General features: G+C 37.9%; 2 long non-coding RNA genes across 2 annotated transcripts; both read left to right on the top strand.

Annotated features, from left to right (window-relative positions):
• Positions 1–68,641: 68,641 nt before the first annotated feature.
• On the top strand, positions 68,642–90,896 carry LOC118246387 (uncharacterized). The gene is made up of 6 exons (XR_004778149.2): positions 68,642–68,743; positions 79,752–79,809; positions 85,613–85,687; positions 86,345–86,458; positions 90,305–90,430; positions 90,764–90,896. It is a non-coding gene; the product is annotated as an uncharacterized LOC118246387 (long non-coding RNA).
• A 12,169-nt stretch (positions 90,897–103,065) lies between these two features.
• LOC118246388 (uncharacterized) lies at positions 103,066–122,194 on the top strand. The gene is made up of 3 exons (XR_004778150.1): positions 103,066–103,162; positions 119,662–119,783; positions 121,726–122,194. It is a non-coding gene; the product is annotated as an uncharacterized LOC118246388 (long non-coding RNA).
• The last annotated feature ends 21,985 nt before the right edge of the window (positions 122,195–144,179 follow it).

The following is a 144,179-nucleotide window of genomic DNA, read 5'->3' as shown; positions in this document are numbered from 1 at the left end:
TTTAAAGGATGTCACATTTAGAGTTCACATTCTACCCGTTTCTTTCAGAAAATGTGCAAAGCTGTTTGTCTCCCAGTCAGAGACGAATGGGAGCGACTGCTGGCATACTGAGGTGTCACACTGAAGAAGAGTGCAGGCAGAGCTGGGCTGGCAAGAACGTGGTCTGCAAGGAACTCGCTTCTTTTGGATAGGTCATAAAGCAGGTTAGCCTGATTCTTAGTTAATTTTTGATTTTAAGTGTGTTATTTCCTGTGATGAAAGCATTTACAGTGTATTTTTAAGTGAGACAGTTATAAGTGCTTCATTCAAACTGTCAAGAATCAGGGGTCCCAGAGGGAACATTTCTTTGAGCAAAAGCTTTTGAGAAGCTGGTAGCTCCTTGAAGGTGTAACGTATTTGTCACATGATTTCTAGTTTCCCTCAGGGTTCTCCTAGTGGGATATGTGGGGTTTGGAGTCTGTGAAGAAAGACCATGAAATACTTGGCTTCCTGGGGAAGCACTCATCCTGCACACAGCACCAGCTGCAGTGTCGCTGGATCGTACAAACAGCTGCCCGAAATTGCGCCCCCATCTATTACTTCTGTTTAGCTGCTAGATTTACACTCATTCAAAGCAAACAGCCTTTCCTCTTTTCAGGGCTGGCAGATAAAGCAGTGTGCACACTGCATGAGGGCAAGTTACAGACACCACTGAATTGGCTGCAGTTTCAATGACCAGTTTGTAGTCTAAACTAGCTGGCCTGGTCTTTTGAAGAGAGTAAATTACCTTGCCTAATAATGCATCTATAAACACTGTTAGAATTAAACACCAGAAAGCCATCAAATTGCTCAGGTCCATTTCAGTTACTGCTAAGTATGTTGTTTGGGTTATTTGTAAAAGTCTCTAGAACTGCCTCATCTTTCAAAAGGACATTTATGGAGTGGTTTGATATATTTGGAAGGGCATAGCTTTCCTAATTCTTTCAAAGAAACCATCACTCTCTGAGCAGACATAGGATCTTACAGAATAATTGAAATAAAAAGCAAACAGTATTAGAATCCTCTAAAACCTGTCTTGAATAATGAAAAGGCAGCAGCACTGATATTATAACCAGATGTACAGTACAGAAACTATTTTTCTGGCCAGCAAAGTCTTGTTCTCTCTGTGCATTAGAAGACAGAACATTGAGCCGAGCTGTGGTCTTGACCTCTGAATAAATATGCGCCCAGTGCTCTTACTCCAGACAACATTCTTTTCCAACCACATCAGGAAAAGTTCCCCAAAGTATTTACTTCTGATTTCAGTTTCTGCTGACTACAGCTCTGTCACACTTTCCACACAAAACATATGTTAGTACAATTCAGGTTTTAGCGTAGAGGCCCTTATGGAGTCAGATTTTAGATCGTTGGTTTGTTTTTTAAAATCAGTCATCTCTAAAGACAGAAATAAGAAATTTCACAATGAGTTGTGTTGGCAGGTGAGTTGTGCAGCCTGTACAGTTTGTGTTGTCCTATGACAGTCTGCAATGCATTGCGGTTATGAAACATGCATGTTGTACTGTGAAGCTGAGGGAGAAAAGTATTTTATGTATGTAAATTATGCAACATGTAAAGCCTGTCGTGTACCTACATATGCAAGTCAGTAAAGTTTCTGTATATAAGGTTCCACTGCAGTGAAAGAACCCAAAGGACTGAGATGCCCAGATCCTAAGAATTCCGAAAAGGGTAAAATGTCTGCTTTGTTAAAGGAGTTTAATCAGCCCCAAAATACTAAATCAGAACTTTAGCACGCTGCATGAAGCCCAGCTCCTATGTCAACGGGAGCTAACTAGCCATTTTGCTTAGCAGGAACTGCCTGACTTTCCAGGCTCCTTAATGTTGCTGCTTATGTTGAAAAGTGCTATGCGGTCTTGGAGAGATGCTTCTGACATGCACAGTTTTCATGGCAGGATAGCTGGATATGAGAGGGATGTTAGCAAGTGGACTTGCTTTCTTCTTTTGCCATGCCTGTGCTAAGGATCACAAGTAATTCATAAGGGCAACATCGTCAAACCTTTTTTCTCTAGAAAAGAGATTGGATGTTGTAGGCATTACGCTTACGTAGTTCTTTCAAAATCTAATCTTTAATTAGCATTTGTCTGTTTTCTCTTCCTTGGCTCTCAGAAACATAGATATATTTTGGAGTTTCCTTTTGTACAACTCATTCAGCACATTTTTCATTCAGCATGTTTTTCAGTCTGATTATTTTGGAAAACAAGTAAGTGCAGAGTTGCCTCTGGGAGGAGATGAACTCTCCACACATTCTGTGCAGGCAGCCTGATGTGATTGTCACTGTGTCTGACATCAGACAGCCTGCATCTCATCGATCAAGAGTTTTCCTCCCCTTTTCAATGTTCATTTGATTTCCAGTGAAGTACACAGAGAAGACCAAAAGGTTCTGTTTACTGGCTCTGCTCATGCACATGGTCTTTTACTCTCCCGGGTACTTACAGAAGTGGAAGAAGCCGCCTGGTGTCTTGCCTGTTCAAATTTTGTACTTCAGCTGAGAATGTCCAGAGCTGTTACTCCTTGGGACAGTCTTTTTGGGATGTCAGCACCAGCCCACTCGCACTGTGGATTGCTTTAATTTCTGCCAGATGGCAGAATTTTCTTTCACTCTGAGCTTGCCTTGAATTTAAATTAAGAATCTAGAGGCTGCAAGCTTACACAACAAATATGTTGAACATACAGTTTTAAATACAAATTTTTTAGTAACTTATTTTCATATTTGAGATCATAATGGGTGGTTATGGCAGCACAAGCCCTAAGAATACAGTCTTTCATCACTAACTATTATTATGGAGAAAAGAGTTACCATCTTAGGCTGGGGATTTAAGATAAAAGAAACTGTGAGTGAGAGCTAGAAAGCGTCTGATTTAGCAGAGTTAGACTTGCTCATGTCTAAATTCTGAAATGGGAATCTGCTGTAGAACTGAGCTGACTTTAAACCACCTTGATTAGACACTAATTGCAGCACAGTGGCCTTGGCAAGGAAAAACCAAAGCTTTTCAGGTGGGTTTTGCAGCCTGTGCTGAACTCCAGTACTACTGGTGAGAGACTCCCAGCAGCTCATGATTTGGCTAGCCTAAAGCAAGCACGTGGGGTGTCCTGCCAGTCAGAGCAAGGCTTTTGGCTGCTAGGTTGGCATACCTTCACAAATGATCTATGGAAACTGTATGCTGTAGCTGTCAGAAATAGACTGGCTCCTTGATGGTTATGTAGAGATTCTTGCATCTTTCCTTTCTAGCAAGCGTGTCTTTTGTGTGCGTTTGTACTTTCTTCTGTATTTTAAAGTCTGAGAGGTTTTTCATCCACCAATTTCAAAGCATGTCAATATTATCCTGCCAAAATGCAGAGCTTGAAACACAGAGTAGGGAAGTGACTTTCTGTAGCCTTCTTAATGACTTTTAACAGCTCACAGGTTTCCTAAATCCCAAGCCAGAGCCCTGTCTGGTAGGCTACTCTGCATTTAGAGATTCCATACAGATACAGCAAGTATATATTAAAAGCCTGCACCAGAACACAGGATTAAAAGGCGATACACGAAGTACAATATCCTCCAAGTATTTCAAGGGAGGGAAGCAGTTGGAGGGTGACAGTCTGTTCCCTGGCAACTTCTGACATTTGTGTTAATTCTCTGTTGGAATGAAAAATAAGCCTTTTGAACTCTTCATGTAAATTGAACTGTAGAAAAACCTGTTTTCAGATTTAAAACAGAGCATGAGAGCATCTGGGTTCCTGGAGTACTGTGCCATTTGTCCTGGATCAGATGGTTGTAATGTGGCCCTGGCACATGGGAGCTTCTGGTGCAGGTTCGTCCTTTATTTAATTCTCACAAGAACTGAGTAAGTTCTTAGAGCATACTCTGATTTTATTACAGCCGTGCTGGTCTGCATAGCTGTTACTACAGTGTCAAGGTTTGTTAGGAGGTGGTGCCATGCCTAATTGTGTGTTTAGTGCTTAAGGAAAATTTCCTGCTTTCATCTTTCTTTGACATCCTTTTTCCAGAGTTAGGAAACCATATAACCTTTGCTCCTGTTCTTTATATGCTTAGGAAATAAAGCTCGTCATCCGAGTAACTTGGACCTTGATCTAGTCAGGCATTCGTAACTAAATATGTATGAATTCCTATTCCAAACTGGGAGGAATTCAGTCCATTCACAGGCTTAAAGTAAAGCATGAGTTAAGTACTTTGTTGGATCGAAGCACAAACTGGCTGATGTCATAGGTGAAGGCTGTCATATTGCAGGTTATGTCCCTCGAGAGAATAATAAGAAGGGCTTTCTTCTCTTTGTTTTTTCCTCCTCCATTCATTTTCAGTGGTCCCCAACCTTTCCAGAGTCTGCAGGTCTCGACTGTATTGCACTCACACTTCCTGCTGGCAGAATTGGCCAAGCTATTGTGTGATGTTTGGTAAAGTTGCAAGATGGCTCAGTTTGTTTTCAAAGAGCACATACCTGGGTGAGACAGAATAACACATATTGATTTTTGGGCTGTTTGTGAAAAAAGGCTTCTTGGTCTTGAGTACATGAAAGCAGAAATGAGGCATTGTGTGAAGTTAAAAGCAGAATGCATTCCTTCCAAAATCAGAAACTGCTGATACTTCCAGATGGTATGCCAAAAAAGTTTTATTAGTCTTCCATAGGCTTTTCACTTTTTCCAGATCCCTGAGAAATGGAGAGGCCTCTCCCTCTGATTTTCTTGCCAAGTTTAAATATGAGTCTACTGTTTATCCAGATTGCACTGGCTTTAACAAACGATTTACATTGCCTGGTTTCCTTTTGTCCTGTACATCAGATTTAGTGCCTGTTGAGGTGGAGTCAGGCTTTGCTGGGGGAAGGAAATTTGTTTCCAACTTGAATTTTAGGAACTGATTGTTTTAGGAGCAGCAGGTAATAGGAGCTGACCCTGTTACATGACATCTGTGGACAAAAAAAAAAAAAAGGTTTTTCCTTTAATTTGATCTACTTGAGTGCTATTTTAGAACATTTGATTGTCACTTTTTGTGCCAGGTGACAGCTGTCTTAAGAGAACAACTCAGTTTTCTTCTTTATTACGCACAGGTCCTTACCCAAGAGTCGGTATTTATCTATTAGAGATAAGATAACAGATATCAAGTTGAAAAAGGTTATATGACAGTAATTGAAGCAATATGTTGGCCTGCCATATTTAACTATGGGGTTTTAGCTGCATATTGTTTTAAAAGCAGCTTGACAGAAGAGGTAGCAATTAAAGCTGTTTATTGATTTGAGTCTTTTTTCTTTAGGTTTAAGGAACAGAGCACGAGTGGAAGAAGTGGTATTATTTCTGGCCTTGTATTTGCATATCAAAAGATGACATTTTAAAACAGAATCTTTAAAATGTGCTGGTGGTTTCAATTCTCTTTGCCATATGTGAAATTAGAGGAATGTGCAGAGCTATGTTTCATTAACTATTCAGGGAAAAGTGATTTGTCTAATGGGCCTTTTGAATTGCTGTGGTTTGAAGTGATTTGGATGTTTAGGACCCAGCATTAGCACCCAGTGGCTCTCAGGTAGAACACATGGCCACCTGTAAACCTGTGAGCATTTCAGTTTTGCTTTTTAAATTTAATACTTTTCCCATTACTTGAAAATTTTAGATAAATGAAAAGTCATCTCTCTCCAGCTCAGTAATGAGTTCACTGGAATTTAAGCAGGGCTTTTCTTAGGAGTGTTACTTTCAACTCTATTGAGATTTTTTTTATCCCATAAAATATTTAAGATTAATTTTAGTTGTAGCATAAGAAAAAGTGCTTTCCCCTGACACCTCTGTAAAAATCAATATATCTTTCTTGAGATTTCCTCTGACTTGTAATGTGAATTTGTGAATTTGTCAATTGAGACATTGCAAGAAAAAATAGGTTCAGAACACTAGAGATGTGACGCCAAGACAGCTGCAAAAGTTCTCCTACTTAATTTTCTTTTTTCGCTCTTCATTTCAGAAAACTATAAATTGTAAATTTACCCTTACTTCTTGGACAGTACAAAACAAAAACTATTTCAGACAGAAACAACCAAAAGACTTTGGTTTTGGCATCTTGTACAATGAAGCCTTTCCCAGTTCAGTTATGTGCCATAGGATTCTATTTTTATTCTTCTTTAGAAGTACAGAAAGACCGTCTGTCATATATTAGGACCCTGTTATGCTGTGTACTGTAGAGGCACAGAATAAAGAGAGAGCCTGGGTTCCTGAGACCAGTGGTTGAAGTCTCAATACCAAACCAAACCACTTGCAGAAGAAAGGCAGAACACTGTCCACTGAGTTGTACTGAGGAGGTCAAATTAACCTTCAGAAAGAGAAAAAAGGAAATCTTCTCAAAGGGATAGAGGTAGAATATTTATGCTTGCCATCATAATAGCAATTGAATTTTGCATTATCTGGCATTCAGGTGCTTCAGAATGGCTTGCAGCTTTTAATGGATTGAAGTTCGTAAGCTCAGTGCGAAGTAGATGGGCATTATTTTGTCCTCCTTGTACTTTAGCAGTGCTGGATGCCACATGTGCCCAATCTGTGCTACTCGCACACTGCAGATAGGTACTGTACGTTCTATCTTGAGCTTTGGCGTGCTATTTTCAGGCAGACGATGTTCTTCCAGAAGGTGTGATGTCAAACGCTCAGCAGCTCAGGGTATGATGTCATCCTGAGCACACTGCAGCAGCCAGCATGGAATATGGATGAGACCTGTCAAGCTGTTAGATGGGGGCTCCCACGCTCTCTTACACTTGCAAGTTCTGAATTTTCTTGTTGCGCAACCATATGATAATTCTTGCTATGAGTGAAAGAAAAAGACTCCTTTCTCAACTAACGAAAATCCCAAGGACCTTACATAATTAGGTAGGAGAAGATGGCCCTTTCAGGGGAGTGACTGTCTTCATAAATACAGGTCTGCTTTCCTGTGGAAGGGAAATGTCTAGAAACTGCCCACTCCTTTGTTCTCTTTCTAAATTCAAGAAATGCTAATTGTGTCATTGCAGCATTTCTCATTCTTCTTTCCGCTCTTCTGTATTGTTTTGGGTAGAAAATGATTTCTCTTGGTCCAGTCCAGTTCCAATCTGCTCTGCAGTATCACTCTACTCTTTCTGAATAAGAGCGGTTCTAAGATTTCCTTGTTTCCTGCCTGAGATACAGAAGTTCACTACACAGGGAGAGCTAATTGCCCCTCCTTATGCATGCATGAAAAGCAAAACAAACCCCCAAAATTAGCAGCATTTCTCCTACACACTTTCTCCTCCCACTCCTCCCCAGTCTCTCCTTCCTCCTTCTCCTCAGTTATATGCACCCTTTCTTTGGCATCTGTTCCCTGATTTTTAATGTGCCCTTGGCCTAGCTTACTTGTAACATCAGACAATCCTTGTTTTTCCTGCACCGCCTCCAGCAGCAGAGCTCCCTCTCAAATTGAGAAATACATTCCCAGATATGACCTTTAGCAGCAGCAGTGGCATTTTGATCTTCAGGGAAGCCTCCTGTGGCTCCATAACCCAAGGTTTGATCCTATCATTCAATGACACCGTCAGAGGGGAGGGAAAGAGCGGGAAGCTGAGTGAAGTTCAGCACGTCACAGTGCATTAAACAGCTCTCTGACAGTGACAGTATGAGCTCTTTTTGTTCTGCTAGAAGATAAATAGCTTTCTCAGTGTAATTAATAACTCTAATTGTTTGCTCAGAAAAAAAAAAAGGAATAATCATAGGATTGAGTAATCAAAACTATTGATTAATGTAAAAGGCCCCTTGAAAAGGTACACAGCAGTTTTAGCACAAAATGTTAGTCCTTCTGGGCATGGTTCCAGTAGAGACTGTAGTGATGATTGAACAATAGGATTATTATACAAAGTCATTGTTTCCAGAATGGAAAAAAAAATAGTGCTTTTTTTTTTTAGCAATTCATTCATCAAATAAAAATATATTTTTGAGCTGTGGTATTGCATCCACCATTCTTTTTGCAGCTGGGCTCAGCAATCACACAGAACTCTCATTGGCAACTGAGCTGTTTCTGTGGTGCAAATTAAGGAAAATTTCATCCTTAAAAGTAAAATCCTGGGGTCTTTACTTGCTTTTTATGCAAGGAAATATACTGAGGATTTCAGGAAAAGTACTTACCACCCTCATCTCTCTTGTGCTTGAATATTTTTTCTTTGCTTTGCAAAATGGAAATCTGGGACCGGGAGATGAGGAAGGAAGAGATTAATTTCCTTGGAGTTTAAAATAATTCTAATAAAAATTTTCTAAAATGTAACTCATTGCTCTAATAGTTTCTATAACAAATAATGCTTTGGGGAACAATAAAATGTGTAATGATAGTTCTGCTCAGATTGGCTCAATCATTATATGTTGCAAAATGTCAGCCACTGAGGAAATCATAACTACACACACTGCAAGTCTGCAATCTTGTAAAAGTCTTACATCATAAAAGGAAAACTGGGACTAAAAGCATTTCAAAGGTGCTAGAAGGAAGAGGCTAACAACTGTCTCTTTTTTACATTTTCATATTTACCTGCTTTCCTCAGGAGAGCATAAAGACATAATCAAAGCAAGGCTTCCGTAGATTCTCCTGTGATTAATCTAATTATTTTGGAGAGATCAGATGCATTTGCTGTTGATATAAACAACAGTTTGATTGAAGTATCAAAGGTAAATCAATAGGCCCAGAATGTGGATCAAAACATTATAAGCTAGGGAGCTTAGAATCAATATTTTCATGAGGAGAGTCAACAACTGGGACTGCTGTGCTTAAACTCCTTGAATAAATACACTGTTTTCAGGAGTCAGTTGTCACAAAATCAAAATCATTGTATCTGAGACTTTTGCCTTTCTTACAGGTGAGCTTTTCAAAATATGTAACTTTTTAAACACTGAAAGCTGCAGTGAAGCCATGCAGGAGGAAAACAATCTATGATATTTGCAAATTGCTCTTGACACTTGAAAACCTTTAATCACCGAAGAGCGGCAGCCCAGCTAATCCCTATTGCCTCCCCTGTCCTGGAAGTTCTCGATTAGCGGAAGATTCCCACTCGCTGACGTGGAGGAGAGACAGGGCCTGTTGGTAAGGTCCCCCCTGCAGCCTGAGCATGGATAGTGCTCTGCAGTCCGAAGAGTTGCAGGTGAAGCAGGAAAAGCTCTGAGCAGGCAGTGGCACACGCGTCTGTGCATCTAGGCACATGGGATTTTGGTCAAGCTCCTACCACCAGATCTTTCACCTGGATACCAGGGGAATATTTTAGTTTTAAGGTAGGGATGCAGCTCAGAGTGCAGGGCCTGAATGTAGGGGAAGTGGAGGGTTCCTTCTTGAGGCTTGCAGAGATCAGAAGTATGAGGAGATGATCAGTGCTAATATCACCACTCTTCTTGAATTCTATAGGCTTTCTCTGCCCCAGTTTGGGTTCTGATGTCTGCTTTCATCTTCCCCAAGCAACACTGTTGAAAAGATATTGGGAGAAGATGCCGTAGAGGCTGTAGGAAAAGATGCATCTCTTAACCTTACTAGTAATGTAATATTGAGGTGGTTCCCCCTTTTCTCCTCTGCACCTTTCCTTGAAAGATGCAGCACGTGGCTGTAGCTGTTCTGATAGGGAAAAGTAAGTAAGGAATGCTAATAGGAGGCACACCTGGTCATTAATACCGTGCTGACCCCGTGTGTGGCTCTGAAACTGATACGGTGATAGAAGAGCTTCCCATAAACCAGACCTAAATTTGCCAAAGAGCACTTTTACATTTTGTTTTTAGAGTTCAGTATGAGAAACTATATAACAGTTGTAACAATTTCCTCCTGATTTTGAAGGAAATTGTGAAGAACTTACTGCTTTAAAAAATAATCTTAACCTGTCTGACTCTTGCAGTTTTTAAAAATCTTAGAGAAGAGATTGAGAGCACAAACAAGAGCTCACCAAGTCCATAGGTGAATGGTGTCAGCTCCTGGACTCTGTGCACAGCATCAGTTTTGTTCCTGATTCTCTGTGGATGCAACCGTACATCTACATGTTCATAAATGACTACAGGTAATAAATACGCATTTCAAGGAGGTCAGTGGAAACAATCTATGTCACTTTCATCTACTGTGCTGTAGCTTTCTAGTCTGTCTTTTAATTTTAGCTCAATAAAAAGGTTTCAGGGTTGCATTCCAAGCTGCAAGGATCAACCCATGTCCATTTGCAGCATATTTAAGCATACAAACTGCTGTTACAGTGTTCTTACTATGTGGCATGCACTACCATAGAAATACTTTTGAGATACTGAATATGCAGGTTGTTACACTTTCTCATGACTCCTTTTTTTCACAGGATGATGGAAACTTTAAAAAGCAGACTTTTAGGTTAGAGGTAGAAACAGATGTCTCTGGAGAATTTTAGAAGTGTCTCGGTGTTTCTTCCTGGCCAGATACTGTTGAAAAAAACTCTCAACACCAAGCTGCATCACAAAGCACATAAGTATAAAAAAATCTGCCTGCAATTCCACAAGTTTCTGCTGTATTTCACCTTTCATTTTAAACATTAGCCTTGAATTCTTTCTCAGCCAGCAAAAAAATGCATCAGAATTTCAGCAGATGTTGATAGTGCTTTACTGTGGTTGTCTGACTCTTCTCATAAGGTGCGTTGCTTAGTATTTTACCAGACTTGCGCTATTTGGAAACCTTCACTAAATGCTAAGCAGAATCCTTTGGAAACATGCTCGCTGATACAGGCCATGTACTTCTGAAAATAAGGCAGGAAGGAATTTTGTATTGTGGAATTACAGTGACTCATCTGGCCCAGAGCTTGGTTTCTCTGGCCGAGTTCCTGGCAGGGACACCTCTGAGCCATTTTGAGTTTTTCCATCGACTCTGATGAAGCTTGCTGGTTATTACCTTGGATAAGGGTTTTCACTGCCAGGGCATTCTGTGAGCAAAGGATCACTTTGATCCAGGAACATGCTGTAGCAACCATGGTAACACATCTCTCAAGATATGACTCCTCTTGCTGTGAATTTTTTTTCCCAGTCCACTTGCGAACCTCAGTTGGGATGAACTGACTCAAACTTTTGATTGGAATTTACCAAACAAAAGGATACTGAGGATTTAAATGGGGAAATCAGGTAGTACTTCTTCCATCAGATTTTCCTTAAGCCCTGGAAGCAGAATGTGCTATGTCAGCTGCTTGCCTGAACACGGAAGGGGAAAAAAAACAGATGTCTGTTAGGCATCACCTAACAAGCTGTCTGACCTATATGGGAAAATGCAGTTTTTGAGTTTTGAGAGAGAAAGTACCTTAATCCATTGTTATTGCTCTAGTACACTTAAGTAATAATTCAAACAATAGCTTTAAATTTTCCTCCGCTGAATGAAGAAATATGTAGAGATTCACTCACTGCTCTGTAGTTACCAAGTATACAGTTAGAACTCTTGCCTTGCTACAAAAGAACTGAAAAAAAAATAAAGTAAAACTGAATTCATTTGTAAATATGTAAAGTTCAACGTAAGCACCATCTGGTTTTCACCAGTTGTCTTTTCAACAATTCCATCTCTTGACAGGGTTGAGTTCCTCATTTTAGGGAGGATTCCTTGCTCTGTTTTGATGTTTCATAATGTCAGCTACAAAAATCCTTTTCATCTTTCTCATAAATGCACCTCAACAAAACATGTGCTACAATGCATGCACAAGTTAGCATCCTGCTGCATGTGTTGAGATTGACTAGGTATTAGGTTTCAAATAATAAAAAAACATGTTAGCAGGAGTTCAGCTAAGCCAACACCAACTCCTTTTCACATACTTTAAATACTCCATTGCTTAAGTTTCTCCATAATGCTAGGTAAATCTTTGCTATTGTGTATAAACTTCTCATTTGGAATAGAGTTGGATTGCATCTGCAGATACTGGTACTAACTTAAGTCAAGGTACACCTCAAAAAATTCATTGCTTGAGTTTGTTCCTGTCCAAAAAAAAACAACCAAAAAACAAACAAACAAAAAAAACATCTTGAGTTCTCAGTGCTTTCAGCACTCTATAGTTTGAAATTTTGGTAGCAACTGAAACCTTCCCAGCCATTGCTGTTTTTTTTTTTTTTTTCTCCATTGCCCAGTAATGGCTCATTGTAAAGCATAACCCGGGTAGATTCTTGAAAGTGTCTTCTTTGAACATTTGTTTAACAGCCAACAAAATGAAAGAAACTCACTATATATTTAATATTGTAAACACATTTGCTACAAATTTAACTTTCCAGACTGGAGACAGTTAAGTATGATTTTACATGCCATCTCTGACTGCAATGAGCTGTGGATCAGACCTGAAAATGCACTTCCCTGTGAAACTTTGTAATTCCATTTAGCAGCTGCTTTCAAACACAATGGCAGATTTTCAAAAATATCTGTGTCTGGAAGTGTTCATCTGTAGGCATAAAAGCAGCCTTGATAACATTAGGGGGAAAGATAACAATGGCTATCTCTGTAATGATATCAACCTTATCTTTAATTAATGTAGAGTACTGTAAGATCTTTTCCGCGATACGAGCCTCTTATTTGGGTAAGATTCTTCCTGAAACAGTGTTGAAGCCAGCACAGCTATTTTAAAGGGGGGTTTAATGTAACTTGTTCATCTGGCTCAGAGGCCTCCAGGATCAGCTCTGGTGTTGTTTCCACTGAGGCAGGAAAAACAAAAAAGCTCCTGACAGAAAGATGGAGCTATCTATTAGTAATACAGCAGTGGTTTGATTTAGAAACTGCCCTTATCCCATGGAATCATACGACCTCAGCTCAGAGTGTTTTAACTAGAAATGAGCCCAAATAAATCTCCCAGATCTGAGCTCTGAGTAGTTTCAAATTCCAGACGTCAGAATTCAGATACCTCAGATGGCTTTTGTAAATGTAGTACACACCCACATCCGTAATAATATATCATGAAAGCCTTATAAAGGTCATGGTCCTACCCTCAAAATATAGGAAATACCAGAAATGTGGTTTCCTGTACTGTCCAAGTTTGAACCCCTCCTTTATCTATACGGTGCATGTAGTCATTTAAAGTGTTTTCCTGAGTTGGGGAGGTAGATAGTGTTTGGCATGGGTTCTCAGCCTATAACATACTGTACTCATGGACGTCCATAATGGCTTTCTTCTACCTGAAGTCATCTCTGTTACGGACAACCAGGTTGCCATGAAAGTAAGGAAAAAAAAAACACCACACTTTTCTCTCTGGTTAAACAACAGATTTGTCCATGAGTTGCCAAAATTGTAAGCGTCAAGATAGCTGAGTACACTTTTATATGTACAATTTTCTATGCATATGTCTGATACTCCTTATTTTGGAAAGCCTGTAGTAGGTTCACATCAAGGCAGTCCATCTGTTCAGTGATTCAGTAATTTGAGAACAGCTAAACTTGTCACTTTGCTCCCCTTGCTGTAGTCCATTCAGATAAGTTACCAACTCAGATTTTACTGGCATCTCTAGAAGTATTGGCAAGTGCCACTTAGCTGTCTCTTGTGTGTTGTACCAGTTATGTCCATGATGGCTTCATGTAACGCTGGATTGACCTGCCCAAACAAGTGAGTTCCCATTTGCAGAATGCCAAGTTTGCACAGCCTGTTGTATGTAAAACTTGCTCCTACGGAGATCATCACAAGTATGTATCAGAGTCTACAGCAGACTGAAAATTTGAAGCAATTAAAGCAAGCTACAATACACCCCCTTGAAGGTAAATGAAGGAGCGGCATTTTATGTGAGTGCTTTGTATTTCTGAAGACAGCTTTACAGATGAGTGCTACCTTGAGTCTTATACGGACACAACGTGGGGTTGCAGTGTGATCATAATGACAAGTTCAAATGAGTCAGTTTGTTCCAGGAGGGTAAGCTGCCAGGGAATGTGGTGCTGTGGAGTGTGCAGTTGGTTGTTCAGCGCATGGTAGGATTGTATAAATACTAAACAATACAGTGACATGCAATCACATGCTGCCTTTTAGGGGGGTTCTCGTGTACTACAAGGAAAAGAGAATTGCTGATTGTTTATCATTAAAGATGCTGGGGACTTTCTTTCATGATTTTACTCATGATTTTTATGGCTAGTTGAAGAATGCAGGTGAGAGCTTGGTGTTGGTAAGTACTGCCGACGGGAATTCCCTCCTGCAGTTTCAGGTGAGCTTGGAGTTCCTAGCCCTGAATTGGTGCCTGGTGCTGCTCTGTGCTGCTCTGCTGCTTTCTACATAAGTGACGTTTCTACAGCAGGTAGGATTGAGGAGGGCAACTATAAAGAGTTCATGCACAGTGGTTCTGGATTCGTTTGCATTAGAATTAAACACGAATGTAATATAGCAAAAATCCCAAGATGCAAATGCAAAATGATACCTAGCTATAAGGAGTAATGCACTGCCATGTAGGGTTACCCCATTGCCAAGGGAGCTGGAGGCAATTGTGCCTGTTAGTGTGGCTCTTTGCCACCTTTAATTTGTCCCCTGCCTTTTTAAAGGATCTGATGCAAAAAGAGGATTGTAGATTCTGTATGGTCTAACCTTGGCCATATTTTTCCCTCTGTCAGGGGAGGGAAATTTCATGGAGAGCTTTATATTCATTTCTGTGAAATGTGGAAAATACTACAGTTTGCTGTCTCTCTAATGTTTTCTGTGAAACAAGTTGGATTGAAGTGCACCAGCATGGTACAAGGTGTTTCAAGGCCTAGCAGTCAGAGACAGAAAGATTCTCCTCCCTGAGGATTTTAGAATAAAAATAAAGAGGACAGAGTGTGGAAAGGAAAGAAAAAGGAACAAGGGAGAAGTGCCTGCCCAAGGATATTTCTCAGGCTATTGGCAAAGCCATGAACAGGCACAGGCTTCCTGATTCCCTGTCTGGTACCCAGCCACTGGTCGGATCTTTTCTCTTCTGAAAACGGTCAGCGAGGTTGTTCAAAGGATAGATACTGCTCCTGTGAAAGCCTTTTGCGTATTTCATCAAGACACTTAGTTAGTGGTTCTGTGTGCATGCACATGCATTCATATACATGTTTGGGGAGGGAAGAGAAGAGAAAGAGGGGGAGAGAAGAGCATCCTGTGGGATTTCTTTCACCATCTGCTGAGTTCTAACTGCCATCTGTAAAGTAAAAGCATTTATGTTGTTTAGCCTTTGTTCAAAATGTATTTTTTGTCACAGTGGCTTTTAGCATTATCATGCACGACTAGAGGAAATGCAGCAGTTTGGAGCAAGTAGGATAAAACACTGACAGCTCAGGAATCTGGACCACCCAGTTCATACAGTAATTTGACAGAAGGTTTTGATATCATACCTACTGTAATCGCCACTTAGGAGTTCAGACATAACCTTTCAGGTTCACAGGAGATCCGGCAGAAGCTTGTCTGAAAAGGCAGAGGCTTATTTAGCACAACGTGGGTAAGGTATGGGTAACTAGAGTCATAATTACCCAAGCAATTACTCTGCTCATCAGAGCCCCTGGTTGGGAGGTTTGTCTATAAGCAATGAGGAAATGCAGAGTATCTTTCTCGCTGCAGTTCAGGCAAAACAGATCTTCAGTTGTGCTTCTTTGGCTGTAAACCTTGTTGTACAGCTATTTGCATATACTGGTCTAATTGCTGACCTGTTGAGCTTATTTGTAAGTTTGCTAAGCATATGGTTGTGCAATTGGAAGCAACAAAATACAAGCAATGTAAAAGGAAAAAAAAATCAATGCCTGTTTTCCTATTTCAGAGGTCAAAAGCATGTCTTAGACTACTTTCCTTTCTTATATGTTTGTAACTTACCTGCAAAGTTTCCTAACATTAGAAGCATATTTGTTAACAGAGTGGGGGTTAGAATTAGATGATCTTTAAGGTCCCTTCCAACCCAAACCATTCTATGATTAAATGTGTATGCCTGTTAGCCAGGGTTTTAGGTCTACACTTGGAATCTGTGTCAAAAATACTTGGCTGAAGTTAAACACGAACAAAAGAAACTGTCTAATGGACCAGCATGGTCTAAGCAGGTAACGAGAGGAAGAGAGGCTATGTTAATCTTGAAATTTGTAGCCAGACTCACTGTAAGAGAGAACATAAAGCAGAACTCACTGTTGATACTTACTCTCTCCCTAGTTTTGAGGACCTGAAAGAATCCAGTAAAGACTTCGCTTTACGTTACCTGTTTCTGAGGTAATTTCAGGAGACTAATGTATCGCTGGATCTCAAGGCCTTCACAGTTAGATGGAGGACAAGAGTATGAAAGGAGGACAAAGTATAAAAGCTTTGCAAACTAAATTTATTGCTGTATTCTGTAGGCCTGAAGAGTTAAGAACAGGATCAGTATGGTCTGATGCTTTGTCTGCTCTTTTAGTGTAAAATTAGACCCGTGTTTTTTATGATAGCTGAGGTGAGATACAGGGCTTGGGAATATAAAACCCATGAACCAAGTTCACTGTTCATTTCTGCTAGGTCTACAGGCTTAGAAAGGTGACAGATGTTGACATGGTGCTGTTTAGTATTTTCTTTTATTATCAACAGATTGATTGTCCAGGTGTGATTGGGTTTGTCACTAGAGTTAAGCCCAAGGATTGGAAACCCCAAGGATTATTTGTACCTGGATTTGGTTGCTCCATATTTTCTGTAAGTGATCATTTGTACTTTGTGAATTTTATTTCATCATAGGCTTCCTCCTCAAATGTGACAAAACCTGGTGACAAAGCCCACACACTTTGTACAGTATATTTGGATCCAGGGTCCTACTCCAGGAAAATGGGCTTTGTTGGCATTAACTGAAAAAAATTTGCCTCCTTCTGACCAAGATAATGCATCATCAGGATTCCAGTAGGTCTTGCATGCAAAGTCCATTCCTGGCTCTGCAGTATGTAACACATGCCCTGACAGCATGCTAAGAAAATAAAGCTCTGGCGAGCACTAGCTGTCTTCTTTATCTTGAGTATACTGAGCTGGAAAGGCTAAAAATATTAATTAATATTAATAATAATTATTAGGATTATTACGATAATTATTATTATGGTGGTGGTTGTTGATTTTTGATGTTGTTATTACTATTATATCCTGTGGATACAGGACTGAGCTCATTGTCTTAGAGTTGAAGGATGCCTTAGCCTAGAACGATGCAAAAGGAGTTGGGTCAGACCACCGTAGAGGAGCACGGAAATGAGCCATTTCCACACCATTTGCCTGGAAGATCCGCACTTTTCTTTGGATTCAGTCTGTAAGACAGCATGAATCCAGTATCTGAGGTAAAGCTAAAAAGTGGTTTAGCTGAGCTGTGGTTCCAGAGCTAAAATAAATGGGCTTATCTCTGTTGTTCTCTTGGTATGGATTTCCTAAGGAGGTGTCTTGTGGCTTCCTCAGCTAGAAGTTAAGGGTGTTGAGAATGAGATCAGACACAGAAACAATCTCTTACGTGGAGAGAAATTGAAGTGACTGAGACTGTTCACTGTGCTAGGGTGAAGAATAAGGTGAGCAAGATGAAAGCCTTTAAAATAACCAAGGATTCAGTTACCTCCTAGTAAAAGAGCAACAGAATAGAAATACAAAAAATCTTGAATGAATAAAGACAGATACATCTTCATGCCATGCTACTGAACTATAGGTTCCATCATTGTTTGAGACAAGAATCTTAGGTTCGAAGTATGATGGGATACTTCTATATTGCAGAAGAATTTTGCATGATGCAATGCTAATAAAAGTATATTGGAGAAGAACAAAACTTCGTGTCTTAGCATTTAAGCAGAATGACCTTTTTGTGGGCAAAACTACATTTGTATATAACATGTTTATGTATTTATTTTCATGGGAACATCTGGTGCTGGCTCGTCCAGACAGGTTTCTGGACGGGGCTAACTGTGGGTCTAATCCAGTCAGGCAATTCCTGTGTAGCAATCTCTCCTTTGATGCAGATTTACTCCAAAATTACTGTTAACAGATTAACTAGAAATCTTGTGTTCTGAGAAACTGCATTTGCTGTAGGAACAGCTGTGAAATTTGATAAAATCACCATGGTCTGTTTAAATGGTTTTATAGCAGTAGCCCTACGGTTAACCCTGGATCATTTAATAGCTGGATAAGTCTTTCAAGAGTAATTAAAATGATGTTTTCTGAGAATTAAATATTTTACACAGGATTTTTTCAAACAGGAGCAGTGAAGGCATAGATGCCAAAACTGAAAGTCTGGCACTGGACACACAATCTTGCCAATCTTGCTCCCTGGTGAATAAATTTGCATACATATTTGGAAAGGCACAATGCCTGATTTCAATGAGCAGTTTGCTTATAAACCACCCCCCCTCCAAGCCAGTTGCAATAAAAAGTATAAAGTTGCTGTTACTTTTTAATTATCCAATGAGATCATTACTGAAGTGGCATATGTTATAGGTATGTAATTATGATGTGTTAAATACATTGGCACTAATTATTTCATCTTCCTAGCAAGGGGCTATTCTACTGCAGTATGTAAACTTTTGCTTCAACTTTGCTTCTGGTCTGTTCTGGCATGTAATATTTGGGGCATTTAAGAGTAGAGTTTTTGGTTCCCATCTTGTCTTCCCGCAGGAATTTCACCTGAGTCAGAGGCTTAGGAATAGGGTCTGTTTGTATTACGAAATGGGCTTCTTTACTAGTAGTTTAGTTTGAAGAACTTTATTATCTGCATGCAAATTCAAAAATAAAAGCATACTTTAAAAAGGCAAAGTACACATTTTAAACACTAATTTGTAAATCAGCTTCAGAAATATAATTAAAAACTAAGTATGCTGTGCTGCCATAGTTAATCTAGAAAATAAGCTGTATGAAGTTTGATATATCTCATGAGTAAAAGTAAAGCCTTAAAGATAACATGGAGGATTGAACTGGATTTTATGGTAAAATATAATGTATTTTTTCATTTTTATATTGTGCTATATAGCATATCTGAATATCACAAATTTTCGTATTTAAAATACAAGCTTCAGGGAAAGTTCCGAGTTAGATCAAGTAAAGGATGAAGCAATGTGATGAACCTTGGAAATAAAATGAATAGTCATCAGTGAAATTCAGTTAAAAACTTCACCAGTTATACTACAAATGGACTGTAGAAACTGGCAGAAAAATAATATATGAGTTTAATGTAAGCCCATCTGACGTTTTTTGCTTCGCAGAAGTCTGTTCCCTTACCTAGGTCTAGAGTTGCCTATTTACCTTTTTTTAGTCTTAGAATCTATTCTTATTATAATTAAGCCTATTTATATGATTACCAATATTTTTAAATATGGATAATTGTGAGTGTTTTAGAGTAGTAATGAATAACTGACATTATGTATATCAGCCATATAATTAATTACCATTCCCTGATGTATTATACATCCCATGTATTTCAACAATTAACATGCTATTTTGTCATTTTATTATTATCATATCTCTCCTTTTGACAAGTTAATAATAAAAAGGCAAAACAGAACATTACCTGCTGTTGAAGTAAATGCATCTTCATTATACAACAAATAAATTCTTCAACAAAAGCTACCAGGTATCAGTATAGCAAAAGGTTGGAATTACAGTGAATATATAACTCATAGTAATGTAGCTGATCATTCATATGTTGACCGCTGCTTCTCTCTGTCCCTTAAAGGAATATCTTGTCATTCAGTTCATAGTTAATCTCAGGACACCTCATTATTAGTTGGATGATCTCCATCTTTAACAACTGTACCTAGCAGCACTGAGGGTTTAGATTAAGCCCTGAGATACATTTAGATGCCAGGCTGCCATTTGCACTTCTTGGGAAGTGGTTTGCTTACCCAACCTTTTCAATGTATTATGACACATTAGCATCTGCACTTCTCCATTCCTCCAGCGGGTGCTGTAAGTTTCTTTGCTCTCTTAACAGAATCCTGTCCTGTCTATTGGTACCCAGCACTGTATGCTTCTGCCAGTATTGATTCATTCAAGTTTTAAGCAAGATCCATTAAAATATTATAATTAATATATATATTTTCAAATATAAACAGGTGAAAGCCATATTCTTAGAGAGTTTTAAACCAAATGTATATTTTCTGCCCCAGAGGTTAAACCAGCAGAGCTGTTGAAGTAAAAAGCCGTAAACATTGCTTTTAAGGGCAAAACCAAATTGTTTGCATTCACCATATACTAAAAAAATATGAAGCCATTTTAGTAAAAATGTTCATGAGGTTAACAGCTTATTATCTGTAGTTTTGACTATATACTGTATCTATTATATCCCAATGGCAAAATGTGTATCAGCATGTGTCATTGTCTAATATCTAATCATAAAAGTTAGTATTGAGAGAAGAAGTACAAAACATTATTCTATTTTCCTATTTGCAGCTTTGATTTGATAAAGACTCATAAAAGAAGATGTAGTAAAAATGTCCAGATAAATGCCTGGTTTGTGATCCTCATAGTCCCTCTTGAAATCACAATTCTCATTTCGATAGTGTAAGTAATATCTAATAAACAGAATTATGGTTTTATTCACAGCTGTCACATAATGCTGTACTTCACAAGTGCAATTGTATTTCTTTGGGAAAAGGTTAAGAGCAGTATGGAAGGTTCATTCCCCGAGGGCACTGGCATCTAGGAAAATAAACTCTTGGTCCACTATGTGCCAACAGGACTACAAAAGTATGTTCTTTGCATTCAGAACAACGTGATATTTATTTTAGAAGTGCTATGTTAAGAGAGTTTGGTTTGGGGTATATTTAAGGAAGATGTTTAACACACAGTATAAACATAAATATCCAGTGGCTTGATTATATCCATTGAGCATGCACTCTAAACTGTGAGCAAAGGTCCCTCAGGTTTGTATAGCACAGGAGACCAAAAAGAATCATTGTAACCTTTCAAAGATCATCATTTGTGATCATTTCTGCATAAAAATAAGGTCTTGGGTGCTTCTGTGTTTCTTTGGATTGGGTTGGATTCTTTCTTTTTTTCTTTTTTGCTGTTCTCAAAAATCATTTAAAAAATGTGCATTTCTAGTGCTCTGTGGTCACTGCTGTGCCAATACATTCTGATAAATAATCAGAACATATAACCCATGTAATTTCTTCTCAAAAGTTTGTCGTGAAATAGAATTTTTTATATATTTTTTTCAGCACTTAAAAATTTCTTTCGCTTATTTAAGCTTGCTGTAAGATAGAGCAGCCTCTGGTGTAATTACTGGTAATTACTGGTGTAATGATGTGCAGAGAAATCACCCCATGTGAGACAGAAACAAGTCAACACAATAGAGCCCTGGTTGTTGATGGTCTTTGCAATTTGTTCACCCTATGTTTTCTCTGGTCAGGAAATATAGTAAAGCCCCATGCACCAAAACCTTTTAATTTTGTTTGAAGTTGGTCACACTTGGAAGGCTGGAATATGTGGTTTTGATAAAGTCAAATCATTCCTTGAATCAAGAGTATGATTAATACCAGACTCTTGCTGGAACACAGGTGTTGGACCTTAAGTTGCCTTGTTGGTACTTGCTATCATAGGCTCCCATTTATATAGCATAGGGTGTCCTTTATTTTCAACTGATTTTATTATACTTTGGATCTTGGTAGCAGTTTCCAGTCCCCTGGAGCTATAGACATTGACTGATACTATGACAGTACAGTGAGTTTTGGCAATAATTCTACTCAAGATTTTTCTTAAGCAGTCAGAGCTTTTGGAATGGAGAAATGACAGTATGGATGTGTTTTCTTGTTTTAATCAGTCCAAGAGAAAACTAACCAGTAATTTTTGTGAGGTACAATGTATGAACCTCTACAGTACTGGAAGAAGGAGCTGCTGTGGAATTAGTGGGGTGGACTCGAACTGAACTACTGAATGACACTGCTCATTGCTCCCTTCTAGAGTATATGTTGTAAAAACAGATGTCTGGTATTAGCACACTGTAAATTGCGTATAGGCTGTGATTGATTAGCATTCTTAGGGTGCAAAGTGACCATAGCTAACTTAATTCAGCATTATGAGCAATAAAATACTTCTGTCCAGCATGTGATCTCATTCAGGGATCTGTTTTATTTGTTTGTTTGTTTCTCTGTATTGGAAGTATGATGGAAAAACAAAAAAATCATGAAAATCATTTACTATAACTTTGACTTTACAGTGTTATATTACTCAAACCAGAAATAGTGTTTCCTATCTTAGGAAGGAGGTGGAAAAAACCACAAATGAGTCACACTTTTTGAGAAAAACAAGCCTGTTCCTTCAAAGCCATAAATTCTTTCTGCATTGGTCAGTGGTGTTCAGGTATATCATCTGCAAACCTAACCTAGGGCGTTTTACATACTGAGTAAATTCAGAAAGCAATTATAATTTAATTTTCTGTTACAACAATCTATTCTTGAGAATATTTTTCTGGCTAAAATGAATTAGCATTTGTCCCTGTAAGTAGCAGTAAGGTAAATGCGAAAGAAGGAAGCACTTTGGAAAGCTGAATTTTGGGGGATTGCAATTATTCAAAAATTCATGCTTATTAGAAAGCCAGACATGTCGCTTCAGTAACATGTAATAAACAACAAGCATTCTTAGCAACTAATTGTAAGTTTAAATTTATTTGTACAGGGTAATTGCTAAAGGATAACAAATAATGAACAAATTAATGGAATTTATAGCCTGTTTGCAAATAACTCGTTGACAGAAAGCAGTATACATGTCAGTTGAAATTATTCATTGCCAATTCTTTCAGTGAACTGCCAAAGATATATTCACTCTCATAAAGTGTCATGCACATGGACTCTGACCTCACAAAGTCACAGGCTGGAGACTCTTATTATACATTTATTTCATTGGGCTTTTGGCCATAATTTTAAATTGCAGTTTCCTCTAAAACCTTTTGTCTTAGTCTTCTTGGTAAGTGTTGTTGCTTTCAAAGTCAGGAGCACAGAGGTGATGTCAATATGTCAACATGATGTCAAGAGGTATTTATTACTTTGGAAAATCAGGGCATTTTCAAGCCATGTGCTCAGATTCTAGCACCTTAGCCTTACACTTTCCTTTGGTACCTTTAAATCAGACATGTCTCTTTCTGATCTTCTGCTGCTGTCTCTTCCATGGCAAATATTCCTTATTTTAAAACATCTTCTTTAACTCGTTTCTACTCTTTGCTCCATTCCACGCTCCCTACTGCCTCCAAAGGCTGGTATTACAGATTGTCTGATGAAGTCTGTTTGCTTCTGTAGTCAGGTGAATATGGAGAGAAACTGTTGTACACTCCTTTTTCAAAACAAAAATATTTCTTCTAATTACTGGTAAATTTTGTTTATTTTTTGACTGTAAGTCATTCCAAGCAGTAGACAAGTGCAATGCTGATCTCTAGGAAACACCAATGCACACCATTTGCATGAATTTGCAATGAATATTTACATAGATTTTATGTTTGCAATATGCTGTGAAGGACTTCTATTTTTTCCTTTTCCTAATGCACTTTTTTTTGCATCTCTTTGCACTGACAGTGTTCCTCTTCATATTAATTTTTGGAAAGTCCTGATATATTTAGTTGATGTGCAGTGATATGAGCACAAAAATGCAAAGGCTAAAGCAGAGATTTGGTTTCATAAAAGATTTTAATAGTTCTCAATGAGTGTAAAAATTTACAGGACCTCCTAAAGTGAAGAAGTTAATGCAGACTGTGAGTAGGAAATAATTGACTGCATCCCAGATTAACTGTAAATTTTGAAACTGCCTAATTTATTTGTCAAAAGATATATAATTTACTAAATAATTTTTCCCAGCAGAGGACTTTTCAGATACACTTTTCTTCTTTTGAAAGGGTAAAAGGGATTGTTGGTATGTTTCCTCCAACACAGTCCCTGTTTTGCTAGCTGTCTAAATAGGCCCTTAAAGAAACTCTTTCATACTGCGGCAACTGAAAATGCTTTGCTGATCATTGTCTGCCTTAAAAAGGCCACCCCATTCCACACCTGCTGACCTCACCTCCCCACACAAACACAACATGCAAGATGGAGAAAGGCCACAGAGGAAATGAAGGGACGGCACTGGGACAGGATATAGTCTAAGTGGAAATAGTGTATGTGAGGGGTACATGGCACGTTCCTGCTACCACATCCAGCTACCAGGGGAGCACGAACCCAGCCTCCCTGTGGAGAGCAGAGGAGGCAAGATGCAGAACGAGCGCCACGGCAGCGCTTCCCTGCCCGTCCTTCCCTGTGGCGTCTGGGCACAGCCCCCTTCCACATTGCCTTTCACAGTACGCATTTCCCTGCACAGTCAGCGAGGGCAGCAGAAAGGATGAATTGACCTAATAAGTTATTTTGATCTCTTCCGATGTGATAAAAAGAAAGCTGTAAAAATCAGTACATACTAGTTCCAACTTGAAGGCATGTAATGGTGTCTAATAGAGTAATTTGATTAATGTTCTACATTCTTTAGGTTTCTCTGATGCACCCTGCTGAGCTTTCCAAAGTGTTCACAATATACACAGGAAATTAAGTGACAAAGGATATGCTGTGAACTGTTCATACCAAGCAAACCAGAATGAAATACAGTATTTGTTGGTAGAATAATAAGCATCCACATGTGACTACTGCATGCTGGTTAGCAATTTAACAACTGCTTGAGAAAGGAGATTAACTATATAATGGGCCTCTCTTAACAGTAACTGCTAACTCATTACGTAGCAAAATAGGTGATATCTCAGCCAGGCTGAGACCTTTAAAAATCAATACAACTATTTAAGTGCAACTTAGAAACTTCTAGAGAACAAACTCAAACAACAGCATTGGTGCATGCAATGCCATTGATAATCCAAAGCTAAAACTTTTAAAATAAGTCCTATTTGTGAAAGTAAAAGGAATGATACCGGTCTCATTATTGGAAAGCAAAGGTCTTTCCTTTCTCATCAAACTCGGAAGGATAAAAATCAATCTTCAGTAGAACTGATACTGGGGCACTTAGGGACAGCTGTGAAGATCTAATATAGCCTTTGAACTATAGGAACTTTGAACTTTGAGGAAAAACGTTGTACTCTTCTATCAAAACATAGATAAAATCTTTTCAGCTGCCTATTTCAGTCTGCCATTATTACCATGTTGTTGTCTGGGTTCAGTCCAAGGCAACCAGCTATAATCTAGGAACAGTCTAGATCTGATGCTTGGTTGTGCATGCAATTTCATGAACTGGGTCAGAGAGGATAAAAATGTAGAATTAGGTTTCATCAGACAGTTAAAGATGCTTTTTTTTTTTCAGACTTCGGTCTTCTGATGAAATCATGCATTCTCTGAACAAGAATAATGGACCTCATGAAAACACATACGGAAGATTAACTCCATCTATTTCAATACAGTACAAATAATATACACAACAGTATCATTTCATGGTGTTTTACGTGTAATGTGGTGTTCCCCTCTGTGACTGTCAGATATCCTCTACTCACCCTGTCTCCTCAGATAACCCTGACCCTCTAACTTGGTGTCAGATGTGAATATGAGACACATTGCAGTAGTGGTGCAAGTGATATTTCTCTTTCAGCAATGGAGAAAGTGGGGTACACACTGATTCTTCTTTACTCAGATCTTGACACAGTCTCTAGACAGGGCCTGCATGTTGCCAAGCTTCTTCTTTCCAGTCAAGCCAGAATCTCAGGGAACCAGAAATAATAGCAAGGTAACTCCTCTGCAATTTTTTTTGCTTTCTTCCTGTGTAGCTACACATGATATATCCTAAGACAAATCCTAAAACAGATCTCATTCCTAAGACAGAAGATCTCATTTCATTTAATTTTTATAGATATTCTGTGACTTCTTGTAAATGCATTATCAGAAAGAATAGTGGAATCTAGACTTTTGGCTTTTAAAACCCATATTGATATTACTAAAGGTAATTTTATCACCTATATAACAGCAAAAATTTCTTAATTGCAAACCTTATAATGAGATCGCATGAACATTTGGCTGTCATATAATGACCATTTAGAAAGCTCTAAAAATAACATTTAAATTTTTTTATGCCCAAACATCTGGCCCTTGTCATTAATTAAATCGGATTATTATTCACCTAGTATCAACAGTGTGTTAGATAGATCAGATACATATTAAAAGGTACATTCCTTGAATAGCTTGCAATCTGAAAGAATGTGATTGTTTCATTAGGAGAGTGAGAGAATACATTTAGCTCTTCCAGATGATGTTTCCTTTGAAAAAAAAAAAAAAACAAAACCACCCAACAAGTATTCTCTTCGTTAATGTGTGACACATGGAATTTTCCTTAGAGGACAAAATACAAGCATTGTGCTTTTTTTTTCAGATTTTTGGCATTCTAATAGCATGGATCATCTGAGGGAGCACTTGTTTAAAGTCCCTTTTAAAGCTTTTCAGGTCAGGTGTCATAAAACAATTACATTTTCATCATTTTAATTGATGATCCTCAGACTGTGTTTTTCAATTTGTCTTTGCTATTTTTTTTTCCTTCTTACTAGCATCATAACTCACACATAACCTTTTTCGTGTATCCTTGGATTATCTGCAGCTTCTGCTGTTTCAGCAGTAAGTCTATCTCATGAGCATCACAGAGTCTCAGTCTACTTGTTTATCAATGTTTTTTTCCAGTGTCTCTTGTTCCCTTTGGAAATCTCAATGTTTGTTTTGAATTATTCTTAGTATTAGGAAGTCGGTCTGTTTTATTGCAGTTCTAGGATATACAATTGCTCTGGCCAAGAACACTTCAAGCCAAGGAGCTGCTGGACTGGAGTGGCATTCAGATAGCGGTGGTCGTCAAAGCATAGTGATGCACTAAAGTTTCCTTGCTAAGCTCCTTCAGTCTTGCAGCTTAGAGAAATTGTTAAATATGTAGGGGAATTGTCATTGAGTAAGGGATGCTGTCAGTGATGAAAGCCAGAAAGGTTTTTTCAGTGCAGCTCCAGCAAACTGATTATTCGAGCTTCTCATTGTTAGCAGAGCAATAGGAAGTGTATAAGCTGGCTCTTCACAAGCAGTGACTACTTCTGAAAAGATTCTTTGCTCTTCTCCCTTCATCTGCTGCATTTGCGTGAGTGAGAGGGTTACGTAGACATTTAATCTTACCCATGTGGGTTTACATAAGAGAAAAAGGAAAAGACTGGGAAAATTGTTCGCTTTCCTTGGTGACCTACTGAAGAAAAAGCAAAGATAGAAAAAAACAATATCTGAGAATAATAAATAAAGACCATACACCTGGAAAGAAGTGCGCAGAATCTGAAAGCACATTACATACAGGACTCTAGCATGGGGGGAGTTTATGTTATATATATGTATGTATATATGTATACTTTCCTGTTATATGCATGCATTTATAGAGCAGTTCTCTTCAGGCATTTGTAGGAGAAACACCAGTTTGTCTCAGAAGGAACAGTCGTAACGAAGATCATTGGACTTAAAGTTCCAAGAAACACCAGGGCAGATTTTAGTCAGTCCTGTATTTCTGAAGAACAGGTGTACATGTAATTGCTTCAACAACGTGCCTTCAGTAGAGCAGAAATTGTACTGATGTCTGTGGGGTTGTGTGTGTGCACAGCAGGATCAGGGGAAGTTCAGTGGGGTGGGGTAGCAAACGTTGCTGAGCCACTCTGAGAGCCCGCTGCTGCTGAATGACATGCTCCTTGACTTAGTGAACTACTTGGGCTCCACTGGCACTGGAGCAAGAACAGGAGATGGGACAGGGTGCTAGGAGAGCTGGGATAGCACGTTTTGGGGCTGTCAGACTGTTAGCTGAGCGCAGCTGCCTGAGGAACTAGATCTGACCTGGATGGTTAATTGCCACACTATGTTCTTAGATTACTTTGTTATCACTTATGAGGTGTTTTTTTTTTTCCCCGATTCCATAGGTTAAGTCACTGTTTTCCTAGCTATGAGTCATTATTGTTGTGGTTTTCCCTGTTTGCATTGTACAATTTTTTCTCTGATTACAATTTGCAGCCTTGAAGAACTGCTTTCAGCAGTGTTAGTTTTACTGAGGTTGTGGTTATTTCAGAGTGCTGCACACACTCAGATATCCTCTGCAGACTTTAGTCAATGCCTTGCATATTTTTTTTTGTTGCTTAAAAACTAGATAGAATCAGTACTCTCTCTCTTTTTCTCCTCCCTCAAAGCTCTAGCAGATGATGGTTAAATTATTACAAGCCTTTCAGTGTGATAGCCCTAGGCATAGGACAGAAAATGAAAAGGCCAAGAAAGTTCCTGTGAACTGATTCTCTTGTTTAAATTTTAGACCAAGAGTTACAGTGAATTTTTCAAACTATTTTTAATATTGTAGAGCTTTTGTCATATTTTAGTCATCCCAATATTGTAAGTTGATGTATTTTATTGGCCTGAGACAACAATAAATAATACGATTCACTTGTATTTAATGATTTCTGGTTTCAACAGTAGGGAAGCTTTGCCAATTTTAAATTAGGTCTTGGAGTAAATTTAAAATTAATGAAATTTAAAGCTGTGATTTGTTTAAGGATCCAGAACACTCACTCTTTCATCTATTCATCAAGCTCTTTAATTACCTAGTATGCATGAAACCTGTATTATGTCTTATTATTGAGAGATTAATTTTATGAAAACCTCTGAGTGATACATCATTAGAATGACTCTTGGATAATGTATAGTCTAACCTTTTCTACTAATCCCACCACAGAGAAAGAGGGAAGTTGACAACTTCTCTGCAGTGTTTTATTCCTACTGTTCCCCTGCAGTATTATCAGCTGCTTGCAGATAGTTTCTCTCTCCTACTCTTTTAATTTCTAATCCTCAGTTGTGTATAGCTTTCCATCACGTTCACCCTGAGCTTCATGTACATGCGAGTGCCACTTGAAGAGGATCCTTATTGCTATTCCGCTACAGCAGTGCGCAGAGGCCCTGCTGTGTGAGGCACTGCAAGCAAGGAGGACAGGAGCGTGCCTGCCTCTGAAGGTCAGTTACTGTGATGGCCAGTGTCCCTCAGGAAGATGAGACGTGGAGAGCCTGGTTGTCAGACCTAAAATGGACCCAGAAGTCTACAGTAGATGGAGAAGTTCAGTGTAGACATCTAAGGTCAGCCCAGTGCCTTGGCCACGGCAATAACTTCTCTTCCCATGTCCAGTTTGCAGCGTGTGCTGTCTGCACTTGCCCAAAATGGCTGCTGGGGGGCGGCAGGTGGACTAGTGAGGCCTGTGGGGAGGGAGCTCGCGTGTGTCTCAGGCCGAAGTGGGGCAGTGGGCACAGCATTGCCCGTGCCCAGGGCAGCAGTCTGGTCATCCTTGCCCTCAGCCCAGCTCTGCCTCACCCCTGTGTTACGTGAGGCAAGGCCAGGACTGGGCTGCTGGTTTTAAAAACTACCTGACCTAGAAAGCAGGGACAAATCTTTAACCTTGCTCAGTTTGTCAACCTGGATGGGGATGTAGCTCAGGGGATGCGATGGTATGAACAGAGAGGCAAAGAAGATGACAATCAAATTTTATCAAAAAATGTGTATTCCTCAGGTATGTTTTATCTTATGCTGTGACCTCTCTCCTTTGGTGCCAAAAAGAAATGATTTTTCCCTTTTTTTTCCACAGTGTTTCCATGCCAGGCTAAATCTGTGTTCTCTTGAAAACTAATACTTCCACTTTCCGTATTAATATTTGTGAGAGTAATATTAGAAAGGTTTTATTTAATTACCTCACAGCTGAGGAGTATAGTCACACTGAGTTATAAAGCTGCTAATTACAGTGTTAGTGACTTACAATGTGCAATGCCTGCAGTGCAGTTTGTTGGAGTTTCTGAGAATTTCTAACACAAAAGTAGTTTGCAGAATATTTTGTTGATTCTAGTTTGAGAAACATTGTATATCCAGTATCTTCACAGTGCTATGTGTCACCTAATGAAAACTCTTTCACCTCTAAGAGCATTTGCATTTCATGGAAGGCTTGGTAAATTCAGATTACTTGACATATGTACTTTTTCTCTGTCTTTGCTTGTTAAATCAAAAATATTTGGGATACTGCAAAATAACTGAATATTTCTATGCAGTGATTCCTGCTGCTACTCCTCTCCTGGGCTTGCAATCATCACTACTACTTCATAGTAATCAGTTGTGGAGTTGTGAAGCTATAATTAAACTTGAGATGAGCAACAATGAATAAAAGGGACACCTCTTCCCCTACTCAGCCTTCATTAATATAAATGTCATTAATGATAAAGAATAACGGGGGGAAAATGCCAAATTCATAAGCATATGTGCAACATTCTAACTGTAATATTTTCCAAAACTTAGAGTTTACTTAGGAGGAACTTGTAGAAATAGCTTTCTTTTGGGTTTTATAGAAAGCTCTCTGTGGTCAGTATGACATTGCTTGGAGCACGCTTTCTATTTCAGATAAAAATGTGTACTTTTAGAAAGAATAAAGCACAGATTGCAGTGGTTTTGGTTACAGTGAGTGGATTAACTAACACTACAAAGGTCTGGAGTCTACTTATGTGGGACAACTTAGAGTATTTTAGCATTTTGACAAAAATCTATATGGCCACTTAAACAGGATACATGTTAAAAGCACCTCAGAGGTATGGAACTGCCATTCAGGAAGTCCAGCAGGCAACTTCTTGAGTCCACTAGCTAACTCTCTAATGCATTAGGTCAGAAATATTTCTATTGGAATTGAGAAACTCCACTGTGTGTCCTTCCTCTCGTTCAAGGAACTACATATACCACCATTTATTTGATGCCTGGTGACATGGATTGAGTCAATTGTTCCAAAGCACACTGTGTATGGACACACTGACTTACTTAATGTGATCAGACTCTGCCTCTGGTTATCACAGAGATTATTATAATAAAATATGTTGCATTTCTGTGTTTTCCTGTTGGAGATACATTTTGATGATGGAATCAGATTTACATTCACCATGTTTCTTATCTGATTACTCTTACTGTAGTAGTGTAATCTAAAGGATCTAACAGAGTGGGAGGCTTTTGTGGCAAGTTCAGCAGTCGCTGCCCTCCTGTGGTTTGCCATCCTAATGGGCTGGGCAAGTGCATGGTGCAGAAGAGGGAAGCAATTCCCCTTTGCTCATGTGGCAGGTTAGTACAGTTTAGAATTAAATCCACATTTTAAGTCACTGTCTACTACCTCGCTCACTAGAGGCCAATGCCTTCAGTGATATTTATAAATTGAGTTCTGTATCAGAGTTGTCTGTTTTTCACTATTAATGGAGGTATTCTGAAAGGTATCAGAAAACAAACACTTCTAGTAAATAGTTAATGAAGATCAATATATATATATTTCCTGCACGTACACATAAATATATATTGATATCTCATACCCTATTAAATAACATGTACTTTAATTTCCACTTGAAAAGACGTGTTTTGTTTTTTTTTTAGTTGTAATAGGAATCATAGAATCATAGAATATCCCGAGTTGGAAGGGACCCATAAGGATCATCAAGTCCAACTCCTAGCACCGCACAGGTCTGCCCAAAAGTTTAGACCATGTGACTAAGTGCACAGTCCAATTGCTTCTTAAATTCAGACAGGCTTGGTGCAGTGACTACTTCCCTGGGGAGCCTGTTCCAGTGTGCAACCACCCTCTCGGTGAAGAGCCTCTTCCTGATGTCCAGCCTAAACTTCCCCTGCCTCAGCTTCACACCGTTCCCTCGGGTCCTGTCACTGGTGATAACGGAGAATAGGTCATCTGCCTCTCCACTCCCCCTCGCAAGGAAGTTGTAGACTGTGATGAGGTCCCCCCTCAGCCTCCTCTTCTCCAGGCTGAACAGGCCCAGTGACCTCAGCCGCTCCTCATATGTCTTCCCCTCTAGGCCCTTTGCCATCTTCGTCGCCCTCCTCTGGGCACTCTCCAACAGTTTAATGTCCTTCTTGTACTGTGCTGCCCAGAACTGCACACAGTACTCGAGGTGAGGCCGCACCAGCGCAGAGTAGAGCGGGACAATCACTTCCCTCGACCGACTAGCAATGCCGTGCTTGATGCATCCCAGGATGCGGTTGGCCCTCCTGGCTGCCAGGGCACACTGCTGGCTCATGTTCAGCTTGCTGTCAACCACAACCCCCAGATCCCTCTCTGTGGGGCTAAGCACATTGTTTTTTTTTCCAATGATTACAGAAGATGGGTGAGTCTGGAGTGAGTCTATTTTACTGAATCTTCTAAGCATCTGTCAGCATTGGTGATGCCCGATGTAATCATTCAGAACTAGCTCCTGCAGAAAACATTTGTATCATGCATGGTTGAAAAATACCAGAGCCAGACTTAACTTTAATAAAGCTATACTTTGTGCTAGTTACAGCAAGTTAGTTTAGAAGAAATGTCCAACCACCTAGGCATCGTCAGAAGAGGCCTGGTTTGTGAATACAGGGTTCTGTATTCTAGCACATCCCATTTTGTTAAAAAAACTTGCACTTTTATGTATCCAGAAATGCATCTCCCTAGGAGATGCTCTAGAGAAATCTGTAATTCAAAGTGACTGTTATTCTCTTCCAGCACTTTTTCTGCTTACAAATTTTCAGCTACCAATATATACTTTTTACTTTTCTCTGAATCGTGCCAACTAACAAATCTTAATCTGTATCTGCAGATTAAATACAGAAGAAATCAATTACAGGAGTTTGGTCTACCTAAATTGAATTGCACCAGCACTTTTGATTGAACTTAAAAGTCACGTGCTGGCTGTTCCATAGCTTGGTGACTATAAAACGTATACTTCGATTTCCATCATTAATATCTGGTCTTTCTGAGTTACAAACTCACTTTTGCAAGTACTCCAATACTAAAATTTGCAGTTTCTGCAGACATTCATTTGGCAGATTTATTTCTTAGAGCATTCATGAGATGTAAATGCAAGAGAGATGTAAGCACATACTACCTAAATGCACTTGTAGCTTTAAAGAAATATTAACAGACTGTCTTCCCTGTGTTCCTTTCCATAATTTGCCATTTAAGGCTAAGAGCCTTGAAAGACAGGAACCTAAGCTAAAGTATATTGCTGTCTTCTCCTCGCATATTACATAGCTGAAGTCATCATCTCCTGTGTTACTGTCCTGAGTAGAGATAATTGACTGATGTTACAATATATTGGCTCAGCTGTATCTGTACTCGCTTGCAATGTTTTTACAGTTCACAGGTTACAAAACTCCAACTCTGTTTGTTGACTTGCTTGCAGAGAACCATTCCTGTGTTTGGTTTCCTTAATGAACTGAAGATTCGTGACACATGCTGTACACCAGCAGAGTGGTCTGCTTGAAAACTCACATCCTTCTTCAGACAGACTGCTTATTCTCCGTGCATGTATTTCACCATGCTGAGATAGTATAACACTATTTATTTAAGTTCATATTCACTGTAGTGTATAAAATTAATTAAGCCAGATTTAGAAGTTATATTTATGCATATGAAATAAATTAGAAGGGAAAGAATTGCTTATATGGAGGAGTTTGCTTTGTTTGTAAGACAGGCTTCTGAAATGCATTTACATCTCAGAGAATGGTATAAGTTAGCATGAAAAGCTTTGCAGAGATAGTTCAGCAAAAATATTATAAAGGTACAGGTTATAAAGATAGCTGGCACAGTGCTAAATGCTCAGAATGCAACATAATATTTTTGTTACGATAAACTGATTTGCAACCTCTTCTTACTTAAATCAGCCTGTCAGTCATAATTAGTCTGTACTTCAAGTAAGTGTCTTGCTAAATGCTACAGAGCAGAAACATTCTTAATGTTAAGTGTTGCATAAGAAAGTAGTTCATACACACAACACTAATCTGTCCGTCGCAGCAATGAAGCTTTGCTTCAGGTGGGAGAAGGCATATTGCACCACCTGGGGTATAGTATAGTTGGGCCCAGCAGCTGAGGAGCGAAGCATTGAAGCCCAGCTCTCTCTGTGGACCTGTCGGTGATGTTGCTTTTGCACCTACAGTTGCCCCTGCAACATATGAAGAGCACTTATTTGGACTTAAAATTGTTCTGTGCTGAGTGTAAAAATACACAAGGTTTTTGGTCACCATGTTTTGTAATCCTTATTTAGTACATTTGTTATTTTATTTGCACGGGTGCTAATATGATTCTGTTATCTCTATACTTAGAAGTCTGATATTTGTGGAGGATTCAAGGGATATTGTGGATTTCTACTGCTGCTGGTGGAAAGAAGTTTGATGATGAGCTATATTATCTATGGCTGGCTAGATAGTAGTAAACATACTTCTTTGTTGCTGTGTTTTGGGATTATCAAAGGGTGTTGTGTTGGTAGTTAGAATTTTTCTGGATTAATGAAACAAATCACAGATCACTGCATAACAACATGCCTGAAGTCTGTGAAATGTTTTCTGATTAAGGCCCCTTGGATCAGGCCCATTGAGAATATGAAGCGCTTGAAGAAACATGGTGTTATTTTACAGACCTTGCGTTTGGTTGTTTTCTTGCAGCAGTCTTGTAGACTCACTAATTAGAAACTTGAGGTTTCTATAGTTTAGTCCATTTGTTTCTTTCTAACAATACACAATTAACATCCAAACCATTGTCTTTGCTCAGGCACTTCTGATTGTCATTGACTTCAGGGGCAACTTTGAATACAGACTGGTTCATATGGAATTAGAGAAACTGAACAGCCTTTCAAAGTTTCCTGTAGGGAGTTACAGTCTGTACGTGACCATGCTGAGATTATTCATCAGTCTTTGGAGAGTTTGACAACAGTATTTGAGACTGTCTAGTGTTGTGCCTAGAACTACTACGCATGTATGGAATTTAAGTGTCAGAAGCCAAGGGAAGATTTTAGAGAAGTTTGAAATGTCTATCAAAAAACCGTGGAGATTCTGTACCTTAATACATAATCTTGCTTTTGCTCACAAATTCCATAACATGTGAGAAAAATGTGCATCTCAAAGCCAAGTATGAGCAGCTAGAGAACTAGTCTCCATCATGAGTCAGATCCTTCTTAGAGGTTCTTAATTTAGATACAAAAATACCTGCTTTTTCTGGATATCACTGTACTCATTTCAATCAAAGGAATAGCAACATGTGACTTCAGCTGGGGTCCAGAAGTCTGCTTTACAGAAGTTGGAATATGTAACTTTGCTGCTTATGGTAAGTATTATGAATCTGTCCATAGGCTTATTTTAATGGCTGCTAAATGATCCTTGCATGAATTTCTGCTCGGTCATATTTCTTTGGCTTGAAACTTTACTTATCCCATTTTGGATACCAACAGTTCTGAAATCAGGTCTCTGAGACGAACTCACATAAAAGTTGTTTTAAATGCATTGATTTGGCTTTTTTTTCTCATAGATCGTTAGTATCTGCTGCTTCTGGTTAGCCTCAGAAGGTCTTCAATTACTTCTTCCAATAACTTAGAAAACCTAAATCCTCTTCCGTACAACCCTTTAGATTTTGCATTTCTCAAATATGACAGTCATTGTTTCTGGATATTTCTTATACTTTGTCCTTCTCATCTCTTAAAAGTTTTTTATTATTATTGACTTTAATGCAAAATATTTTTCTTCATGAAGGTGCCTTGGAATCCATACATAGTACGGCACTGAAGCATCTAAGTGCCATTTATGTTACCCCCTTAAAATGATGTCTAGATTTAAGAGCCTGATTCATGAAGATTTTGGACTGACTTGCGTTGTAAAAGATTCTCATGCAGTCCTAACCCAAACGTGAAGTTTACCTTGTCCACCCTTGGTTGTCTGTGCTACCTAGTGATGCTGCTTTTGCAGATGAGATGAGTATGGCTTGAAGTGAGAATGTTGCAATTGATTAGATGCTGAAGCTGTGAATAGGTCACATAATTATATTCTGACTCACAGTATGTAAATCCAGATGGTTATTCAAGAGCCTCACATTTTTACATCAGGGTAAAGGTGAAACAGCTTCATTAAAATTATTTTGCCAGTTGCATCTTCTATTACCTTTTTTTTTTCCTGGCTGGTGCTTCTAGGCTACATGACCAAATTCAATGTATATTCTTCCTTCAGGGATGAAAGATACTGGTTACTGGTTGATGAAAGATACTGATATTAAAGGAAGCCCCAGTTCTCCAAACATCTTAGATTTGCCAATAAAGGTTAGCTGTATTTTATGTGCTATTATAGCGAGAAACATGAGCTGCTGTAGGGAATATGTTTGTCTCCATGGTCTTAGCATATTATCTTTAAATCTTATAAAAAGTTCATTCTCATTTCAATAAAGGCAGAATTCAAAATTGAAAAACTGTCTGTAAGATAAAAATAGGTCACATTTGAATAATTGCACTGCTTGCCTTGTAACTAATGCTGAATTGTGCTAGTACTACCATCGTAGTCTTGTGGCATAAAAATTCTTTGAGGTAATAATCACTGGAATACTCTTTATTAAATTTAAAAAGTAGGCTTGTTTCGATAATTTAATTTCTATTTTAAACAAGGTTTTCTATTTATTTCAGAGTGTAGCAGAAAGTAACGGTGAAATATATACCTGTGATATTTCAAGACATGGTTAACAAGGACTGTTAGAAGCCTAGAACATTTTTAGAGCTTTTCAGGGAGGAAATTAGAACTGTAAATGGCAGAGCCTGTGCCTGACTTTGCACTCAAAGACAAAAGCATGTAGGTGATACAGGACATGGGATTTTGTATTCTGTGTCATTGGTAATTTACTACTTTTGTTTTTCTGGTGTGTGCGTGTGTGTGTGTAATGAATTTGCCAGCAGCATTTGAGAGGATATATGAACACTCAGGGCTACATCATCAGTTGGATCTGGTCATCTGGCAGAGCTGCATTTTGTACCAGCTGAGGATCTGCCTTTCAATTAGGAACAAATTGTGTACCCTGGTCCCCTATTTGATCTGGACTCAAACTAGTAAAACTGGAATAGAATTTTCCTCCATTTCCTATTTCTGTCTTTTTTAGTTTCTAAACTTCTTGGAGAAAGGGCCATCCTTTCTATTTTCATTTCCTTTCTTCAGGCAGCCCTCAGTTTGCAGCTTTAGCTACACATGCTAAATTTCCTAGAGAGGTTTGTCAGAAATGCAGCAATTAATGGTCAGTTTTGTTCTTTGTTTTTGTCATTATCATGCAGTAGATTGAAAAACAGATTTGATGCAAATAGTGCCATGCAAGCAAACAGGATGGCTTAAACCCAGCAACATATGGAGCAAAAACGCTGCCTTCGGGGCATGGTGCGAGAGGGTGTGGTCCAGCAGGAGGGGATGGAAACAACGGCATGTCTTGTTCTCAGTTTGGCTCATGGGAGCCTTTGCTGGCTGGTTGTTTATTTCATGGGATGGAAAAACTTAAGCACTAAACATGTTTGCTTAATTAAGTTATTGAACCACTGGTTGAATTACTCCTACAGTGTGTTGTTTAATCCCCTAGTTAGAGTGGAAGCTGCTAATGCAAACACCAAGAGCAATGTTTTTGTTTGTTTCATTTTTGGCATTGACATCAGCAATGTTACGTTATTTTTATATGGTTCTCATTTTGTCTTTAATCCATATTTTTATGTTGGGCCATCTTGTCCAGAGTAATAATACTGTCATTTCATACGCAGGAGGAACTGTGACATACACAAATCAATTGAGTTGTCTTAATCAAGCAAGGAGATGCTTAGAGCTGGAATGTAAGGAGCTGAGCTCAGTGTTCTTAATTCAGACTGCCAGACCATGCTGTCCTCCAAAGTGATAGGTTAGTAGGCTTTATGAACTATTCTTTTTATTTCACCTGTTTTATGTGAAATTTAGCAATTCTACTCTCTGCAAGATAACATTGTGTATAGCACATAGAAAATCACTACTTTTAGGTGCCAGTCAGTTTACCTGCTTAGCATGGTGCCACTGCCACCTTTGTCTGAAGGCATTAAATTCTTGACAGAGCGTGGCTCTTCTTCTGAAGGGGCACTGCCCAAAAGTGTGCCATGGTTTTGAGAGCCAGGGACTGTGGTGATGGAGGGGAGCCCTGCAGTCCTCCGCAGCAGCCTGGAGAGTACCCAGCAAAGACCTCAACCAGGGCCATGAAAATTAGCCAGCGTAGGTACTGTGCCAAATCACTTGAGAGAAATGCCAGCTGGCCGAGCTGTTAAGCTGTCTTTTCTAGGAGGGATTCCACTTTCTAGAAATTTGCCCACTGCATATCTAATGTCTATTCTCAGTTTACTTTCGGTGGTTAGAAAATAAGTGAACTCACCATACTGCATAGTAGATTAGGATTTTGAATCTTGTAGCTAAATATATATATATTTACATATATATATATAAACTGTAGACAAGTTCGGTGATGACTTTGACTTTCTAAACACATTGCATTCTGCTTAGAACTATAACTTCTGAAAAGAAGAAAATACTTTTTCTACCCAGAAAATGTGTAATCAGTATTTATATTGTATAGCAGTAGTAAAAATCCACTGGTTTTACCTTAAATACAGTAAATACCTCAGAATTTCATAAGTTAGACCAGGAAAATGAAATTCAGCAATATGTTGCCCAAAGGAAACCATGAGCTATCACAAGATTTTATGACACTGAATCTCCTCAGTTTTGGACTGAAGGCAGAACAAAATACATATTTCACTCTCCGTTTCTGAATGCTTTTCATTCCTCCAAGCCAGCTGTTGTACCAGTTGGCAGGGACGCTCGGTCCCATTATGAGTATTGGCTTATCGCACACGCTGGAATCCAAGTATCCCAGCTCATTCATGTCTGTTGTTATCAGACCAGATACAACAAAGGCTACAGTTGCCTTGTACCATCTTAGTTTTGTGATGACCTTTGCCTTGCAAAGCATGCATAGGAAGTCGGCATTCTCCTGCTGCGTTGGCCATACATGTGGATCACAGATGGAGCACACACAGAGCACATCCTGTGTGCCCAGAAAGCTTTGAACATATGCTGTGTTACAGCAGGTCCTGTGTATAACGAGCAGATAAGGTTTACTGCACACGCACTGAGCGACCTTTATTGCGGTGGAGTGGAACTGTGCATGGGCACTAAACATTTCTGGTATTTCTGCATGTTCCAATTACTTGCCCGACTGAGCTGTGGGATGTCATTCTGGACAAGTTTCCTAAATCCTCTTTTTCCATCCAGTCAGGATTTCTGGGCGGAAAGCAACAACTATAAGGCTGTTGTATAGTTTGCTGTTACTGGTGATAATCTACTCTAAAGTCGGAGGGAAGCGATGCCTACAGCTAGACACCACACAGGAAGACACTTGGGTTTTGGTGGGGGAGGGAGAATGGCTGGAGGAAGCAAAGCAGCCATAGAATTATAAAACTAGATTTTATCAATTTGTGAAGTTTAATTACTTACACTAGTGCTACCTCTGAAGAGCGATGGAACCCAGGTTAATCTTGTAAGATATGCAATATGCAATAAAAATAATTTATTAAAATGAAGCCCATTACTGTGATTATCAAATACATTTTTAATTAAGTCCAAAGTTGCTTCAGTAGAAATTTTACTTATATTATCTCAAAATGCTTCGTCTTGTTCTTCTTTCTAAGCTTTACTTCTCTTCTATAAAGATCACGGACTTGGCTTAATTAGAAGCAGTAGTTAGAATATCTGAGCAAATTAATTTCAGTCAACTAAATGGTCCCTCTGAGGATCAGTCTCCACCCGTTGCTCTTGTCTGTAGCCTGGAAATTCCTGTGCTCTGACAGTGTGAGCTGCTGCTAGCTGCACGATGGCAGTCACTGCACTGGCTCGGTCACTGTGATGAACGCTAGCATCAGTAATGGAGACTTGTACCTTCACTGAAAGAGACAGGACACCAGTGTCAGTTCTTCCATATTTCTCTGTAACTCCGAAGTGTCTAGACTTTAAAAGAGGTAATTTAAGGTTTTTAAAGCAGGTTTGTATGCAAAATTTTTACAAGACGTTTTATGACCATTGTCTCTCAGGAACGCCTCTATGTAATCTATCCAATTTGCAGACAAAAATGACTTACTTAGCTACTCTTCCAACACAGCCAGCTCTAGGTTCTCAGTGTGTGTAGGCAGATGAGTTGATTCAAGTATTCATTTTTACATGAGATTCTCTTTTAGGTCCCGAGCACAAGCCATTTTATTTCTGACATTTCACTCAATGTTAGCTTGGGATGTCTCCCTTGCATTGTTGTGTTTTGGTTTGTTTTGTTTAATCGAGTGCCTTTCTTTTGAACATTGCTACACTAATTTTCTATCCAAGATGATGGAGTAATCTTACATTCTAAAGGGAAGTTTTTGAATAATAGCAAACACGGTGACTAATTTTCTAGGTGTTAAAACCTAAAATAAAATGATAAGTTAATTGTAAATCATTGCTTAAAAACGCACTTTGTTATGAAATTCTGGGCTACTCAGTGTTCTTAGTAGGTTGTAATGAGCTGAATTCATTGGTTAAATTAAAATGCTTTTTCTCATATTTAGTAAATGCAGTGTGTATGCAATTGAACAAAAATAAAATTGAAATTTACATTTTCATCAAATGAATAACCACATGCTGAGGATTGCTCAACTGCAATTTATGATTATGCAAATGAAACAGGTTTCGCAACTAGGATATGTACAATAAATGGGAGTTCCATTATTATGTATCAAAAAGCCATTAACCTTGAAAATTATATACAATTGGCATGAACATTTCCAAAATATGTCTAAAAGCTGTTAATGTTCTCTCTTTCCCTCCCATATGTATAGGTACTGTATATTAGATTTAGCAGAATAATTTGGGATGAATAATTTATTAAATGTGCTCTGCCACTTTTTTTGTTTGTGAACTATCTGCAACAACTTGCTAGGTTCTTTATTCATCATTTAGAATCAGTGAATAGTGCTGAATAATTCTTGGTCTGCTGACAAGAACATGAGTTACAAAGCAGTTCACAACTAGCTTCTGCTATTTTGGAAACCTGGGGAGGGCGTGGAGATGGGGTGGTAAATCCCACAGCAGCTTCCCAGGTGAGGAGTTCCTTGTTGTGAGTGCTCACTTCTGTGCTTTCTGCCAGGTTTCACTATTGGATGGTTCTAGATCAGGTTGTTTTTTCTCAGCCTCAGTGACAAAACCACCTGTAGTAGGAGAGAGAAGAAAAGCACAATGGTGTCTTTTCTGAACAAGCTGCCAATGGGGTATTTTGCTTGGGATTGGCGAAGGAAAGCAAACAGCTTATAAGCTTAAAGGCATAATAATTAAGATAATTTTCTATATATTTCAGCCAAGATGGTCCCTTCCTTAGTACCCCCTGTGGATTTTTGGCTTTGGTAAGGCAGCTGCCTCGCACTAATCCTGTGGCAGAGGATGAATGTTACTGGCCTATTCCGGAGCACGGCCTGGGCCCTGCTGCGTGTTCAGCGACTGCCAGTGAGAGCAGTGCTGAGGTCCCCGTGCACCAGGGTCCCATACCACACCAGGTGTGCGGGCTTCACTCAGCAGCAACCTCTTGAGGATGTGCGAGGTCTCTGAGGCACGCCGCTCCTTGCCATGCATCACCAGCTAGTGCCAAAACTCCAAAAAGAAGCAAACAAATACACAGCTGAAAGTGGTAAAAAAATACTTATCTAGGTTCTCAATAGGTACCTCAAAGCATTGTTGTTTCAATAATTTTAGTAGTTTTGTGGAATTTTTCAGTTATATTTCTGTGGCAGCCTATAGCTACAGAAGGGTTGGATATCCTGAGTTATTTTTGCTTTAAGAGGTGTTCACATTATGGTGAATGTGTGAGATACCAAGATCCATCCATGGGAGATTGCCTTCTGTCTGTTATCAATAATATTTAATTTACAATAATTTTTGATACTCCTTTTACTTACATACCATTAGCTATGAGAGGAGATTGCTTAAAATCTTCCATTGAAAGTAAGTCAAAATAACACTAAAAGTGGCCCTCATCACCCTAAATCAAGGACTTTGTTTGCCTGTTCTCTTCTTCTCTCATATCTGTAAGAAACTGAATGTGTTTCCTTGCCCAATTCTCACATTTGTGCTGGGGTTTACATCAAAACAAGTGCCAGAGAAATGTTAGTGTAGAGCTTTGCAGTGAAAGAAAATAGAAACTCAAGTATGTGGAAGTGTTACTGATGGAAGGAAGGCTTTGGAGGAGGAAGGGTCGGAGGAGCTGGTATCCACACACAGGCAGTTTAATGTAAGGGTAGGCACTGACGTTTTGAGAATTTAAAAGCAGGAAATTAAAAGTACAAGTGATTCCATTGACAAGGCAGACAAGTGACACTATAGACTTGGAAAAAGTCTGCAGGAGAAAGGGACAGGCAGATATTTAATCATAGTTGTTCGATATTAGGCTTGACCACAGGAAACAGCCCTGTGACTTCTACTGAGAGATTCTGTAACAGCTCAAACTCCTGAGAAGTGCTTCTGAAGTGGACATTAAATGCCCTTCTGTGTTCAAGTACATAAGTAGGATCTTGTGTTACTTTTGAATTTGAAAGTGGTGCCCAGAATACGTTTGGTGGCAGGCAGAGGAATATACTTAAAATAGAATTATTGAAAATAGATAAAATAGAATTTTCCCTAAACAGATGTGATACGTTTTTGAAGAACGCTATACAATTTTACCTGCTCTGCTTTAGACTAGAGATACAGTTGTATCCTTCAGAGTTAAGAAAACTTGCTTTTTTATGGTCACGGTCATTAAATGTTTTACCTGTAGGAAGAAGTAAATTTGAGTAGAACTTTAAAATGAATTCAAAGGGTTTTTTAAACATGGATAGGGTTTATGTAGCAGCGGGCATGTATGATCTGTAATACTGCCCTGGCTTCTTGAGGAGTCTCAGCCGGTCAGTAACACTTCTTGGGGAGAGCACTTCCCAGGTGATACTGCCTATGAAAAATGTGTTCTTGCAATGCTTCTTCCATCACAAGGATGCAGCTGAGAGCTGGTAGTGCGATGCTGTTTTCTTGGAGATTCAAAGGAAAGGGGATATTTACTCATACTGGCTCTTCCTTAGATTGCAAACTACTGAAACATTTGTGGAAAAACAACATTATTTTTTGTACTTTTTAAGTCCTGCCAAAATCTGTCACAGAAAAGATTATGACCAAGCGCTTCATGTGTTGTTCTTCCAAAGTTTGCCAGAGAACAACAGAAAGCCAGATCAGTGTCTTTTTTTCATTCCTTTCTGTAAATAGTCTCCAAATTAATCTCAGTAAATACCAGAAATGCTAATATCCAGTCTCTGTATACGCTCACAGAACAGATTTAGGGCACTTATTTGAAGGATATATAAATATAAAGCAAGCATTTGCTATCAGTTAAAAACATCCTTTTTGACATCTCTAGAACACATTTCTTAAAGTACTGAGCAGTACTGAACTTATAAGTCCACAAATATCTCTGGCTGCGTTGTCAGGAAACACTGCAGAAAACCATAGCTGCCAGCCTGCCCGCGTGTTGTCCGAGAGTCTGTGAGTGAGCAGGGGAGGGCCCAGCAGATGGTGAGACACTCAGACCTGTCCTGACATCTTTCAAGATGCTGTGAAACTGACGTATTTCTATTATGATCTACCTGCTGTGATGTTCATCCTCTCGTTCCTGAGTGTAACAGTCAGATTTGGGTACCAATTCCTGGATTTGAAGTATTGCGAGTTGCTGAGGCAGATACCCCACTGGGGGTATACTCATGTTTTCCTTTGCTGGCAAATATCACTGAAAGGGTATGTTCTGGGGTCCAGTCCACTGATGTTATGTTATATAGATGTATATATATATATATATATTTAACATGAAAGCTTAGATACTGAAGGAGAAAATCGCAGCTGTAATGTAGTCTTGTTTGATCCTCAAAAAAACAAGCCTTACTAATGCCAAAATAAAAAAAAAAATAATCTCCATGATGTACTTGACTTCTAAGTTTTGTTATCTGTACCTCTTCAGCCACTAGATGGTGGGAAAGTTGCAACATGAGAACACTCAGGGGCTTCATCTGCCCTCCCAGGGTTAGTCCACAAGTGTAGTACCTAGGGGTGACACAAGCTGGTGAGACTGAGCACAGCACTCCTGAAATGGTTGTGCAGTTCTATCATGAAGTGGCATCTGGATTGTGGCATTACTTGTGCATGCGTGTCAGCTTTGTGCTGGAGAACCTCATCCATATTACCAGGGCAGCCGTGGAGAATTCCCTTAGTTGTAAATTTCATCTAAGAAACAAAAAAAAATTATCAAGAGGCTAGGTCATACTAAATTCAGAACTACCACAGCTACTTTGCTAGCAGTGCTTATTTTAAAACTAACTCTCATATTCTGTCATGCTGACATACCCACCGTTTCATTAAATAATTGACAAAACACCTAGCACACTTAAATGCAGCGTGGACTGAGTCATTCAGATTTCAGTAGCTTCTGTGGCTTATTGTGTGAAGAGGAGGCATGCAGCATTCTCAAAAAATACTGCATGCATAGGGGTAAATCTTTCTTCCATAGTGCCATGGAATTTGCTGAGCTATTTTTTGTGTGGACATTTGGGGAAGAAGTGGTTTGATTTGAAAATATCTTTAACAGGTTTATTACTCTCTGCTTTGTTCTAAAGGACAGGTTCATAAATACTTCTGTCTGTAGGATCCCTTGCCAGGGTCTCCGCTTTAATGTCAGATTCATCACCTCACCAGCCAGTTTACCTCCCTTTTTGATCTCGGAATTAAATTGTAGTCCCAACTTCCAATGCAAATGACTGTGATATCAACCCTTAATGATTAAGGTAACTGCAGTGCAGACTTTAGGAGCATCATATGATGATGCCTTTGATTTATATGTCACCTTTCATTTCTGGAGATCTCAAAGCACCTATAACTTCTGGCAAACATGTGCTGAGTTAATGGGTTATGTCACAGTCTATTCAGCAATAATTGGTAAGTGTTCAGAAGGAAGACTGACTGATGGGTGAGATGGCTCAGAACTTCAATTATCTTAATGAACAGTTTCTTGGACTTAACAGGAAGTTACCACAAACACAACTGGAGCTATGAACTTTAATTCACTCATTGTATTAAACACTGAGCTTGGTGGTAGTTTGAAGACTTGGCTCTTGTTCTGTGTATGTATGTTTTTGTAGAAGTCTATGTACATATTAATGATATACATACAACCACTTCTGCCCTGTAATTAAACAGCACACAGTAGTTTGGGATGCTAAATGAAAACCAACACTTTATATGAAGCTGTTAAAAAATAAATTAATATTAAATTACCTCGCTTTACCAGGATGCTAGAAACAAATATTTAGAGCATTCTGGAAGGTTGTAGGAGATTTATTAGAAAACAAATATTCAAAGCTCTGGTTTTAGACCTGGCCTGGCGTATATATGACAGAAAACTGACATAGAGATTGAAATAACTTTTGTAAATAGCAGAACAGGGGTAACTGGAAGTGGGAAAAAAAACACCATGAAAGGCAAACAGATTGCTGTCGAGGAGATGGTTTTGAGATTATTCCAGTGTGAAAGTTCTTTTTAAATTAGCAATTGTGATCACACATACATTGTCTCATGTATATACGCCACCTTGTACATTTCTTACGCCTCTTTGTTATTGTACTTTTAAACCTCAATCATTTTTCCACAGAAGTGAAAATTGTTATTAGCATCTGTTGTGTATGCATAATTACTGTGCCTGTTAAAAGGCTTATTTCTATTATTTCCAGATCTCTTCCACAAATCCTTACACTGGTAATTAGTATATCTTACAAGTACTGTGGAGTAAAAAGGATCATAAATTTTCAGCATAAACCAAGAATTGCCTTCTGATGACTAATACTATAGTGGGCACCATAAAAATAATAGTATTAGGAAAAAGCAATAATCCCAAGCTGTGTTTTACTATATATGTTGCCAAGGAGATCTGGCTTTATGAGTGACTTTTGAACCTGGACTCCTCACACTAACTACAGCAGAAATGTCAACAAGGTGATATTTTTTTTTTTTCAGCTAGAAAAAAAAAATTAACCTGTGCGAATTCACCTTGTTATACCTCTATTCTCCTCAAAGAGGGCTTCTGACTTTTCAGCTGGAGCTGAGTGCTTGTGGTAGTTGATATTTTTAAGCAAGAAGAAGGATGGAGTTGTGGAAGATGATGGGTGAAGTCATGGAGGGTGTTTTACACAGCCGTGTGATTGTGTCAATAATTTCATAAGGCATCAAAAAAAAAAAAAAGGAGGAATAAGCATTTATTGCCAGAATGCTTTGAGAAATCTCCAAATATCACAAAGCCATTGTAGTGATTCCCATGGAGTACTCCTCTGTTTCTCTCAGGAGACGGGGCTGAGGACGAGAGGGTGTAGGGCTAGCACCACTGTACCAGAGCGAGTTCAAGCTACCTGCATCCTTTAAGAAACGAATTGTGCGGGCCTGAAATTGTGTGCACAGCTTCTCCCTTCTTTTTATCTTTCACAAATCTCAAAGCACATCCAAGTGATGCTCTTCCATTCTCAGGCCTTAACTCTGAGTATCGATGTATATTCTGGACAGATGTTTGCCATTTCAGCTTGTGATACCAGGAAGGAGCTTAACCGCTTCTTACATTTCTTTCCAAGGAATAATGGCTTAATAGTTTTGAAACCTCTTTTAGCTAGGTTTAGCTGGTCTCATAACATTTTCCCTCATAAACCTGATGCAGGTCGTAGCAGAGGAGCATAAGGAATGGTTTGCAGCCTTTCCATTCTCAATGACCTCTATCAGCTCTCACCTCAGCTGGGTCACTGCCCTTGTCTCGGAGAAGTTGTTACAAAGCCATGAGTTTCACTAGTACAGGAGAAACTTTTGGAAACTGTAGTTGAAAGAGATTGAAAAGAGAGATTTGAGTATCGGTAGGGAGCTGTACGAGTCAGCAAAAATAAATGTCAGGTATCTGGTATCAGAGGTGTGCTTCCCGAACTTTGAAGCATGCAGCTAAATGTTACATTGACATATAACTTTAGAAATCCAGACATAATTATTGGCTAATCGTTCTGCTGGTAAAGATATTACTGTCATTTGCCTGTTGCTGTTTACTATTCCTCATTAGTATCTAAAGGTACGAATTTGTGGTCTGTCTCTTTGGTTTCATACACAGACATCCTTGTGTCACCAGGGCTAAGTTGTCTTGCTACTTTGGACAAATGTCCTTTTTTAAAATTCACTTTTCCTAAGCAGTGTGACCAGAATGATCTCATTCTTTGAGTGGCTAGACTGTGTGAAAGAAGTTTGAGAGAGACAAAAAAAGCACTTTCTGGAAGAACTGTTAAAAGATACCCATTTTTCACAGTTATAATAGAACCTCATAATTAATTTAAATGAAATTTGTTTTCCATAACACAGATTTTTGGGTGTAAAGTATGTTCTTTGAGAGAGGCAATGGGAAACAACTTCTGTTATTTTTGATTACCTTTGTGTTTTGCTTTTTACTCATTATGCTAATTTTATGCTAATAACCTTCTTACATTAACTTTCACTTTATACTGCATAAACTGACAAATAGAGCAATATTTATCAAGCATAAATATTAAAAACACTATAAAGACTTTTAGGCTTCTAATTATTATGCTAATTTATCTCTAAATTATTCTCGTATTACCACCCTACAGTTCACTGTAGAACATGACATAAAAAATGGTAAAAGTACCAAAATTCTATTCCTTAATGCTATTAATTAATCACATAGGAAGCCTGTCTATGAGTAAAGAAAGGGCCTAGTTATAGCATTGTGGATGTAAAGATAAAGAATTCATTTTTTTCAGGCAAGCTGTTGAGCCTTTGTTTATACTATCATAAATATTAAGGAAATCCGGAGTGCTTTTTTATTGTAAAAGAACAGGAAAACCTAGTATATTGGATGGAAATTCCTTATATTGAGCCAAATTCTTAGTATTTCTTTTCATACCAGTATATTTATTGAAGTCAATGAGACTATTCATAAGCGTGTGGGTTTTGGCCTCTCTCCTGCTTTTGTATTCCACGCATGGGGTCAGGTTAAGTCCCCAGACCCCAGGTACACACATTCATTTCAGTAGCATTATGAGGCTGTGATGAGGGCAACATCTCCCCAATGCCTAGAAGGACTTATTACATACATGCTAAGTAACTTACAGTTTTTGAGAGTTACTAAACATAAAGGCGTTACCATTGGTCAGCAGGTGATAGAGGCAGCTCAGGGATCAGCCTCAACCAGTGCTCCACAGAATTAAAGCTGCCCTAGCAGAGCTACCAAGACCTTGAGGTGTCCTTTCTGAGGTTGAGTCCTGTTCCTACAAATGGGCTGGGAGGCTGCAGAGCTGTGTGGCTCTGTAGTGCTCATTTGTAGAGTCAAAGTTTGTGACCACCTTTCTTTTCAGGTGTAGAGACTCCCCATCTTGCCTGTAGCAGTGAGCAAACTTAATGCAGAAAAATAGTTAAAGTGTTAGAAATATTCTTTTATTCCCAATATCTCTTTTCTTCTTTCCACCCAAATCTGTGAATTTCTTCAGAAATTCTTGTTTTAATAAGCATCCTTGTTTGTTTGTTTGTTTTCTTTTTTTTTTTTTTTCCCAAGCTTTTTTGAATTTGGGAACTAGCAACAGTAACAAAAATGCTTTTATAGCAGTTATTTTGTGTACCTGATTTTTCAGTTAACTCTTCACTTGACCCATCTGCAACGAAGCAGGCTTTGTCTTAAAATGATCCTTAATTCACTACAGCTAAGTTTACAATAGGTTTTCTGTAGATGTCAATAATAACAGTAATTATAGAGGTCTAAAAGTATGTCTCTCTTGGCCAGCATAAAGTTTACTATCACAAGCACAGAACTGATTCCCTCCAGTGGAGGGTTTCATACATGCAAGCCACGGGGAGTTGCTGCTCTGTAAGGAAAGCTTCTCTTGTAATGTCTTGTGACAATCATATTGTACTGGGAGATTTTGTGCAGTGTATTATTATCTAGTGTCTTAGTTAACTGGAGACAAATTAGAGTGCTGTGATAGTGTAAAGAAACATGCTCAGCTGACCATCAAGTCTTCCAAATAATACTGTAGTCCAAAATCAGTGCTATAAGGAAGGGAGAAGTAGAAATCATGTTTGATCAGAAAAAATGTAAGAATTACACAGGGATACTGAGCAGCAGGCAGGTTTGCTATTGAATGACGGGTGCCTGAGGAGCGATGGTACTATAGGATTGAGGGTTTGGTAGGTGGGCAAGATGAACACATGTTGAGTAATGAGGGTTATGAGGATATATGGATGGAAATGGAGAGCAAGCACTACAAAAGCAAAGTTTCAGAGGATGGCCCACTGAGTAGCAGCTACCACATTCCTCTTTCTTTGTCAACTGTCTGTATGTTAACGTTTTATGCAATGATCTTGGAAAGACATAGAGTCACTAGGTCCCATACTTAAAATTAGTCATGGGCTTAAGAGTTTGAAGGATAAAGGTGCCGTTAGACAAAGAGCTGCCTGTCTACGTGTCAGTATAGATAGGTTTATATATGAAGGTATATATAGCTATTTAGCTTGTCTGTGTATATATTCTTTATTTTAGATGTTTCATACTAATAGTTTGAAAACCTAATCAAGTTTCTGGTGAAAATGAATGTTTTATTAAAAGCCGGTACCTATGTCTTCTGTGTAAGAATCCAAATGAAAAATACTTTGATGTTTTTGATGTTGTAACTGCCAATTATGTGTTTCAAAATAACAAGAAAATATTCCTGATGGAAACACGCAGTAGCAATTTTGAGTAACTGTTTGCAGTCTGAAATCTTGTTTTTGCAGAGAACCAGATACTCATCTCACCCAGCTAGGTATTGATTCTTGTATTCATCAGGGGAATACCCTTCACTCTATCACTACAGCATCCCTCCTTAGCTCTGCTTATAATGAGCACCATGGAGATAGAGAGGAATGGGACACTGGACACTGCCTCTTCTGGAGCTCTGCTGTGCCAGTCCCAGGCTGACAGGAGATTCTTCTTCTTTTTTTTTTTTTTTTTTTTTTTTGTAAACTTGCATCGAATCAAGAGAAGAGGAGACTTGTAAAGTAGATCAAGCATTAATGAAAATGGGGACATATGTTCCTGGTAACCACATGTATAAAACCGCAGTACTACAGAATGGGAAAGTTTACTTTTCAAGGGTGTACTCTACTACCACTACGTTTTTTAGCGTTGTTTTTATAATACCTAACAGTTCAGCTTGCTTTTAGGGCTTGGTAGACAGTCTTCATTCCACAAATAGTGGACAAAACTTGCTCTACATCATTGTAACAAAATGGATTATGGACAGAGAGAGGATTTTAAAGTCATTTGTTTGATGATTCATCTGATATGTGCAGAATTCTCTTCTTTTTATAAAACTGTCTAGAAAGCTGAGGTATTTTCCATCTGAAATAATGTATGCTTAATTAAATATACTCTGTATGTGTATGTGAGAGAGAGAGGAGGAAGAGGGATTTTTCTATCTTCTTACTTTTTGAAAGTTTTGTGTTCATTTTGCAACAGAGAGAGTCTCACGGATGGAAACAACTCAAAGTAGCTGTGAAATCAATCAGTAATCCAACAGTTCTGAGCTCTGGAGTAACCTAGTAGGGGAAAAAAAAAAAGAACACAATATATTAATACAAATCCTAAAAGATCAGTAATGTGCCAAACAGGTTATTGCATTCAAGACACTTGATAAGGATGATTTAACAGGGTGAAAAGATCGCTTCTGTAGATCACAGAGGGAAAGGACCGTGAAGAGATAAAAAAGGCACATGCTATAAAGAGATAAGTGAACGTTATCTTTTTTGAAGGTTTGAACTTACCTCCTGATTGTTAGCACTTTGTTGTATTTCCATAATCAAAATTCTGACCATTTTGATGCAGAGCACTCCTACCTTTGCTCTCTTCTGTAGTCCTGTAGAAGCAGAATAAAATTAATGGAGATGTTAGGGTACCTTGGCTCTTGGTTTCCATATTGTTTCATAGACAAATAACCATTACAATTTTAGACTAAATATTTTGGGGCTATTTGTAAATTGTAATAAATCCCACATGCTTGTTTGTTGCTGTTGTTGTTTTGTTTTGTTTGTTTTCAGTAGGCAGAAATTGAATAAATTTGTAAACGTATTTCTACATCAAATAATGGGTGATCAGTGGGCATCATAATATTAGCTCCTTTAGAAGGCTCACTCAAATTTGTACCCCATTTGGATGCCAGTTTTGAAAATATGTCTTCTGCCTACCTACAAAGAGAAATCTGGCCTTCTGATGAAGCTTTTATCTGTTTCTGTTGCTGGAAGTCTTTAATTGCCTTGGTCAAAAAATCATTTTCTTCAGCTCCAAAGCATATGCCATCTGCCATTCATTGTCTGTTTCACACTCACCATCATTTACAAAACTGCTGTAATTCTCTTTTTTTTTTTTTTTCCCAGATCAGTTATTTTGAGATATTTTGTGAATTTTCCAGATCAGTTATTCTGGGATATTTTGTGAATTTTGCAGTCTGCAAAGTTTCTTACTGAATTTCTTTTTTCTTTTTCTTTTTCTTTTTCTTTTTCTTTTTCTTTTTCTTTTTCTTTTTCTTTTTCTTTTTCTTTTTCATTTCCCTTTCCCTTTTCCTTTTCCTTTTTTCTTTTTTCTTTTTCTTCTTTCTCCTTACCCCTTCCTGTTCCCTGTTATTTAACTTCCTGGGAATAATTTGAAATGATTACTGCTCTTTCTTCAGGAAATACTTTACTAGAAAAACAATTCTGTTTACTTGTTTTAAACAATCATTGTGTACCTGTAATTTAAAAGTGTAGGAGGCAGAAGATAACTGTTTAGAGAATATTGATAATCTGAGACAGGTTAAATAATCAGAATCCTATTGTGCTTAAATGCAGTAACTGCCTGGAGCTTCATTCTGGGACTAAGTTGCTCATAGATACAATAGAAATGAATGTCTTTTTTTATAAATTTGATTTGGAGTCACAGGCTTATCATTAAAATATATATAACCATTTTAATGGTCAGTAAATAGCTATGTTAATGTTCAAGTGGGCAGTGCTGCCAAATAAGAAATGAAATACAAGTACTAGCGTTACCTTAGGCTGCTGTCACCTGCATTATTTAACTGTTGGGTGTAACACATTTCTTAGGTATTGAAGCACTGTGACTGTAGAGGAGAGAAGCTTAGGTTCAAGTCTGAGAATATCAAGAATAGTTTCTGGGCAGGTTAGTGGAAAGGATATTAAATATGATGCTGAGGATATGGGCCTAATTTAAAGAATCATTTTCTGTTGCACCCACTACTTTATTCTTTCATCTCACTGACAGCACAAATGTTTCCATCCATTTCATTTCATCTTCTTCCTTCTCATCTCAGATATTTATATGTTTGGATGGCCCCATCGTGATAAAATCCAGCTGCCTCCCAAATAGAAATATTATTTACAATTTCTCTTGCTTGCTTCTTTCAAAGTCTTTGGGGAAATGGCTTGATTAATTCATAGGTTTTCATTCCTTCATTTGTTTGTTTATGTGTGTGAGTGAGTGGATGTGCTGTGTAAGGATGTATGTGACTAAATTATTGAGGGAAAGCTAAATCAAAGAGATTAAATTTGCCTTTAGGGTGTATTTAAAGTGCAGACTGCAATATAGAGATATGCATGCATCCTTAAAGGAACTGGTCTGGGGTACTGGAAACTTAGGTGAGGGGAAATTCTCACTCCCCTCTGTGTCTGACAGTCTCCGCAGGATGGCATTTGTGCTCTCTGGCAGTTTGAGAGTTTGGGATTTAGGGATGAATGTCCCAGGTTTCAGTGCCAGCAAGTAGCTCAAAGACTTCTTGTTTATACAACTTTCATAAGTTTAAAAAGAAAAAAAATATATTTTTGTGACTGAATCTGCCACATTCCTCACTGGTTTACAGAAGTTTCTTCTCATACTGCTGAACTCTGAGGAACCAAAAAAAAAAAAAAAGAAAGAAAAAGAAAAAGAAACCCTGTGCTTTCAAAACCTTTTGAGAGGTTCCTCTTCTTTTTTCCTTACTCCAATTAAATCTGGTTCCAGTGATCATATGTGCAAATGAAGAGAGCTAGTAGGTCTTAAGGGTGGCTCTGCTAGGACCAGACCAGTCCTAAAGACCTCAGCAGACATTTCAAACTCCCTAGCCCTGCCTTTACACTTGTATGAGACCATTTCAACCACTGCTGTGCAAGATGGAAAAACTCCTATTCTTAGCAGAAGGTGAAGCAGTCTGGGGAGAGTCAGAATAGGATCTGTGGTTAGGTGGGAAGAGAAACCACAGAATACTTCTGTTGTCTCACAATGGGTTTACAGCAAGGAATTGACTGTCATGAAATACCCCAGACCTTGTAACCCTCCTGACCCTACCTGAGTCATTCTGGTTAGTCCCCATTGATCACAGAACTGGGAACAGGGATTGCGTGATTCAAATAACCTTCTCCAGGAGTTCAGTCTACTCTTTTTCAGTGTCTGTGAGTCACATGAGAGCTCTGGATGTTCTGCAGGGAAGTCATGCACTTTTACACTCATATCTTGTGCAGTGCTGCCAAGCTCTGTGTTTTCCCTCCCATTTGTCTGCAAAGTTTCACCCTAGAAATAACGATAATTTGCTCCATGGGAGCAGTCCCATCTTAAAATCTTTCTTGAAAAACTGTTCTTGAAAAGCAGAAAGTAGATTATTTAAACAAGGAAATAAAACAAGACCCATTAGTAAACATGGAAGCCCTTTTAGACTCTCTTTTCAAATTCTTCCCTCACACAAATCTTTTCATATTAAGTTTTGATTTTTGATGGTTTTGCTTGGTTAGACCTCTAAGATGTTTGTATGACAGGCATTTTTCAGCTGTGGAAGCTGTCAATCTTCAAAGCTCAGTGTGAGCAGTACGTCTGAGCTGAGTCAAGAGCTCACTGCCCCTGCCTGCCCAGGTAATGGGCACTGCACTGCCTTGAACACTGCTGCAGCTAGTCACAGGGTGAAAATGGTCATTTGTAAGGAATTTTCCATAGCTATGTCACTGAACAGCAATTGCTATGGCTGTTTCTTTCTGAGTAGCTACAATTCTCTTTCTAGAAGATAGTGATTGTGAAATCATTTTAAAGTATGTGAATTGGTGCTTGCTTTTCCATTCTCCCTATACGTTAAGGGCTGAACTGACAGAGAGCAAAACTATCTGCTTAATCAGCTCCCTTTCAGAATTAGCAATGCCAAGAAAAAGAAGTGCATGTGGAGTATCCTGAGTCTGTGCTGTCTGGTGCTGGCAGTGGGAACAGCACCGTAATAATCTACTTCCACCATCAACATAGGGAGGGACCTCTGGGTGTGCAAGAAGCAGCTACGATGTGCCATATTACAGCAGTCCCCAGCTGGAAAATGTTTCCTACCTGGGGAAATTATACTTGGGTACAGATAGATAGTAAGACTAATGACAATATCCTATTGATAAAAGTACATCTCTTCTAAAAAAATGGTGGGGGAAAAGCTTTACATACATAGCCTGCATGAGGAAGAGAAATTCGAGTTGGCAGCCATCAGGAAGGCAAGGAAGAGAAGCCCCTCTAGGATGTTAGCACGAGAAATGTCACTGAGGGGACTGCTGGCCGCATTTCTGACAAACTAGGCAGGCTGACATTCAGTGTCATGGCACAGAATGAACTGGTTTGATCGACAACGGTAGAGAATAAAAGAAGGGAATTCTGAAACGGCATTGCCACCGATGGCAGCCACAGCAGCATACCTGCAGAAGGCCATCAGCATGCACACGCTGCACGGTGTGCCTTGTGGGCTGATATGGGCCACCACAAATGAGTTTGCAAAAACAAATGGCTCTGGTCTGGCATCTTCAGCACCGAAGGGCTGACGAAAACAAAAACAATATTGTTAATAGAAAAATGAGACTGTGACTTCTCTGTTAAAGCCTAGGGATCTAAGGCTTTGTCTGATGCATACTAAAGAATTAAGAAAAGTCTTCGGTAGAGGAAAAGAGATCTCAGAAAGGGAGAGAAAATAAACAAGAAGAGAACTGATATTCACATCATGATCTTCCAGATTCTTTGCTGTGTGATTGCATAAGTTTATTTTCTGAATTTTGTCTTTTACCAGATGGATTGTTTCATTTCTTCCTGAGAAGTGTTTTATTTCTATATTTAAGCAAGTGGTCCACAGGAATGACTTCTAAAGCACTGAAGTGACTTTGTAGCTTCAGTGCCGCCTACAACAGCTCTTGTTTAGAAAGATCTGGTTCCCTTTGTGCCCATTGCAGGGCTCTGGTTTCAGGCAGTGCGTTAGCCAATAGTGATGATAAACATAAGGAAGAAGTTTAAATATCTAAGAGCATGAACGTGTTCATGTGTTCAACTGGCAACATGTAGTAACTCTTTTTCCTTATTCAATAACCACAAGATGCAGTAACACAATAAATGGGTGTAGCTATATGATACATATTTAGAATAGATAAGTTCATCGTGTTTTTGGGATGGGCTTGAGCAGCAAAGAGCCATAAATTTCACTGCTACAAAACCATCCTATAAAGATTTGTACTCAGTTTCCTTCCTGTGTTGCCTTTTTCTTCAGGGGTGATATTAATGTATTCCTGGTGTTGTGCTGATAGCAATTAAAACTTTCTATAAATACTTCCAAAGATGGTACAATGGGAGTCAGAATATGTCATCAAAGCTATCCATTACTCTGGAGATTGATAGCCTTTATTTTATATCTGTACTAGAATATAATAGTAGTCAAATCAGCTATTTTCACTCAGGTGGAAACTCCTCCCTTTTTTGACAGATGACATCTGTAGTGTCAGTTTTCAGATTTCAGATCTGTCCTGTCCTATCCTGCCCTATCCTTTTCAAAATCCTATTTTGATAGATTCCTTTACTACCATTTACTCATCCTGAGGCAGCTCAACTGTTAATGAGCATTCTTCCCCCTTCCTAGCATTGCAAATACAGACAAGGAGGGATGCTAAGTTCAGCTGGTGGTTTTGTAGAATAATTTTGTTTGGGAGGTGGGTCTTACTCGTAGTGAGTTTAACTAGATAAGTTTGCTCAGGACTTCTCCAGTCATGTTTCAGTAACTCTAGGGATGGAGACACCATAGCCTCCCTGGACACCTCACGGTATTTTATTTTATTTTAATTTAATTTAATTTAATTTTATTTTATTTTATTTTGCATTTAATCAAAATTTCCTTTTTTGGGAGATTGCATTCAAATTACAAAATGATTCTTCTGAACTCAGTCGGCACCAATAGCTGTTTTTCACATAGTTTGTTCACAAACTGTTTTTCACATAGCAAGAACTGATTTTGCTTTCTGCTTTTCATGAGGCAGGGCAGCCATGCTTCCACGATTATCAAAAAAGTCTTTTGCTTCTATTGAAACTTTCTCTTTGAGAGTTAGTTGATTGTGAAGCTCTTTGGAAGGCTTTGAAAAGGTCATAGCCTCAATCCTCAGCTTCGAGGAGAATGTCAGAAGGCTTTAAAGGGTCATTTTATATCCAGCAAAACATGAGGTGATATAGCTACATACTTGTAATTCGTCTTCAGCAAATGTTTTCTCTAAGCTGCAAGAATGTTGTATTTATACTTTTAATGTATGCTGTACTATTAAGCTCTGACATTAAACACCTTCATGCCAGTTTGGAGGCACTGAACTTTGCTAATCGCACAGTAAAAGAAGGGAAGGGGAAATTTTGAAAGCCTTATGGCACATTTCTTCCTGTTAACTCCAGAGGTCTTTTCCAACCTCAGCCATTCTGTGATTCTGTTCATGTTGAACTGATCAAAACTTTCAGTGGCCAAAACTGAAGACATAGAAGCTCAATGATCAATTTAAACTACAATAGTTAAATATATAATTTGTTCCTTAAACTGTACATGGAAAACTGTAGTGACCAAACTTCTCCATTAAAAACATTTTCTACTTCTTTAGCAGGAAAAGGAATGCTGTTTGTGATGATGCTGTTTGTGATGCTGCCAACAGAGATACCCAGTCTTGGCACAAAACCATGAAAGTGAAGCCTTTACAAAAACAGAAAACCAAGCAGAGACATCTTCAGCTGATAGTGCCCTCTTTCCTGGGTATGCATACAGCATTATACTCGATAGATGGAAGTTTTCTTGTGAAGAAGACTCCACCGTGCTGCTGAGGAGGCCTAACTGAGGCCTAACAGGCAAGTTAAACATTTAAAAACTACACAAAGTGATATATGGTGTATACTGGAGCAAAGTAAGTTTAAATGCATTGAATATCAAATTCCTAGAAAAATCCATTATTGTTTTGGATTACTTGAGCCTACCAAATGAGTACTGCTGGGAAAAAGATGTTGAAGGCAAGATTAAGGGAAGAATCCAATGAGTCAGCACTTAGGGCATTCTGATGTTTATTGCTTAACCTACTAGACTGTACAAAATGCTGGCTTTCAGTGCTCTTAAGCTCTGCTCTTGAAACAGTTTCACTGTAAATAAACAAGCAGAGTAATGGGACACGCTTCCCATGCCCATGGTGTTTCAGCTAATTTTTCCTCATGTACAGCCTGGTCTGCTTTGCATGGGCCACTTGGGTATGTATGAATCCAGAGAAAGAGTTGAGCAGGTATATAGTAAGAGTTCTCACCTAAGAGGTGGGATACTCGGTTTATAGTTTCTGCTCCAGTAAATGATTGCCTAAGAAAAAATGGAAAGATTATAATCCCTTATACTAACAAAAATGATGATTTTCACTAAAGCACACTTCAGTGAAGGTGCAAACTCTCCTCAGGCATTCAGGATTCAGTCTCCTCAGGCACAGAAAGGAATTGTCATATGATCGGTTTGAGCTGTGAATCTGTCTCATTTTAAAATAATCCTTCAAAATGAGTAATGCTCTTTCTTCAACTCCCAGGATAACTTAACTCTACAAGTAGGAAAAAAGAAACCCAGCCATAATTCCCGCTCCTTTTTTCCTCCATATGCTAAGTTCTCTCACAAACTTTGGAGGATCACTTATGACTGGCCATTGGCTCTAACTTTTCCCAGTTGGTCTCCCGACGATGAATTGGCAATTAGCCTTTGCCTGCTACGCTAATTGACCTTTCCCCTTTGTCTTTTCAGCTGATTACCAAGCTAGTCTAGCTGGCTGTTTCTCAAAGAAAAGCATAGTGTTCTCATAGTGTTAAGATAATAGGAGGCTTCAGGCTGAAACACACATAGGAAGAGACAGTTTTTCCCTACTCCCCTGTTTTTATCACATATTCCGGTTCTCTAGCTGATCACCTTGTCATAGAAATTGGTCTGAGGCTCCTGTACCCTGAGGGTGTGAAGTGCTGTGCTGGGGACTAATAAAGATGACTAACTTGACAATTCTGGCATTTCCTTTCCTGTTAGTTCCTAAAATTAACTTTTCATGATTTGTACCTCTCTCTAGACAACTAAAATACAGTGTTTTAGTAGTTAATTTCAGATGTTTTTTTTTTGTTGTTTTTTTAACAAATTGATTGACATAGATTTCTCCCTTCTTTCCTTTTTTTGTCTGCCAGGCAGCTAAGCTGGATACAGGTAAGTCTCACAACCCAGATCAATCAATACAGTGATAAAGATTAGGTATCAGCCTTGTTCAAAAGATGGGATTTTCATCTTAATGTCTCAGCCTGCTGAAAAACAATTCTCTTTTGGTTTTGCCAGATATAAGGACATAACCTTGTGCAAGAGAAAAGCCCTTTCAGTCTCATAATAAAACAGGTTCCTATTAAGGTATTAAAATTGGAATTTTTATTGTTATTGTGAGAAGTTTTGTTTCTGAGTCTGTCTTGAACGCCACCCGAAAAAAAAAAAAAAAAGAGTTACTCTAGTCAGTTGTAGTCAGGACTGGTTTTATCAACATTATTAGAAAAACAAACAAACAAACAAAAAAACAAAAAACAGTTTCCAGTATTACAATTTTCCAAAAATTAGCAGGGCTTTTGTCTTGCATGGCTAATTCAGTTCGCTGCTAAAGAGCTCTCTGATGAATACATCTTTTTAATCTTAATAGCATTAGATGAACTCTCCTAGCAGTCACTAGTAAAATAATTAGAAGAGTTGGACATATGAAATCTAAATTAATGATTTCAGTGACAGTCCTCTCAATAAGAGGAGTAAATAATGTCTGACATGTATTTCATTTTTTATTTTATAACATTTGGTAAGACCATCATTTTGTAAGTCTGGCGTTTTTGGTTTGTACTAGTAAGAAACAACACAGACATTCTATAAATCCCATCACTGTAGTTTACGGGTATCTTTATTTTAGAGTGAGCTGTTATCATGGTAAGGCCTGATTCTTAAACATATTGGAACAGATGTTTACATACCCATATGATTGCTATTTGAAACTAGCTTTTACAATTTTCTGTACTAGAATTTCAAGAATATATGCTACCATGATATATAGTTTATTTGCAGACTGCAAATGTCTTGGTGATGTTTGAGTTAGCTAAAGAAGATCTGGTGGGAGATGATGTTCAAGACATGGTTATGTTCAGTACGGAGTATGTTCAGTTGCCATGGTTATTTCATGAAAATATATGTGTAGTTTCGTTAAGTCCCTGTATAGTTTAATTTGCATCGTAAATAAAAATATATGGGTGCAAACTTATCACATGAAACAAAATCTTTATAATCCCAGGGTTTATGATAATAAATTCAAACTGAGATATATATTATGCACAGATAAACAGAAGCAGTGGCAACTAAGGTAACAGTATTCATCTTTTTTACATAAATAGCAAAACAGGTCAGAAATGCAAAACAGGTCAGAAATAAATGAGTTTCTAGAAGCTGAAATGATGATGTGATGATCTGAATTTTTGAAGTAATCTTGTGACATTCAGAATTACTAATAATGAACTTGGCTCTCATCCCCCTCTCTCCTTTTTTGTATCACTGAAAGAGCAGCGGGACAAAGGACTAAAGAAAAAGAAATGTGACCATTCTGGTTGTGCAAATGAGGACTTAGAATTAGTTGTTCAGCTGAAGGTAATTTCTTACATGATCTCTCAAATCTTTACTGTTTATATTTCTGTTTAAGGACTGAATAACCTTGATAACAGAACGTGAATAATGCCTGAAAGGGAAATAAAAGTTTGTCCAATTATTTCTTGCTGCTAACTGCTTAAAGATAACATTACATTTATTAGGTTGTCTGATTAAATGCATAAACATGAAATATTTATGCCTGTGAGTCCCTGTTTATAAAATGCCTGGTTCTTTCCTGTGGTCTAAAGGATTTAGACAACCCATTAAATAGCAGAAGAGGGACAGCCTTCATCTTCTTCTCTTCCCTCTTCGTTTCAGCATTTGCCTGTATGAATTGTTCATGTGTGTGGAAACCAAAGCCATCACACGTTGGAATAGAACTCAGGTTGTTCTGAATTGTGACAATTTTGATTTTCAGAACTGGTATTTTTATTCTGTTTTGGAAAGGTCTGAGCAACTGTGTGTTCATAGAGTGTGGTGTGCATAAAACAATGCAAAAATACAATTTGCCCAAAAGGTGCAATAGAATTTTAATTGAATACAAATAAAGATAAATGTTATGGAAGAGCTTAGTGATATCAAGGTTTCTTCTTTTACTGTTGGACATTTTAAGCACAAATGTAACATCTCAAATATCAGGTAGTGTAGAACAGATGTAAAAAAATAATGTTGTTCATAGATAGGATGTATAAAAAGAACGTGAGGGACTTTAGATACTAAGTGATTACAGTGCAACGTGAGCAGCAAGGCGTAGCTCTGAGGGGTAACGGATTGAATAGTGTTTAGTGATTTCAAAGCCAATACCAATTCCAGAGCTAAGGCAGAGGTCTATTTGTGAGTTCTGGTGATAATGTGGATAATGATTCTGTCAAGTCAAATGCACATGCTGACCAATATAAATGAGTTATCAAGGCCTTGTGAATAATGTCCTGGTGATGAGCCATAAATCAAAGTGCAATCATCAATCCATCTGTAGAGGCCTAGAATGGTTTGGTAGTAACTATCAAGTTGGTACAAATATTAATATGAAAAATAATGAATCTGCCAACTTAACGCAGGGGTTTGCTTTGGATAAACACTGTTAGAATTTGGGCTGTCCAGTAAAACCAACTGACAGATTCGTTTGTCATGTGAATAATATCTCATTCAATGCATTAGAACAACTAGCAGTCCCTTATCAATGACAGCATGTCAGCTTGATGAATACTATATGATTCTCACAAGTATCCTGATCAATTATAATTTCTTGATGTAATTATTATCTATTAATTGCATTAATACAGTGTTGCGATATCTTGGTCATAAACACTGATGATTTGTTCTTGCTTCAGAAACTAATGGGAAAATGGTGATCTCTGTATCAAAGGGTTTGCAGTCTAAGTCCAACCAAGATGAGGCAATGGACAGCCAGACAAACTGAAAACTACAAGAAAAAATGGGGCACTTTTGGTCTGTGAGATAAGCAATGGTCTTAGGACACTAGCAAACTAATCATTGTCAGTTTTTATGTCAGCATCACAGAGAAAAGGAATGTTAAAGCAACTTCTGAAGGAGGATGATGCATTACTTGGGCAGATGTCTGTGGAAGCTCCTTTCAATTGTGGTAGCATGGGAAGACACGGAGGGTGTTTTTTAGTCTTGCCTCTTTCAGTCAAGTCATACAAATCATCACTCTGAGTATGGGATAGGGAGAATATGGAACATTTGGAGTGTTGTCTTCTGTCCAGTTGGCTAACTTGAACCGAATTTAATAAAATAATAAGATTCCAAAAATAGCAAAGAAGTCATGAATATAAGCAAGGACTAGTACAGCCTATTTAATGCCACTGTGGAGGGAAAGGCCAGACAGGCAGTGCTTTAGACAATCAGGCAAGGGTTCTGCTTTATAAAACACCAGAGAATCCAAGCACGCAATTTAAATCTATAAAAAACAAGGTTCACTAGTTCTATTGCTCATGCGATCACTTGTTCCTGTTATTAATTTTCCCAGTGGCACTTATTCCAGTATAGTTCCATGGCTGTACAAGATGTGTTTCATCTACAGCCAAGCTGTGAAACCCTGAACTATTTATTCCTTATTTCTTTGTGTCACATAGACAAAAATGAATTTTCACTGAAGTCAATTTTGCCATAAGGCAAAACTAGCTTCATCTTTCCTGCTTCCTCCCATAATATTTTCCCAAGCTGTAATTTTGTCTGTGCAAGATAAGAGGTAGTGATAAAATACTCTGACAATAATCATGTCCTCGTGTTTTAGTGGTTGGATGTAGGCTGTCTCCTTTGACATCGTTTGTAGCCCAGCTAGCCAAGTAGAACAGCTGCACAGGTCAGTTTTCTTTTCTACCCTTCTCCCCAATGTTTTCAGTTGTTCCAAGGGTTAGATTTCCAGAGAAAGTGCCCAAATGTAACCAAAATTATTCTGAAAACTCTTTTTAATAGTTCCTGGACTATAAACATTGCTATCCAGCAGATGTTTCCACGTAGTGATTGCTACGTGCTCCAACTCTTGTTCTTACACCCAGAAGTAGCCTCATTGACTCATCAGTGTGGCAATGAAACCCCCAAAACCAAATTGAAAGCAAAACAGTAGGCAAAAAGTGCCTGTTTCGCATTTTGAAGTTTGACTGTTTGTTCCAAATTGTTCTGTATAGACAGTCTTCTAAAAATAAAAGTTGTTAATACAGACAGCAAGTAAGTAGTCTTCCAAATAGATTTTATTTCAAAATACCTATTGTTGTCCTTCCCTTTATGTTCGTATTATGGAGAAAGTTTACTGTTGCTCATGAAGTTACTACATTGAGAAAATTACCAACTCAGCACTGTAACTACTTTAGGAGAGCACCAAATAAGACAGCTTCACATTATTTAGACAATTTGATTACTCTTACTCATGATTTCAGAATGTGATAATCAAAGCTTTAACTTGAGTGCTCAACCATCTTCCACAGTGATTTATACAAACAAATGAAATGTCAAGTTGAAATGTTCCAGATTTAGATCTCCTGAAGTTCCGTGTTGCTGCCCTTTGTTACAGACACTCTGCAAACCTCCTCGCCAGCTAATGTATACTATTACAGCTCTGAGTAAAGCAGCAGGTTTCTGCATTGTCTCTAAATTTAAGCCAAGACTACTCAACTTCTCTGCAGCAATAGAACTTTACAAGAAAAATGGTCTTAACATTAACCATGCACACAAAACTACTTGCAGACTTCTTTGTCTTCTGGAGAAAAATACAAATTTAGCTAATACAATCTATTCTCAAAAAAAAAAAAAAAAAAAAAAAAAGAAGGTCCTCAGACCTTCCTCCTATGGGAAATGTGTATTAGCCACAAAGCAATGAAATATATGGCTGCATGTCAAAACACTAGAATGAAACATGCAGCTGGGAGTCTGGGAAAATGCCGTTCTGCAGTTTAAAAATCTGAACAAAAAGTAAGGCCTTGGGAGAAGACGAAACAGTTTTGACAATTTATGACTAAGAAGATCAGATGCATCTTTTTGAAACAGATAGCCCAGTATTCATAACTGTGTGATGCAGTGAAATATGCATGATCACAAATACAGAGAACATCTATATACAGTAAGAAAGAACACAGAAAGTTTTATTATTTGTCAGTTGTTGTAAAAAGATTCTACATTTGCTGTGAAAAATGTTCATGTCAATACATGAATGCATGTGCTTTCTTGGAGTCAGATTTCTATACTTCCTTTCCTAATGGAGTGAATCCTAATGGATTTTATCCAAAGACTAATAGAATGAATCTGATTTTGTTTATCATTCGTAAGTATAGGTCTCAAACTCTTTTTGCACATATGAAACTAAGAAAATGTTGTGAAATGAGGTGCCAAGCCTAGTCTACCTGTAGTATATCCTGTTTGCATGAAAACAAATGTAATATTTCAAATACCAGCTACCAGCTAGACAAGATATGAATATATTTTAACGATTTTTTTTTCTTAATTCCACTTGGAGGCCAAGGGAAGAAACATATATTGTTCATTCATCTTCCCTCTCAAGAGAGATTTCATACTGACAGATACTTGGGATTCCAGCTGTGGGACAGAGCTATTTGTGTTAAAACTGTCTTTTGTCAATGTAAATTGTGGCATAATTCCAGAAGTACCTACGGTTTCTAGCACATTATTGAAATGGGACATTGCTGCCTACCTATTGAAGCTTCAGACTAACCGTATTGAATAAATACCCAGAAAAGCTGTATAAGCTTTCTAGTGTACTGCACATTTGACCTCTTTGTCCCCAGAAATGAATTATATCGAGTTCAGATTTCTATGTCCCATTCTTTTTTACATCTAATTAACTAGACTAAGTTTTAAATTCTTATCTGCAATAGCACACAACAGATTGGAAGAGGATTTTGTACAGGCAGGGTTGATGCGTGGTGATCAGATATTCTCAAGGTCAAACAATAGAATAATAAATCAGCAATAGCTGTATTTTATTGAGCAGTAGTGAAACACTACTGCTAGAAAGCTGAGGAACTTACATTGCAGTTAGAAAATTTTTAATCTATTCTACTCTTCAGAGTGAAAATGTGTGTATATATATTTTTTTCAGTATGTATAGAATGCATTGAGATTGTATTTCTAATCTTGCAGTGGACAGGAGAAAGAATAACGAGGTTGTGTTTGTTTTTCTTTCTAGACAAAGATGGTAAATAGTGTCAGACCATTGTGCAACGCCACTGCTAAACAGCTGCCACCTGGGCTTCAGAACGGTGACCACTGTGCTTTGAGCCCAGTGATCTAACCTGGTTTCGCTTCCACTGCAGTCCACCCATCCAGTCCGCATTGCCCCTGCAAAGATACCACCAGCCTGTCACAAGAGAGAGGAAGGAAGGTGAGGAGCGCTGGTGGTGTTTGCACCTATAGAAGGGTGTGAGCAAATGGAGGGGTGGAGCAGCTGCTGCAAAGCAGCATACTTGGGTATACTGAGGGTAGGAGAGTAGTGTGATAGGCAGCTTGATAGGCAGTTGAACCGAAGAGGCTTTTTTATAATGGGGTTAGAAGACGGTGGTTGTAAATACAGACATAAATCAGAAGCGAGATAGAAGTTAAAGATCAAAGGAAAGAGCAGGGAATGAGGGAGTAGGTATGGGATGGAAAACAAGTTAAAATGAATAGGTATCAAGGAGTTAGGCAGCTTCGATCTGTGATAAATAAACAAGGTTCAAGACGTATTGAAAATGCGAAATCATTAATTCCAAATTTCTCCTATGTAATGCAAATATGCAGAGACCCATGTGCGAGACATTTTGCTACCAAGTTTCCTCTTAGGACTGAGTATCTGAAACTGGAAAGGATTTATCTACCAGAAGTTCAGATGCTGTGTAGCATATTAAGTGAATTAATATGCACAACATTGCATCTTCTCTTCCAAATTAATAAACAGCACATTCATTTCTTTTCTACTAATTGAATGTTTAACTTGTTTGTCTAAGGCCAGTGATAGGTCAGTAAGAGGTTAGGAATAAATATTGCTTGTTTTCTCCAGAGCCCTGAACTGTCGCTGGGTTTCATATTTCCTCCAGCCTGTCTCAGTGCAATACTATTTTGCAGACAGATGAAAGAATTTCTTTCATTATTAAAACAAAAGGGCAAGTAAAGAGTTAGAGAACTGATAATTATATACAAACTTCTTCCCCAAGGGCAGAAGAAAAAAAAATCAATGTGTTACAGTTTTTTTTCAATATAATTAGTGACTTTATAGAGAGCAAATTAGTATACATACTTTCTTTTCAGGACTTTACCATGGGTGGAGTTTATAGCTAGAGAATACTTGCTCTTTGTATCATTCTTTTGGCTGGCTAGGGCATTTGAACAATAGGAAATGGGGAAATAGTGCAGTTGTAAAAATTAGATAGTTCTAGACATATTTCTAGGCTACTTTGTTTGTGAGCTGGTTTTGTTATTGTTTTAATTTCTTGTTTGTTTAGGTTGGAAGTTGTTGAAAATTATAAAGAGTACTGGAGTGTTTCAGGAACTACCTCTAAATTTTTAAAGGGATTTTGGTACTGAGGTTGGAGATGATTATCACTTTACTTTATACATCTAAAGGAACCTTGCTTTCTTAAACACTGCCCGTTGCCAGTGGAGAGAGAGTGAATCCTTTTGTTGGCAGAATATGGAGTTGGTTCACAGAATATGAATCTGGTTTACATCATTCTCTCTTTATTGACTGACTACATAAGTTGTATGTAAGTTCAGGTCCATGTCTGATTTGGAGGAGAAGTGAACTACCTTGCTTAATAGCAAATCTATTCATGTTCCTCAGGAGGGTAGAGACAGAATAGCTGCTTAGAGGGATTTTGGAAGAAACTAGATGTGTATGACTTCAAAGTAGTGGAGCTGTTTTTAAGGGCACCATTAAAAATCTCTATTAAATACATTTCATATGAAGGCACTTGGATTAACTGCATGGTACTGAGAAAACATCTCATGTATAGTGAGCAGGGACCCTGCTGAAAATTATTTTCTTACTCCTGCTAAGGCAAGGAGAAAAGCTGTCACACTTCTCATTTAAGGACCTGCCCTGGCTTAGCAGCCCTCTCACTCTTAGCCATGGCACTGCCATTCAAAGAGCAACATTTCTAGCAGCATGTCAGTAACTTTACTCTCCTCTTTCTTAGACATGCTTCGGAGTATTATTTGCCTGGTGTCTGTGATGCAGAATAGACCTGTTGGTGAACAAGCCTTTCTATTCATTGGATAATCTCTTTTATGAGTTGCGCAAGGAAGTCAAGAGGAAATACTTGTTCTACATTTCTGCGGTACCTGACAAGTGCACTTCCGTAACCTGGATGGAAAGCTCTCTTTTGAGACACCTATGTTCACTATTTCTATCTGTATCTTGAGCAAGGAGACTAAGCCACTATAGGCTAGCTTTGAATTCATAATCCTTTCATATCCTCTTACTTTTTTCATCCACTGTCTGCTAGTACTGTCTCTTGGCTTCTCTACCAGTACATGAAGTTATCCTACTGTATTGCTAGCTCCATGCTCTACCCTTTCTTTGCACTCTGTAATACCTTCCATCATCCATTTCAACCAATTCTGTTTTGTCTTGCACAACTTTTCCCTCTTACCTTTAGAAAAGCATCTCTTCTTCTTTCTCATGCAAGAGAAGGAACCTTATTTTTATCTCCCTTCTGTAACTTAGACGTAATTCCGTCAGTCCCTTCAGACAGGGCAGCATCCCTAGAGCCTGGGCTGACACGGTGAGCAGTGGGCCGTGGGCCCTGCCTGGGTAGGCCAGCAGGCGTTGTTATGGGAGGAGACATCACGAGGTACTTTTGCTTGAGGATAGGCAGGTGGAGGTGTGTTTAAGAACAGAAAGGGTTCCTGGATATAGTCACTTAAAGAAGTTCGCCCAAAGTTTGGCAGCTGGCAAATATATCTTCTGAGGGAAAGGGAGGAAGGTGGTGGGCAATGCGCACTTAGTACAAGGTGAAAGCATCTCCTAATGCACAGGCAGATGAACAGTGGCAAACATTATATGCAGAGTAGTGTTAACATGGTCTCGCAGCTTGTGAAAATTGCAGTTGGTTAATCCATACATTGTTAGTCAATCCATGGGAATGTGCAGTAAGTCAATGAAAAGAACAGCAGTCAGGAGAAGGACAAAGTGCCGAGTCTGGACTGGGCTGTTCGACTCAGACCTCATGAAATTCCTGCTAATCTGAACATCATCAGTGAACATTTTCCACATTTACAGTCATGAGTCACAGAGGGATGTTTCTCATGTACCACAGCAACTCCTAATCATTTTTTTAAGGTCAAAGATCCATCTGTAAAATTCACTAATGCTGAATCCATTCTGTTGTTTCCTTTGCTTTTTTCCACTGTGGTTACAGTTTCTGTAAGTTAAATGTGCTGGAACACAGAGGGCAATAATTTGAGAAAAGGTTCATTTTAAGGGTAATCTACCAAACTGTGAAAGCCAGAGATATTTTTACAAGTTTGATTTACAGAATATGTACCATTACTTATGGGGCAGCATACCCATAAAGGTTCAGTGACATTTAAATAAACTAATAGATGAGGGGTTATTCCTCCAACTCAAAAGCAAATGAAAAGCACAATGACAAACGGACATTTTGTACACTTCAGTAAGAATACAGTAAAGATAATTCATATGGACAGAAAGAAAACACCAGACAGTCCATGAGCTGAACAGTGAACCTTTGCATGCTACTTGGTATAGCAGAGTGGATTTATGACTTAAATTAATTCATCTCATGAAGGACAATGGTAATTAAGACTTCTTTGTGTGTTTTATAGTGTTAATACTAATGTAATTAAATGCTTAAAATTAAGAAGAGATAAAAACTTGATCTGACAGTAGTAACTCTGCAAAGACAAATTGCAGAGCACATAGCCAGTGTATGAATCTGTGATTAATTTATACAGCCGTTTATAATGCACTAAGTAGCTGCATGCCAATTATTATGGAAACAAATTGTGTTTATATTAGCATGTCTGAAGTGATCATTGATCCCAAATAGCATTATTTGAAGACTAATAGAGAGAATAATGAAGGAATAACATTCTGCCCTGCAGCTGTCCAGTGTGTTTCAAAATGGAAAGTGAAACTGGTACATTTTGGATTTCATTGATTTAATCAAGAAACAAACAAAAAAGCTCTCTCACTTTCCATCAGTAAGATTTTTCTTGTCACAAGTAAATAGCTTCTTTCTTCATTGCCAACAAAAACATGAAAGTCTCTTGAAGGGGCATGGTCTAGAAAGTGAAGAGGCAAATCTTTGTCATTGTGAAATAAAGTCATTAGCTGGGCTCTGACTTCTTAAAAAGATAAAGATGGAAATTCAGTGGAAATTCTCCTTTAAAAAAAAGCAAGGAATTTGCTGAGGAATGATTGATTATTGAAATATGCTTGTAATTCTTTTCCTTTATTATTTTTTACTTTCAATCAGAGTTCCTGAACTAGTAGGTAAGGCTGGCTGCTTCTGATTTTATTTGCTGATTTTATTGCTAAGATGTGGCTCTAGCGATTATTATAAGTGAAGCTTGAATTTTGAACCTCTGATTCTGAAGTCATGTTGGAATAGAGGTGCTGTTTTAAAAGATTTTGAATCAGGTTCTGAATAATAGAAAGAATGGAAAAGCTGATGATTTTGATGGAGTTGTTAAGCTGTAGACAGCTGAGGTTGTCTTATCCTCTGTTCTTTCCTTTTTTAATTTAAATTTCAATATTGGAAGCCTCCAGCTCACAACAAGAAAACTAGTCAGTTTATTTCTGACAAAATGAACTGCAGAATTCAGTAATGATATTGTTGAATGCTGTGATATCATAACTTTGATTCCTGTGGAATATGTCTGATAATAGGAATGTGTTATAATTGTCTGAAAGAAGTGGTAGGGTAGCTGCAATTCTTCCACTGGAGAGAAAAGAAGCAGTCAGAATAGACTAAGGAAAAAATTAAGCAAATACAATTGCCCTTTTAAAATAGCTATTTCCCTCCATATGAGCTTCAGTGATCCTAATTACTTAATGAAATAGGCGCATTTGCACTTGAGTTTTGAGGGGAGGCCTCAAAACTGCATCAAAATTTAATTTCACAGCTTGCTAATGTTAACCACAGCTCAACACTGAGGCATTTTGTAAGGTAACTTTAATTAGTGAGCACATGAACCAAGCTATGATACAGTATCTCCTTAACCACTACTGGGGAAGAGTTTGTTCTCATGAGGTATGTAATGTTAGATTGATCGAAGAACTGGAAAATACTTGTCCAGGGGCCTGACAAAATATGGACTGGAGAACACTAATTGACCCATTTTAAGATGGGCTTTATGCAGCTTTCCAGTTCTGGATGTGCAGCCGTATGTCCACAAGTACTTGCAGTTATGATTAACTAAGAAGCCAGATTATTACGATCAGGTGATTAAACCATAAGTATTATTCTTGGCTTACAGTAAATAACATCTGTGAGATGAGATGTCGTCTTTCAAAATTGGGCCTGGTTACTTATTCCAGACACTTTTTGAAGTGATTTGCATTTCCTATGGAGGTTGGTTATTGTATTTTTTAGACTAATGTATCGATTGATGGAATTCTTTCACTGATGTAAAATCAACTTGGTTAAGCACTTTCTAGGGAGCAGTTACTTAACCTTTTTATTTATTTATTTATTTTCTGTTGACATTTCTTTGCCCTTCTTGTCGCCTTAATAAAGACTACTCTAGAACAACTCAAAGCTTATCCAACTTCAACTATAAGCAAGAAGGGGACAGATTCTTTTGAAGACTACTTTTTCTTGAAATAATTATCTTGACTTGGCTGACTGTAGTCAAGATTGTCCTGACATTTTGAGAAGATAACATGGGAATTAAGACACATGGGGAATTTTCCCTTTCCCTTAATTGTCTCAGTAGACCTGTGGGCGGGACATCAAAACTGTTTTCAGAGACCCACTTTTGTACTGTCGTAGTTCTTAGCTTGGGAGCAGAAATCCCTTTCTGGGGCACTTTTGTTTTTAAATAATTCTTTAATTGTGAACTGCCAACAACTGTGCTGAGACTTCATGGTTTTATCTGCTTTTGCAAAGCTGAAGAGATGTGATAAATGCAACCTGTTATACAACACAATAAGACATAGAAAGCTATAGAGGGAAAAGACTGAAATGATAGGCTGTAATCAAAGGCGAAGGGAAATGTAGTGCCACACAAATACCTCTGAGAAATTTGTTGAACAAACTCAAGCTCTTGTATAATTAGATGACAAGATTTACTTTAAACTATGAGGTATGAGTGTGACAGCACTATAATTTGTCTTAAATAATTTCTTCACACCCAACAAGACACGGTCTTCAAAGTTCAGCCCTGCTATAGGTTTCTTAAAAATGAAACCAAACATTTTTACACCTAAATTGGGTATGGAAACTGAAATAAAGCTTGCTAAAAGAGAGGTTTGAAATTTCCTTTTAAGATTAAAGAGATTACTTGATTTAGTGAGGTAATTACTCATGCTTTCCTATCTGATTTCCTCTAACATAGTCTTGTTGACAGCACCTGTTTTATTTTTCATTGTGAAGTGATGTGTGCACACAGAGCTTAAACATTTTGGGACAGGGCATCTGTGTATGGTTCTCCCTTCACTTCCTTTGTAACCCATTGTTGTCCAGCATATAGTGAAATAAGTTTCCTCTATATGTGACAGTTTAAGTGAATGCATTTAGAAGTAATATTGCAAGTAACTTACTTTCCATTTTCCCTGTTCTGAAAGGGGAAAGAGGTGTGTCAAGAACGCCATGAGATCTGGTGATCCTAAACTCTGTCATGCTATAGTATTATTGTCATTTCTGTGAAGGATAGATATCAAAATCTGTATATGCCGTATCTACTCATTTGCAACATTTGTTTTAATTTACTTTTCCAGCAGTATTTCCTAATGGCAACATCCCAGTAGGCTTTGGCACTTGCTTGAACATGATTGCAAATGGTGGCAATGCACAGCTGGGTCGCATTCTTTCACTGCTTGTGGGGTGTGTAGCCAGGAATGAGAACCAGGAGTGAGATGTCTGTGTCATACTGTATATTGTTGCACTGATTCTTTACAATGACTGATTCTGCAAACAATTCAGGGAAGATACCCAGGCAGATGGAGTTTTGTTTCCATGGCTGTAAATTGCTTTCTACAAATATTTGTCCCAGTCTATTGGATGCTCGTGGCAAGGTGAGTCAGTGTGACCATAGCAAGTGTCTATAAATATCAGAATGAATATTTATGGTAACTTTTTGCTGTATTCATGCAGCCTAATTACAACTTATGCCTACATTATTTGTGACATTTTAAGATCTTCTGGTTTATTTCCTATTGTTTCCAGATTCTAGTACATTGAAAGCAAAAATACTTGCTGGCAGCACAAAGCTCTTCTGTTTTCAGTGATCCATTTGCCATGTGGAATAGTTTGTTCAGACATAGAGTCAGAGACCCGTTCTTCGTGTGCCAGTTTTTTTCCCTGTGTAAGCTCTAATAAGCTTTTCCTTTCTCTTACACTCTCTGTGCTATAATTCTTGCCACAGGGTCTTTAAAGAAGTCTGCATCCATCACTGATCTGTCATGAGGAATTTGAAACTTCATTGAAAGGGAAGATAATCAGCTTTATGTTATTTGTTTACATTTTTGGTGTGTTTTATCCTAACTAGATATAGCTGTTCTGAACCAGTGGCAATCCCAAAGGAAATCAGCTGATTCTTCATGGTGACATAGCTGGGTAGCCTTCCTGACAAAATACGGCATCACTGCTCTGTAGCTTAGCTCTCTGGAGATAGTGTTCGTTTTCGCAAAGCTAGAGCTGTTATATATTCATGAAGCTTTGAATTCATTAACTGTGAATCTGTTGTCTTGTCAAGTCCCTTTCTAAGAAATGTTAAAATTCAGCCAGATGTCTGGTGTTATCTCCCCCTTAAAAAAAATAATCTTTAATCTGTGAATTGATAGTCAGTGCAGTTCAGTACTTTTAAAGTCCATCCAGGTACCTGGCACTTCTCATGGCTTTGAACATAATTATTATAGTTGGGTCAGGAGTTTTCACTCAGCAAAGTTTTTCTCTCAGAAAATGATTAGAAGGATGTCTGTCACAGTTTATGGGTTGAAACCATGGATGTATGACACATTCGCTAGTACAGTAAGGCTGCTATTCTGTCGCTTCTGGGAGTGGAGTGATGATACAACTTCTGGTAACAGATTTTATGGGTATTCTTAGCAGGGGAACATCAAGAGTCAGAATTTCTGACTTCGGTTCCATGTTTTGGATGGAAATGTGCTTTGATAGATCTTCCCATCTTCTTTCTCAGAACTTACAGCTGTGGAATAAGATTATAATAATGGTTGCTGCAGGCTATTAGTCCTGAGGTGGGTAGTCCAGAAGCCTGGGAGCCTGATCCTACTTTTACATGAGGAATCTTGCATGCTGAAGAGCTCTGTCTTCATATTGAATTTAATGCTTTGTGACAGTGAACCCAGCAGCTCTTGGACCCCCTAACTCAAGCTGGGAGTGTCAGATTTTCTTGTTCTCAGAAACAAGCAACAAAGCCTTGGGTTTCCATCAATTTGCTCTTGCACTGTTGTAGGGAGAGTCTTCTCTCAGTTTGCTCCTGTGCATCAAGGACAGCCAAAGAGCCCCTGAAGTTCACAGCCAACAGCTGTGGCATTTCTAAATGTGAAACAGGAAAGGAAGTTCTCGTGTTTTTCTAATATTTTTAAAGTTTGTTGTTGTTGTTAAAAATTCATTATTCAGAACCTAAGCAAAAGATTATGCATGATGCAGAATCCAAGCATTTCAAAACACTGACATTTTCCTCTTGAAAATAAATCCTGTTTGCATCTATACAGGCAGTAACCAGCACTTCTCAGCTGCACACTGGAAACTCCTGTATCACCAGTGCTACAGAGATCCCATAGCTTATATCATGACATTTTCTTCAATTTTCTTCTAACAGAACCTTTGTCTGTGGGGCAATAGCAGTTAAATGACTAAGAAAGACTTCCTTAGGAAATCCTACTCCTCAAAAGCCTGTTGAGATGTTAATCTTCAACCTGCTTCCTTATTTTGGACTCTAGACAGGCACTGTAGAGGCAGACTGGGATACCTTACTTCAAAAGACATTTTCAACACCAGTGGTTGCTTATTGATTCAGCTGTTCATAAATCATTTAGAGATCCTCCTGCTGAGCACGCCTTTCAGACAGGATCCCTGATGTTACTAAACTCAGCTATACAAGCCCTCCCAGGCAATCCACCCCAACAATAGCTTGTTTGATCAAGTGTCTGCTTTAGATTTTTTTTTAGCATGAGACCTTTATGTGTTTTCAACAGAGTTTAGGTAGAGAATCCTTGATTTGTATTTTGAAGTAAGCAGATGTTGCATTCTGCTCTATGTTATTGCAAACTAACAGAACAAAATCAACTGCTGTTAAAAAGAATGAGGTAGTTTGCAAGAAAACAACCAACACAAAACCCTCAAAACTTAGGAAATGTGAGACATGCAACCTTAATTCAGTCACCTGTGCTTCTAAATTATGAAATACAAGGCTGTATGACATGTAATCAGAATCAGGGGAAAGCTGCTGCTTATTCCTTAGTTCTGCCCCACTCCTGACTTCTGAATGCTTCAATTTGCAGCATGAGCAATTCAGTCATTTTGAAGCGTTCTATCTGAAATTCCCACCAAACTCTTAAGTTGTCTAAATTTGGATACATTTTCCAGCTTCTTCGTACATTTACTTGAAGTAAAACATTGTCGCTATTCTAAAGCATAGAATAAAGCATAGAATACTACAATTGCTCAATAAAATGGCAAAATTTACCAGTGTAAGAACAATGTATTCTCCACGATATTCTTCTCTGAAAAAGCAAAATTATTTTTTGCTGAAACTTAACCAAAAATAAAATAAAATAAAATAAAATCAGCCTGAGGCAGACATCAGCTTGGAATGGAAAATGTCAGTCTGAGCAATTAAAGTGTAGAAACCTATAAGCAGCTAAAGCAGGGTTTTATGACAGAAAGTATCTAGGCAGTCTTGGCTGAACATCACAGCCAGTATCACTTACCCTTATACAGGTGTTACAATAGAAGTAAAACGTACTAAAGCAAATAAATTGTCAGCTCCTGTAATGTTCCATACAGTTAAGGAAATGGTTCCCTATTTCAACCTGATGAACGTGCCAGTATTGCAGTGTGGACATAGAGCCACTCGATTCAGTAAATGATCCTACAGTGATGGCACGTGTGGAATGAATGGCACTGTTGCACAGCATTTTCGAACAGGATGTGTGACAGATACCGTGCTGTGTATTTGGGGTGAACTAGACATAGCTGAACAATAAGAGGTAGCAAAAAGATAACATGCGGATAGTGAGGGAGATGCTGAGAATGTATAGCACTACAAAAGGATGTATGGAATTTGTAATGGCAACCTAAAGAATAATACCTAATATATAAATTTTTTAATCTGAGAGCTTCTGCAGTTTCCATACTGCATATATTCCATATATTTGATTTGCTAAATTGCACCACAGAAACAGATAATTTTCCGCAAATGCGTATAGGTGAGGAAAGGATTTACAGCATTGCTCAGGCATCATTTCTGCATCTTCCATTTTACAAGTAATTATTTTCCATTTTAAATGCAAAAAAAACAAGAAGGAAATTATGGAGAATTTAATTTTGAAAGTATGTACGTATTGAAAGTTTGAAGTTGTAAATAGCAAGTAAAAGCTGTTACAGGGAAGCCTTGTTTCACTACCACATGTACTGTATCTCAGCTCCCCGAGACATTGAGCTGAAAATTATCATTGTCTTTACACTGTGTGCCTCACTGTCAAAGGAAAGCATGACTCTTACTCAGACCCTCATCATTTTCAGCTGTCTGAGGTAGAAACATAACAGGTCAGGAAGATTTTCAAAGACATTTAGAAAATGAATATAATTGTGGGGAGTTGAAACAAATAATGCCTTTTCTTCCCACTGCCTTCACAGACACATTTCTCCCTGCTGTGTAATTACCTCCCTGCCTAGTACTACACTATGCATCGAAATAAACCTAGGTACTTAATAATATAAAGGTGCTTCCTCTACAAGAGGTGACAAATGGTTTACAGCTGAGTACTTTCTGGCACTAAAGTAATTTTTAGCATTACTGTCAGTGTTAGATCTTTTTAAAATAGTAACAGAAAGGGATTTTCTTTAAATAGTCTGCTAACGTGAGTTAATTATTAGGTTTTGGAACATCTTTTATCACGTAGAGACAACTTACCACCTTCACCAACGCAGAAGCTGTTCCTGTCTTAATGTAGGTATTCTCCTGAGTAAAAACAGTGTTAAGTTGTATCTGGGCAAGGCGTTAAGTAGTGTTTTATATCATGCTAGCTCACTTGTTTGGAAAACATAAATACAACAGAAAATGTCTTTGTCAATACCCATCTAGACAGCTGCCATGTTTAGTTGGTGAAGGCAGTGTTGAGATGCTGCCAGATAGAAAAGTGATGTGAAGGAGAATGCAAATCCTGAATTCTCAGATTGCAGACTAAAGTGCTTATTAATTCCAGTTATTACTTAACTAACATTCATGTGTCTTTTTAAAATTACTTATTATCGTGTAAAGGTAGTAATTCCAAATTAAAGAGAAAGAGAAAATAAAGAAGGACGCTCTATAAAACCAACACATAACAAAAAAAACAATCTGTGCAACATGTTGCTATGGGATTGTTCATAAATCTGAAATTTAAGAAGATTCCCTGGTCAGCTCAACTTGCACTTGTGACAGTGCAAGTTTATTCCTTTCATTTTCTATTTTTCTATTTTTTTTTCTCTTCCTTGTTTCTCACAGCTTGGAACATCCAAAGTGTGAGAAAAATCTCAGTAATTTTCTCAGACAAGGTCTTCTGTGAAGAAAACACAGAAGAATGAAACTTGGTTTCTCACATAAGTGAAAAGACTTTGGAGTCTGGAAGTGCCATTATAAATAGAGCTGTGTGCCCTTCTCCACCCCCATAATAATCTTATCTCAGTACTTTAAATAAGCAGTCTCCTTTCTTCATATCTACTTTTTGGAGAGAGCTGGAGACTGTAATATTTCTTTGTAGGCATCACTGGACCAGAAAATATACTCCAAATGTCTAGAAATTTCCTGTTTCCCTTGATTAACACCCCGAGTTGAGTCAGCCCCTGACCTACTGTAAGGCCCAGTAAGATTCAGTGCCTGGGAATTTTTTGGCTTTGTCTTGTTGCCCCATGAAAAAGTTGTAAGGCTTGGCTTAGATTTTAGGGTTATGTTTCCCAAAACTCCAGCTTTTGGGAATTTTTACACTTTATATGGAAGATTTAAAAAAATAATTATCTTTTTTTTTGTGAGCCTGTGATTTGTAGGTGGGTTTAGAGGTGACCGAGCTGCATTTTGGAGTCTGTAAAAATGAAGTAGACCAAAGCCCAGCTCAAAATTTTATCTCTATGGAAGATTTTTTCTTCAACAGCTCATTTTGCTTGTTCCCTTTGCGTTTAGTTGCGGTGCATTTATGAACCTCTATTTGCATCATGCTATTTTAACTTGATGTGCCAGAATGGGTAAATCTGAGGCTGTACAGGATAATGACAACGTCATTTTCAAGGCGCTCTAAATGATATGGAAGATAACTTGAACAGATATTAGTTTCCCACTGTGCTCAGTTGTTACACAGTAGCTAATTAAAAGGCAGTTGACAAGCACATAAGACAAGCAATGCTTGTTGGAGTCCGTAGCAAGCTGAAAAATAATCTAATAACCCTAGAATTAATTTAGACTCAAATGTTTCATTGCAAATGGTTAATAGGCTGATGGTTGAACTGGTGTGCTCAGACACTTTTCTACATGAAGTAGTACATGACCAGTTTAACTTTTCTCCTATGTAATAAAATTATACAAATCTAAATTATACACACGTTCCCAAGTTCCTAGACTTCATTAAATACTAGGGGATTAAAAACTTGTATAAATTAATCAATGTGCTATAATCCTAAAAATTATAAAATGAGCCCTTGAGGAAGTAATGTAATACTAGCTTTTTAATTAGTGTGACACCAGAGATTCATTGTTCTATAATGTAAGTCTTATGTTTGTGAATTGTATTATCATTTTAAAATAGAAAAAAAAAATTACAGTGTTTTTAGTAGTTACGAATAGGTGGTAGGTGTTTATGGGTTTTGATCCTGTAAACACATCTTCAGCTTCTAGTCTTATGGGTAAATACTGTGCCAGTGAGTACAGTCTTATCTTTACTTTTGTGAGTAGACAGGTTTAGGATTCCTGCTCCTGTTTCATCAAGATCTCCATAAATAATCCTTGTGGTAGCCAGAAACCCTGCTGATACCAATGAAGTGCTAGTAGTGCTTAGAGTATCAGCTGACACTTTAAGATGAAAATGTCCTTTTTTTGTTTCGTTTTGTTTTTAAGAGTAAAGTAGAAACCTCTATTAGGTACAGGCACTTTTGAGAAGTGCTTGCTATGCCATCTGACAAATATTTCGTGCTTTCAAGATGCAAACACTTTTCTATAAAAATTTATTTGTAAGTCTTCATTCATATTCTCAGCTCATCTTCATCTTACAGGCTGTTGTTGTGGTCATTGTTATGTTAATAAAAGGTGCTCCCTACTGTTGCGTAGGACTGGTTCTGATAATGTTAAACCACAGCGAATCACCCAAGCTTTTAATTATGTCATGCCAGACGTGTCAAAAAACCAAATGACAAAATCTGGTGAAGTTAACCTTCAGGTGTAAGCACCCATAGGAAGACAAAGCAGCAGCAAATTTTACTGTTGTTCATGTAAAAACATTAAGCCACTGAGATTTTCCAAAGGTTATTTAAAAAAGCACAGTGCAAGACCAGTTGAAAAAAAAGCATTTTAAATGTCTTGAACAGTATCTGTGATTTTAAAAACTGCTATGTGATAAATTAATTTGGGAGAATATTAAAATAGATTTAGAAATTTGTCCATTCCAGTTCCAATGTAGATTTCATGTCTTTCAGTAATCTAAAGCTGGAGTCCAGACTTTCCAGTTAACCTCAAGTGAACCCATACCGACAGTTTTCTGTACCTAGATGACTGAGTTACAACTACTGAATCTTACTTCTGCATCTGGCAGTGTTGCATGAGCAATTTTTGAAGCTGCTTAAGTTTGAGAACTCTTCCTCAGCATGTATATTTCACATTAGGGTTTATAATTGTTTAGAGACTAGTGTTGTCTAAATCATATTCTTTGATGTTGTGTGAATTCCAGTTTGTAAATTTACCTTAATCTGGCTTAAAGAACTTAATTTTCAAGCAGCGCCAGTGCCTGTGGGCACTGTGCACAGTAGGATCAGGGCAGTGCTGGAAACTTGCACAACCCATATTTAGCAGTGTGATTTAACAGCATTGGATGGGGAACACTGCCTGAGATTGCCCCTTATTTCAAAGGGTAAAACAAAACAAAACAACAAGAAAGAGGAAATGCTAACTCTGTGTTTGGCAAGTTTCCCCAATATTGTCTGTTCTCATGAAAATGAACAAGGAAGATCAGAGATCTAAGCATTTTTTCATATAATTCCTGTGGAGCTACTGGAAGAGAGACAAGTTTCCTCTGCAGAACATCATGGCAACAAAAAGACTGTGCCTCTTTTGTTTCCACTTTATATTTTTCAGAAATCTAAAGAAAAAAAGTTCAGTGAAATTTAAATAGTCCAACAGTATCTGAGTCTTTCATATGTATTATTTATTGTACCAATCCTCAGCTGGTATAAACGAGCCTACTTACAATGATGCTAACTGTGGATTTGCTCAATTACATCCTCCATCTGGGCAGTGGAGCCATGCTTTAATGATAAAGAAACACTTCTCTTTTTCTTCCTTCCTTTCCTTCTTCCTGTTAGAATATTAAAATAATTCCATGTAAGCAAATTATCCCCAAGATATTCAAGAATTCTGTTGTTATATCTTATTTTGTTAGTATTTAAGATTAAGTTACTGTAAATAACCTTTTTTTTTTTTTCAAAAAATACAAGAAGGCTGATTTTTTTTAACTATAAGGTACTTTCTGAGTCCATCAAGTTTCTAGAACTAAGATGTGTTCTGAAAGGCAGATACTGCAGTGTTCCTTCCTTTTTGGTAGGATTTTCAGCAATTCTGAAAAAAATCTAGTGTTGGTTGTATTTTATTCACAGAGGCCAATTTTCACATTAGAAGTCTTTTACATTTAAATAGTTTAGGAGATAAGCCAAAACTAACTTTTGAACTACAGGACTAGATTTCGAATATATAAATGCACTTCTTATTATGAAGAGATTGCTGGAAGAGCTCTTGAAGGAAACCCAAATTATGATTTTTTGGTTTTCTGTACTAGAAAATAGCCTCACTACACTGTGTTTTATATCAACATGAAACATTGCTTCTAGGCTACTAACTTGTATCTCATGTTTCAGGTCAATGCATTTTGAAGCAGATGGGGCAGTAATTCATGAAAAATAGTGTTTAGAAAAGGTAAGTCAATTTTACAGATACTGTAATGTCTGCCACAGGCTAGAAACTGGCTTGTCTGTGGCTGGGTTGTGAAAGGGTCTGAGCTACTCCACAGCTACTTAATTTACTTGTAGGGGAAAAGAGAGAACACAACCACAAGCTAGAAGCCACATCCTAGAGTGGACACCCCACCTCTGTACATTTCCAGATTTTTCCGTGGACTAGTTGATAAAAATATTTATAGATCCAATCAAGTATTGTGTATTTAATGACATTTCATGGACTCTTTCTACCATTTTACATTTGATTTCCATGAAAATGTGGTAAATCGCTGAAAGATGCAATAAGCAGCATCATAAGGAAGAGGTACAGAATCGTGCAGTGCCTGTGGATGGTGGTTTCTGGTTACAAATCCAACCGCTCCCAGCTTCTGACCATGACAGTTGCTGAGGGACAAAAATGCCTAAATCCCATCTGTCTGGTCCAAATAGGTGGAATTTTGTGTGCTAAGGAGCTTCCATATTAGATTAAGATCTATGCCTGAGTAAACAAGCAATTGACATGCATTCATAAGAAAGTATAGCTTTCACAATTTCTGATGAAAAATTGTTTAGTACAAGTAACTCCCCGGTATGCTATTTAATTCCCTCAGTTCTAGCAAGCTTACTCCTAACATAAAGTGCAGGAGAAGTTTCCATGAGAATTTGGAGTAGTGCTTGTCCTCCACTACTGCCATTTCTGCAACCCCCTGTGCTCCTTTCCCAGTTGGTCTTGGTCTACCCATATTGTAAAGGTCTGGGAATGGGTTTTGGCTCTAGCAAACTTCATCAGAAAATGTTCTTTTAATTAGTACAGGGTTTATTTATTTATTTTTATTTTGTTTCCCTCTTTCTTTCTGAAGTGGCTAGTAATCTTAAGTGCAGACACGCAGATCTTCCTGGGATAGAAATGCTTCACAAATAGATGATTCAGTCACAACGGACAGGTGTTGACTGCAACGTCCTATTTGTCCTGTAGGAACCTTGGTTTAGCCAGGTACGTCAAAGAGTACCTTCAGTTCTTCCTGCCATTTAGCTGTCAGTGAGAGCAACGTGTTGTAAAGATTTGTTTTTAGCATACTTCAAAACCTGCTTGTAATTCCTCTGTTCGTACACACCATTTAGTGAATAATTTGACTCATTGGCTATCTTCCAAGCCAATAATGCTGACCAAATTATCTTGAACATGCAGATGGTAACAAAAGGGCACCAGGTGTTGTTTTATTGTAATAAAGATGTGCAAACCTTTGCATCTCACTAAGTTATTTATCCACATAAATCATCAGGATTCTCAGCTTCCCACACTGCTTTAGTAAATTTTGAATAAGAGGCATCAGCTGTTTTCAGAATGTGCCCTTCTGTACATGCCACAGATATTTTGCTTTGGGCTTTTCTTCCACATTGTGACCCATAGAGGCATTCAGTAGATCCTCTTTTTGATTTAAATGATTACTGAGCGATCAGAAGCCCAGATGTTCAGTGGCTTAATTGCTAAGTGTTAGCCTATAAAAGAGAGTAGGCAGTTAGTATCTGAAGGGAGGATTTTACTGCGTATAAATGTTATTTGGTACATTAAATGACATTATTTACATCCAATTTCTCTCTCTAAGGTGGCAATCTGAGGCTGTAAGTTGCCGTGGTGGAAAAATAGCACTTGTTTTCATGTCTACCTTTACAGATACAGAGAAACAAAATGTGGAAGCATAACACAGAGCAATGGTAAAACAATACTGATTGGGGGATAAGAAATACCGTAATACTGCCAGCAGACTAGCGATTGCCAACTTTTCTATAGGCCTCAAGGAATGGCTGCAGTATATCATCTACGGGAAAGACTTCAAAACTCAACAATAAAATGTTAAGTTGAATATTGCAGCCCTAAAATCACAAATTGAATATTGCATCAAAGATCAGGATTTAGTGAGATCACTAGAATGAAATTCCAATTTCTTTTGATTGTCATGCTGATGTATAACAAATAACTTGAGTACTTGACATTGATTCAGTATCATTCAGAGCTCTGTTCTCACTGGATTTTTTTTCTAAGAGAAGAAACTAAATGGCCACTTTAAGTAGTTTAAAAATGGGGGTGAGGACTCTCTGGCCAGATCAGAAATGGCAAGTGATAGCATAGCTCATAACTCTTCAATGTTCAGATAGAAACTTACCTATTTCCCTTGATCCCTGTTCAGTCTGCTGAATCCTCCGGGTTGGCTCCTGCTGGAATCAAAAACCAAACTGTTTTTCTGTTTTGTGAATTCCCATCACCTGTTGGCACCCTGAGCTGGTATTAACCACTCTAGGCAATGATGCAGCTCTCCGCAGCCAAAGTGGCCTTGCGCTAGGAAGCGAAATATACACTGCATTACTAGAAATCAAAAATACTGACAGTGAAACTCATCTGTGGTGGGCAAGATGATGGAACCAGGCCTTCTGCAATGTTTGTTATTGTAGCTGATGTTTCATACCGTTAGTGCATATTATGTTTTTTTAAGTGTGTAAGCGCTTGTGCTGGTTTCATCTATTTAAATGCCTTTTTGCTAAATTGCATAGTTACAGAAAGTACAGAGCACCTGCACATACCATGAAATGAGATCCTCTAGCATGTCCTTGTTAGGAAACACACTCTTTCGTCTAAGATTTTATTACATTACAACATAAATGACAACCTAAGTAGAACTGTCCTGGGAATGCTAAGGATAGTGCTTCTACTTAAGAAGGAAGGGTGTGGACAAATGGTTAATTAACGCCATAATGTTTTTTATAAACATCTTAGGCATTGCAATACCCAGTTTGGACTGTAACAATGATTGTAACTTAAAAAGTTAGAGACTTTTCTGACTGAATTCATGGACCAGTCGTCATCCTTTCTTCAGTCCAGGTCTGTCATCATCATTATCATTGTGTTTTTCCCATAGAAAGAAAGGCTGAAAGATGACCCATTACTAGTCACAGCACGTTGCTCTCACTGATTGGAAAGCAGTCACACAACAACAAGCATTTATTCTGTTTACTGAGATGTAACACCAAGGAACAGCAATTCACACCTGCGGTGAAGTTGTTATACTTCCCATTTCTTTTTTTCTTTATTCTATTTTTATCCTTCATTTTTCCTGTTTCATTTTGCTTTTTTTTTTCTTTTTTAATCTTCTCTGCCTCTTGTTCCCCCACTTTTATGATGGGTGTCAGTGCCAGTCTTGACACTTACCTTAGACCTGAAATGAAGGATAAATGGTCAGTGGTACATTCTCAGCTATCAAATGGGTACTGCCCTAGCTGTAATTGATGACTTTTCTGTAGGGCAATCAGCTTATATGTGTCTGGCTAATATATGAAGTATATATAAAAATGTATGTATATATATTTACATGTATATAGCTTAGAACCAAATCACATTGTGGACTGTGGAATTTAGAGGAGAGCTCCCTTCTCATGCACAACCTATTATATGATACTATATATCCTCCAAAAATAAGGGGTATGCCTGGAGTTCAACAAGGGAAAATACCACAAAATAATCTGTATATGTGAATCACTGATTCATTCACCGAATCATCAAATCACAAAATATTTGAAATTGTTTTGTTTTTTTCCCCAGAATATTTGTACTAGACAGGGTAAAATGTAACTGGAAAACATTGCAGTGTTGTAATAATCTTGGAGTACTCCTTAGAAAAAAAAAAAAGAGAGAAAAAAAGAGGGCAGGTAAAGTAGCTCTCTTGAAGCAGCATGAACTTTCATATGAGGATTCCAGAATGTTTTTACTTTTCTTGTAAGGACCATAACCTAAATAAATAAATCTAAGATAGAAATATCCCACCTGCCCCATGCTCATCACAAATCAAACCCGGAGGTTTAAGATTACTATTCTTACCTCTACAAACATGACACTTACCTATATAATGTCTCTCAAAGGGGAAGGTGGGCATAGAAATGGAATTGCTGAAATGATTTTACTGTAGAAAGAAATGGAGACCTAGGTGGTAAGAAAATACTACATTTGAATGGGTCTCAAGTGTTAAATAATGGATATATGTGTATATAGGGTATTCAAATGCTTTTGATTTTTATGCTGAACATTAAAATTTCCATTAATATTTCACCTCTTCAGTTTTGCCTGGGGACTGTTAATTATATTTCTGAAATTGCAAACAAATAAAAACTTAAAAAAGTAACAACCAGATAATATAGTAAGTAGCTGCTTTCCCCTTTTCTCTTCCCCGCAAGCAATGTGCTATCCTCTGTACAGCCCTGGACTAAAAGCTTACCTGTGTTAATTCCCCCACTCCACATCTCTCCTTGTACATGTACGTACTCCTGAGCAAAAAGAGACCATTTCAGTAATATTGTAAGCGCTGTCATCCAAATACTGGTGTCCTGAAATGGCACTGTTGGTAGTAACTGTGATGCCTCGGGAACAAAGCAACCTTGCATATAAACCTTCATAAGGTCCCATGCTTAGTGATGAGAGGATTCTCCAACTAATGACGAGGTTCTATTCCATAAACCAAGGCACTCAACTGCTTTTTAGAAATGTCATTGATATTTCACTTCCAATATTTTCTAACTGTGAGGGTGTTTGAAATGTACTGTTTTATGCAGTGCTTTAACTTGCCTGAGCATTATGGAAAGACAGGAACGTACTGTCATGGCTGGTCTATTTTCAGAGGTGTTTTCTGGTAACAGTATAGGCTTCAGTGGGAACCCGGTCTTGAGACATGATGCTGCCTTGCTTTTCATTTTTATACTGCGCATTTGCATGAATACAGCACAAATGATGGTATTTTTTGTAGTGTTTAGTGGAGAATTTGGTATAAAAGAACTTGAAGTGTAAGGGTTAAGGCTTTTTGTTCTGTTTCTAGTACAAGGCTGGATCACGGCATAGCCACAACTCTGTTGTGTGACTGGAGTACCAATGAACCCTGGTGAATGCCATCTTCCTACCATTATGTCCAGGCAATGGCGACCCAGCTGTCTGGACGGCTGTAGAGAGCTGTTAGAGTTTCATGGCAGTTGCCATGAGTAAAAATATACATAAAGGTGGTGGACATAAAGTAGACCTCAAAGTATTGCTGAACTTTCTTTATAGCTTATTTCTGCAGTCTTAATTGAAGTAAATTTTGCTGAACTGAAAGGAACTTCAAAGTGCCTGCCTCTGCTTCCCTGTTATGAGTTTTAAATTGTGTTTTTATAATTAAGCTATAAATTTTAAAGCCATTTCAACTACAGTTTTTAATATGCCACAGGTTGTCCACCTGTCGTAACTGTGGTTTGATTGTTGTAGATCATTTTCTCTGGTTTGCTGCATGACAAAAAGCTATTAACATAGCAAAAAATCCTTTCTAAGTGAGAGGTGTCTCGAGTTCTCTCAATATAGGGACAGAATGCATAATGTTTCTAATATAGATGCAAGGTAAAAGGTTTTAATAATGGAATGATAGAGTATCAGTGTAATCCAAAAAAATATTTTGTTTTCTGAGGTTATTCATACTGATTTCCAATATATCAGTGAAAGTGTTTAAAGACGGAACATTAAAAGTAAGCTGTGGTGCTCCTAGTGGCTACCATAACACAGCATTGAGCTGGTACCCATCTGAGGGCCCAGCTACACTATTAATAATTTAGGGTTCCTTTCAACTAGAAATCACACGTCAGCTGACCATCAGGTAAATGATAACTCTGCTTGGAAAGCAGTAAACCTTTAACACCTGTCCTAATGATATCTGGATATGTAGAAAATATGATGTAAAACTCCCTGTTAATATAAAGAAATCATGTAATTACAGGTATGCAGGTTTAATGAAGAAAATGGCCCTGGCTATGATGGGGATTACCTTGATTTTTGCCCTGTTACATCAACAGTAAGTAAAACTTTTAACTAGTATGTGCACAAATTTTGTTGTCTTTCAAAGGCAGTTGTAGGGTTTTGCATTGGTTTAGAATTCTGGCTGCTGGTCACTGATGTGTTTTTTTTGTTCAGAAAAGATATGAAACTCTTTTATACTCCTTGATTGTTCCAATTTTCTTTCTAGTTTAAGAAAGAGTAGGTTGTAGAAATGAATTTTTTATTTTTCTGACCATTTTGTTTTATTCTTATTATAAATAAGGTTATAAAAATGTACTTTGAATTAAAACTATCAGTTTAGACCTAATGGAATTGGGCTAGTTCAATGGCTTTGGTGTAGATAAGGAAGCTGACAGTAGATTTCCAGTTTTTGTGTACTTTAGGGAAGGGCGTTTAGGGACACCTGTGATATATCAACTCCTCCAGTTACAGCATTATAGACAACTAAAGTAATTTACTGTTATGAATACCTCTGGAGAGTCAATGTGTGTTGCACTGAATTAAATATCTTGAGCTAAGCAAACACAGAAAGACAACCCTAACTTAAAACTTAATTCAACTCCGAACCTGTGGATTCAAGTCTCATACTTCATTTTATTGAAGTATATTTGTATTTAATCTTTTTTTTTTGGAATGATTGCTCAGTGTATTCAGTATATCTTCTATATTTCAGGAACAGAAGCCTGTGTGTATTTTTTAATTATAATCCACGGTGAGGTGTTATGGAAGCCAGTTCAGCATAAAATCATTCATGTGATACCTGAACTTTACTGAGGCAAAGTGTACTGTAAGTATGGCAACCTTCAGCCAGAGAAACAAAGTGAAATTAACATTTTTTCTTATGACATTTGGACCACTTTTAATAAATGTGTAGAAATAAAGTATCACTCTAGAGGAAACAAGGACCTCTATCTTTGAGAACATCCACATGCCCTTACTGACTTTGGGTTACAGACATACACTTTTTAAACTGGAAACATTTTCACCGTTGGCACATTCAACTCCCACATGCCCTTTCTTTTCACTCTTTATCAGAGTAGAATAAATAGACTGGATATACCCTACACCCTCAATTTCTTTGAATTGGCCTTGTGAGAAGAAGTGTCTTCTCTTGGTTAGCTTAGCTTGTTTTGCAGAATTCATCTTCTTTTCCACTTTCCAAAAGCACTTCTTAGAGCCTAGACATTGCAAAGGACTTGGGCACTTCGCTCATAGAGGACATGGATGCTCCCAGATTTTCGTAGATAATCGTAGATAATTTCGTAGATAATAGCTTCCAACAGCACACAATGCAGCACAGGGACTAATAAATCTCTGTTGTTGAGAGAGTCACATTTATCATTCAGCCCTATTTGCAGTATATCACTGTTGCAGGAACTTGGACATCCATATTAATTCATACCAAGAATGCTCTCATCTTGCCCCTTCATCCTCCTGTTCTGTTTCTCTCTTTCATTTCTGCTGATACTCTACTGTTAGGAAGAGTTTGGTGGTTGTTGGAGGGGTTTTATTTGTTCCCAAACTGGTAACACAGTGTCTAGCTACCAATGGTATTACCTTATATTTTTTATGAACCTTCTACACTGTCACTTGTATTCTCAGTAACCCCAAAGTAGATCTACTAGACGATAATATTTAACAAGAAGTCAGGCTCTGAAGGAAGCAAAGGACCACTTTCACCATTCATCATTTAATCATTTTGAATCCATATTAATCTGATTGCATGAAGGTCTCCAAATCCCAATTCCAGTAGACCTTTTTTCTCCCCAGATAAAATCTATGTTGTAATCAAACATACATGCATAAGAACCAGGAAAAGGCAGTCTGTATCCTAATCCAGAGCCTAGCTGTGGAATGGTAGGAACGATTACTTTTTCAGCCAACATCCTCAAAAAAATCCGCAGATGTCTTTTTTTTCCATGTTCCAATATGGCCTCTAGATGAAACCAGAGTAGGAGTCCGTCTGTCCCAAACCTACACCCGGATTTGAGCAGGACAGCATGGAGACCACCTCCAGTAAGCCAGGGGTCTTCCCCGGCCATTTGAGAGCCTGGCTGAGCAGTGCTGGGGCCAGGGAGCCAGCATGAGCCTGGTGCCTGCTTGCTGCGGGATGGCTTCAGCAGGTGCAGCTGCTGATGTGCCCCTCCGAGCATGGCAGAAGTGTTTTCTTCTGTGTGGGGAGATGTATTGCCAATGCACACTAACTGCTTGCAGACAGCCTCTAAGGTGGCTGTTCATTAAATGCTGTAAGTTAGACTCATGCAGTGTCAGAAATGCTTCTTCTTGCATGTTCAGTCCTCAGTGCTCGTTCGTTATTGGCCTGCATTGTATTCCTGCCTTTAGTGAGAAGGATGAATAATTTCTAACCTATTTTGTATCAAGAAATTTAAATTTGAGTTTCACTGTAAGCTTACAGTATTTTAAATTTCTTCCAACATTTGGCCTCAACCGCACAGCATAGTTACAGAAGCAAAAACAAAAGGACAATAATTTTCGCTAGAGCACACCTGCAATAATGGCTCACAGCATTTAATTTTTCCCTTGGTTTCCTGGTAGACTTTGTTTTGACACCTGCAAACAACCTTTTCCAAATCAAAGTGAGCTTTTTCTCTCCATGTCATTCTGCCACCCAAGTTGAGCTGACAAAGTCCAACTAAGAAACAGAGCAATTATAAACACAGTTTCCTCTGGTGCTTGTGCTGTTTTTAGCTTCGCTGCTCTCCCAAGGAGAAACCTGTGCCTAATGTTTCAAGCTTAGCATGCAAAATTAATAAAACCTAACAATTAGACTGAGCAACATAAAATACAAGTAAGGGATCCTTTCCTATGTGGTTTGGACTTGAAGATATTAAATTGGCTCCTTACTCTTAAACATTTTTTTTTGTTTAACACAGTGATCATAAAATGTGTATCTGGAATGATAAACAATAATTGGCTCTAGGCAGCCTTTTCTCACAGAGACAAAAGAACAGTTGTTATTCCTGTACTTCTTTCAATAAATACATGTGTAAGTTGGAATTCAGCTAGGTTGCCCTGAAAGGAGGCACACTTTTGTGAGCAACATAAAAGAGATTGAATTTACAAGTGGGCATGTAGACCGAAAAAAAGTTTTTTTGTTTTGTTTTGTAATATTAAAAAGTGTTTTCTATGCTCATACAATGCCGTGATATATCTCACCAGGAGAAATTCCATCTGAAGCTAATCCTGTAATGTTCTATAGAAAACAATGGTTTTAGCAAAGATGTAAATCAGGTCCTTACTGAGCCTATAGATGGTTTGGGGATTAATATTCCTTATTCCCATAAGGTTTTCTGTATTACTTGGGCTCACTTTTGGATTTCAAGGCTTATATCACAATATTTCCAGTTGTTAGCTTGCTTTCAATTTGTCTTCATGGGAAGGATTTACTTCATTTTCAATGTAGTGTTTATTAAAACTGATCAGCCAACTTCCTTCTCTATTTGTTGAAATGCAGACTATGCCTTACAGTGGTAGTCTCTAAGATTACGAATAGCTCAGAAGTAAAATGCTTTATTTAAGGTTAAATATGTTTCTTAATATTGTGTTGCTTTTTTTTTTTTTTTTTGAATAACCAAGAATAACAAGAAATTAGTTGTAGGTGTTTCTTTTTTTGTATGTGTTTTTGTTTGTTTCATGAGAGGATTTCAAATACTTTATGGCTACTGCAAGCAGAATTTCAACTATTTTCTAGATCCTCAGGGATTTATTGCATAATATCTGGATGATCCTATCTGATGCAGTACAGTTTAGACTATACCACATTTTGAACTGGGCACGTGATCATTCGCAACTCTTTGGCTGTATCATTTTTCCAGATTATTAATTATAATAATTATTAAGTTTGTCCTGTTAAATTTCATTTAAAGGCAATAAAGGAAAATACAATGGGAAGGAAAAGGAAGATATGGGATACCATTTTTTTTCAGGGTGTTTTCTTTAGAGAGAGAAGTACTGAAAAATGATGTCTAACTTCCTTTACTCCAATTAGCTAATTTTATTGATGGCGTGTCTTCTCGTAGCAAGAGATAAAAGCAAGTATGAATTGCCTTTAAGAAATTGCTGTATCATTCATTTGAAAAAGAACTGATTGTTCTAAAGGATTGCAACTTGACAGCCTAATTTATTGACTAAATACACATTTGAACAAAGGCTATAAAAGACTGCAGAAGAATCTTTGGAGTATCTTTTAAGATTGACTGGGAGTCTTAGTGAATCCAATGTCCCTTGCCCTTGGCCTGTGTTTCTATTGACTTCAGCAGTCATTAGACGAGTCCCATGATGACTCTAACTTGCAGTAACGACAACTTTCCTAAACTCTTGTGACAAGTATTTTACTAGAGGTATGTGCTCAGCTGATTGTGCACCTGTCCTAAGCATTTTGGAGGCCCTTCACATAGTGCTAATCAGTACCTCTGCATTACCAGAGACTCAGCACATGAAACATGTACCTTCACTGCAAGTCCTGTTTGTATGTGTGCTGCAGCCAAGACTGCTTGGAATTTGGAAAAGTTGTTGATCCTTTTCAAATCAAAAGAAAGTTACATCTTTTTTATGCAACCTATAGGATTTGGCTGCATAACACAGGAAATACTTTATTATGTTTGTGCCCTAGGTTATCTTGGCAGAGCTCAGTGTGGCCAGTGGATTTTGGATGCTCCTGAAGTCATAATACCTATGTACAGGCTGCGTGGTGTGAGGAAGCAGAGGGACAGCAAGAGCTGGACTCGCAGCGGAAAAGGTGGTGTATCTTCCATACTCTGTGTGTTATTTATAGTCAAGTCTTAGTTGATTTTGTTGATTTTAGGGTACGTGCATCACTTGTCTATGAAGCATTAAGCATTTACAAAATGCACAGTAAAACCCAAGCAGCTCACCTTAAATGGTTGACAACAAAAGTAATAACCAAAATGTACAGAAATGTATGAGCAATGAGACCACATATATAAGCACTGACACTCAGCTATTCAGAAAACCATAAATATTTATTTGAGAAAAGACCTATAGGAAATAAAAATCTGAAATGTTTGATAAAGCTTGAATCATGTTAAACAAATTACTTACCTCCAACCAGGTGTGTGCTTGAATATAACAGCCAAGTCAAAGTAAGCAGACCTGAAACCACTATCACCTGGCACAGTCAGCTTGAACTTATTTGGGAGTCAGCAGATGTATGGTTAATATTAAATAAAGACGTGAAGAACTGTAAGTAAATGAACACAGAAAGTCAAGTTAACTGCTTGCATCTGATTGGTAGCTGGTTTATTTTTAAAATAACTGCCGTATTGTGTCTGAATGTGCTTGTTATATACTTACATAGAATGGTGCCTCCTTGTTAAGGTATTAAAAAAAGTTCTATGTGGCTTATCCAGAGACTATTCTGAACTAAGCAAAAATGACAACGTTCTGATTTTAAAACAAGCTCGGAATTCTTTTGCTTAGATGTTACATGATCCCATTCCTTCCTGGTGTTCCTCAAATAAGATTTTTTCATTTTTTCTTTTTATCTGAAATACTTGTAAGCTATCATCATGAACTTGTGCAACAGGAATAATTATACCTTACTGCATAAGATCTTTTATTATCATAAGGTTAAATAATTGCCAATGATCATAACATGCCTGTGTGTCTACTGGGACCCCACCTGTTATGGTACTCCAGAACTGAATGAAAGTGATATTGCAGGTTAGCAAGTAAGTGTTTTTGCACATGAGAGGTGCTAAGAATCTTTATTTCATTTAGGTATAAACTTTTTTTTTTTTTTAAATGAGAGAGCTTTTGTTGATGGAAAGCAGTTTTTTCAGTAATATGAAAAACACGATTTGTTTCCTGTTTTATTCTGCTGGTACTCAATGTTCCTAAGCTTGGTTTGGTTCCTGACTGCTAGGCTGACAATTAACCAGCTTCTGTGCATCCTGTCTCTGTTAGTGTTCATAAGTAATAATTGTTTACCCCATGTAACAGTAACTATATGGAAATTCATCCACCTTAAAGTGGATAGTTTGAATCTTGAATAGTTTGAATCCTTTTATTTTATACTGTCCCTTTCCCTTCAGAAGTGCTGTTCAGCTTTGGTTGGGGGTTCCTAGATATAACTTTGCATACTAGAAGTAGTATATTTATTGTAGCCTCTGAGTAAGGCTGACTGAAGATAGAAATACTTTGACAAAATAAGAACAAGAACACCTTTTTAAAGCTGATCTGTAAAACTACTTCAAAGGTAAATGTTTCACAGTATTGTTTAGGTGCATCATGATTCTGTGTCACAGCATATAAACATATCTCTTCTAGCTGGGAAAACCCAGCTCCACTGTGTCAGGGTACAATAGCGTTTACTATGGATGTGCTCATATAAAGAAAAGGTAGATAATTCTCAATTACTAGTGGTGTGGTAGAGCATTATTTTATGGTAGAGAGGGCAGAAATTGGGAAGAGTTTTTTCAACTCTTCCCAAAGACCTCAATTTTGAGTCATATATCTTATTTAAACAGATACTTACAAAGGGGGCCTTAAACTGGATATTTGGGTAACTGGAACTGCGTAATTTTTAGCTCCTTCTTAGGCATCCAAATGAAGATTTCTAAAATCCAATTAAAAATACCAGCTAGGAGCTCAAAACTTGTTTGCTTTAATCCTGAATGGGGGCTGATCTTCTACAAGATGTAGTTGGTTTTCTGGCATCTGAATGTTTGGTGGTGGTGGTGGATTTTTTTAATCTGTTCTTGTAGATTTAATTGTAAAATCCAGAATAAATAATAGGAGGGGCCTTTAGATGGTGCATATTTTTCTCTTGGAAAGAGTCCAGTGGAGGGCCACAAAGATGATATGGGGCCTGGAACATCTTCCCTATGAAGAAAGGCTGAGAGACCTGGGTCTGTTCAGCCTGGAGAAAAGAAGACTGAGAGGGGATCTCATCAATGTGTGTAAATACCTGAGGTGTGAGAGACAGAGGGATTTGGCCAACCTCTTTTCAGTGGTTTGTGGGGACAGGACAAGGGGTAATGGCCACAAGATGGAGCACAGGAAGTTCTGCACCAACATGAGAAAGAACTTCTTCACAGTGAGGGTGACGGAGCACTGGAACAGGCTGCCCAGGGAGGTTGTGGAGTCTCCTTCTCTGGAGATATTCAAGACCCGTCTGGACACCTACCTGGGCAGCCTGCTCTAAGGAACCTGCTTTGGCAGGGGGGTTGGACCCGATGATCTTTTGAGGTCCCTTCCAACCCCTTCCAATCCCTTCTGTGATTCTGTGATTCTCTGTGATATTATAGAATTATGACATTGAAAATAGCCTGTAGTGACATTTTTGTCATAGTAAAGGAAAATTTTGAGAAGGTGGCAATCTGCACTTTTTCAAAGACCTCTGATGTAATAGACTGCTTTTATAAACCCATGCCAAAACAGATCATTACCGGCTGTCTTATATGAGCTGACAACTTGCTTTAGGTATACTTCTAAGTTACTGTTGGCTCATCTTGTTTGAGGTCAGCCCAGCTCTGCTCCTGTGTGTTTTTTTGCAATTTGCATGTTGTCATATGCTCAGGTATTTGTAGGCACGAACTATGATTTTTATATATATATATATATGTATGTATATTTTTTTTTTTTAAAAAAGATGTCAATATGGAGCTAGTGCACAGATCTAAGAGCTGTTGTGTGTTCTCCATAATGCAGGTTAGCCCTTTAGTGCACAGGTTTGAAAGCCGCCTTTTCAGAGGAGTTGACAAAATGGGCTCTCTGAGGCACTTGAAAGATTCCAATATCTTTTTGTCTGAAACAAGAACATAAAAAGCAGCTGGGAATAAAATATAGCTGAACAGATGAGATACGCAGTCTGTTTTCTCCTAAGTAAAAATAGAGATTACTGTTCATTTTGAGACTATATGATGCAATGAGAGTTCACTTGCAGTGTAACTGTAGCTTATGCTCCAGAAGAGTTACAAAGACATGAGACTGCTTCAGTTACCTCCTTTGCCAGCCTTATTCCAAGAGGTGTCAAGGGAAAGAGCAGATGTGTGTGCTAAGATATTATCTAGATTCCTTTTTAGTGATTACCAAGATTTTTCTTAGACAGTAGACCTTATGTCATAATATATATATATTCCTAATTCTCAAATAAGAGCACAAATCAACCCAGTAAAGAACATACTAAGAACATCAACTAAAAATTCCAGTAAGTATAAATTTTTAAACTGTTCCACTGAACTACCAATGTGTTAGGCTTAGCAGATGTCTTCTTTCCAGTTCTTGTAAACATTTACAGTTCTAGCAAGGTAGGTGAACTCTTACATTAGTGAGTTCCCTGTACTTACAGCCATAAATTATTTGTGATTCATGTAAATATCTTTATAAGCCAAGAAACAGTGCCAAGTAAACACTGGTCAGCTTTTTAGAAACACCTTGTATGAAAACAGACTGCTTTAAAGTTGTTTTTTGTTGTTGTTAGTTCTTTTTTTCTCATATGACCCAAGTTAACTAAATCTTCTCATTCCTGGTGAGCAGTGCTGTTGTCTTTGACACCTGTCTTAAATTCACCTTTTATAGCTGTAAGATAAATTTAATTTTCTGAAGTCAGAAACTGTTCTGCACTTCCCCAAGTCATCCCTGAAACAGTCAGTGTTCCAGCTGCTTGCTCCCCTGATCTTTCCAGGTCTGCGTTTCCCATGGAAGAGTAGCTAAGAAGCTGGATACCTTGGCAGAGAAAGGAGTCGCTCACTTTCTCCCAGTGGAAAGTGGGAATCCCAACGTGCAAGCAAAGTAATGTGTTTTAAGATGCAAGTGGCAGTATTTTTGAAATACTTCTTTGTCCATAAAGGTGTGTTGCAAAGTACACAGTTCTCATATGGTTTTCAAATACTGTATTTTTGTGGTTGAAGATGAATAAAACATGCCAATAAGAAACAGTACAAAAATTAAGGAAATTCCAGAGAACAGAAAACTTCAGAGAAGTAAATCATGAAACATATGCATCCATTTTTAAAGAAAGTATGAGTCATAACTTCTAGCTGCAGACTTTCCATTTGTTCACCATTCATTTTGCTGTTCCAGCTTTGATTCAGAAACTAGCTCTTGAGCAAGAATCGTCATTTAATTTAAAAAGTCTCTGGGTTGTAAAAATGATGGTATTATGTATATATAAAAGATACATACTTTAGTCTTCATCTATGTAACAACGACCCAGAAACATCTGAAATGACAGCAGACAGCTTTATTTTTCCAGTGAGCCATAAAAACGATAAAACAGCAGAATAGCTAATGTTATGAGTTGCAGTTAGTTATTGTGATACTAAATGGAGAGCATGGCAATAACTTTTCAGGTTGTCCAACTTATCTATCAAGTGTACCATAACGTATATTTTCACATAGTTTATTGCTTTAATATTATTCTGCTGGATGGGTCAAATCGTACTGTGATGAAATTCATTTCAAGGAAATTCTGACAGTATAATGAAGAATGATGTTTGTGTAGTACTTAACAATACATTTCTTCAGCTTAAACCAAATAATTGTACTTTATATTTTGTTAGCTGAATATATACAAAAGTAGAATCATTTGGGTCACAAAAACAGCTTGTAACTTTTCAAACTGTACACACAGGCTTGAGGGAAAAACCAAAATTATTTAAAAATAATGTGCTATTGTTGAAAGTATGTATTACAAACAAGCATTTATGTGAAGAGTAAGAGATTCACAATGCTATATCATAATTCAAAATATCTGGATTAGATGCTGATTGCATGAGAGATGACCCTGAATTCCATGTTTGCTAACCACGAGAACATAGTGTTCCTCAAAGTCCATTTACAATGCTGTGAGAAAACAACTGGTGCAACAAAATCAAACATCATTGGTTGTACTTAAAAATAAATGAGTTGGGGGGAGGAAGTACAGCAGTGAGTTTTGGACTTACTTTGACCGTTCTGCATAAGCCTTCTTCACAAGCCTTTCTACTCTTGGAATCGATCGACAACTGTCATTTGGGGGAAAAAAAAAAAAAAAAAAGGACAGTGGCCTCTTTCTTCTCAGCCTTAAAATCAACAAATGTAAGGCTGAAATCTGTTTGGTTTAATGAATGTTTTAGTTACATTGTTTCTGAAGTTATATTGATGAAATTAGATTACTTCCTGGAGACGAGGAGATTGCTGAGGCAACAGAGGAGTGTAATGAAGTGACTTTCAAATTACAATACATACAATTTACAATAGATAAGTGTGTTGTATATTCCATCTGATTTTAATCGTACTTTTTTTCAAATGGCAACAGTGATAAACATGGAAACAGCATTATCTGTCCCCTCTTACAAGTGGAGAGCCCACCACTGTTTACCCAGAAGCTCCATTGTGTGTAAACTACACAGGTCATCCATCTTTGTGTTTATCTAGGCCAGAAGAGAGCTTTCTGAAAATCCTGGGTACATGAAACTTTGGTCATCTCACCATCTCCAATCTTCTTATGGCTGTTTGACGATTTCTCTTCCTTAACTAGAAGTTGGAAGCATGCAGTTTGGCAAGATGAGAAACAACAGGAAAGATCTATCCATTCGGCAAAGTTCATGACAGGTTTTGCTCAAGTTTTTGATGGTTTGTGTTGGTTTTTCTTGTTCTGTACCAGTTCTTCCACCGTCTGTGCAATTTCCATTAATAGTCATGAGTGATTTGCGTGTCTTAATTCTTCATTTCAAGTGTTGAAAATCTACCCTAAAGCTATGAAAAAATAATGGAAAAAGCATGTATAATTGAAAATAGTCTTAATCACTGGAATGTTGAAATCCACGTGGCTTGGAAGACTTGAAGGATTTCTTGTTTTAGAAAAGTTGAATTGAAAAGTGCTGTCATTTTCTTTAAATACATTCTTTTGAATAAAACATCCATTGCTGGCGCCAGCAGCAAGCTTCTAAACATGTTCAAGATGACATGATTGATAACAAGAATGCTCTCCTCAAGATGTTTCTTATTTCTTCTCTCTGGTTCAAGAATGTTAAACTTCCGACATGATATGTGATATAATAACAAATATTTTAACCAAAGATTAATATTTTTCTTAAGACTGTGTAACAAATGGGACTGAATGGAAACCTGAAAATTAGTTGCTTGCTACAGAATGCTGGTAAATTCTAGAAGCTATTGCCTGAGTACAAATTATTTCCTACTTAATACTGCAATGTTGGGCACATTTCCAACTTGAATAAATGAATTGACCCTGTTTCTTTATGTGAGGGTCTTTCCTGTTTGACTGTAGCAGTGTATAATTTTAGGTCTTAATAGATTTTTATTAAACTTTTAATTGTATAGTAGTTTTCACTTGATCTGGGTTTGGTATCTATCTTATGCTTGGATGCTAGTCAAGTCCTATCTATGCTAGTCCCTATCAGAAAACCGGATCAAATAGTAATGAATATTTTATCTCTATCTCTGGACCTCAAATTAAGTATGAAATACTGGTTCTCATGGCTTCTCGGCAAGTTTGTACACTAGAACTTTTAGTTTTTGAAAATCTTAATGGTCAGCAGTTGATTTGAGATGAGATTCCTCTTCTAATTCCAAAACTTCTGCCAATACATAAGAGATTAGCAATGTTAACTTTGTCATCTAGGTCAGCAATTGTCTGTTTCTATTTATTAAGGTCCTGCAGTCAGAAAGTGTCAGATTTTCTAAGGGAAGAAGCAATACCACAGTCTGTTCAGACAAAAGGTAGCATAAAGCATCTTAGTCTAGCTTTAGGCAACAACCATAGAAGTCTTATTTTGTAACCTAGTCTCAGGATCATATTGAAATGTGAAGAGTATATTTGATCTTTTGGTAATGGTGCCTGAACCAGACCAGCTGCCATAATTCTTGGCTTTGGTGGATATAAGCTGTTATTTCTGGTCACTGTGATTTTGCAGAAGAGACTTCCTTGCACAGGCTTCTTGTATCTTTCAGAAAAAGGTTAGAAGCAGCCCAAGATACATTACTGGGGACACAGAGATCTTTCCAGTTCTCCCAGAAGAATCTACAGTTGAGAAATGTAGCTCATAGAAATGAACCCAGCAGTATCCCATCCTTCATCAGCTAGACCATACCAAGGAAGTGCATCTATGTATGGTAGCAGCTCTGGTATTTCATGTAAGGTTGCTAGGAAGGCTGGCTTGGGCAGGTGGAAGGTTAATAGGGTTCTTCATGGTGGGCCTATATAGTTGCGAACTCTTCCTCACTTCTGCAGAGCAGGTGAAGCATATTAAAGTGAAGCATTTTAGTATGATTTTTGTAGCCATTCCCGGTAAAGAGTGGGATTTTTAGTTTTCCATCTGAAAAAGGTGATCTCCCAGAGGGCTGAAGCAGATACACATGCTTGAAGGTCAATGTCATTTCTCATCTAGTGTTTGCCAGCTGGCAATCTCCACCTGTAAGTCTCTGAATTAACATCACAGTTTTTAAAACAATTAAATTTCAGGAACAATATGCGGCTGATTAACGATAGTGGAACTTGGTATGGGAAAGGACTATCTGCTCAGTTTTAATTTAAAATGTGTCAAACTACGTGACATGGTGTTATATTACTGCATATCGATGCCAGACAATGACATTACTGTAAATAGTATTAACCGTCTGACTTAGGGAAAAACAAGAAAATTTACAGTTGATGTATCAAATTATAGCTCAGATTGCAGCTTCAAATTATACTCTTGTCAGAAAACATGGATAAATAAGGAGAGTGAAACGCTTATTAGTTTGAGATAAAATGGAAGTGTTACCCTGGTTGTTTAACAAGTCCCAGTTTGTGCCATACATGGAAAGCTGTCTGTTGACATCTCATAGAAGACTTTCTATAGCACTGTGACTAGACCTCTTTACTGGTTTTCAGGGAGAAGAATAAAACCATTTTGGGTCAATCAGAAACCAAATTCCTTGCAATTTTTCATTTCATTCAAAAAATGTCGCCAAGGGAGAGAAATGGCTAACCAGGAATAATGATCTCTGTGAAAGTTATGCAGAGCTAAACGTAGGAATAGGTTGGCTATTGCCCTGCCATTTAGGAACAGGGCCAAGTATATTATTTCTATGGGATTCACTTACTAGACTATATATGAAAGCTGGCTTCAGTCTAACGAAGTACAATATTCTGTGTGTAGTCTTCTACAGAAACCTTTTTATTTTAATATTGTCCTTATTTTTCCAGTCCTCTTTTCCAGTTGTTGAGTTAACCCTTTTAAAATTCTCTTCCTGCTAGCAAAGCCCGCAGACTATATTCTAAATTTGACTAGGAATAAGATAAGCCACGCTTTTGGGGTGGCTGAGGAGAGGAAAAAAAAAAAAGAAAGAAAATGGCTTCTATACTTATCAAGCCAGCCTGTAGGAATGTATTAATTATATAAGAATATGTATGAATAGATAGCTTTACAGAGATATGAAAAAAAATCTTAACTACTTATGTGACTCAGACTAATAACTGTCAAGAAAGGAAATAATTTAAGCCAATAATTAAACAGAGGAAGATCAAGTAGAAGATCAAGCCATAGTCTAGGCTTTGCTACTGAATATGCCAGTATAGCTCCTGGTCTCCATATTGTAGGTTCCTTCTTCCCATTCCTGGAATCCACCAGCACTGTGTGGATGAGGAGCTAATGGGCAGATGGGCACTGGGAGTGCAGATCAGTTCTTCTGCCTGCAACCCCATCTTTACCGACTGCTGAACGGTCTAAATAAGAGTTTCATCACAACCATACTCTGCCCGATACTTGGCTTTATCAGGTTCTTAAGTAATGTTTGTGGCGTTGCTGGCTACTCAGACCATCCTATAGAATACTAGGGAAGAAATAATAGAAAAATACCATGTGTATATATATATAAACACAATACGTAGATACAAGAGCAATATAGCCCTTGTAAAAGTTTCAATCCAATGTATAATTTTGAATACTTACTCCAAATGTCTGTTTTATCATTCTCTTTGATTTGCACTATCATAATTTTCTGTTTTGACACATATAACTGATCAGTGCTTGCTTTACTTTAAAATATGAGGGGGCATTGGAAATTTAATTCAAGAATATATGATAAATTTTTTCAAGTTGAAATGAAAGGTCTACTAGAACTTATCAAATAAGATTCTTTATTCACCCAGAAAAGCTATTATGCTTGCAATTATGTTGGCAAGACAAGCAAGTGAATCACTTGTATTGGTTCATGATTCCCCGTATAAGGTCTTCATAGAGAATGTCTAGTTTTGCATGCATATCCTTTTCAAATAGTCACAGAGTTGGGCAACAGTCAATTAATTAACCGATTAATATTCTTTCCAAACCCTGTACTCTTAAAGAGGAAATTTACATATCTTAGATAACTAGAGTCTAGATAAGCATTTAGTCAGAGCTAGAGTGTTTGGACTTCTAGCAGAACTCACAGAGGGAAGGGGGGGAAAAAAAAGCTTCCACCAAAGCTTCCCAGATGGGTTAAACTATGCATCAAAGAAGATTCAGATTTGGTGTGATCTTTTTTTTTCAAGGAGAAAGATTTCTCACTGCTACAGCAGGGCAACTCCACAGAACATATTCCAGTTGAAATAGCTCTCTAAAGAAACGGGGATGAGTACATTGCATGTGGTAGGTCATGGTGGCAGAGAGAGCATGTGGTGCTGTATCTGGCCGTTGGGAAGGTCTTTGTTTGGACCTTTGAGCATAATCAGCCAGTGAAGTCTGCCCATGTCAGCCCAGGCCAGACTGTGCCTGTTTTCCCCCTGCGATGGTGAGGGTTGGTCAGGGCTGTGTGAGAGGATGAGCTTGCCCTGCACAAGGCTTGAGCATCCCAGTGAGATGGAAAATGGAAAACTCATCCCTCAGTGAACTCAGGTTACTAACAACCTTCATTTTCAACAACCTTGTTAATATGTTACCAAAATCCCTGAAGGCTTAGCTAGAGTTCATTTTCGACACAATTGCAGCTGTTAAAATAATTAAATTTAATTCACTTTGCCATGATAGTAATTTGGTTTTTGTTTTCATGAAGGTTTTAGCTTAGAAGCCCTTTTAAATGAAATCTAGTATCTGAAATGTAGAATTGTGGCATTTAAGATGATTTGGAAAGACTATTCATGAATTCAGCTGGGAATGTTTCTGTGCACTTAAGCTAAGGCTCCATTTTTCCCTCACTGCAGTACCTCTTTTTTTCTGAAGTATGGGGAAAAAATTATTAAGCCGTGAAAAGTGCTCATTATTCATTTGTGACAATGACTTTTCTGAGGATTTTCATTAAGTCTCTTCCACATAGCTCATTATGATAAGAATCCATAGATTCTTGACTGAAGAAAAATTCCATAATTTTCTGGTGTGTATTTTTCATGTAAGTGCAAAAGGCAGGGGGCAGTTCTGCAGTTCTTCTGTAAAGGTAAAATTGTAGTCATGGATTAGTAAAACAAATACATCACACGTGAAACAAAATTATCATCACTTTTAAACTTAAGTAATTTAAGTTAAGGCAATATTCAGATTGAAATCTAACTTTCCAGGGAAAGCATCTGGAGATGTTACTTGTTTGTCCAAGGAAAAGATTCTCTGGTAAGTCCATCTTTTCAAATGCACCTTTACTGTCTGTGGTGGATATTCTTGTGTCTAGCTATAGGCCATTACTCTTGGACTTTACACCTCAAAGAGTTCCTCCCCATCCTTGTTTTGTTGTTATATTTACATTCTGCTGATATATCTCTGTGCAGTGTCATTTTCTGCTACCCACATCTTCAAATGCAACGGCCTGAAATCCTTAGCTTGTGTAAATTAGACTAGCTGTCCTCTGGCTAGGAGTAAATCAATGGGACTGCCACTGATTTACACCAGCTCAGGATCTATCCTGCTGCCTTTAATCCTTTTTATAACACCTCTCCAAGTAATCAATGGCATGTCTGTTCTGTACTGAACTCTGGACTGAGTTCCAGCCGTAGGAGAAAAACTGGTCTTACTTATGTTGATTGAATTTCATGTAAATGATAGTCCCACATGTGTTTCTAGGGGCACAACATGGACTCTCCTCACCTGAATACAGAGGACTAATCTTCCTACTAAACTTAAAAAGTTAGATCTGTGTGTCCTTTTTAGATGTTGGCCCACAAGATTGTTTGTTGCTGTTCTGTTGGAATCTGGTTAGCCAAAGAAGAGAATGTTTTAAAAAGTAGATAAATAAAATGAAAGATGGATTTCAAAGGGAAGAAGGGTAAGAGTTAACTGGGTTTTAATTGCTGCCAGATTGCATCTAGTTTTCAAATGCTTTCTGGGGGAGGATACTCAAATTTCCCATCTCCAGCTGGGTTTGGGTTTCCAAATCTCTGTCAAACTAAGCCCGTTTCCTTGGTAACTATTTCACTCTCCCACCTATGTATAAGGACAATTACTTCTTTCTGCTGAGCGATGATGGTGGAGCCAAAAGAGAAGGAATAAGGTGAGTCTACTCCATAAGAACCCTTTTCACGAAATCCAAGTGGTTGGGTCTCTGTGGGTTGTGCGAGGATTACCTGAATTAGGTAAGGACAGGGAAAAGACCCTTCATACAACATGCTTTCCTCCATACTTGATATTTTTTCTCCATATGGGAGCAGTTTAACATAAATAACAGTTGCAGTGGTAAATGAAAAAATGTTTCTTACGTACATGGATGCTCAGGCAGTTTTTTTTTTTTTTTTTTTCTGTTCTAGACACATTGTCCTTTCCCATGTGAATTGCACTTGACTATACCCCTAAATCTATACTTAGTCAGTTGCAGGTTTTAGATTAGTGGCCAAGTTCAAGATCATTGGAAAGTGTGACTGTGAGACCAAAACTGTAATTGAGAACAGATATTCTGCCATTGTTTTCTTTTTCATTGTGTCAAAAAATCAGGATTAGTCAAGGTTTTGAGACATTTCTCAAGATTTTTCTAATTTTTTTATTTAGATTTTAGACTAAATTTGAGACCACTGGAACCTATCCATTTCAAAAGAAAATATTATTTTATTAATTCTATGCTTTAACAAATTTAGAATTTTGTTCTGAAGATCTTCTTCATCTCTTCTGCCAATGTCCTGCTTTAGTAGGATATGTCTGTCAGATATAGTGATGTATATGATGCACAATGAGTCTCACCGAATGGCTTTAAAAATATGTATCAGTCTGATGATTCAGAGTCCCATTATACAGGCTTCTTCCTTAGTTTACACTACATAAAGGAGCTGACACTTCAATTATAATTTTTATAAAATAGTAATAGACTGTTCAAACATGAGGAAGGCTAGAACTAATTCTGTCCTTTCCTGTCCCAGTTTTTCATCTTTCAACAAAATGATTTGCTTATGTATTGAATGATTTTTCTATTACTTTTTTTTTAATATAAAACAACAGTAACTATTTGTGATACTGTTACAGATGCTTCATCCATTATTGAATTGCTTCATCCATCCGTTTGTCTGCCTTGTTTTCCTATATCTTCCTTCAGCTGTACTCTTTAGTTGATCGACATTTTTCATACAAAGGTAAGATAGAAAGTGAGCTTCTACTCATATGTCTCTTTCCTGTAGTTTTTAAACTACAGAGCATGAGTCAGGGCCAATGTACTGATGATGGAGTCATCAGCATTTTCAGTGCTCTATGGGAGGTTCAGTTTAGTCTTTAGAGAAAGATTGTCAGCTGCACATAAACCTGATGAGACAATGGTTAATGAGGTTGGTCATTGGAGGCTGGATCTTCGAAGGTCAGCCTTAAAACATGCAACTCCTTTTTTTCCAAATTGATCTAAGTGTTATATCTATAGACTTAGCCTATAATCCAAAGAATCATACAGAGAGTAAACAGGAGACTAATGATATCTCTAGTGAGTGCATAATGTTTACTTTGACTTTTATAAAGAGGTAATTTGCAAGAGTGGAGATAATCCCACTATACTTTATAATTTAAATGTCACTCAGAATGTATCCTGATGTGCAACTGATTAACAGCAAATTTTGGTGGCAAATTAATTAGTATTTAATCCAGAGACTCTGTTAAGATGCGATGTGATAAAAATACCTTTTTTTTTTTCCCAGTAATTCAGTTAAAATGGACAAATGATCTCAACCATTTTCTGAGTTTCACATATTTTATTTAAGAGCCTAATAACCATGTCTCACTTATGAAAGTTGGCATGTACACAACAAACTTCCCAGATAGAGCTTGGACTAAATGTGATGAGCTTATGAAAAAAGATCAATTGTATATTTGTTAAAGAAAAACTAATGCCAATGAATATGGCTTAGATATGTCTTCCTGTTTGTTACTTTTAGCATTTTGTATACTGTTCATATTCCTTACTCTTCCCTTATTTTGCTAAGTGCACTGTGTGTAGTTTTAAGACTATCATTTATCTTTCAGCACCTCTTTGTTTCTATTCTGAAATCATGGCTTAAAAGAATGTGACTTTAAAAAAGATTGTTGTGCTCCTAGATGGAATTCTGTGTAAATAATTTATCTTCTTGCAGCGGTTTTCTGTTCTTTCTTCAACATCCTTCCATCTACTTCTTTCTTATTGGTGCCCATAATGATGTTCTTTTTTGCAGATAAGAGTTATTCTGCTGCAAGCTCTCTGTTAGAACACTTGTGCCTTTATGGGGGGAATATTAATGCGGAATTCTTGTGACAATGGCCCCTATTCAACAGGAAAGATCCCAAAACTTACTGGGGAGGGAGGAAGCCACAGAGTATAGGCAGTAGAGGTATATGTTATTGAAGTTAATGTGTGCCTTTCTTGAAATTATTCACAGGTTTTTCTCTTGCACTTTTTTTTAAATTTTTTATTTTTATTCAGTGGAACCACTTACCTGCTTTATAATGTCTAGAATCATCACATGTTTATGTGTTTTCTCACTAGCTAAATTTGGAAAAAAAAAAAAAAAAAAAAAAAAGAAAAGCTTTCTTACCTTTCCAGTTTTTATCTAGTAGCATCCTTTCAGCCAAGGATGATGTGGCTACCAGAATCTTAGATTTTCTCATGTTTTCCTGCCCAAGTATTCTTTGACATTTTTCAAAAACCTCTGCTCATGCATCAGGACAGTGTCCACATGAACAAAGAATATAAAAGCGTACACAAAACTGAAAGAAAGAAAATTATCATGGCAAGTCAACCTAGATCAAACCAAGAAAAGTACAACTCCTTTAGGCTGTACCCAAAGCCAATAGCTTTTGTAAATTAAGCCTTATTTGAACAATGGTAATGTGTTTTTAATGTAAAAAATACCTGTAAGGCTCTATTTTAAGTGATGGGCAATAGAATGGTTCTGGTAAGCATGGCTTTCCAGCAGTGATAATAAAAACTTCAGTACTGGAACTGAAAAGTTGCTCATGATGATATTGAATCAGTTTGTGTTACATATTCATAGACTGAGAGCCCTTTCCTGTGTCATTGTTTCCCAAGGCAGCTGTTTAGATGTGAATAGACAATATCAAAATGGATTGGTGGATCTTAAATGTCAGATTTTTTTTTTTTGTTCTGTAGTCTCAGACATATTTTTTGTATCTGCTGGCATGTTTTATCATTACTTGCTATCATAATCACTGTCGCTATGTTATAATACCCTCCAGAGATCAGGAGCTGCTCTCAAATTGGATTTATTTATTCATTTTAACTGTTATAAGCTGACTTATTTCTAACACTGTGACATATATCCTTTATCTCTATGAATCTAATAATGTGCTAAGGCCACATTCTTGGCTGGTGTAAATCAAGATGGGTTCACTTAGGACCAAGTCAGCCCACAAGCTGAGAACCTGGTTTACAAACTTTCATAAAAGTACTGAACAGCAGACCGTGCCCTTGAATTGTAGTCATCTCTTAGCAATTGGAGGAAGTTCCCATAGTTACCTTGTTCCACACTTGGTATCTGCTTGTCATTTAAATACCAATTGCTGTGTTGTTCTGCCTAATATTTTAGTTTCTCTCTTTGCAGTATTTCTCAGATATTGCAAACTTTCTTCTGAGCCTTTCTGGCTGACTTTCAGCAGTGAAAGTCAGCCTACTGCTGCTAAATGTCAGCAACACAACTACCCACGCTAGGACTCAACACCTCCCCTCCCTCTGTCTGTCTCTTTTTTTCCATGTGGCAAATGACAAGTTTTCAGGAAAAGCACAGCAGGTGCTCGCGCTTTTGCCTCTCTCAGGGAGCTTCCAGGACTTCCTAATATTGAATGAATGTGATATTTCCCTAGAATACCCTCTTCACCCAATTTCCAATATAAGCTAAGCCAAGGGATTGACATCAGCTGACAAAACATTATTTTCATCGGGCTGTTAACCTTATTGTTCAACATGACTAAGGCAAAACCTTGTCCTGGCATCAGTGAGCATCTTCCACTAAAATGCATGAGCTGTCTGTGAGGTTTGATTCCCAGATGAGTTGTATGTTTTAGCATGTGTATTTAATATGGAGTGATACGTTCTCATTCACGGTGGGAAAGGATGCCCTCAGCTTTTACCTTAAAGTCTACCCCCGTGCCATTTTTTTTTAATGTCCTTCTGCATTTTCACTGCCAGCTTCCTGTACTCACGTGCAGTGTTTTGCACAGCTTCCAGCTAAGTGCGAAATTGTCAGCATGCGAAGGGAACACCAGAATGGAGCACGTCTATGTTGGAGGAAACCACCTCAGTGTGGCGGCTCTGTGTTCGGTGCTGGCTGACGGGTAGGCTGTCACCTGTGCGGAAGGCAGCGCCTGCTGTGGTGCTCACAGGAGCGCCATGGGCAGCATCCATGGGAGTCCCCGCACCCTTCGTGGGGGCTCGGGGCTAGCTTTCCCCTCCTGCAGAGGAAGAATGTCGTTAGAGGGAAAAATGGTGAGGCCCCCTGTTGTCGCACTGCCCCACTTTGTGGCTTAGCTACAGGAGGGGCTAACTACAGCAACCTGAGAAAATGGAAGTGCTTGGGATTCAGCACCATAGTAACTGCAAGATCACTGAGCAAAGCATGGACTGGAAAGCCCATTTGGGATTTGGATGAGACAGGCAGCTAGACTGCTGGTTTTCGTGATGCTTTTTAATAGATTTCATCAGTACCTGAACTTGAGAGAAAAAGATGGCGTGGCTAGAACTGAGCCCTACCTATGGTTGCAGTATTGTCATACCATCTACAGCCTGATTTCTAAGCAGCAGCTGGTTTGCAGCTTCTGGATGTTACTGAAATAAGATCTAAATGTTCTTAACGTATTAGACTACCCTATTGCTTTTCTGTAATGTAGCAGTTGGAGGGATAAGGTAATGAAGGATCTGATTATTAAATGTACTAGAAAAGTTTAAAGTTGACCTGGACTTTCAGGTATAGATAGAAAGATAGGAGAAAAAAAGATAGAGCTGTAAAGTAATTTGGTCTGCTTTGCCTTTGCTGTGCTTACCTGCATATCCTTCACATTGATTATCCCAACAGCATAAGCTTGTGTTACAGGAAGTCAGCAGAAATACTGGTAGGAAGTCTCCTTCTAATTTGATTATTTTTATTCTTATGCAGATTTATTACACTGAGCAGATATTCAGGATTCCACTAATCATGTAATCTAGAAATTTTCCATCATGGGGAGCTCTCAAGATCATTGTCTTAGAGATCTCATCCTTTAATATGATAGTGCTGTTTGATTAAACACTTAATGGAGTGATTTCTGTCATGAAATAAAGAAATGCCTTGATCAGGTTATTCAGACTTCAAAATTCATCCTTATTACCATACCTGTGAGGATAAGGCATGCTGTTTCTTCAAGTGAGGTTACAGTATTCATCATAGCTTGAGTTTATAAAAGGATTTCCATTGAGTTGATCAGGTACCTGTCTGACTTTTCTGACAGATTGAGTCAAGTATCTTTTCATTTGCAGATTGATTGGAATGTAAGATTAATTTAGTGTCTTCCAAATCACTTTATTTCAAACTCTTTTATTTTACCGTTTCTTTCCCCCTGAAAAACCTTGCTGTCTTTTTAATATGATGCATAATAGAACAGTTAACCTATATTGCTTCCTGTCAACATTGTTAAAAAGCATATATTAGAGTGTGATCAAGAGATACACAGAATAAAATGTATTTTATTGATAGAAGTCAAGGTTAAAGGAAAAACGTTGTTCTTGAATCCTATTTGTTTTCATAGTTACATAATTATTTACGGGAGCTGATTTTTTGCTTTTGGGAGTTTCTAACTGGTTCTGTGTTGAACACCACTATTTGGAACACATAAATGATTGTATTTTTCCACTGGCTTGAATACCTGAAACGTTTAAGATAAAGTTCATTCATTTCAGGAGCTTCAGTTACCTGAACTGATACAAGATTCTTTATACCTATTTTTCTTGTAGCACCAGTAAATACTATCTTCATTATTCGTAGTGAACCAGATTTTTTGTTTTTGAGTAATTTGTTCCAGTATCTAAAATCGTTATTTATGCAAGGCAAGGAATAAGGACATTTTATTTGGAATTCTTAATAGTTTTTGCATGCTATAATTCTCTAATCTGCTTCTATTGTTTCAGTTCTTTAATTGTTTCTGCTAACACTTACAGCCTGTACAACCTCTATGAGGAATGTAGCTATTTTAAGAATATACATAAAAGCTGGCAATTACATTGTCTTATCAAGTTTTTGCAGCCTATTAAGTTGTTCAGTGGTACTGGAAATGATTAGACTCAATACTGTAGGAAAGAGAGTCTAAAACAGCAACATGGGCTTCTAAAGCTGTGATATCTTGGAAAATTCTACCTGTTGACTAGGTTTAAAAAACTCCAGCAAGGATAAATACAATCAGTGTGGAATTCAGAATGTGAACAGGTTTCGAAAAAGAAACGAAAAAGGAACCGTGCATTAAACAGAAGGTGAATGGAAGACTGGGTAGACCTCCAGTATCGTTTCGGAGGCTCCTAAGTAATGCTCCCCTTCATGTTAAAGAAGAGATGAGTTAACATTTTCAAGATGAGATATGACCTCCAGCCACAATAACGGAAAGCGATTCCCAAAGGACTGCATTTCTTCATGTGCAGTCCTTGGCTGACAGGCAGCGAGCACAGTCCTGATTCATTGCTGGACCAAGGACCAGCAAGATCCTATCCCAAGAAAGGGCATGGCTGTGCTTCTCTGTTGGGGCAGAAGTGGAAACTTCAGCAGTCTTGTTTTTCCTCCATTCCTCATCTAGCTGATCTAGAGTAGGCTTAGCCCAGGTATTTACTGCTAAAGTTTTTTGTGGGGCCATGGTATCTTGTAAAGGAGTAAGTGGAAAATTCAGGAAAGGAAAATGTTTTTTAAGAAGTTGTTTTTATCAGAAAACCCAGGCTAAGCCCCAAAGGGTTTGCCATGAAAAGAAATGGGTGGTTTGCAGGAGAGACTTTGACAGCAAAATAAGCGAACCTATACAAGCTGTAAAAATATGAAGCAAAGGGAACTGTCATGTGTATTACTAGAACAAAAGGCAGTGCATTATCCATACGCTTAGCAGTAGTGGGAGAGAGGACAGCTAGTAGGACTGTACAGATGTGCGAGACATGTAAATATCAGTGGGCCTTTCAGTTTTATCAGTGCGTTAACAACTTGGAGCTTTTCATCTGTGCAGCTCCTGAGTTTAGTATACCCCCTTTTTTCTTTTCTCTCTCCCTTTTTAAAAGTTAGATGTGTCGTTTTTGCCAGATAAATTCTGCTGAACAATGCTGCGATTCTGTACAAAAAGGAATGCATTTTTTTGGGGAGGTATAATTGTTAGTGTGCAGGATGCTAAGGAGCTCAGGTTAATATGCTGATCCTGACCCACTTAAGTCTTTTGCCTGCAGAATGGAAAAACTTTACATTTTGTAATGCTCTGATGGCAAAATAAACTACTTGAGAGACATATGTTGGACAGCTGCTGCGAGTCAGCCCAGCATGAGGGTGGAGCAGTCTGTGTATGCCCTGTGAGTAGCTATTATGTTGCTAGAGTCCAAAAACTATTAAAAAAAATTGGATGTTGGTTTTAGCTGGAAATTTTATTTGCCTAAATTAGTCTTTCCAGATGCTACAAAATAATTCAGTGAAGATAAATAATGTACAGAAAGAAGAGATGCTTCTAGAAGTACTTTGCACTAAATTGCTTTCGAATGTGTGTGTATAAATATATATATATGTATACACACATATATATGAACTTAACCAAACATTTGCAGGCTTTTTCAGAGTTAAATATTTTTTGAGTTTTCTTGGAGAAACCTTCATTACGATTAATTATTGTCAAAGCCTTGATCTGAAGAGATGAATAGATATACAGTTGTTTATTTGTACAACATCTGATTTTGCATAGTTTATAAGAACTTATTTCTGAATGTCCCTGTTTGAACTTACAAAAACTCAGTCTAGCTCTTCCTTTTTAAATAGTCACCAGCTGTGTTATTTTCTTTTATTCATTCAGCTAATTTTTTCCATATTTAAATAGCTTGAGAGCTATGTTAAGGCTTCATTCTGTTCAAAACTCAAATTAAAATTCTGATTTCTGCAGTGCCTGGCATTTCTGACTAGCACTTTAGTGACTAGCTCTGATCTTTCTACTAAAGAGTTTACACGACAGTTGCAATTTTAGAGGGAAAATAAAAATAAGCCAACAGCCTTTTCCCACTGACATAGCTCTTCACGGCACAATGTAGTTCTCTTCTTCATGTTCGTGATGTAGTCGTGTACTTCTCTCTTTGTGGGACACTGAATTTTACTTAGAGTATATTTTTAAGAGAAACAGTTCTCAGGAATTTTCACTGCACTCGATATTACGTTTTTACTAATGGAATATGATGACTCTAAATAACTGTTTTTCCTATCCAAGCTGGCTGAGAAAATGCAGGTAGGCATATCTGTCTTGAGTTCTCTTTCTCAAATTTCTCTTACTGGTTGCTATCAAGCAACCAGAAAGAAACATGAGGCTTGTGAAGTGTGGGAAAGCAGCCTTATTTGACAGGCAAAAGGTCCAGCCCAGGCCATTTTCTCTGACTCAAATAAGATTTGACTGAGACACAAAGACGCTAGTATACAACATGGAAGAATTTATCTTTGTTCTGTTCTGAATGTAGTTTAAACTGCTGACCCAAGACATTTGCTGCAAGCTATTCTGGAGCAGTCCTGAAGATCTCATGACCAGTGCTGTTACTCCCGTGTCTCCCAGATGTCTGTTAAATCAGGATAAATTCTTCACTCAGTTTAGAGAAAATGAAGTGCTAACACAGATCACAGGAGGAGAAGATTTATTTAAAGCACTTGTCCCTCTTCGGAAGACAAAGCAGTAGATTTAAGTTAAAACTGCCAATATGGATCATGCTGAGGATAAGGAACATTGAAACCAGCACTTTCGGCCTTTTGCAGACTTGTCCTTGGGCTTGTCTGAAGAGGTGGGAGTGGACAAATGCCTCTAAGATCGTTGTCACGTTGCAGTTTTTCAATTCTATAGATTTCTTCATGAAAGAAATTTACAGATAATCTCAGCCTGGATTATTTATTAAAAAGTTATGGTCATTTTTGTGGTAAAAAGCAGATGCCTCTTTCAACTGTTTAGACCCTTTACCAACCTTCAGCTTTGTGAGCTGAGGCTCACGCCGAGGTGAAGAGCCCTCCTTTCACCTTGCTGGCATGAGCAGATGACAGGGACTGACAGAAGAAGCCTTACCCAAGCTGGGTAAGGCAAAAAATCTATTTTTGTTTGCACTTGCAGCATCTGTAAACGTCAATCTATCTACAATTAATGAAGGAGGCAAGTAGTTTTACACAGAAGCAAAGAAAGTTCTGTGTTACCAAGCCAAGATTTGATCTTTCAAATTAGATTTTGATATGGGAGAAACATGGAGGAACTTGAAAGGCTAAAACGACAGTAACAATCTTTAAACCTTTTTAGTCTTCTTATTCCCAGCATCATCCTTACTAGTTCCCTGTCTCTGCTAACCCCTGCTTTTCCTAGCTCCTTCCTACCTTTTAGTCTGTAGTCTCCCCCCACCCTTTTTTTTTTTTTTCATCTGCTACTCAGTTCTTCCCCTCTCTGTCCCCTGTCCTTCAGTTCTTTTTGCCTTCAGCATTCCCTTTCTTTCCTGTAGAAACTCACTGGGAATTGATATTCATAACAGCTTGGCCACAGCAATTCAGGAGGGCCCTTTCTAGGTGAACTGTGAGTCCAATGGCATCCCTGCAAAACCATTTTCAAGTTACTCTGACGAAGCATGGCTCATGACCAATTTATGTGTAAGGCAGGCTACCAGACACCATATAGATCCTACAGGATGATGGTTTCTCACTGACCATTGCTGTGACTCCCTATGTTGCCTTGAAAGAATAAATTGTGCTGTCAGTTACTGACTGCTTGTCATACTGTTTGGAAGGATGCTACTCCAAACACAACTGACATTCCTTACCTTATATTAACCCTGGATGGTTGGAGACACACTGACTGCCTGATAGCTCTGTCAGGGTGTTGGCCATGATTGTTCTCCTCACTCTGTGTAATATGTGATGGCGATATGATATATGTTAAAAATAATAGAAGCTTAAATTTCAGCACAAAAAACTCTTCTGAGATGATCTTCCACAGATGAGGGAGGAAAGACAGAACAAGAGGAGAACGGGTAGTAATATGGTGAAGAAACTGTATTACAAGCAAGTTAGAAAACGTATTTCTCATTCTCAATTCGTATGCACTTCATTGAAATTGTCCAAAGAAGGGATGTATGTAGGCATTAGGTTGTTACATGAATGATGCCATCAACCCAGTTCATCTGAGTCATCACAGGTCTTGCAATACAAGCACTGACATTTGTTTTAACTAATAGAAGGCAGAAACGAGTGTCTACATCACATCTGCACATTTTATGGTTTCATTTAAAGTTTTTGTATGGCTCTGTGCTTTTTATGATGTGTTTTTACTAGTAAGAGGGGGATTAAAGGAGAGAAAAGTCTGTCTGCCTTTTGGCTATCACCAGGTTTGATTGGCCCCTGAATCACATGTAGTAGACACTTCGAAGTACTATATGCATTTTAATACCTCAGCATTTTATTCCAAATTCTACCTAACTGGATTATTGATTTTTGGTGGGGAGCATTATCTGCATAAGCACTCTGGTGACTTGCCCTGGATCACACTGGTTGCTGGCAACACAGGACTTGATCTGACACATCAAAGCTAACATGAGACTTAGTTTAGCAATAAACAAGTTCTCAGTATTCAAAGTGCCAAGCTCTTGCCTATCCAGGAGACAGCATAACAACTTGCTTTATTCATAACACCCAAAGAAGCTCGCTAGATCTTAAATTGGATATTCATTTAGATTGTAGCAATATCGTTAAATTGGGCAAGCCAAAAAGAAAATCCCAAACACCTAGTTGTTTGACTCTAAAAGCATTTTCTTCTGGAAACGTTCCCTGAATTACTTCACGTTTGGACTTCCGTCCCAGTATAAGTTGGCACATTTGTATGTGTTTCCCCTAAAACACCCCCATGCCATACTAAAGAATATACATTTTCCAGGCATCTCTAATAAAAACTATAATTTGATCTGCAGTTTTGATAGCGCCAAAAGGAGGGATTGGAACAAATTTGATGATACTATCTCCATTTCCTTGCTGTGATCCATCAGTTCATTATGTCAAGGTCAAAGCCAGAAATTTTAAACTCTTTTTATTTTACAAAATGGAAAATGTCAGCAAATGTCAGGATTAGGAACAGTGTTGACAGAATCGATGCCATAAAGTATCATTTATGAGAGCAGAAGAGCACATAAATGCTGTGAAGTTTTTCGCTTTAGAGAGAGGAACATGTTCCTCCCCACCAGAACAATATGCGTTTATATTAATACCGTTACTAGGCAAGGTTTTAAGGCAGCTTAGTTTGCTACCAGCATATAAATCCTTCTGATTTAGATTTGTTTTGACTTCTTCCATTCTCCAGTACATTCCTCCTTTCCTGTGTTAGTAGTTAGAGATCAATTTAAGCAACCTTCTGCCCTTTGAACTTACTTTCTGTCTGAACTCAACACATTATAAAGCTTTTTCCCAGACTGCAGTGGTACTGGAAACGATAACCACCCTTCGGTCATACATCCTTTTGCTTTGGTGTGTTGCTGCAATGAAAGAAAAAAAGTCACTTATTTTGTGGATGATGTTTTGTCTTGCCTTACTGCATGCTTTCAGCTCCTTAATTGAATTAACAAAGTTTTGTATGTATTTTTTTTAAAGTGATGAACTGAGTTCAGCACAAGTGTAAGTAAACAAGCGAATAGTAGAGTGACTGTTGCTTTCATCCCATTAAATAGTTAATCACGTACTTAATATTAGTTCAAATTACAGTGAGATCTTAGCAAATTTTTAAATGTCTCTCTCAATCAGTCAAATAAGTTAATAAATTAAAAGCAAAGAAGACAGAGGCAGCCAAGAATTGTACACAACAGACCTCATCCATTGCCAGTCCCTCTACCACAAAACCTGCAAAATAAACACATAGTAAAGCAGATGCTTGAATTCTGAACAAAATATTTTTAAACATAACTGTCTGGCTGAAAACTGGGAAGGTGGCATTTATCCCAGGAGAATTTCTGCAGTGTTTTTTTTTTTTTTTTTTTTTTCCCCTCTAAAATTTAATCAGAATTGATCTGCTGAAACTCAACTGTTCATTCAACTTCTTCACAGCCATGATGTATGGCTTTGTCTAACACTAGTTAACTAGTTGATTTTCTCAGGCTCTGCTTCTCCAAGCTGAAACTTCTGTTTAGAAAAAGTATATTCAAAAATTTAAGCAAGTATTACTTCTGTGAATATTGAGTTAAAAACTGATGTCAAAAGTCTCTTTCATAGATATTTGTGTAATTCAAATTTCCACTTAGTGATTACTGTGGTCAAATTTGAATCTCATTTTATGTTCTGAATAGCATGAATTCATGACCTCACATCTTTGTGTTAGATGCCTGTAATGCTTCACATACACGCTAGCTGATCTAGCCAGTGCATTTCTCAAATCTGGTCTTGCACTGGGATGGCTTTTGGGAAGTTAGAGTATTTACAGACTCAAAATGTAATTCAAGACATAATGTCAGGAAAGGCAGTAGTCCTATGGCCTTGTGAGAAGTACGTGATGGGAGCTGTATGCTGCATCTTCAGCTTGGGAACTGCCCTTTAGTCTGAATGGGATTTGGTCCTTGGCCATTAATACAGTACAGGGAAATAAGGATAAAGGGAGAGGCTGCTTTTGCTGACATGAAATCAACTCCCTCCATGTTCCCTTTTTTATATGAGCTGCCTCTTCTGCTGCTGCAGCCAAGCTCATAACTTCAAAGTCCTTTTTGTCCTTGTAAACTGTAATTCTGGGTCGTGGTCTCCATTTGCTGTCTTTGTAGCTGCTCCTTTGCTACTGTTTGTTTTGTTCTTATATCTGCCTGTATATATATATATATATATATATATTATCTTTTTTTTTCTCCCCAAGCAGATTTTTATTCTTAGTGGGTTTGTAATCTATTTGTAGCTTTTTGGCTGTCCACTTTTTATGCATTTATTAAGATTTCTGTATAAGATTTTTGCATCACAAGATGCATAGTTCATTCCCTAAGAGATTCTTCTGCACATATGAAAGATTTTCTGATTCCATGTTAATATTTTCATTCTTGTTTGTTCAGCTTGTTACTTCATTTTACTTCCCTACATTCCCATGTTAATTTAGTTGTGTCTCTTTAAGAATTCGTTCAGGAGGTGGGTTTGTACAAGATATCACAGCTTTAATGCATGGACTCCTGCTTAGGTATTTTCCTATTTCGTCTGAAGACACTAATCTTCCTTTACAATAAAACAACTTAATAAGCTGCAGAAAATTGATAAGGCAATTTAATTGCCAATGTTTATGTATTTTCTTACTATAGCTCAAATCCCACCAAATGTGGCATGCAAGTGGTACCAGAAGTTCTCAAAGAACTAAAATAATGGGAGCAGATTAGCAAATACAGTGTAAAAAAAAATGACATCTTCACAAAGTTTCTTTTATTTATTAAACTTTTATAAATATCACAGAGAATGATAACTTGTTTTATAAATTGAAGGAATAAAGTGAATATGCTAACATGAAAAATATAAACAATTATATTGTCAGTCATTGTTTGAATTATTCATTTAAAACATTTTTTAAGAGTTTTAATTTCATCTGTAAAGCAAAGACACATTTTTATAAGGGTAACACATAGTAAGTAATTATTGAAGTAGGCATCAAAGAACCCTTTTGATTATTTTAGAATATATATTCAAAACCTCCAGTTCTCCTGATTTTTATTGTCAACTGTTGGCATATTTGATGTTTTCTGTAAGGTTTCAAACCTGATGCAAACAAATTTATAAAAAGAGGACAACTTTTATCTTTTGAAGGAAATGTATAGCTGTTGTGACTAGATCAGAAAAATACAAACGTAGTTAACAAGATGATAAATACCAAGGTAATTAAAAATATATTTTAATAGGAACCGATTCCTAAAATTGAAAATATTGTGTAACTCCAGATCCACTACGACTTGCCAGATAGGACATCATTTTCAGCCCACACTAATTTATATACAGCTTTGTATTAGCACGTAGTCAGAATGTTTATGAAAAGTGTCCCCTACAAATGAACAGATCATTTTCTTTCTCCTAAAAAGTCATTCACCAAAGTAATTTTCAAGGTCTGTCTGTGAAAAAAAAAAAAAAAAAGCAGCTTCTGTTGAGTGTCATGGAAAATTAGCTTTCCCTAGTCTAACTAAATTGTACAATACATCAATTATTTTAATATTAAAAGCTGAGTATTTTTTTTTAATAATAATAGTCATAACAGCATTTTAAGAGAAATGTACAATAGAAATATCCAAACCATTCTAAATTTTCTGAAACAGAAAAGTTTCCAAAAACAATTTGGGGTGAATTTGAGGCAGATTTTTAGAGAAAGGAATGAGAGAAGCATTAAGCATTCAATGGGAAGTACAGGTAAGAAAAAATAATATTGTGTCTCAACACAAAAATAAATCTTATAATGAAATCAGAGCAAATTCAATAGCTGTAATTCAGATCAGACACAGTTCCAGGTCTCTTCATTCCTTTGCTGTTAACAATTAAGAGGGTCAGGATTAAGAGACCCAATTAATAAAAATGAGCTCTCAAAAAGAAACAAGATGTTTGTTACTGACTTCAGCGGGATGAGCATTTGTGAACTAGTTTAATGTATACCAATGTGGGCAATATAAAATATTTGCAAACCATCATAAAAATATTGTGTAAGTATTAGAATTGTTAAAATAGAAAATGATCATCACTGGTTGCCAGGTTTTGACTTGTATCTTTCATCCTTTCAGTTCAAAGTCAGGAATATTTGCACATTTGTTATTAAAAGGGAACTGAGTATTCTTTTTAAAATGTAGTGAAGTTGGTGAATTGAATTTTTTCACTTCCAATTATACAGGTTTGGATATAAAATGCTTCAAAGTATGCTGTTAATCTGTTATAGTCAAAATAATGGGTAATTGGAACTGAATGTCCTTTTTATCTGGCTGCATCTAGCTATCAAACAAATCCTCCTATTAATTGTTAAATCATAAGGACTTCAAAAGACATTCCTCAAGTCGGTGTTGGTGCTCTGATAACCTAATCTTCATTGGGCACTGGGACTGCACTGGACCGCATTGTCATTAGTCTTGTCAGCTCCAGTACCTAATTTTATTCTCTCAATTTAATGAAATACATTATATTTTTTTGAGAAAGTAACCTTTTCAAATGTAGCTTTACAGGTAAGGTTTTAGAAGACAAAGATGTTTTGTAATAAGAATGATTTTTCACTACTGGTTCCTCGTTTAAGGAGTTATTTTCTGGTAATGCTCCAGCGGTACAAAAATGAGCAGAAGTATGAGGTAACCTTAGACATAAGGTTACATTTTGTGGGAGACAGACTAAGGTTTTATGCTTTTGTGGGAGACAGACTGTGGCGAAATCCTGAATAATTTGATCAGGCAAAACATCATCTGAGCAGAGTGAGTTTAGTTCAGGAGTTTGATCAACCAGAGCTGACCTGTCATGCTAAATGCTGATAGATATTACATGCCCCAAGTGTGCACACACGTATGGCAAATGGCCTCATCTCGTGCTGAACTGTAACTGTCTATTTAAGTTAAGTGACAGACTCCAGCTTCATGTATTACACTTACGAGAGCTTCTGAAAAACATGTCGATTGCCTTTGGTGAGCACTGAGTCTCTGGGTAACCTGGCTTCCTGCAGACAGGATTCAGAAGGCTGGGCTCGGGAGCTCTCTGCAGTAAGGCAGCTGAAGCAAGAGAGCATCAGCACAGTGGTACAGCCCAGATCTCCGCTCACATCGTCACTTCTGTTGTTCTGAGGAAGCACATTTTCAAGAGTGAGAGCAACGGCTGTCGTGATACCAGCAGAAACACACAGTGAAGCCCATGAGCAGTTTTTCAGAGCCAGTTGATCCATGCCTAGGCTGGCTCCCATCACCTTACTTCAGTTTAAAGGATCATAACGTAGCATTGTACTAAGCAAGGAGTAGGCTGAAAGCTCTCACAATGTGTATCAATAGCAAGCATTAATTTCCCATTGTTTTCTGATTTTAATTAAATTTGTTAAGACTTCATGGCAGAGATACATAAGCTTACATACAGAAGTGAGAAAGACACTTCAGATCTTCATCTAGGCTGGGCTTACAGCTCTGAAACAAAGGCAAGGCAGGCAGCGGTGTTTTACTCTGGGTGACAGAGGAAGAGTAAACAGATGTGTGCAAAGGAGATGATGATTAAATACACTGTGGTGTGTAAGGCACCATGGGAAAGACTGAATGACAGTATGTTGAAGAGAATGTTTAGGTACAATTCAGTGTCCTTGGTAAATGGAACAAATGCTTCGTGAGCCTGCAATTGCATCATAGAATCACAGAATCATTAAGGTTGGAAAAGACCTTCAAGATCATCTGGTCGAACCATCACCCTACTACCAATGTCACCCACTACCATGTCCCTAAGTGCCAGGTCCAACCTTTATTAATGCAATATTTTTCAAGATTTGCATGCTACATTTCCATACATGTGTAGCCAGTTTATGCTTACTTCATGAGAGGCTTTCATCAAATTCTCCAAGACCATTTGCCTTAAAAGTTAGCTAGCATACCTGAATTCATTTAGCTGAAGCCCTTTGAAGGCCTGCATTATTAAGGGTTTTTATTTTATTTTATTTTATTTTATTTTATTTTTTTATTTTTTGGCTGAGGTATTATTTAAATATATTGGAAAACAAAGGGATTCTGTCATTTAGAGCGTATCAGTCTCATGTCTACATGAAGTGCATTAGAGATCATAGCAAAGTGAACCCTTAAAAGATCATCAGCTTGACACTGTCAAGAAAATTATTTTGAATTTTTGCTTGAACTTGTCCCCCCAAGGGTCTCTCTGTGCCTGTACCTCTCTTTCATTTGTGAAACCTACAGCTGTGGTGCTTCACTTGTGTTGAAAACCATAAAAACGCAAGAACAAAGAAAAAAACAAATCAAAAACATTGAAAGAGAGTACAAAATAGCTGCTATTCTGTTCCCTAGGCTCTCTGCTTAAGAGCTCTATTCACTTAAAACATTTTCCAGCTTCTGAAACACTTGATTAAAGTCAATTGGGAAAAAGATAAGCTCTTAAAAGTGCTAATTTGTGACTCAGAAAACTTGAATAAGTCTAAATATGAAATTCTCTGTTGCTCTGTATTCATGATTGCGGGGCTTGTTTGGAGAACATTTTAACATTTTGTTGCACAGTCTCTACGCCTATTTCTTGTGTTGTGTATTTTTTAAGGCATTCATTAGTATAATATTGCAGCACAGCTATAAGCTCCCCCAATATCCTTTCAATTTCTTGAGATTTTAGAAAGATCCTTCAGATCAGAAGTGTTGCTTTCCTTTTGTCTTTCTCTGGTCACACTAGCCCATATGCAGTCCTTGCTTGACCTCATGTACTAGACTGATATTCTTGTCTAATTAACATCCTCTACTTAGGCTGGGGACATATGGATGAAATTCAAGAATAGAACCAGAACAGGTTGCACTGTGACTGATGTGTGCAAACAAGCAAGCTCTGCACTGAGAAGGCAAGAAAGCAGCAGGCCAAACACTAAAAGGTAAGTATTTGAAGCTGTGACACATCTAACTGCCTCTCCCAGAAGCATGTTCTATGATTCTGTGATTCACATTTGCTAGTCCTGGAGCAGAGTGATATAATTTTAGGGAATATATCCTGTGTTCATAGCTTTTTCCAGGCTAACATGGCTTACTTTTCAGTGTCTTAACCATTTCATGTGTCAAAGCTAATTTATTTTTCATACTGAAGGCATCCTCTAATGTACTCTCTTCTATCCTACTTTGAAGATCGTTAAATGTCTTCAAATCTAGTAATTCCTAACTCTTCTGTCCTTCTCTCTTTTTGCAAAAACAAAATTATCACTGCATATCTTATAGCTAACCCTATGCCTTATCTTTCACAACTCCCTTCTCAAGTCAACCCCTTTTTTTTCTGGTGTACTTGTGAAAATCCTGATATTAACAGCAGTTATGTATTTGCCTTAAGAAGATAATTCAGTCTTTAAACTGACAGTTTCTAGTCTGCCCTGGGGCTGCTCACAGAGTCACATTGTATAACACGTAGACACTTGCACACAGTTGCTGCTGTCACACTGCAAAAGTTATGATTCATTGACCATCTTCTGCACATTACTTCACGTTTCTCCAAAGCTCCTTGCTCCCACAGGTAGAAGAGGTTTTTCACACTTGTGTAGAGGTGCAACTTTTCTTCTGTTTCTGTTTGACTCATTGTGGGAGTAATGAATGCAGGCAGGCCGCACTGAAGAGTGAGCCAACAAGGTGAACTGGAGTAGGTTTTTGAGCACTCAAAAGCCTTTTCAGAATGTTGAATACTTAGTTGTTGGGGCCTTAGACACAGTCTTCCATCCATACATATATCATGCATACATCATATAAAATTAAGGGCTCTCTCTGTCCATACAATTATGCTGGTCTTGAAAAGGGTTGTTTTTTCTCTTGTGTAATTGCAATCTCAATTATCAAATCTGCTGCTTTACTGTTGATGTTGGTTTCAGAACTGCTGTAAGACTCAAGACATTTTAATTATTGACAAAGCATTTTGTTGATGCTTGAGACTACCAGCTTCATGGACTAAAAATTTTTCAGAGTCCCTAGATTTCCTAACAAACCAAAGCACACAATATAAACTACAATTTTACATTGGTAGGTTAAAGTAACTAGCTGCTGGACTTGTCATCTTCCTTTTAGTATTCTGTATCTTTATATATATATATATATATATTATGTAATATCATGTATGAAATGACATATGAATTCACTCATGAACAAAAGAGCATAGCTGTAAAAAGCACACACACACATCTTCCAAAGATTTGTAAAGGAGCTGAAATAGCTGGTAGAAGCTGTTAATAAATGAACCTTTTACATCAATGCCAAATAAAAAATATTTACATGATACATGTATAAATAAAAATATAACCTTGGATTATATTAGATTTATATGCATAACAAATTGTTTCCATAGCTTGGCTGTTTATGATAGGATTTTTGGTTATTTTTAAAAGTGCTTGTTTAGGTTCCTGGTCTTCCCTGTTGTGTAGTATTTTCATTGATAAAACACAGTACACAGGAAAGAATCAATTATTTGAGAGTGCTATTAGGCAAAGAAGGTTGCTGAATGTGAAAGACACTAATGCAGCAGTACAGAGTATAAAAAAGAAGCACTGAGGAGCAATCAGTATTTTAGAGGATTAAGTCCCTCTGCTAATCTGATTAAGTTGAAAGATTTTTCAGAAATATCTAGTTTCTTGAGACTGAGAGATCAGGATAGCTAATGTGCCTCATTTCTATTCCCGTGATCCTACCACACAGTTGAAAGGACTGACCTTTGTAGAAAATCAGCCCATTAATTGTCTTACGATATGTAGAAGAAGAGCATAATTGTTTAACGCCTTAAAATAATGGGGAAAGCAAGCATCTTAAAATATGAAATAAAATAAAAGAAATCTCTATTACCTCTAGCCACTAAGAGGTAGCACAGAACCAGGAACCAAATGCACAAACTAAAGGGCTACAACAGCTTGAAGGACACCAAGAAACTGCTCTGGAAGAACAGAAAGGAAAATAGCGTGCCTCCAAAGTATGAAGACTTCCATAAGCAAGACACAACCTCTGAGCGTATTGACGTGAGCATTAATAAAGTGGTGATGTAAGGTATGTTATAGATGAAAAGACCCAATTTGGCAAATGACCAAGAATGCTCACGCACAGATTCATCCCTTCTGACTGCACAGGTTGGGAACCTCCTCATCATGAAGAGACAGACACCTCCAGAAGGCAGTTCAGGCCTCTCCGGAGGGTGTTGTATCTCACCAAAGATCTGAATTAACCTCTAAAGTTTTCTGTGTTTCTTAACTTACTGTAAAGTGCAGGTGTAAGGTGACTAAGCTATTAACTTTGGGATTCAGCTCTGTTTGGGCAAATACAAGCCCTAAGAAGTTACAAAGCCTGACAAATTATGTCTCCGGTAAATGTGATTTAGTTCAAACGTTTAGTTTGTAGATTAAAATTCTGTGTAAGATCAACCAATTAATTCTAGTGATGGACTAAATTCTGAACACCTCGCATTGTATAATAATTTTTTTCATGGCAAAAATAATTGTCCTGTAAATGCCCAGATTTATTCGCATTTTACTAGGAAATCCTTCCTAAATGCATATGCTGCATTTTGTGGTTAAGGGCACGTTCTGTAATAAAAGTGGATTATTTAGGTAAATACTGGGTTTGGGGGTTCTTCTGCCAAAGAGGAGGAACATTTAAAGTGTCAAATGTTATAGTGGGTTTACAACAGCCTTGATCCTTGTCCCACATGTACTTCTGGGCAAAATTAATGAGACTTAAACACCCAGATTTTTATTAGTTCCCCCTTCATTTTGATAACAGCATACAGTGGTTTGTGTCAGCTGAATGGTGCAATTCTGTGTCTCAGGAAAGAGGAGCTAGCCTCGTAAGCAAATATAGAGAGTGCCCAGCAGGCTCTAGGGAGTGAAGGCACGTTCAGGCACATGAACAAATGTGTCCCATCTGACACATGTGCAATGAGTAGGAGAGGCAAGCAGAAATAGGCCATGCTTACAGGGAAATTCATTTTCCCCAACCCACCCATGTTTAATCTGAGGAAAATGTATCTCCTTTGCTTTATGCAAAGCAAGTTCTTATGCTGGCAACTAGTAGGGCACAATGGTGGCCTTAGGCTGATCTTGGTGGTGTTTTTTCTTCCTGCTTAGACCAGCTGGAAGATTCAATGCATTTCCTCAGTATTCAGACATGACAATCCCTAGTAATTAGCTGTCCCAGAGCTAGATTATTAGTAAGCTATAAAAAAAGTCTCTAATTTCCATCAACAAATACAGTTTCCAGTCATTATAGTCTGCAAGAATAGCATCAATTTATTTGAGGTTTTCTTCTCCTAAGCATTGGTACGAAGAATTATTCCCATATGAATTCAGAAGGATGATTAGAAAGAGACTTTTTCAAGATGGCTTTAAAATGAAGCAGCCAGACGTAAGAATGTAAATCATATTCTATGGGAGGAAAAAAAAATAGATCAGGCTAAGAATGCAAATCATATTCAAGGGAAAAATTCAGATCAATATTAGAATCTGCCTTGTGTGACTGCAGTAGCATAAAATTATTTGCTGAGCTGCCTGTAAAAATGACAGTAGAGAGAATAAAATATTTTCAAGCAAAAGATGGCCTGCTGATAGTTTGGTACAATTAAGCTAAATTGTTACCCAAATTGGGGGTAAAATATTATATGAAAGCAGATGCAGAATACTTGTGGAAAATGTCAGGTACATTCTTATTTCATGGTTACAGTGAGATAGGTTATGAGGTGTTGGAGAGGTGGGGAAAACTACTTCACTGGTATTAAGTTTCTGGCAATGGAAACCTGATTTTCAAATGTTCAATGAGGAAACAAGTCAGTGACCTCATATTTCCGAGGTAGTGTCTGTTTTCAAAGGAGGGATCCCAAACTTTAATAGATGTATTCTGGGGAAAGTTTATTTTGGAAAGATTTTCATTATGATTTTCAACATTGCCTAGAGTTATTAAGTATTTTGTGGGAGGAACATTTAGAAGAAGAGATACTAAAATAAAAGCAAAACAAATAAGCTGGCTACTTGAATTTTCTGACTGAAACAGAGTTGACTGACTTCAGGCTTCATGGAATTCTTCTCAGCCTCTACTTTGTGCAGATCCTAAATGGTTTCCTAGACTTCAGAGGTGGAGAATCCTACAAGTCTGAGGCCCTTAGCTAAACCATTTCCTTGATGATTGTGATGTTATCTATTTTTGAATTCCATATCAGACACCAGATCATGGAAGTCCCAGTTCAAGATTTGAAGTTCGGGTTCTTTGTTTTAGAGCTGGGCTCTGACCTCTTTCAGTTACTTGCACAACAGAATCTGTCTGGATAGGTAAGTCCCCCTCATTCTGAAGCAAAACATGTGATGGTTCATTCTGAACTTGTAAGTTTGCTGTAATTGAGATAGTGCTGTGAAACATTTGCTGAATCATTGTCTTCTTAGCACCTTGTTACAAGTTTTTCTGAAAATTTGGCAACAAACAACAATAGGATCTGCTCAGTTCAGGTACTTTTGAAAGTTGCAGGGTTTCAAATAGGAGATGAGATTTTCTACATACCTGTTTAAGATGTATTAGAAATGCTGTTTAAAATTAGAAGCATTGTGTGAATAGAGTGATGTGAATAGAGTTAAAGAAATAATTTGTTTAGTAATGTAAATGGCAAAAGAATTTTCTTCACTAATGACTAGTGAAAAGTCATGGTCACGTGAGCAGGCTACACTGAGTTAATGAGTGCAGGTCCTGCTTATAGAAATTAAGGTGCACACCTGAATTAAGAAACATGATTTCCAATTTCTCTTTCATGGAAAACATTCAGATCCATTGTTTAACAGATCATACGACAAAACTAAGTAGCAGGAACTTAAATGCTTTGACTATTGTGTAAAGAGTAGGGTGAGTCAAAAACATATTTTGTTGAGCAAAGGATGTGCTTTGCAATGATTTTCATGCTTTATATGTAATACATGAAGCCCTGAGCTGTAGTACAAGGGAAGGGAAATTAAGAATGTCTAGCACCTCTGCAACTCCACGCTACAGATGAATGATCACCAAGGCTGGGCCTACAAATTTGCTTGAGCAGTTACTTAAAACTTCAACTATAGGTTTAGAATTAAAAACTTATTGTTTAAAAGCTGATTTTGCTTCATAGCCCATTGCCACTCTTTTTCCTTGTTTACTTGGAGGCTGATGCATTTAGAAATTTCTGACTATGGCTTGTGCAGGGCATGGTGGAAGAGTGGTAGGGGACACAGAGAGCTCCATATCCTGTGTTTGCTTTCCAGACCTTTCCTCTTAGAAGGCAGACAGGCAGAAATGAGCGTAACTGAGAAAGTGACATATTCACAGAATGTTAGATATAACCATGGGCTCAGGATATAAGATGCATAGGAAGGATGTGGCTGTCTAGGGCTGGTCTTCACACCTATCCTTCAGAGAATCATAAAGATTGCCTCAAACAAACATTGTTTAATTTCTTTTTATTGAAAATAAAGAGTGCAGTGGACTTTTGGATAAATGAACCTAGGGAGAGCTGATAGGTGATTTTGTTTAAATTCTTTTGATTGCAGCAGAAATCAAATTCATTTTGCTTGAGGGTGACTTACAAAGTAAAGCGCATTAAATCACTCTGCTTCCAAGGGAGGGTGAAGCAGCAGATATATATCCATGCTGGAGAGGTGAGATGTCTGCTACATGCTCATTACACATATTTATGTCTCAGCTGCAAACTGAAAAGTATTCATGAATTTTATATATTTTAAAAGTGTTTCCAGGTATGCCTTTAACTGAAAAGCTAAGTCTCAGCTTGTACAAACTGCAAATTCCCTTTATGCCTGCTATACTGTTTAATTTTTCACCTGTCAAGAAGTTATGGGAGTTTCACTGCAAGACAGTAGCACAGAGACGGCAGAATGCAACCAAGCATACTGAGGTGTACACTTTCTGTGATAACGGCACAAATAGTGACTGTCAGGTCTTTACAGCACGAGTCCGGGAAAGTGTCCAATCTGGTTCTGTGTAAATTAAGAACATCTTTGTAGGTTCACATTTTATATAAATGTTGTAGGGCTCATTGGCTTGTGTTGTGTTGTCTTGTTCTGTGGCTGTTAGTCTCCTTCAGACCTTTAACATGAGATAGCTGCCCTACAGTCTGCATCTTCACCTCAAGGAAAGTTTTGCTTTAGATCAGTGGTGCTGGTACAGAAAGGATGGGAACCACCTTCTTTGGGCCAAATTCACCTGCAGTCTTTTGACTGGGATACAATAGCATTTCTTAAGCAGTATGGGAAGGAAGGAGAATAGGGGCAGCAGTGCTGAATTTCTGAGTATACTTTGCTCAATAGTGAAAATGCTGGTGTGGACACCCAGGAGGAACTGAACCTTTTCAAATCCAGAGGAGGAGCTCTGAGCTCTTTTTGCTGTGTATTTACAGCAACAAATACATTTAGTGAAAATGGGAAGGTGCACAACCTGGCAGTAGATAAGGGAGAAACAAAGGCTTCTTTCAGCTTATTTAACAGTATTGAACTTTCAAGAGGTTTTAATTCCTAATGAGAAGTAACAAGTTTTACAGTTCTCTAGAGAATTGAATATTCACTCCTGTAAAACAAAATTTATTTATTTCAGCTATTTGAGTTTTTGGTTTCAACAAAAGATACAATAAAATTAATAGCATGATTTAAAATATACACCTAGATCACCAAATGATAATTATTTTTTCTGCTGGAGAAGAAAAGTTTTTACTGAAAAGTGTCACAGATTTCAATGTCTTAGGCTGTTTCCTGTTGATGGTGTGTGAAGATGAAAGTGATACCTGCACACTTGTACTGTTGATGATAGTGTCAGCTGATGGTAAAACTGACCCATCTGTGCACATTCGTTGTATGTGCAAATATAAGCGCTGTAGTTGGCTCTTAAATAGCTAATATTATTTGTATGATCTGATACCATCCTGGTCCATGCTGATTAACATATTATGTGATAACCTGATGTCCTTTCCCAACTGTCTTTGAGTGGATGAAGCCACTGAAGATAACCTGGAATTTTGTTTCACTTTTCTGTACTGTGGCAATGAAAGGAATCATGAAAACATATCCAGTGGCAATAAAGAAAAATATTAGCAGATCCCAGTCAAATTAGTGGTAGAGCATCTGCAGGCATATAGCAACTGCTTTCTGTCAGTGGAAGGGAGACTTAGGTTTTATAAAAAGTCTCTGATGCCTCTGAAATTCGTAATTTTTCGGCATTCTTTTCTCAGTCTGGGGTAAGTCAGGTCTTCTTTCAATGAAGTATCAGACTACAGTCTATAAGGCTTAGATAAATAAGAAGAGATGAGAACCCAGAGTCTGTAATATCTTTTTGGCTAATTTTCTGTACGTGTTCAGAGCAGTAAGATTAAAACTCTGAGAATGCAGGTAAATCTCACGATCTTAGCCTTAGGTTATTTGAAATCAAGGACTCCCCATTTCTTTACTAGGAGTACTGTGTAATATATTTACAGATGAGGTGTTGCTTTGAAGTCGGGATCTTGTCTTGGATCAAAAGCATACAGCTTCCCTCATGTCTCTCAGAAAGAGACAGTAGTTATATTGCAGTGGTGTGGGCTTTTTTAATGTTTTGGACAGCAAAAATGACATTTACATGAAACAGTAATACTGGGAATGTATGAGATAAGACAATTTCAGCTATGAGTTGAGAGAGAGTCTCTCTAGCAGACTTCAAATCAAGCAGAAGTAATAGCATGTCATACTCACTTTGCCTCCCTTACCTGCTGGTAATTAAAGTACTGATAAAGGAGGTGTGTCAACATTGATATGATGAAAAGTAAAACATATGTTTAAAATTTTCTAGATGAAAGTACTGTTAATCAGAATTACAGGAAAAAAAAAAAGGTTTTGAGTAAATGCTCTTAATTCACCATGCTTGTTTAAGAAGTGTCAATATACTACAGTAGAGCTTTTTAATCCACAACAGGAAAGAGCACATAGACTGACAAGGCAAGGTTGGTTTGGGTTTTTTGTTGTTATTTCTTTGTTTGTTTTGTTCCTGAGGATGAAGAAGGCACTGTACAATTAAAAGGAAAAACTCTTGAGTACTGCCATGCTTAGTCTTTGCAGTCACTCAGGGCACTGGGTTTATCAGGCCTGTGTATTCAGATCAATAGTAATACTTTCCTGGTGTTTTTATATTGACTTGCCATGGATTGGTGTATTATTTTTAAAATGTAAACATGAATATGTCTATCCTAGGGGAAAAAATAGGACTGAGGAAGGAAGAATAACACGATGCATACACACAGCAAGGAAACAGCATTGAAGCATCTCTGTAAATATTTCTTTTAATAAAGAGTTTCTGGTTTATTGTATAAGATGTAGTAAACTGGAATGTTGTGGATGGATTAAGCATTGCAGCTGCTCTTTATGCTCTTTATCCATAGATAAGTAGTGTTTTCTTGGCTAACAGTGGAAATAAGTAGCTCTGTTGTTTGTTTATTTGTTGTCTATTTTTTTCTGGGGGGGTGGCACATCAATGTAGCGTGGACATTCTTTTTAAAATAATTCTCAGAGGTAACTGAAACTCCCTTACTGAAATCTGATGGCAGAGCTATCAAATACATGTGCATAGCACAAACCACATTTTTACACAGATACTGTCTTATTCAGGTATCGTGACTCTGAGCATTGCTATGAAGTGTCTCTGAAATGCTTGCTTAGCTAGAAGAGGGGTATTAGGAAGCTATTTACTTTGTTTGCATCAGTCTCTTGATGTCACCTAGTAGCTCTAAATAAGCAAAACTAGTGCCATGAGGCTAGCTAGATGTTCATTGATAAATGGTAATACTAGAGAATACTTGTTGCCATCAAGAACGAGTGGGTTCGGACATCTGCATTATGGCAATTTTGTTCCCCCTTCAAGGAAATTAAGTGCTGCTGTTGGAAGATAAGTGAGAATTTCAGTCTCAACCGGTGTCACTGCCAGCTTTATAGTTTGTTTGGTCTAAGCTTAGGTTCCCTCCCATATGAGCTTGCCTCCTGTACAGATTCTAGCCTGCAGGAAAGAAGGACAAAGAATTATGACCCATGCACATTTCTGTATGATTACTTTAACTAGAAGAAAACTAAAAAAAAAAACATTAAAAAGAATTTTTTTTTTTTTTGACAATTTAGTATTCTTAGAATACTGAAACCAAATGAAAAATAGGATGCCCACCCAACCAAACGATGGTTTGTTGAAAAAGGCAAAGTAATACAAATTACTGGTGGAAAAGTGCAGGCAAATAAGAGAATGAAGTATAGCTACTTAAATTTCTGGGGAAAAAAGGCTTTGGTATTGCAAAGAGTGTTTAGATCCTGTCCTTCCATTACTGCATTGTGCTGAGAGGGATTTTGTAAAGCAGATTTCTGTTGGTGAAATTTCTGTAGCAGAAATGGGCTATATTTCCATAGTAATGGGTGAGCCTGATGTCTTATACAAAGCTGCAAAACTAGAATTTTATGCATTAAGTAATTCTTAGCCTTAAAACAAAATTAGAGAAAAGAGCTTAAATTTAACTTCAGTAAGGAAAGGAGCTATAAATTACTTTGAAAGGTGACCTTTGTCCCTGAAACAGCATTTGTGCAATCTGTAAATCAAAATTCCAGCTGAACTTTGCACAGATGGGGATGTCTGTCTGGAGCTAGGGAGCACAGCTGTGAAAGAGGGTAGAGTTGGAAAGAGAGAGCATAGCCTGATCTGAGATATACCAGCAATACTTTTTGTGTTGCTCTGGCCATTCTCCTTTTTGCTTGCTTGCTAGTGCTACCAGCAGTCTTCTGTTGGGTATTTCTTCCTCAGACTCTCCACCTCCTCCCCAGGATCTCCCTCTATTTCCAATAATTTGTGTTCACCTTGTGAATTTTTGTCTTTATATCCTCTTAGTGTGCTACAATAGCTCCATATAAATAAATCAAAGGAAAAGTAAGTTTTGGTTTTTACTCTATATGATAGGCAGTATTAACAAGATACTTTTTTTTTTTTTGTCCTTTTCCAGTGCTTTGCCTATCTTTTAAATTTTTGAATGTTAACTACCTGTTGGTCTAGGTCTGAGTTATACCCAGCATAAGGGAGTGCTGATCTTTGTTAATCTGTATACAATACATGTACTATTATATTTTAATTTAGTTTTAATGGGGGGTTGATCATCTTGAATTCAGAACTGAATAAGAAGTATAATTCCCAACTATAAGTGGAAATAAATAACAAAGAGAAAATACTAAATAATCTGAAATATAAAATTGTTCTTCCATTCTACACCATAGATTTCCCTTGAGGAAAATAGGAAATGAGACATCAGTAATGTGAAAAATCAAGATGCAATTAAAAAACCTGGGAGTGTAAGGTCTCAGAAATAGCAGAGTGCTTTTGGACCTTCAGAGTGCGCTGCATAAGCAGAGCACACAAACTTTCCCTCCAAAGTTGTGTTCACCTCTACAGCTTTGTCATAACAGTTCACAGCTAAGAGAAATAGCTTTTCATATTTTCCTTTTCCACATCAATCCTCTGTCTTTGTTTTTGTTCAGATGCTGATTTCTTTATGCTTCTGGTGCCCTGAGAAATGTAGAAATGTGTGATGTGAAAATAAAACCTTGGAAGTATTTTAACAAAGCAGCTTTGTTGTCTCACAGACTTCCCAAATATATGGGAATATATACAATGAAACTACTTTCTTTGTGTTATTAATAATGTTATCAACTGAATAACATGATGCCTTATAACTTTATAAGCATCTTCCAAAATTAATATTGGATTCAGAATTGTATAAAAATCGGTATAAATCTTTGCCAATTCAATACGGACATATATGCCAAATTATTTCTTATTTACACCAGTGTAATTCCTCATGTAATTTATCATGAAATTTATCTCAGCCTCCTGTTAGTCCTATAACGAAAATCATCTAAGGTCTGTCAGAACTGCGGAAAGGTGTGTGTATATGTCCATCCATCTTTATATAACATTTTTTAAAAGCCAGTCCAAATACTCGTCACTTCAAATGTCACTTAACCATTCTTTGCAATTACCAGTGGGTAATTCTGTAACTGTTTAAAGAATGCACATCTGCATGACAGCAAGGCTTGGGCATATCTAATGGGCTGGTTATTTGTTCTGTGTGTCATGTTTTTAAGTATGAGATATAAAGCCATTTTAAATGTGAAAAGTTTTGGAAAAGAGACACTGTGCACTTACATGCAATAGGATTTATTTCATGGAATTTCCAGCAAGTGCACTGTTACAAGATGCATGCTGGAGGATGCTAGTGACCTACACACACCTTGAAAATTAGTACAAGGTAAATTAGCAGAGAGTCACAGAATTTGCCCATGGCATTCTTTTTGAAGTGTTTAGAGAATTAATAAAAAGGTGTTCAGTGTAGATGATTTTTGTATAACATGCAAAGTCAGTCAGCATTGTTCAGTTAAAAATCCAGGGTATCACAGGCATGTGTTTTGTTCATGTCTATAGGCAATCTGAAAAATTGCTGTTTTTTATAAAATAAATAAAGCTCACTTGCTATTTAAATGCATTTCTTTATTTGATTTTGTATTTCAGAATCCTGAAGGTTTAAGAAGAACCAATGTTTTGGCCCTCAGGCATTTCCCTTTTCTGCTTAGGAGTGCCTACAGCCAATGCTGACTTGGTTACAAATGTGAAAGCACCGTTTGTATGAATACCACAGATGCTCTTATTTCTGAGGAATGAGAAGTGATTCTATGGCCAATTCTCATGATGCTGATTTTTAAAACAGATCAAACATGGAAACAGCAGGGGAAAAAATCAAAGTTGTCTTTCCTATTTAATACAGACTCTTGGATGGAGTAACCATCCAGAATTAGATTTCAGAAGTATGATCCCTTTTCTTTGCAGAATGAAACACTATAGACTTACTGTACCAGGGGAGAAAGCAGGCTCTCTCCTAGTGCACGCTCTGTTACATAAAGTGCTCAGACAAGCTGATTAATCTATGGGAGTTGGTAATCATTTGACTCTGGATATTTTGTTCAAATGTTTTTTTCTGTGATTCATGAAGCTCTTATCAGAATTCAAAAAGCACTTCACGAATCAACTAGGAGCATAAAAAAAATTATCAGTAATGAGCTCATTTCCATAGAAATAGGACTAGGCTCACTGGTGGGTCAAACTGTTTTCTGCACTTCCACTTTCCAGTATTTTCCTCAATTCTTCTCCATGTATTTCATGCATCATTATCTTCTGTTTTTTGTATATCCCAACCATACCATTTGGCTTTTTGTTCTCTAACCAGCAACTGTCACTTCGAAGTATTTCAAAATGGTGGTTAAAAAATAGTCCTCCATATTTCACTCAAGAAATTTCAGATTTTTTTGTCATTTTGAAAGCCACTATTCAAGACAGTTTCCTCAACAAATTACAAGTCATAGTTTGAAGGAGTATTAAGCAAAAATTTATAATGCCCAAGCCTCTCAATTTCTGCTGGATTAGCAAAGTGTTTTAATGATATTGCATTTGTATTTTTTCAGTTTTCTTTCATGAAACATCAAAGAAGCAACACAGAATGCATCTTTCATGTTCCAGACATACCACAATACTTCAGTGTTTTCCATTCCTTCAGATTCACTGCTAACCAAGATGAAAGCTGAGGTCTTGTGAGCAAAACCTAAGCCATCTGAAAAGAAATGGTATCCCTTTGAGGTTCTCAGTATGTTGGAAAGAGGGAATTGCTTACAGGTTTGCTGTATTGCACCACACAGCTTTTATATGTAAGCACTTGCATGTATACCACAGCTAAGACTTGTTTTGGCAGGTTCCAGAGAAGGAACATTGTGGTCATGTTCGACAGGCTGGTGTAGAAGGTCACACAATGGTGCTGGAGATGTTTCATGGATTGTCTTCCAGGAGATGAAGAAGGAACAAGAAAGAAAATTCTTATGGCTTGAAATCGTCACTTGCGTGAAAGAAAAACCCAACAAAGAACTGAAAAGGTTTGGACTGAAATATTTACTAAGCTATATATACAAAATATACATACACTTATGAATTATACATATATGAACTGTGTGTAATTGTAAGCCAAGGTACAGATGTTGATGTTAATGCAATATCCAGATACGTATATTTCAGTGTACGGTATGTATGCGAATCACTCATACTCACATATGTAATGGAAAAAGAAGCTGTTCTCTGTAGCTCTACAACATCATACAATAGAAAACATTGTGATCTTGGAAAAAAGAATCATTAGAATAGGAAATTAATATCAAGATCCATTATGTAAAGTAAAATATCTTCAGAAAGAATGCCACTGGAAAGGTCTTTTTTATGCCTTTTTCTAAGTTGCATCAGGTAAGTCCACATCCAAATCAGAAAATGAAACCAGTTCTGCCTGCACTAGAGTTGTTTATCTGCTGGGATGAATACCATTGGGTTACACTGTGAGTAAGGAAAGAAAGAAAATGTATTGCTGATGAAACTTCATTGATCTCAGTCCTGAAGCAGGTAGGAATTGTATGCCAAAAGAAGTGGCTGCAAAGAGAAAAACTAAAACTAGTTCTGCAAATACACTCTTTACCAAATATGGTGGAAGTGCAACCAGAAATTCTCATAGAGCAGAGACATGCCACAAAGTGCTTGTAAAGCATACAAAGGTTTGTTTCTTTTTCAGGAGACATAGCATTTTCTAAGTGAGTACTAGAAGTGGCATAGTGTAAGGCAGCCACTACATCCCTTCAGGGAAGAAAAGTTTCATATTCTTTCCTTTCTCTCATTTTTACGATACATAAGTGTATAGGAAATTAAAATTTGGTCTAGTGTCCCCTGTATCACATTTTCTATGAGAGCAACACTACTGGGACCAATATGCATATTTTAACACTAGGCAAAAGTGCAAATGGCTTTAAAAAGCAGTTAGACAAAAGCACGGAGCGTAAGGTCATTAATGACTGTTAGACAAAATGGACAGGGTAAAACAATAGGTTTAATCCTTTCTAACTAGTGGTTGCTGGAAGCTGCCTTCTCTGGAAAGTATGTCAGGAAAGTGTCACACTGTTCGAGCCCCATTTCTCGCACTCTTTCTTGATCTAGCTGTAGTATAATGCTGCTGGAGAAAGGAGGTTAGCTAGACAGTGCTGGTCTCCACCACCGTGGCAGACTTTGTGTATGTAGGAAGAGATACATGTACTGCATCCTTACTACTTCATGGGCCGTGGCAGGATCACGATTCCAAAGTCCCCCCAGGAAATGCAATGTTTTTATATTTGGTTCATACTAAGGAGCTGCTAGCTTGTATTTCAGGACTTACATAATGAAAGCAAGTAAACCTTTGCTGGAAAAGAATAAGAAATCTTACAATGTAAGTTGTGAGAGCAGGCTCTCACCTAGTCACATACAAGAAAATTCCGCTCTCTTTCTCACAATAAGTGGTACTTTGTTTTGTGAGCAGTGGTGTTCAAAGCCATAGTGGTGTGAGTGAAATAGATTGAAAATGAGCACATGCAACAGATAGTGAAATCTGCTAGAGAATACAGAGATTGTGATGATAGGTTGGATGTGATTGATTGTGATGATAGCAGGAAATACTTGCTCCCTTTAAAGTGTCTTAAATAGAGATGATAGTAAAGATGTGCTAGTCTTTATGAGAGGGAGGTTTTTCTTTTGTCTTTTAGAAAGTACAGTTGAGCAGGTACAGGACATAAGCTAATGGGAAATGGCTACAAAGTCCGAGCCAAATGATTAACTTTGTTCTTGTTTGTTTATATTATACCTCTTGAGGAAAATTCTGTCAAGACGAGGAATCATACAGGCTTGCTGTAGTTCCTCCAGGCTCTTCCCTACTGCATATTATTCTGGGCTTTGTAAAAGAAATCAGGAACTCTCCTGTTAAAACTTTTCAGTGACTAGTTTTCTGGTTTGTTGTTAGCTGATTTTTCTGACACTGATCTGTAATGCTGTCCTTCTGTGGAGGAATTACTGAGGATGCCTTACTGAGCGCAGATGAAGGAAAGTTTCCTTAGCAACAGGAGTAACATGGAATGCTGAAAAGCTCTCTGGTGACTCTCCTTCTCTCTGTACAACACAAAAGACTTTTTTTTTTTTAAAAAACATTATAAAGACTCAGATACACAATTGTGTATCTGCTCAACAATTGTACCTGCTCAAATTTTTTCAAGCAAATGAAGTTAAAAAAGTAGTAATCCTTCAGGCATCATTCAAGTAATTCTCTTAGTATGTCCAATTCCTTCCTTAATTAATTTGCAAAAGCCTATTAGCATATAGGAAAAAACAAAAATAAAACAAACAAACAAACAAAAAAACACGATTTAGCCTAACTTGTATCCAAGGAAACCTGTATACTTAACAACCAAGATAATACTTTGCACCTCTGCAGCACTTGCCTAGCCACACTTTACCAACCTGGAGGACTTTAAGGCCAGATATTAAATGCATTTAGACATCTACAGATGTAGATAGGTGTCTAGAGAGTTTTTGAAAAGTAATTTCAATAATCCATCATTTATCTGTTAGCTCCCTTATGAGAGACAACAAAATATTGTTTCTAGTGGTAATGACGTAGATTAGAGGGGGAAAAAAATACAACCCACAAAAACAATGAAGCTCTGAAAGAGTTAAGAGAGAATCCAACCTTCTGGTTCCTACCACTGTGCTTTAATGACTATCTAATGTTCCCTGCAAAGCAAGGCTGGGTAATTAATGCAATTTAGGAAAGAGAAGAACATTTTGTTTGAAGCGTACACCTGAGCAGTAAGACATCATCTAGCTTTTGTCCTACAGAGGCAGCTCACCTTCAAACTGCACTCTAGCTCAATTCCCTCTGTTAGCCACCATGACCTCTTCTTCACTCAGCTCTCCACTATCATGGCAGGGAACAAATACTGAACTACAACAAACCTTGTGGGGCAACAACTCTACTTGTTGGCAATAACTAGCAGCCACATCTCAGCTCCTTTCATAACTGACTCCAGCTCCATCTTTATAGTATTTGGAGGGTTTGGTTTCACTTTTCCAGTCAGAAATGACTGCCCTTTCTTCCCCTCTCTTAGCCCTAGATTTGCTAAAACTAAGCATGCCAAAGGTTTTATTTTCTACAATAGCTCCTCCATCATTCTGGTATTCCTTGTCTCTGCTTATTTTGGTTTGAATTCATCTTTCTAGAACATGGGGTTAAAGTGCATTAGAACTCCAGTACAAAACAAAACAATTGGTTTTAGGTCTTCAAAAAGTAACTTTTGCTCCTTCTCAAATGCAAGCTAGCCAGAAATTTCTGCATATCCAGTACCAGAACTATTGGAAATAAATGCTTGGTATTAGGTCCAGTGGAATGAATTGTTTTCTTTGTATTACCCCTTGAAAAGGAGTTTTAGTCTTAAAATCTTGTTGGCTTTTTTTTTTCTTTTTTTTCCCCATTTCCTGCTTTTTGGTAGCATAGACAACAAGCTATATTAAAGAAAAAGAGCAGATTATTAAGATAAAGCCAACAGAATTTAGTGTGGCAAAGCAGTGTTGCTAGCTGGGGATGAGAAATCAGTTATGTTACTCTGGTAGCACTATTATTTCACTGATTCTCAACTGAGAAGTGACAGTTAAAATTTACCTCCAAGGCTCAAAATAGATAAAATATCTAGTACTGGAATATAACTGGAAATCAGCGGGCATACTGGTCAATGACAAAAATTAACAGGGAAAAAAAAGAATTTTTTTTGGTGTGAAATCTTTATACCACGGTTATTCCCAATGCCACCTTACATTTCCTAGAGACAATGTTTAAAAGCATTTAAAACAAGCAAGTATCGCTCATTACGTTTTCTTGCAGGGTATATGTTTAATTGTACTTTTCACTGTGCAATAATAAAATGGCATAACAGGAACATCATTATGGTCAGAAGAGATTTAATTGTAATGCAAGTTTAATTGCCATGAATGACTTACAACCATATTATTAACAATACAATGCATTTGATATTTTTACATGTTTGCAGGGTGCAACACTGAAATATATTTTCCAGTAGCTGACAAACTAAATTACGGTTCAGAGAACATAAAAAGCTATTGTATCCCATTGTTAGGTGATCAACATCGAGATATATAAGCCACTGCAATGGAGCATTAGAGTGTTTTACATTGTATCTCTCATGACAAGATGACATTTTCCACCTGTTAAGAAAAAAAAGAGACAACAGAGGATTGCACACCTGCTAAATCTCAGATAAAGAATAAAAGAATGACACCGTCATGGTTAGGATTTCATCTTGTAGACCTGGGTTTTTTGTTTAGATGCTGTGTGTGTGTGCATGTTTGGCAGCATTCTGTAGCTACTTCCTGCTGGTGTTTTGGATGTGCTGGCCATTTAAAGCAAGAGATAAACACCCTGGGATAGTGGTTTTGAAGACTGATAAATAAGGCCTGGGGATATAATGGAGCTCCATTTATATATAAGGTGAAAAAGTTGAAAAGAACAGGGTTTGCTGGTAGTTTCTGGATTTTCAGCAAGTCCCTTGTCCTGACACATTTTGTGTTGAAATCCTCCTGGCTGTGCACATGCCTTGTCGTGTGATGCAGCAATAGAGATTCTCTTGTGTGCACCAAGGAACTGAGCCATGTGAATTCATCCCAACATGTAGCTTATGCTGGGGTACTAGTTGTGGTGCACAGTAAACAGTGTGTTTGCTCAAACATTTCTTACCAAATTTCTGAAAATGGGAGCGCTGTGCAGCCCAGTCTTCTGAGGAGATCTAAGAAAATGCTCCCTGAGGAGAAGCAGAAATTACCAGAATGGTGCAGGGAGCTTTGGAAATAAAATACAACACCACAGGCATATCAGATCTGATGCAGTTCTCCAGAAAGTGCATGAATTAAATTTCCTGGGCTGAAACTCTGTTTTGACATATCAAAAGTGAATCACGTGTTAATACCTCATGCACTTACCTGGCTCCATAACTCATCATCTGTAGTTAGCCATAATTCTGTGCCATACACAGTATTTTGTTTAGGCTCAGCACATTTTTCACCTCTTTCAATCTGTTTGTTGTATGTACCACAATGCTGTCACTAGCTCCTGAAAGTATCCACTACTTTATGATTGCATAATACCAACTTTATTTGTTTCAGATGTGCTGAGCCCCCATCAGGGCTCTAGGAGCAGCTGCCTGTGTCAAAGCTTGTGAAAACATGCTACATTCACCATTGTCCCTACTGCCAGATTACATTGATAGGAATGGCTCAGGGATGCTCTGCTCTGAAAATGTAGACTTTTGGACTGAGAGGGATCCTCCACTGGCTACTAGCAATGTGCTGTCTGTCTTACGTATATGAACAGTTCAGAATACACTACCTGTAAGTAACCAAATATGTGCTAGCATATACACTAGCTTATTATTTTTTATTTGACTGGTATGCTGTAGACAGGAGCATGTATTAGTTGGAGCATGTTTCTCCTGACTTGAGAGTCAAAATTATTTCACCAAAAGACTACAGGTTCAGAGTGGATGATGGCATCCATGGAACTGTTTGAAATTTGGCAAATAATTTGACTAAATTAAAATGAAACTCAGTCCTCTAAATCTTGTAATGTCTTTAACACTTAGGTTTTTGGAATTCATAATAAAAGCGAAAGAGCATACTGCTGTTATTTGTACACTCCTGCAGCAGTGTTGGGGTGGTTGGGAAGTCCCTGAGGCCACAAAGGTTCCAGGTCCATCCCCTCCTGCAGGAGATACCGACAGCCTTGTGAGAAGGACCATGACTCTCGAGCAGCTCCAAGGCCCTCTCTTCAGACTGGTGGGTTGGATTTTTCACCTCAAATGTTGGTGCAGGGTTTTATTTGATCAAGGGACAATGGAGTAAGCCCCTTTACCCTGAGGATGAGGGCAAGCATCTGGGGAACCAGGTGGTTTGTTGTATTGCTTGCTTCACCCCCGTCTCAGAGCTCTCTGGAGGAGGGGGTTTTGCTGTGACTGGGGTTTAACACAGAAGAGCCCAAGGAGAGGTGTTGGTCACCATGGGCATGGGGAAGGTCCCAGTCCAGCTGCTACCACCACCCCAGTATGGGAGCCAGGCAAGCCCCAGCTGGGCTTTGCTTCACACTACAAGTGCTGTGGGTGTGACAGTAATCCCAAACCTGTTGTGTTTTGTATTAATGTCGTGTTTTGGTCAGCCTGGAGTCCCTCTTCCACATATAATAAAGCTGGGCTCACACCTCCACTCAAGTTCTTCTGATTTCAACTTGCCATGACCTGTGTTATCTACTTGTTATGCAAAATTGGGTCCTTTCTAGAGGTCATGAGGCCTAGCTTGCTGCACCTGTGGTGGCCCTTAAATGAAGGTATTTGCAGGTGCTTTTTGTCTTTGTACAGCCTCTATTTTGTGCCCTGGCCTGTTGGCTGCCTGGGCTCTCCCTGTGCCTGTAGTGAGCCAGGCCTTGTTACTTCAGGGCCTGCTGGGGGGTGTGTGGGGTTGCTGTTGGCGTGGGCGCTGCTGTTGGCAACTTCGGCTTACCTGAAGGTAGGGAAAATGGGTTTTGTTCTTGCCTGAAGCTGGGATGGGAACTTGTAAACAAAAGCCTTCCTGTCAGTAGTAACTGCGCTCCTTGTCACTTCAGGTGTTAATTTAGATATGTGGCAGCAGTAGCTACATCAGGAGTGCTCTTCTAGAGAATACCTGGAGACACGGAGCAGGCCTGGATCTCTTTGTATTTTATAACCCATGTTGTGATTCACTGTGCGTGCGCTGTGCCAGTCAATCAGAATGTCACCATAGCCCAGAAGCCTGTTTTGTTTTTTTTTTTCCTTTTGCACTCCTTGATGGCTTTGTGTGTGTTCTGGACAGGAGGACAGACCCTGTCATGCTGCTGCCACTCGTGCTGCTTTCACTGTGCTAACCCTCTTGTCTTCGTGTCATTGTGTGGTGAGTGTTATTTATTAATTGTGTGGGGACCAGCAGTAAAATAGTTGTTTTCAAGTTGGAATATAGGGTGTGTTTTGGTTCATCATGCAGTGAAACTGATTCTCATCTACCGTGTTCTTAAATTTCATTTGTGCTTTCATATCCCATAGCCAACTACAGGTGATTCAGTTGCAACAAGAAATAGGTACTCTTATTAGTGTATTTCCAATAGTATTTAACTTTATGTAACACATACAAATAAAGCTCTTCAAAGAGGGGAGAATGAATACAGCACAGTACTGAGATAAAACACTCCTATATTTTGCCTTCCCTGAGGAAAAATAAGGGGTTGTTTCTGGAGCTGTGGTGCTTGTCTGAGTAAGCAGGGAGCCTGAAAGGTTTGTTTCAATGAACGTGAATGGCATGGAAATGGCTGGCAATTGCTGCCCACTAGTGATCAGAGAAATTTGTAGTTTCCAGACCTTTCTTACCAAGTTTTGGTGCATCTTGAACTAGTTTGGCTGGGAATGGAAGAAGAAAACCCAGGTAAGTGTTGCAGAATAGGGCATCTTAAAAAGCAACTCTCCCCCCGTAAGTGGGATTCACCAAATGAAATGGTTTTAAATTGTTATTAGAACATAAAACTAATATTTGAGGTTGGTTTTTTTGGGCAGTTTCTGTGTCTATGGGGTGCACTCCTGGTGTGATTCTGGCAATGAAGCTTTTTGATATTAGTCTGTAGGAATATTTCAGAGAGGTGCAGGAAGTGTTTCTTGCTTCTGAGCTGCAAGAAGACTGAATTGCAGAAAAGGTCCCAGCCCCTCAGAAATGGGAAAGCAGAGCTTGGGACAATAGTTCCTGTTCTGTGAACAGTTTCTGACTGGTCCCCTGGACTCGAACTGTTGCTGTTAGCAGCAGAGTCAAGACTTTTTAGGCAGTCAAGAGTATACCATTCAAAGGCAGAAAGAGGAAACTTTAGGACTACTGTATGCCTTTTATAAGAAAATTTAAATTGTAGCTATGAAAAATGCTTTCTGTTTTTCATCAATAGTTTAAAATAATGTGCTGCTTTTAGAAATGAGTCGCCCATTTTGGAGCCAAATTATCTGCAGGTGTCAACTTGTTTACTTTGGTGGAGAAGCACCAGCCTTGCTAGTGATCTTTTAGTGTTTACTGCTATTTGAGTGTTTGCCCTCTGAAAAGCAAGAGGAGCACTATCCCACTCTTTCCTCTGGCATCTTAAAGGTTTCAGTTGTATCCCTTTTTAACCTTCCTTTTCTCCAGTGAGTACAGTGGCTTTTTTATCTTGAGTTGAAAGAGTTTTTGCTTAGTGGAGTTCAATATGGCTCATTTTTCTTCCAAGCTTACAAAACTTTTCAGTTTTTCAATAATATATTAATTATTGTTAACACATCTCTAAAATTCAGCTTACATATGCTATTTTAAAACATTTGTTGTGTTACTAGCTGTTGATGAGATAGCTTTCACTTTGAAAGCAGAATGTTTTTCTGGTGATTCAGGTTCCCAGTATGTATGAGGACATTCCTTTGATTTATTGTCATTGCTCCTCAAATACATTTAAAGTAGACTGTGTATGTCATTCTAGAAATTGCCGGTCTGAACTGTTGTTTATTTTTTTGAACTTCGCTTCTACCTGGTATATGCAATTATGCAATAGAAGTGAGAGCTGTCATCTTGAAATCACAACTAATAGCTTCTTGGGAGCTTGCTCCAACTAAATACTGTCCTGGTTTGTTCAGCTCTGTGTATCCAATACATATCAGTCAGCCTCATACAGCAGTGTTCAAGGTTAACAGTCTGCATGCACAAGGATAGATGGCCTACTTGTTTACTTTTAAAAAAAAATAATAAATAAATAAAAACAACTTTCAATGAGTGACAATAGATTTAGTGACACTGAGATGTTGGGAATAAACTTGTCCAAATCATCATTTTTCTTCCAGTCTTTTTTTTTTTTTAAAGGTGAGGATTTTAATCAGTAATAATAGGAGGTATTTTAGAGTATGTTAAAAACTAGAACTACGTACAGAAAACCATGACTGTGAAATAGTTTCTTCTAGGTCATATTAGGATGTAAATGCGATTTAAATTAAATCACATAAAGTGACCAACAATTATAAAAATCCTATTTCTGAAAAATGGAATTTAGGATTTGCACTATTTCTCTATCAGACCTCTATGCTATCTCTGTAATAAAAGGTGAAAAGGTGACTTATGCTATTTAAAAAGGAGGTTATTGCAAATTGAAGATAGAGCTATAATTGGGTCTCCTGCTGATGCAAGTGAAGAAGAAACAATTAGTGGAACACTTAAGAAAAAAGGCTAATCTCAAAAAGTGGTTGGAAAGTAGAAAGTTCTTTCTGTTGACATGCTGACACAGATAATGATAATCAAGGCTTTGCTGCAACTGTTTCCTGCAAGTGTTGCTGGACTAGGCAACTGGGTGTGCGTGACTGACTTCCCTGGTGCAACACAGTTTTTTGCCTATTTGCTGTACGCTTTTGTCACTACAGTGGTTCATGTCTTTTATTAAATAAGCTGATTTGCTAATTAAGAATATAGTGATTTTGTAGTTTGACCTATTTTTTGGTGAAGTACAGAGTTCTTAGGTACTCAAAGACAGGTACAAAGTACTGATGTGCAAATGAGGTGACAGCCATCATCTTCACTGAGCATCTTCCTAGGCAGCTGGTAACGACACTGCTGTGTGCACCACAGGCTGATGAGTGCAGGACTTGCAACCAGAGGATCTGTATGGATTGCTCAGGTGCCCTGAAATTCTTCTCTGTGGGACAAGGCTTTGAAGATGGAACACACGTAAGTGCCCATTGGGCTCCATTTACCAGAACAACAGGAGGGTGATCATAGCTGTTATAGGTGTCACTGATCAACTTGTTACTCACTGTGGATAATGACTGAAATTTACTTCTTGTAGCAGAGCCTTGTGGTGGTCTCCTGGCAGCTGCTGGTAAGTTAGCCAGCAGGTCCAGCAGGGTGGCCATCGCTGCCCCAGTGGTGGTGCCACCAGTATTTGAGGTGGCAGAGGTGTGCGTGTGTGGCAGGGCTGCACTTGTCCTGTTGCAGAACAGACAGCTTGTCACAGACAGACTGCAATTCTTGTGAGGAAAATCTGTGCTCTACTCACTGGGCTTATACATAGTAATTGGTCTTTGCAAAAATGCAATGATATTTCTCTTTTTAAGGCCTGCTCTCTCAACATTTTAGAGAAAATGTTCTTTCTCGAAGTCTCCTGTGAGCAGCAAAGGTCAGGTCTGATGGCAACCTTAAAATAAGCATTTTTATTTGACCTTTATGTGCTTAACAAGTGTATGAGTCTCCCCTGCCCTCATTTAGAGCCAGGGGAAGGATGATGTGCTGTCTTTGATGCCGAGGTGTCTCAATTTCTCTGTTCCTGCCTGAAAATCCCTTTTGTGAAGCGCTGCAGCTGTGAGCCTTGTAGCTTTTGGGGCTAACCCATCGTTCTGCTGGTATTTGCTGCATGGGGTGGGGAGTCCTCAGTGTGTTGGACTTTCATTCTGGCTCAGAAAAAAAATGTTTTTGAAATACAGTCTTTCATGTGGAATGGAACTAGCTGCAACTTTCATGAGCACTAATTTGATATTAAAGTTTGAGGTGTCAGGGCCATTTGGCAAGCCTGCAAGGCATTTGTCTCTTGTCAAAACTGTGAATTGCGTGGATCTGACAGAAAATATGCTCGGTACGTTACATGCAAAGGAGGGTGAGGTCACTTCTCCCCCGTATCAGGAGGCGCTGCCTTTATGAACCTGGTGTCCCCTGTACCAGAAGCCGAGGGGGAGCAAGCGGAGCTGGGCTCGGGGATGTGCTGGTGGGAGCCTGGAGCTGCCCTGCGCTTGCTTGCCTTGGCCATGTGCATTGTGACCCCTTGTAGCTCATGGAAAAGCCGGGGATTCAGAGCATGCGTGGGGGAGTGGTTCTTCTTGGGATTCTCAGTACTACCTCATACTCTTGTTTTTATTCGGATGTATTGGGGTGCATGCAGTCTGCCAGGGCATCACAAATACTCTAACTTTTATCACTGATAACCAAAATTCCTACACTGTAGGTAGTGCTTTAGTTAGTTGAGATCTCTGGCACACAGGTAATAATAGATCATTGATTGGGAAGCTTAGTTTTTAAAGACGAAAAGTCTAAGAGACATAATGTAATGAATGGCATTTTTCTCTTTTTTGTTTAAATATTGAGGGGTCTATAGGGCTCTGGCTTCAGATATTTTAAAATGTTTCAGTTACAATATACAGCCTCAAATCTCTTAATATTGGTGCATCTCCTAATTGCCAGATGTTATTTACTTTTTTCTTTTTTTTTGTCTCTGGGCAGTTTCTAGGTTGCAGTATCTTGCTTCATGTATTTTACAG

The sequence above is a fragment of the Cygnus atratus genome, chromosome 12, assembly GCF_013377495.2.
Source record: "Cygnus atratus isolate AKBS03 ecotype Queensland, Australia chromosome 12, CAtr_DNAZoo_HiC_assembly, whole genome shotgun sequence".
In the NCBI taxonomy this organism is placed as follows: domain Eukaryota; kingdom Metazoa; phylum Chordata; class Aves; order Anseriformes; family Anatidae; genus Cygnus; species Cygnus atratus.
The sequence above is the reverse complement of the archived record's forward strand: the minus strand, read 5'-3'. Positions and strand labels throughout refer to the sequence as shown.